This window comes from Scleropages formosus, chromosome 3 (assembly GCF_900964775.1).
Source record: "Scleropages formosus chromosome 3, fSclFor1.1, whole genome shotgun sequence".
NCBI classification, from domain to species: domain Eukaryota; kingdom Metazoa; phylum Chordata; class Actinopteri; order Osteoglossiformes; family Osteoglossidae; genus Scleropages; species Scleropages formosus.
Window position 1 is genome coordinate 4355115 of NC_041808.1, and position 143380 is coordinate 4498494.

Here is a 143380-nt window from a genome sequence, read left to right on the forward strand (position 1 = left end):
AAACACTGATTTGAACACTGGGAGATGATCAGACCATAGTGACCAGCTGCTGCTCTTGTTTTTAGAAAGGAGTGTCTGATGAGGCAGTCGGTAATGCAGTGCTTAGAGCTGCTTCATATAAACCCAAAGGTCACAGGTTTAAACTCCACCTCTGGCTATAGTACCCGTGAGCAAGGTACTTACCCTGAAATTGCTCCAGTAAAATTACCCTGCTGTATAAATGGGTAAATAAGTAGTTTAACATTGTAAGTTGCTTTGGAAAAAAGCATCAGATTAATGTAAATGCTGCTTTTTTGCCATTTACCCCATTTCGTGATGACCACTTACCAATTTTAAGTGTCCATCTCAAAGTACGGCAATCACACCAGTATTGGAGGGTTAAAAACACAGACACACACACCTCCCTCAACATGTATGCTGTGAGCTACCCATTATGCTAACTATATGAAGGTTAATACAGGTTCATCAATTTGTGTGTGTGTGTGTGTGTGTGTGTGTGTGTGTGTGTGTGTGTGTGTGTGTGTGTGTGTGCGTGCATCCTAGCAGAGGGAGCGGCTGAGCAGATTGGAGCAAGCGGGATCCTATGCACGTTAGCGCACGCACTGCGAAGGAAGAGTCCGCTGCGGATACAAGTGGCCCTGCTTGTGAGCGAGCTGGCCAGAGAGGGTAAGGGTCCCACACCAGCACTGGGGACCATAAGGATGTCAGTTCAAGTTCCAGGAAAAGTTCTACTGTGATTCTGAGCTGCTGGTGTAAAATTGTTCAGTTGTATAAGTGATTAAAATGTGAAATCAGACTACATAGTCTGAATTATTTCAGAATGTGTAGCTGTACAAATCTGAAGCAATATTTATATTTTCAGAACAATATTTATATTTTAAATGTTTAGCCAAGTGATGCTGACCTTCCATCGGGGGCACGGTGTTCAAAGCTGCCGTGTGTGTTCCTCCGCAGCCTCGCTAAGGGAGCACTTCATCACGGCTGGACTCGCTTCTGCCCTGCTGGGGGTGCTGAGCAGCAGTGACCAGGACCTGCTTCTGCTCGCCACACGGGCCCTGAGCAGCATCTGCACGGACAACAGTGAGTCAGTCCATCAGGAAAGTGCCCAGCACCGAGGAGGGGCTCGATGAACCACTGACATTGGGGGTTCCAGCCAATTATTGGGTGTCCGCTTATTAACATTTAGATTTAGTCGCTTACTTGACACTCGACTCTAAAGTGACTCACTGCACTCGATATATGTATATGTTGTCCTCTCTGTACATACTGTTCTCGACACTCACACCGCGGTCCAGGAGAAATGCTGTTTCACTCCTATGTATGTTCTAGACATATTGTGGGAATGACAATAAAGTTGACTTTGACTTACAGTGCTAAGCTACTTACTCTGATTTACCCATTTATACAGCAGCCAGTTTTTACTGTATTCGCAGCGGATACAAGTGTCCCCCTTGATCGAGGGTTCAACAGCAGCAGTTGGGATTCAAATCCGAGACCTCTGAGTCCAAAGCCAGCAGCTCTAACCACTACACCACCTACTACCCCAGCAGCTGCCCCCATCAGTTGAATACACACTGATCTGCGTGTCACGTTCATTGATAATTGTCTCTGTTGCTCTCAGAGCTCCGGCAGGACCAGCTGGTCCGCAGCGGCGCCGTCCCCCTCCTGGCGGCCGTCCTGCAGAAGTACCCGGAAAACGAGCCCCTGGTTGATGCCTGCCTGCTGGCGCTCTGCAGCCTGGTTGACATGGGTGAGGAGGACAGCTCAGCGCTTGTCTGGGACAGGGTTGGCACCTCCTACGAGAGTGAGCGAGTGTACCGGGGTATGCTGAGAAGCCCCTTCGGGCTCCACTCTACGGTTGTGATTGTGCGGCTAAGCCAGCGGTCGCATGAGCAACACTTAGTGACCGTGGAGGTGATGCAGAGGTATGCTGCGGCGCTCTGGACTGCACATGCCAGCCGACGTGGCTCTCGCCGCTTCCCCTTCATGCCCTTGGGCGTGTGTCCCAGGATCTACAGGGTCATAAAGTACGGGGTGCGGAACATCCCTCGATCAACCAGTCTCAAATCAATGGTTTTCCACACATTCTTGTGACCAGAGCGGTTCAAAGACCGAAAGCAACAGGAAGACTGCAGTAGGAAGTGAAGAGGTTGGCTGCACAGTTCCCTCAAAGGCCCCTGACAGCTGGACGGGTTTTGCACAACATCTTTACAGATGAAGACATGATCTGGAACGATTGTAGATCAGTGCCGATTACAGAGTCAGTTCACATTTCCAGTCAATCTGTTGTCATATAATGCATCTGGGAAGCTACTGAGAAAATACTGAAATCTCATGTCCCACAGATGCTATGGTATTCATCGAAACTGGACTGGTCGAGTTACATCAAAATCACACCTTCAGAACTCCTGTTCTACCACAGACATCAGTTTCTCTTCAGCTGTGGAATCTGGACCAATACTGGACCAGGGCTAGTGACTCCACTGACGCTAAGTCAGACTTTCATGTCTCGCTCCAAATGGCACCATTTGAACGTAGCTGGGATGACCTAGGATGATTGGAATGACTAGCTTGCTGCCGTTTCTCTTTGTCGGAGAACTGAACAGGAACCCAGAAATCAGCCTCAGAAGTGGAGGGAACCAGCTGATGCTCTAAAGTACAACAGATACACTCCAAGGGTGTAAAACAGGGTTTACTTCACACACTTGAATATTTTACCACATCTGAAAGCAAATCAGAGTAAAACTGCATATTATAAATGTCTTGTGAGAAATGGAGCCATAAAGATTGGAAGATAGTGGAGTGAGACGTAGCCGATGGACAAACCACGGTGTGGACATCTTTTCGCGTTAATTTTATCCTTTTAAAAAATGTTTTGTACATTATCATTTAGGGGGGTGCGGTGGCGCAGCAGGTTTAACCGGGTCCTGCTCTTCAGTGGGTCTGGGGTTCGAGCCCTGCTTGGGATACCTTGCGACGGACTGGCGTCCCGTCCTAGGTGTGTCCCCCTCCAGCCTTACGCCCTGTGTTGCCGGGTTAGGCTCCGGTTCGCCGCAACCCCGCTTGGGACAAGCGGTTTCAGACAATGTGTGTGTGACATTATCATTTTTGAAATTCCCTTTCTGTACGAATAATGTGAACATTTTTGGAAAATATACTGATACTTCTATGGCAAAACACACATTATTGAAATAAACGATTAAGGTGTGTATTTGCTATTGAAGTTGTTCTGTCATGAGACATTAGGTCTCCAAACTGCCTTGCTGTCTGTGACTAGCTCTGCACTGAGCTTGCAGATGGGTGGGGGGGACAAGAGCAAGGGCATGTCACTGCTTCACCAGCTCTTGTGATTTCTTGACCATGTCATTCCAGTGCTCCATTTCCTGACCACAAATGTATACGAAGGGGCCGTTGACCACTTGGCTCAGAGACCCTGAGGGCAGGAAAGGAAACACCAAGAATTTAGCCACACTTATTTAGTGGACTTTATGTGATGTTCAAGGGCGTTTGTGGACTGTTTGTGATGTCCCATGGCATTATGTAGATGACTATGGATGACTTACTGAGTTATGGAGATTACTATAAAATAATACAAGGTATGATGAAGATAACATCCATACAATGTTCCAAATTGTTATGGAGATGACAGCACGACATGGTGAGGGGTGTCAAAGATGACTGCAGTTGATGTTCCAAGCCATGTCATGTTCCAGGTTGTTATGGAGATGAATGCATGAAGTATTTCAGAAGACAACTGTATTTTACATTACAGACTCATGGTTATGACCATGAAGGACATCCTGGTGACTCACGTAGGTCAGCCCTCGTGCCCTCAGCACCACCACTGTAAGGCGCTGTAGAGGAAGGCTCTGGTTCGGGGATGCCTAAAGGTCACCATACTTTGAGCAAGACTGTAAAGATGAAGGCAGCACAGTTTGGCTAGAAACTCAAATCTCTCCTAGCACTACACCGAGAAAATTAATATGCACATTTGACTTATATACAGTAGTTGAGCACCGGCAGGATATGTATATGAACTTATACACAGCTATAATGAAAGACTTTTATACTTATTTATTCTGGTCGCCATCTTCCAGAGCCTATCCTGGAAATGATAGGCAGGAGGCAGGCAACAGCATGGTCAAGATGCCAGTCAGCCACAAGACACTTCTTTTATTACCTTTTATTAACTTTGATTAAGCAGAAAGAACATATGCAACATTCGTCAGCATCTAGCCACTTTCAGTTCATCCATACAATCAATGTCCAAAGTGTGATAATACAGACATCTTAAATTATTCATTGGGTAGGTTCTGTAAAAGTTTTTCACAAATTATCTCTCAAAATTCTTAATGTGAAAGTTAACAACGTGAGGACTCGGTGTACTTTACCTTATTAAAACAGGGTGCACTCAGTGCGATTTGATGCGGTCCCAGTTTGGTCGTCTGGTCCACTAGCTCCCCTGTTTTCACCACAGCTCTACTGCGCACGAGAACTTGGTAGTCTGCTCCTCAGAGGTTTTTCAAACGTTGAAGGTCCACAGTCCTGTCAGCACACACACCATTCACAGTTGCTGGGGCAGATATGAAAAGCACACTTTGCAAACTTTCACTTCTCTATGTTTTACAGGTATCACGGAATTAAGAAAATAAATTATGTCATACAAAAGAACAGTTATGGAGGAATTCAACTGCATTTGTATGGTTTTTTTTTTTTTTGCTCAGACATGCATAGAAGTGCTTTCCAGAGCTGAGTAGTGCTACTTGGCCCATCAGGCCTTCATTCCGAAGAGCTCCTGCCGCAGTCCCCTACGGGCTCTCATGCTAGAAAGGACTTTACCCCTCAAGTATCTTTTGACAAATAAAAGTAAGACTTGTTTGCCACAGATTAACTGACGGATTTTATCCCACTAAAACTTTTATTGAGAGACTAAGCGACACCGTCCACAGGTGCTCACTCTATGAAGGTTCAAGTTTATTGTCATAGATACAAGTACCATGTACATGTATCATGAAAATCTTGCTGAATGCTTCTCCGCAGACTATGGATAAAGACAATAGAAACACTGCACAAACAAAACAATGACAACGACAGTGAGTAGTGCAACAGCAACAGCAATAAATAATGGTAACAGCAGTAACAATACTGCCAGTTGACAGTCAGAGAACTCAGAACGAGAGAATGAGAATGCCTGAAGTGACAGTGTAATTTACCAATGTGCTTGGGAGGAGCAGTCCAACTCTAGTTACTAGAGGTAGCACAATGGTTAGTGTTGTATACTCTTACAGCAGTGGGGTAAAAGCTGTTCCTGTACCTAGCTGTGCGGGTTTGAATAGACGTAAGCCGTTTTGCAGACGGCAGGGAAGAGAAAAGTGCCCGTGCGGGATGACTCTGGTCTCTCATGATGCGCATCGTCTTTCCGAGGCAGCGTGTGGTGTAGGTGTCCTCGACTGCTGGTAGCTGTGTGCCGATGATTTCCTGAGCTGTTTTGACCACCCTCCGTAGGGCTTTCTTGTCCTGTACGGAGCAGCTGCCCCACCGGGATGTGATACACCCCGTGAGGAGGGACTCCACAGCACACCTGTAGAAAGTGGTGAGGACTGTAGTGGACATCCTGGCTTTCTTCAGACGCCTGAGGAAGCGGAGGCGTTGATGGGCCTTTTTGACGGTCGATGCTGTGTGCTCAGTCCACGTGAGTTTGGCAGTGAGGGTGACCCCTAGGAATCTGAAGCTGTTGACCCTCTCTACCATGTCCCCTCCTACGTAGATGGGTGCATGAACCGTATCCTGTTTGCTGAAGTCAATCACCAACTCCTTAGTTTTACTGACATTGAGAGACAGGTTGTTGTCCTGGCACAGCGCTCGGTTTGTCCGTGTTCTGCGGCCCCACGTAAAACTTGTGGTCGGCTCTTCTTAGCTCGTTTATAACCTCCTTTTACTCTTAAACATTCATTACCTGCTTTTAAAGATCATGAGAGGCAGATGGTATGCACTACTTAATCAGCCTTACTTTTATACTACCCGTATTACACTACATACACAAATGTAATTCAGTAACAGGAAACTGCTCCCCTATTTGTGAAAAAAGGAGTGAAGAATACTATCCTACATTCTAACAACCACAAAGGTGCAATAACCATGCTTCTGTTAACTTTTTGTTTATTTGTGAGGAATGCTTGTTTCTTTCTTTTAAGCCCACGGGCACTGTCGCGTTACTACTACGTCTGTGTCAACTATTTTAACGAAGTTTTTTGAGAAAATTTCGGTGTGAATGGAGGAGGGAGGGCTGAGGAGGAGCGGTGCATGCTGGGACAGCAGGCTCTGGGTGGGGCAGCTACAGGTACCGCCCCTTGCCGCTACGAGCTCAAACGCACAGTTCAGCACGCGAGTGGTGCGTCTTCCCGCCCGTTTCGTGGGAGGAGACGGACTCCCAGCCGGGAGGTGGCGGTATGAGCCCGGCGCGCGCGCTGCTCGCCCGCGCCGAAAAGCGAGGAGGAGCGCGGGAATGGCCTCTCGGGGGGATCTTACGGAATTCGAGCGCGGCGTCATCGTGGGCGCGCGCCTCGGAGGCGCCTCGGTCACCCAGGCGGCGGAGATGGCCAACGTGTCGCGCGGCACCGTCTCCAAGGTGATGTCCGCGTGGGAGCGCGAGGGAAAGACCTCCTCGGCCAAAGGCAACTGCGGTCGGAAGCGGCTGCTGTCGGCGCGCGACACGCACGCGCTCGTGCAGCTCGTGCGCAGGAATCGCCGCGCCACGGCCGAGGAGCTGTGGGAGAAGTTCAACGCGGGCCGGGAGCAGCGCGTCTCCCTGAAGACCATCCGGCGGGAGCTGCACCGGGCCGGTTACTACTGGCAGGTTGCGGAGCAGAGAGGTACTATAGAGGCTAGTAGAGAGCAGCGCCGCCGCCGGGGTGTCGTGTGAGGAGACGCGGCTCACAGAGACAACAGCTATTTCAGCAGACGGTTAATTTGATGCTCGGTGAACACTAACTGTATGCTGATGCAAACGAAGGCCATATTTTTTTTTCCTCTCTCTGTTTCCAGTTTAAATAGCCTGAACGCGACCCCGTGAAAAACCGACAACACACGGAAGTAAACAAAGATCGCGCTCGTGATTGGCAGCCACGTGCTGTCGGAGGCCATACCTCTGCCCAATAATGTCGTACTGTAACGTCCAATGAAGTGAACCATAGCGTGTCACTTCCGCATTCAGTGACCAATAGCGTGCGAAAGCCAATGGGCGCGTACCTTCGTTCTTGTCGGTTTCGAGCGGCGTCAGTCCTCTTCGGAATGCGGTCATAAAAGTCCTGAGTTGTGTGTAGTGAGATTTCGCACCATTCCTCAGGAAGACAAGCCTCTGCTTCTTTGAGGGACAAAAGGGGTAGACATTACATCATCCTGGAGGAGGCAGTATTTGCACCATATGCTGTCATTATTTTTGAGACTGTTCCACTTGACACAAAATGATTTAGCAGTTTTTGTGAGTGATGCACTTGCAGTTCACGTGTCCGTTGTTTCGTTGGCCTTGTGTTGCTTTGACAACCTGCATCTCAAGCTGCTAATTGTCAGGCTTTTTTTTTTTTTTTTTTTTTTTTTTTTTTTAAAATTGCTGACATACTGCTAATTGCCAAACGTCCTTGTTATGGGACAGCTGATAAGGTAGCGATTAGAGCTGCTGTCTTTGGGCCGAAAGATCACGGGTTCGAATAATGCCTCTGGCTGTCGTATCCTTGAGCGAAGTACTTAACCTAAATTTCTCCAGTAACATGATCCAGCTGTATAAAAGGGTGAATAATTGTAAGGTAGACGAACGGTGTAAGTCTCTTTGGAGAAAAATGGCTCATTGAGTAAATGTATGACTCACCTTTGCGGCCGAGTTTGTCGCATAAAAAAAGGAGTTTGACGTAACGAAATCATAAATACAGGCACAGCTGCAAAGGTGAGTCACGTTAAGTTGATTTTTGATCAGCTCTGTGATCCGGTCCCAACAAGAAAAATCTGCAATTTATGGCAGGGCTGCCATTCAGAGTCCACTTGTATCCAAGGCCAATGTGCATAGGCTCATAGCCTGATGTAAGGAACACAAATTCTGCCATGCTGTGACGTCTTTCCCTGCCCTGAATTTTCTAAACTTTTCTCCCAATTATCCAGTATCTTAGAATAGCTTACAACAGATCCAGCAAACAAAAATGTTCTGTATCTGTGGATTTCTTGACCATTTCAAAAGCTATAAAATATGCTATATTCTGAGCATTATCCTTAGAGTATGATTTAATTTAATCAATCCTTATGTTAATAATTACTTTTGAGACAGATGGAAAAATGTTCAGGTAAAAGGGTCAAATATAGCGACATGCTTTTAAAAACTTTCTGTTTTGGGAAAAATTTTTCTTACATTTTATTACTGATGTTGGCAGGTATGACTTGGGATCGTTTGGAAGATAAAGATGGCACTGAAACCGGGGTCACGACCCCAGTGCCTGTCCTCGACCAGACATTGACAGAGTCCCAGCTTGATCAGAGCAGTGCCGGAGTGACAGTGGGGCAGCAGGGTGACGTCACAGAACACAAAGATCAAGAGCTGCTTTGCCTGGAACCGGTACCAAACACAGAACAAACGTATGACACCCCCAGGAGGGGGTGCCCGCTGACTTGGCTCCGCCAGGACCCGATACAGGGCCAAACTGAAACCTCGCAAGATGAAGGATGCTCCGTGGACAGAGGGAAGGGACGAAGGACATCAAAGGAAAACCAGAAGAAGGGATCAAGAGCAGAGCTTCAGAAGTGATGTCACCCAGAGGAGGATATGAGAGCTCCATATGTACATTAATTTTACTTGTCTTATGACACTTCTGGAAGGACACATTATTTACTGATTCTTTTAATAATATAAATTATTGTTTGGCTTAGGTTATTTTGGACTTTTTCCCTTGAATTATTTTTGAAATGGTGTGTAGAAAACCTCCATAACCTCAACTTTGACCTTTGCCATCTCCAAAGAAGGGATCTACCATATCTGTAGGTGCCAGGTTCAATAAACTCCTGTCACCTTCCACTATGCTTTGTGTCACTTGCAAGTGTTTCTGTCCCCCTGGACCCTGACTCCCAGTGAAAAAGTTGCAGTGATTCACAGGGCCCCTTGTTATGAGTTTGGACCACAATGTGTCCAATCTGTTGCTGGGCAGTGAACACTCAACTGTGGAATCATGGCCTTGTCCAGTTTGTCTTCATGAACTGATTTATTTTCAGTAATTAAGATTGAATAATTTGTGTATCAGGTTTGCTACTCCAAAAGTTCCTAAACTGTGACCTTCTTATCCTATTCAAATGTGCAGAGAAACAGATGGAGGGGTAACATTAATCACATGCAAGTTGTTTTTGTTTTCAGGGCTTTTCAGGGGAAGAAATTTTATAAAATTATAAATGGGCTTTGCATATATTTATCCTTCATACTCCAGTCCTAATTTGTTATACCAATTTCTTATGGGAAAGAAGTACTAGTTTCTTAAATGCCCAGTCCAAGTTCACCACAAGAATCCCTGCAGTGGTGCCTAATGTGCTGAAGAAAATGCTGTAGGACATTAAAATGGAATGAATAACATATATAAAATAATGATTCATAAAGTAAACTTACTGTGCCAGTGTCTGGGGATTACTGTGAAGAAAATAAAGGATATCTATCATATTTAAATAGAAAACACGAAGATGAGTACGCAAGTAAGACTGCCAGAAAATAACTGACAGCATAGGTACGCCATTCCCACAATGCAGTGCGTCTCAGTCTCACACAGACTCTTGGCATAATTTTCAAATGCAAATGCAGTTTATTGCACCGGACCAGACGTTGTGGGCCCAGACTGGATATCACAGAGCAGATAAACGAAAATTAAAACTTTAATGATAAGTGATAGTTACTTTGAACTGAATAGCGGAGGATGAGTATTTTCAAGGTGACGCTTCTGGCCCCACTTACTGCAACATTTGGTTTGTTGAAGCACTTTGGGATGGCATTTAAAAAGCATGGGGACACTAACAAAAGGGTATTGAAAAGCATGCCAATATGTAATGCTGAGAAAAAGATTTAAAGCGAACTCTAACCTGCCACTTATTGTCACAAGCACTGTACATCGGCACCCATGTTTTTTTTTTCATACTCGATTCCACCAAATGGGACAGTGCTGCCTGACCGCAGGAGACCCCTCCTGGGAGGCCACAATTTTACAACTGTCTTAAACTAAAGAAGACAGTGCAGATTAGGAAGCTTTTAACCCATCTTCAACTGTCAACACTTTGTGTAATCCATTTACGGCCTGGCCAGCCGATTAGGATCAGAGCAATTTAGCCTTTGGGACCGAGTCGGAGAAGTAAAGCGCTTTCCTGGAGTGCAGGTTCTGTCTTCCACGGCAGCTCGAGTTGTGGAGTGAGGATGTAGAGCCCTTTAGTCCCTAGCGGAACTTGGGGAAGAAGTCAGTGGGATCAGGCAATAATAATGCATAATGTGGATCCAACATAAGATGCGAGTCCAGACCAGGGCACTCACACATAGACTCAATCACACACACTCACAGGAACCAAAAACAATCTGGAATCACTAGTTAGCAGCAACTTTGGGCTGCAGGAGGAAATGTAAACCTTCAGTCTCCCACTCCGGCAATTCACACACGGTCACACCCGTTGCTCCCTAGCCTGCATGCAGGAGTCTTGCCCAAAATCCAATGATCTCTTGCATCTGGTGATCAGATGAAGGAGGCAGAGATAATCCCTGAGGCCAGCTCCATCTTGGCGCCAGTGGGAGCCCAAGGAACTGTTGGACACTAAGAAGGGGGTGGAGCATTAAGGAGTGTTTTGTGGATGCTGACATAGTGATTCATGGGGGGGTTGCTCTACCCTATGGATTTGAAAGGGCAGGGAGCCTCTTCCCTCAACTGATGTGGTCTCCTCTTGAGGCCACTGGGTATGAGTGAAGTCCTGCAAGGAGGTGGAGGGAGAGCAAGAGTGGGGGAAAGGAAGAGTAGGAGGAGAAGAGAGAGAACCATAGCCTACAGTCTGCAACTGTTGCTGGCTCATGCTGGAGGTAAGTCAGGTCACCGTGATACCTGGGGGGTTGGAAGATGACAGGCTTCACGGGTTCTAAAACAAGGGTGTCTAGTGTGTGGCAGAAGGGTTAAATACAACCTGCAGTTTCATGTAATGTGACCTGCAAGAAAAAAAATTTAATTATTATAAATAATATAACTATTATAAGTACTATAAATTGTATTGAATCACATGATAATAGTCAAAGATGTACATTTTAGCACACACTGCACCTAGATGTAATAGAATAATAATTTTTCAGTGTAAAAATTTAAGTTACAATGTTTCTATAATTTTTAAACATGTAGCCCTCAAACCTGTTCACCGTAATAATTCTTGTCCTTCGCCAAAAAAGGTTGGACAGCCTTTCTATAAAGTGCAAGTTGCGTGCACTTAGCAGTGCTTGGTTTCATCTGCACTATCTTGCTTGTTTTAAATGTCTCTTTTCATCAATATTTTCTACCTGCAATGATACATATGCATATACAGTATACATGCTGTATTATCTGCTCGTACAGTAATGTCCGTTCAGTCCTCAAAGCCATTTGAAGGCCAAGCTAAAACAGCAATGAAAGTATTTTCTTTTCTTTTAAAAGATACCAATGTAGTGGAGCTCCGGGAAGTGCAATACAATAAACAAATATTTTAGGTTAATGTTGCTTGAACAATAAATAGGAACCTGCTGTAGGTGTTCATCAGGGTACTGTTACTTGTCCCTTTTCCATTTCGTTTCACATCTTTTCATGTTGGTTCATCGTGGTGCCCTGAAAACAAACTATTACTTAAGAATCAAACGCTTATTATTATCTGTTATTGACTGAACTGATGTGAGATGCTGGGGGGTGGAGCCTAACTCATTGAGAGGCCTGAAGGAGTGCACTCGGATGAGCGATCCAGTAATCCGATGGTATTGGTGGACACTGATCCAGCCTTAATCTGATCAGATTACCGTCGGCAGGGTGGGGGACACCTGGGGTTGCAGGTACCTACTGCCATTGTGAGACTTCCTGTTTTGCATGGCGCACCACATGTGCCTACTTAATATTAAGTAATGGCTGAAATGCTAGAAGAAATTTTAGAGATATGTGTACCCAATGTTCCTCGTCTCACACAACATTTGGCCTCTATAGACTAGTTTAGGAACACAAAACAACCCCTTGTTCATCCTAGTTACGCGTGACTAACATGGTACTGACATGTCCTCACGCTTTGTGTTGTGGGAAGGCGATGGAGAAGGAGAGTTGTCTGGACCCCCAGTAAACTTTCACATCTGGGCTCTTTCCAGCAGGCCTATTGGTCCCATGGCAGAGAGCAGGCGACCTGTATCAGAGCACTTGACCCCAGGAAGGCGTCTTGGCTCTGACGACTCAACAGACGAGCTGTGGGCCCCCATCCTGTCCCTCTCTAAGAGCTCCACAGAGGTAGAGGCCAGCCAGCAACGAAGAGTGGAACTAGCCTGGGCCAAGATGGATTTGCCAAAGAGCGCCAGCAGCGCTGTATGGCCCCATAGAGGTACTGTTGTGGAGAGTCACCATATCCAAGGGGCACCAACACAAACTGATGCAGCCCGTGCACCTGAACAGGCAACGCAAGGATGCTCTTTGGAAAGTTCTCAAGGCGGTGAGGGGGGAAATAACCAGGGAGGGCCAGAGATCGACTTGTTGCGCGTTGGGACACAAAATTTCAACTCTCAAGAGCCGTCCCAGACCATCTCTGGCAGCCTGCATCCCAAGCAGTCAGAACTCTGCCTAGCTGCTTGGGGCAAGAGGAACCACAGCAGCCACAGCGGGGAAGAGTGCCGCCCACTGAGTTTCCCACATAAGTGCCAGACAGATGCTGACAGCAAATTCAGAGATTGGAGATCCTCACTGCTGACCTCCCGTCGACTTGTCTCCTCCATGAGTGAGACAACACTGGACACCAAGCAGGGGACAAACTGCTGTCAGCAAGGTTGCCAAGCTCAGAATACCAGCTTCCGTTGCCCACAGCTGGAGCGGACATGCAGGGACGCCAGCACCATGACATCTCGAGTGGAGCTGAGAGACGTGGCAGTGCAAACTGGAGATGCAGAGTCACCGCCGAGTGTCTTCTCCCATGAGCTAAGCCCAGCTGTGGAAGCCAGGGTGAGAACTTCAGGAGCAGGGACCTTGACAAGGGACTTGTCCTGGGACTCTTCGGGTATGGCCTGGGACACATATGGGACTTCTGTGGATCCGGAGGAACTCAGCCTGGCCATTCAAAAGCGCCTGGGGCTGGAGGTCAATGAAACGACTGCCACCCATGACACTGAGCCGAACAAACGGGAGGCTCGAGCTCCAACGCCGCCACGAAACGAGTCGCGCAGGAAGATGGGGTGCCTCAAGAGGTCAGGCTGTTGTGTCCGATCCAGCACAGTGGGGGACTGATGAGCAATCAGTGCGGTCCGTCCATCACCCTACAATCACAATGTGGTTGGTAGGACTCGCCGAGAGAGACGTCGTTCCACTCCCGGCAAGGGAGCCAAAGCATTTTTACTGCAGGTGCCCTGTTTGTGTGTATTCACAGTATTGCAGTGCCGGAAACATCAGGTTTCTAAAGCAAGACCGCAGAGAGGTCTATTAAAAAAATTCAAAATTGAAACTATTAAAAATCTGATAATATGCAAATTATTGCAGATACTTTTTGACTTACCATAGTGTTTCCCCCGTAGTCTGTAGTCAGTGAATGATTCACCTTGAAACGTTCCTTCGTTTTAATTCCTCCTTTCTCATTAGATACACACAGTGTATTTGCCCTACTTACACCACACATAAATTTTAAAATAAATCGCGAACAAACATATGCAGATGAAGCGGACTCAGCACATCATTCTGCTTCTTCTTATTGCTGATGTGAAAACAAATTCTGTGACGTATTTTCACATTTCCTTTGAATCGCAGAACGGGGTCACGTTCCTGTTCATTTAAAGGCGCTAAACACAGAGGCTCCTCCTGTGAAAAACTGCTCTGGACATTTTCCAAGGTCACAGACGTACACTCAGACAACAACATGGCAATGAAAACAGGAATGTTAATATTTTTCTTATAACATTAAAGAAATAGTAACAGCTGATTCATTTTACTTGCATCTAAACCAGTTACACTGCAGCCTCTTGGCTTTACTCATGGGTGCAAGGAGAGGTCGAAATGCCATGTGCTGGGGTCTGTGATCTGGTACATGGCTGTTCCGAAACAGCCCTGTTTACCTCCTGTTTACCTCCTGTTTACCTCTTTAAACCTGCGAATGGGACTTTTTCTAGAATGTTGCTTTGTGTGAACGCTGGAAGTGAGGTCCACGCCCGTTGTGTTGGGTCGCTCGCCCTGCGGTTCAAAAGGCTTGGTGTGGCCGCGCTGGAGATACGTGGCGGAACATGTGATGTTTTACGGACCTGCGAACACAGATACAGAAGTGTAAACATCATTGTTGAAAAATCAGCGCTGGACCAGTTCAGCAGAATACAGCAGAGGCAAAAAAAAAGCCAGCAGCACTTTCGCATGGGATTCACAATAAAGGACTCGGCAGGACAACGCAGACTATTTAGGTCCCTGAGATATTCACAAAATAAGGGTGGTGTCTACGAGGAAGGACACATCGACACATGAGTACAGCAGAATGCCTTGACCCCACGTCTGTTTCATGTCTTCATGAGTATGTATGGTCATTCTTCACACTGAGGGTCATCCTTACACTTGTAATTCTTTATTATAAAGAAATGTAACATAAATCTCTATATCCACCACAACCTGTATTCACTGCGTTTTAGTGTCTGTTCATTCCGACATTCATTTATTACATAAATTTTATTAGTGTTCATTAATTGATCTCTCACTGCTGTTCAAAGCACCTTACAATATTAGGTTTGTACACTAAGCTGCTTAGTTCAGTTTTTCACTCATTCACACAGCTGGGTAATTTTTATTGTATTCATTCAGGGTAAGTACCTTGATCGGGAGTGCCGCAGCAGAAGCAGGGACTCAAACCCGAGGCCTTCGACTACAAGGTGGTTCTCTAATCATCGTAACCTGCTGCACTCACATGCATAACTTAACTTGTCCAAATGGCCGTATACGAACCAGGTCTGATCACTGAAATATCTTTTTACTCCAGCTGTTATAGTTTTGCCCGAATCGCGGAACCAGCTGCCCTCGGACTCTGCTGTTCCCCAAGGCTTTGAAAGGGAAGGTTTTTAATACAGGGCCCACAGCCCAGTTCACAGATGCCATGAGCCGGCACATTCCTTGACACTGACAAGCAAGGGCCGCTCTTTGTCGAGCCCCAGCGGGCACAGCGGACCGGAGAATGACCGATTGTCAGGGGAGGCCGGCAGAACCAAGGATGTGTTTATGGCCCGATGGAGCAGCACTCGCTGACCAGAACAAAGCATCGATGTGTCCTGTACAACAGGGTTTCCCAGCCCTGCAGCCTGGCCTCTGGGTGGTGTTCCAGACGAGCTCCAAATTCAGATCAGCGGATGCATTCAATTACGTTAAATTATTTCTCAGATTGACCCATCTTGATATATAGTCATGCGCCACTTAACGTTTCGCATAACGACTGACCACACATACATTGGTGCTCCCATAATATTATAATGGATCTGAAAAATTCTTATCGACCAGCGACATCGTAGCTGTCATAATGTTGTAGCGGAACGTGTCACTCACGTGTTCGTGATGGTGCTGCTATAAACAAATCTATTGCGCTGCCAGTTGTATAAAAGTATAGCACATACAATTATGTAGAGTACATAATACTTGATAATGATAATAAACACCTATGTTACTGGTTTATGCATTTACTACACTGTAATTTTTCTCGATATTTTACAGTGTACTGTTTCTACTTGGGACAAGCGGTTTCAGCCAGTGTGTGTGTGTGAGTGTGTATGTGTGTGTGTGTTTCTACTTATTAAAAAAAGTTTACTGTAAAACAGTATGCTGTGTTACGCCAGCAGCAGCACCATAAATCTCGTGTTTATCGCGTCTCTTGACTGCATCGAGGCTATACCATCTAGGTTTGTATAAGTACACTCTATGATCAAGGCTATACCATCTAGGTTGACCTTTACATTTATTTATTTAGCAGGCACTTTTCTTCAAAGCAACTTTCAATGAACTCCGTGTAGTATTATCAGCCCACACCTCTTATTCACCAAGGCGACTTACACTGCTAGATACACTACTTACAATGGGTCACTCATCCATACATTAGTGGAACACACACACACTCTCTCTCTCTCTCTCTCTCTCTCTCTCTCTCTCTCTCTCTCTCTCTCTCTGTGACATTCACACACCATGGGGGAACCTGAAGAGCATGTCTTTGGAGTGTGGGAGGAAACCAGAGCACCCAGAGGAAACCCATGCAGACATAGAGAGAACATGCAAACTCCACATAGACTGAGCAGGGATCAAACCCACGTTCTCTCGTACCACCCAGGCGCTACTCGCTGTGCCACCATGCTGCCACTGCAGGTTTGTGTAAGTACACGCTATGATGTTCACACAGTGACAAAACCGTCTTACGACACATTTCTCAGAATGTATCCCTATTGTTAAGTGACACATGTCTATACATTTTTTTTTTTGTGAGAAAGACCTTTGTATTTTACAACTGAACACAGCTGAACATTGATTCACAGGCAAGGGAACTGAAGATTTTTTTATGAATAGTTTTTTTCATATCGTGAGTAATCTTATAAGAATTAAGTACGTATTAGCAGTTTTTAAAGGGGTTATTCAGTGAGTTGCTCCTAACTTCATTCACTTTTTTTTGCAAATGTTCCTAAAGTGCTGATTTTCAGTTGGAGGACTGAAAAAAACCCGAACAAATTGAAGACAGGTTAAAACAAGATGGGGTGGTCATAATAAAAGAAACACCTAATAATAAAGTAATATCGAGGACCTAATAAAGAGTAGGGGCTCCCTTTGCTTTGATAACCTCTTCAGCCCTTCTTGGAATGGTGTCCTTGGCTGTGTGTAATGGGTTATTGCACCATTCTTCAAGAAGAAAAGCCTCCAGTTCTCTGAGGGATGAAGGACATGGAAATTTACTTTCACACTCTGCACTCTACCACTTCCCTTAAAGGTTCAGTGGTGTTAAGATCTGGTGAGTCGGGAGGCCATGGACGACATTTGACTTTATCCCGGTGTTGGTGAAACCATTCAAATGTGTTTTACTGTTTTTGCGAGCTTTATCATCCTGAAACGTGGGAACATGGTTTGCAACGTAGGGTGCACATAGTCTTGAAGAATGGCCTCACACTCCTTGGTCATCATATGACAAATCAGAGCAAACGTTGGACCTAATGACTCCCATTGGCTGGCTGTCCACACAATTATGGGTCCCCTGCCAAGTTTAAGAGTTGGCGATAGACCAACTGTGGGTTGAAGGCATCCTTTGGCTTTCTCCAAATGTAAACACGTCGAGATATTGGAAACTGGATGTGAGATGACTCATCAGACTATATCATTTTTTTTCCATTTTTCAGGAGTCCAAGCCTTGTGCTCCTGACACCAGGTTCTGCCTCTTTTTGCGTTGCCCTTGGATACAAGTGGATCCCGACTGGCAGCTCTGCCAGAAGTTCCAGCTTAGTGAAACTCATAAAGTGCCACATATGACTCATATTTGCCATTAGAATAATGGAAAACCCACGTGAAAAAGTGGTTTTAACTAAATCACAATTACAAATGCAGCTGCAAAGGTGAGTCATATTAGGCGGATTGCCAGCCAGCACTATGCGTCAGCGATAAAACCTTCGTGGGAAGTGCTGGGGTGTGAAGTACATTTCCATGTCCTTCATCCCTCAAAGAACTGGAGACTTTTCTTCTTAAAAAAAGGTGTAATATCCCAGGACTTGTAGGACAGCATTCCAAGAAGGGCTGAAACTGTTCTGAAAGCAAAGGGTACCCTTATCCATATTAGATCCCTGATATCAATGTATTATTAGGTGTTTCTGTTATTTTGTCCACCCAATACTGAACTCATTTTTTAAAATACACTCAAAATGTTATTCATTTTATTATTTTAGTTTGGGTGGTGTGGTGACGCGGTGGGTTTGACCGGGTCCTGCTCTCCGGTGGGTCTGGAGTTCTAGTCCCACTTGGGGTGCCTTGCGATGAACTGGCATCCCATCTTGGGTGTGTCCCCTCCCCCTCCAGCCTCACACCCTGTGTTGCCAGGTTAGGCGCTGGCTTCCCATGACCCCGCATGGGACAAGCGGTTTCAGAAGATGTGTGTATGTATTTTAGATTGCTGCTGCTCTATATATATATGATTTCATATTATACTGTACTTACTGTATACTATATAGTTACCATACTAGTATACTAGAATAATATATACTACTAGGGGGCATGACGGCGCAGTGGGTTTGACCAGGTCCTGCTCTCCGGTGGGTCTGGGGTTTGAGTCCCGCTTTGGGTGCCTTGCGACGGACTGGCATCCCGTCCTGGGTGTGTCCCCTCCCCCTCCGGCCTTACGCCGTGTTGCCGGGTTCGGCTCCCTGCGACCCCGTATGGGACAAGCGGTTCAGACAGTGTGTGTGTGTGTATGTATACTACTATTATCATAATATACTATAATGGACACTGTACTATTACTATACTAAATATATACTATAATATAACTCTATATTTACTGATATATATATATATAACTTCATATTTTAAGTTGATGGTAACGGAACAATAAATTGTAGAACTTGAAGGTTTGGAAGTGTATATTAATTAAAGTTATATGTTGATTAATATGCCAGTTTTATGTGCCTCCTAATGGGAGAGTGAGATGGTCAGTAGTGGCAGCACACAGATATTGTATTTTTTGGTGGTCAACGGTCATTTCATTTCGCGGAAATGTATCTATTTGCATTTGCTAAAAAGGCTGCGCTAGGGTCACGTTACAACAGAACTTTGAGCGATATATAGTCGCGGCTCATTATAATCTGTTGAATTTAACATTTAACGTTTTCCTAATTTTATTGTAAAGTTTGCTGATTTTTTTCCATATGAACTTAAGATATTTCATATAATTTGCTTTAATACACAGGTGTGTTTAGCTGCCTATTAATATTACACAGCTCATGTTGATCATTTTTTCACACTATTAACATCAGCGCACCTCACGGCCCATTTGATGCACGTTTTATGAAGTGGGGGGAGGGGCGTTGGACACTGCATCTGGAATGAACTGGACCCCCCGCGAAGGGTCAGGGCAGCGCTATTGAGCCCCCGGAGTGAGAGCGGCGGTGTGAAAGTGCTGATTGTGATGCCAGGCTGGTCTCCCTGCGCCGAACGGACAGAACAATCCAGCGCCTCCGGAGCCTTTGTGAGGCTCTTTTGCTGCGTGTGTACGGAAGTGCGCGCGCGCGCGCGCGGGGGGTCGGGATGCATAAAAAGGGCCACCTGTGCGGCCGTGCTCTGCGACGCTGCTGTGCAACATGAGTGTTTGGAGTCTGTTGAGCCTCGTGCTGCTGCTGGCCGTGGCGCAGGCCTTCGCACCCGGGCGCCACCAGCAGCACAAGGTACTCCACCTGGGTGAGTGTGCGTGACGCTCCACGCCTCCCTCCGTCCCTCCATCCCGCCATCCCTCCCGTCTCCCTTCCTCACACCCTCAGCCCCTCGCTCTTCCTCTGCCCCCGTCCTCCTCCTGGGTCGCAGCAGCGGCGCCTTCACCTCATAGCGTCACTCCAGTGCGACGCCCGGCTTTCTTCTAGAGAAGGTTGTGGCTCCGAGGTCTTCTCGAAGATGCTTCGCCTTACTCCTGTCAAGCTAAATACTTTACCTGAGCTATTAGCACAATTTCCAACTCAAATTTGTTGCGTTTCGCAGATTATCCAGCATGATTTACCCTGTTTCTTGTTTAGAGCGGGGTATTGGTTGGAGCGGCCCTGGAGGGGTACCAGGGTACAGCAGCACGTCCTCTTCTCGCTTCCTTTGTACCTGACGGATTTACTCTATCCCTGTGCCCCCCACTCCAGACTGGCCCGAGGACTGCGGCCTGGCGCACTTCACCCCCAACGTCGCAGAGCGCATCGTTTCCGGCACGGAGGCCCGGCCCCACTCCTGGCCCTGGCAGGTGTCACTGCAGGTACGACACGTGGTGCGGTGAGTGTATGGAGCAAACGGGAGGTCGCAAGAGAAGCGGCTCTCAAAGAGATGCGCTTTCTGACACTTTTGGAGTGGAAGGGATTCAGCAGCTCTGAGGGACGGAGGGTTCCGCGAGGGCTCGTTCCGGTGACACATATATGGGGGAAACGGCTTGAAAAATGGTCACAGGTGGTGCAGGACAAGTTCACGAAGGGCTGAAATTTGACATAAAGGGGCCCCTGATGCGAACGTGTTAAAAACTAAATTATCTATAATATTGTCTCATAATTAACATGTAATAATACAATGTGATCTATACCTATAACACACATATCCATAACAAAATTGGGGTAGCTGGCAGTGTGGTGAGAGATACTGCCTTTGGACTCAAAGGTCCCAGGTTTCACTCTCACCTCCAGCTGTAGTACCCTTGAGCAAGGTAATTACCCTAAACTGCCCCTGTAAAATTACCCAGCTGCATAAATGGGTAAATCAGTGTAAGTTGCTTCGGAGGAAAGTATCAGGTAAATAACCGTAAGGATATTTTTGCTGTGTCTGGTGGGCAACCCCCACCCCCACCTTCTCGCAGGTCCGTCCCAGGGGAAGCAAGCACTACGTCCACGTCTGCGGGGGGACGCTCATCCACAAGCACTGGGTCCTGACGGCGGCGCACTGCTTCCAGAAGTGAGCACCTAGAGCGTTAACCGCGTTTCCGACTCCGTGCACGTGGTCTTGAAATAACGGCGCCTCTGTACGTCCCCCGCCTCCAGGGGCAAGGCCGAGGACGCCGGCAGCTGGCGCATCGTCCTGGGAAAGCACCAGCTGAAGCGCAACGAGGCGACCGAGCGCATAATCCCAGTGCGGCGGATCTACCGGCACGAGCGCTTCCGCTACCCGGCGCTCAGCGAGCTCGACTTCGACATCGCGCTCGTCAAGGCCACCGCCGACATCCAGCCCAGCCACTACGTGCGCTATGCGTGCCTGCCGCGCAAGGCGCCGGTGCTCAAACCCGGCCACTACTGCTGGGTCACGGGCTGGGGAGACACCCGGGGTGAGGTCACTCGTACCGGTACTTTACACCAGTTAAGGGTAACGCATAGGGTAACACATGTAGAGCATATTTTATTACTGTTTTGTGGTTAAAAAGAGACAAGACTGAGTACATCTGAGCGACAGCAGAAAGGTCAAGACGGTTCCAACAGGGTTGTTACACATCCCAGAATTCCTTTCTGCGGTCATGCAGATGAAATGTTAATTCTTGTCAAGGAACAGAAGTTGGGCGCTTTGGTTAAGCACAAACAGTCACGGTGCGGTCGACACACTTTAATGACAGTTCTGTTTTCTGGACCACGTTGACTAACGTTCATTTTAACAACCATGCCTTTTATTTTTTTTGGGATCAAGTTCCCGTTAATGACCATACAGCTTTTTTGGACCACTTTCAGTACCATGTTCCTGACTACATATTGATGCACGCGCACGCACACACACAGTCTGAACCGCTTGTCCCATACGGGGTCGCGGGGAGCCAGAGCCTAACCCGGCAACACAGGGTATGAGGTTAGAAGGGGAGGGGACACACCCAGGACAGGCCACCAGTCCATTGCAAGGCACCCCAAGCGGGACTCGAACCCCAGACCCACCGGAGAGGAGGACCCAGTCCAACCCACTGCACCACCACGCCCCCCCATACTAATACATCATATATAATTTATTTATAATGTGTGTGTGTATATTTCATTTTGCAAAACCAGTGCTCATTGTTGATGTTATTTCAATTATCGACTTTTGAAAATAACTATTTATTGACATTTCCCAACTATTTGACTGATAGAATACCAGCCATAGGAGCTCACTGGTGTGCCCCCCAATGGTCGAGCGGTCGGCAGAAGTGCTCAGGTCGCCGACCATGATGTTAACCAAGCGACGACCATATTAATAGAGCGATGTCGGGCTGTAGACGGGCCACGTGGGGTGGGTTTCAACAGGAAGTCGCGGTCTTTCCGACTCCAGCTGCAGTGACCTGCGCCCTCGGGCCGCTCTTGGGTGCTGACAGGTGTCGGTGAACGGCGTCTCTCTGGCCGCGCAGGTGGGAAGGAGAACATGTCCCTGGCCGAGGCTCTCAACCAGGCTCGTCTGCCCATCATCGACCACAAGACGTGTCGGCAGAAGAAGTTCTGGGGCGATCGCGTGCGCGACTCCATGATCTGCGCGGGATTTCGTGATACGGAGGGGCCCCCTGCCGCTTGCCAGGTGAGCAACCTCAAGCCTCGGACTCTGACCACAGCGTGGGAGTTTGGCAAAAAAACTGAACAATTCGTAAGTTGTACCTTTTGCCTTTAAGACGTTGAGGTAAACCATGGTGAAACGCCTTCAAAAGATGGGTCCCTCCTGGTGCCTCATCAGGTCACTAAGAGCAACAGGAAATGACACACAGAAAGAAGTAGGGTGTACAATGGTACATACATGCATGGTTAGTTACTGCCTTTAGACCCAAAGGCTGCAGGTTCGAATCCTCTCTCCAGCTGTAGTAGTACCCTTGAGCAAGGTACTTACCCTGAATTGCTCCAGTAAAGGTACCCAGCTGTATAAATGGGTAAATAATAGTACGTTGCTTTGGAGAAAAGCCTCAGCTGAATGACCAGATGCGAAGTTTTTGGTTTTTATGGCGCTCAGCAGTCTGCTGCTTTCTGCAGTTGTGACCAGCAAGTGGCACAGCGGTTAAGGAACTGCAACTTGTGACCTTAAGAGTTCAACTAAAACCCGGCACACGTATGGAAATTAGATAAATAATTTGACAATAACCGACGCCCCTGAACCCCCCCCCCGCGCAGGGAGACTCCGGAGGCCCCCTGCTGTGCAAGCAGAGCCGCGACCGCTGGGAGGTCCACGGTGTGGTGAGCTTCGGCCCTATCGGCTGCACGGTGGAGAACAAGCCCAGCGTCTTCACCCGCACTGCTGCCTACATCCCCTGGATCGAGGCCACGCGGATCAGGGACTTCTTCCTGCACTGACACCCCACCTCCCCCACAGGGCTACGGTGCTGATTCCAAACGCTCCCAGTCCACCACTGCGCCCCCTGCTGTCAAGTACTTCACACAGCAGCTCCTCGCAAGACACCCCTGCGGAAGGGAAAAGACGGCAGACGTAGCGCACAGGCTGTCATGTCAGCACCTTCCATACCGTAGTAAAGTTCCACCATCCAGCTCACGGGGTGCGGAATCCAGGCCTGTTTTGTGCTGTACATCACGTGGGCCATCACCCTCGCTGTTCATATCCAGAAAACTTACAAGAAACCAGTGAGCAGCAAGAACTAGATTTTAAGAAATATCTCCATTCATGCAGTAAAAAAAAAAAAAAAAAAAAAAAAAAAGAAAAAAAGGAAATATTTTTTCCAAAATAATTTTGTGTCAATTCCAATTTAAGGCCATCTCACTCTTTCCACAAAAATAGATTTTTTTCCTAAATACTTAAAATTAACATTTCTGTACAGATCCATTTCAAAACTCATGACACATTTTAACAAGTCCAAAGACAAACTTGCAGCCATGATTGCTTTGCATTTTGAAATAAAATTTATGCTAGATGTGTTTTGTGCGACCAGACTAACAGAACCGGCTGTAGCGGGGATTCTCAGCAAACGCAAATTACACGATCACGCGTGTCTCTTAACACGGACTTGTGGTCCATCGTGTCTTTCTTTGCCGTCTGTCAACAAAACAGATTTTACAGTACATTTTTAACAGCAGAAATAATTACACATAAAAGCATTTTATAAGTGAATGTCTCTGGTGCTTGATGAATTTTATTCTTTGGTGCTTTTAAGGACCCCTCCACAAATAACCCAGAGTATGCATAGTGGGAGGAGCTTCAGGTAGCCATGAAACCAACCAATCAGAACGCAGGCTAACCTGACACCAACCAATCAGGACTCGGGCAGCCTGGGGCTCAACCAATCAGTATACAGGCTGACTTTATGCCAACCAATCAACACACCAGGGAGCTGAACAAGTCACATGATACATAAGGGTCAAACGGGCAGTTTTTCCAACAATAAAAACACTGAAATCCTGCACTGCGGATGTCTGAGCTGATAACTTTTAGACTGCAGCACCGTGCGATAGAAAATCCACAAACTGCTGTTAATTAATAATAATTATACATTCATAATATAAAAAGTTACAGAAAATCTGGATAACATCAAATCCAAACTAACAAGTTCCCAAAACATACAGAAAGCACAGCGGAGATGGAAAAGGGAAGGTTTGAAGTAAAAATACAGCGAAACGTGACGCAAGGTCCTTCACCTTAAAGCGCGCGCGTACACACACACACACACACACACACACACACACACACACACACACACACACACACACTGTCCAGATGAATGGAATGACTGAACCAAATCACACATTTCAGAATCAACTCGTCTGCACACTGGAAGGTATGTGTCAGGGGTTGAGTCCTTGGTTCTGTGGCTTCCAGCTGTTCTCCCTCCACATTTGGGATCAGTAGTGGTGTGGCGACTGGCCCTTCAGGTGCTCCCAGTTACTGTAGAGGGAGCAGATACCCGACAGCGCCAAGCCAAAGAGGCCCCCCCGACCGCGGACCGAATGCCACCTGTCTCCACACAAAGGACGGGGGAAAGGGTTACACCACTTTAATTCAACACAGGTCAAAGTCCTCAGTTCCCCTTATTAGTCTTGGTCCAGTCCTCGGTCCCATCCAAATCCTGGATCCGTTCCACAGTCCATCCCCAGGTCCATCCCAAGCTGAGCCCTTCAGCCCCACCCTCCTAAGCCCACCTCTGGACTTGAACAGCGCCCCCGCCAGGGTTCCGGCCGCCACCGTGTTGATGTCATCCTCGGCTCCCCCGGCCTTCTCCACGGCCACGCCACACACACTGCACAGGAGCGCTGAAAACGATACACGGGGCCAAGCAAGGTGAGCGACACTCTCGGGTTATGGGGGGAGCTGAGGTTCGAGAGCGCCAGGGCCCTACTCACCCACGCAGCCCAGCGTATTTGCCCATGATCCACCTTGCTTCATTACCATGTTTAGGATCCTGGAAGCCAAAGAGCACAAAAAGCAGAATTCACAGTCAACACACACTCCTACACGCACCTCACCTTTTTTGTCTGAGGGCTCTCCCAACTCAAACCCACACTTTAGTAAAATAAAGAGCGAACAGCACGTTAAATTTTGTTCCAGATGTGGAGCATTGCTGCAGTATTTGTCAAATTAGCCTCTCAAACTGAGACGCTCGCGTCCCAGAGGTTTTTATTGCAGGCGCCACTCGGTTTTATTAATTACTAATTTAATTCATTACACTTGTGTTTTTCGGCAGGTAAATTAATTAGTCAGCTCAGTTGGTGTTTTGCACGGATGCGATGAACGGACCCACAGGACTTGTCCGCCAGCGCAGCGGTTAAGGAGTGGGAAATACAGCAAGTATGACAGCGCCACCTACTGGAGACAATGAGAACAACCCTATACTCTGCTTCAGCTGAACCGAACCATCTACAATGACATTTATTCATTTATCTCACACTTTTGTCCAAAGGGAATTACATTGTTAAGGTATTTCAAATTATTTACCCATTTATACAGCTGGGTAATTTTACTAGAGCAATTTAGAGTAAATACCTTGCTCAGGGCTACTAAAGCTAGAGATGGGAATCGAACCTGCGACCTTTAGGTCCAAAGGCAGCAGTTCTAACCAGTGCACGACCAGCTATCCCAGCTGTTTCAATCTGGGAATATTTCTCCATCACTCTGAGTGGAGGAGCGGAGGGACGGTCCAGGGGCTTTGACCCCACCCCGCATGTCGAGCGGTACTCACTGCACATTCCGCGGTCTGGACCAGGGGAGGTCCCTGGTTGCCCGGAGACCTGTTCGAAGGCCGCCGAGCGTTCCGAACGCAGCGCCTGGGAACAGAGACGGTTCAAGGGTCAGAGGAGCGGTCCAGGGGGAGGGGGCATCCTGAGCCACCTGTGAGACAGAAGCCCCCGATGGTGAAGAAGGCCAATTCGAACCGGCCCCCTGGACTTCGCCGCACCCTCGGGCAGCACCCACTCGCTGTCCTGGACAAACAAACAAACAAACAGGTGTCATCACGAGCTCTCAGGCTGAAACACAACAGCCCTTCTTTCTCAACTCATGTCACACAATAATTGGATTACAAGAGAGGTTCGCAGCACAGTTCTGAATGAGCGTTTTGTCGCCACACACACACACAGTGAGTGACCTGTCCGCAGTCCCCTTCACACCCGTGGCGCGCGCTCGCTCACCTGCTGCTCCACGTGCCGCGGGTCCACGTTCAGGTAGGGCGAGAGCGCGCTCATCCGCGACACTGCGGGGGGGAGTTACGGCTCGGCTCAAGTGGACATTATTGGAATTAATTCTTATAAACACATAGAAACAATAATAATATATATAATAATTATAATAATGATGAAATCTCACGCCGGGGCAGCTCCGCGTCCAGGACCGGCGACGGCGTCACGCCTCCGAGTCCGTTTCCCTCCATGGTATCGCAAGTCCAATATACGGTCGAAAAGCTAAAAGATTCCTCAATAACACTACTTTACTACACTGTTACCACTGCGCCGCGCTTCGGCGTCATTCAGAGCCGGTTTTACAGCGGTCTTTACGACCTGCTTTACGGCAAATTTTACGACATGCTTTACGGTAGTCAGCGGGCGGGAGAGCAGGCGTTCGGAAGTGGTAGAGATTCGTCTCTATGAGCGCAAAAAACGTGTGAAAACAGAAGTGTGAATTGGATGTCTAGCGCATGTTCTACCCGAAAAGAGTCCACTTGTGTATTTTAGAGTGTTACACCGTGATAGAAAATGAGAAAGCAAACACACTCGCAGCGCTTGGTCCGTTTTACGTCTTTTTATTGTTCAGGGAGGTTAATGAATTCGGGTGGCGATTCCGGACACGGCCAGCAGGTGGCAGCAGAAGAGCGATTATGACGTCAGGACGTCCGCTCTACACTATAATATTCCCTTATTTCATTAGAGCATTTCTGCTGCACTTTTATTTCAAGTCTGGGTTATTGCACAAATTTCATGGTGTGTTTTTTCAGTCTCAGAAGAGGCTTGTTAAAGTTCCCAGTTTTTTGGAGATTTTTACACACTTGGCTCATTTACACGCTTTAATTGACGCAATTAGAAAACGTAGTTTTATTTCCGAAGCTCTTTGGTCACCTTTCTCCAGGGGACCTCGAGACAGCGCGTCGCGTAGAAGGATGAGCTGAGCCGAGGAATGCAAATGAATCCGCTGCCTCGGTGCGTACGGTTCCCTCGAAGGGCTCTGACCTTTCTCACCTTTCGGCCCGAAGTCGGCCTCCTGGATCACCGCGCCACCTGCTGCCCCAGCTGCCTCGCGTGTGTTTGGGGCTGGATGGGGGGGTGAAGGAATGCGCCCCGAATGAGCGGGCCCTCATTGAAATTCCGCCGGAGTCGCTCCTCGTGCGGGAGGGGGTGCGAACCGGGGCCTTGAAGTGGAGCGATAAAAGTTCAGACTTCCTGGCACGAACGCCAAATTAGCCAGACTTTCTGTGGGAGCAGAAACAGCCCACTGTTCCTGCACAAAGAAGGGGGCCTTCATTCGCTCGGGGGGGGGGAGGAGCTGGGGGGGGGTTGAGATGGGCCACTGTCCGCCAGCGAGCACATCTTGCGGGGGGGGGGGGGGATGATGGTGATGTCATTCATCAGCACTTTTCTCATTTCATCAAGTCCGTCATTATTAAAGATTTTTGACCATCCGAAACGCTGCTGCAAATAATAATGATAATAATTATTATTATTATTATAAAAATAATAATCAGGGGAGAAAAACACATGGCTCATAGTTCACCGAGGGAACGTTTCCTTGGAGACGGGAAGCACAGTGATGGAAGGCCTCTGTTCTCTTTTAAGCAGCGAGAATGTGTGTGTGTGTGTGTGTGTGTGTGTGTGTGTGTGTGAGGGAGAGAGGGAGGGAGAGACTATGTCTTTATGTGTGCTGGGAGCAGAGTGAGGCCGTGCTGCTCTGGGACTGTGGAATTTTGGACAGCTTATAAAACAAACGTGTAATTCTTCACAGGCGACTTTTTCTCTTGCGAAAGGTCTGCGGGTCACAAGGAGAGGGCTGCGGGTCGCGATCTGACCTCAGCGTCGACGCCGCTGCTCCGTGCTTCTCTGCACCACCAGGACTTCATCGGCCTTCCCCTCCGACGCTTCGCCACTGATAAATACAGCAGAAAAAGTTGGGCCGCAGCTATACTCCGCTTTATCGCTTCCTTTTGGACTTTATTTCATACAGGCACACTCTGCAGGAAGAGCATTAGAATAATAATAATAATAATAATAATAATAATAGTGCATTTATTTTGCTTGGATTCTGACACTTTCTGCAGTTTCTACGCTGTCATGAGCTGCATTTAACTATATTTAACTGGGTGCTATTTGATCCGGACAAAGACAGACATATATACCTACAGTATATATATACACACATTGCTGCTTGGAAGTATGTGAATCCTGTAAGGATTGTCATTTTTTTTGTATAAAATATTAAACTAATGAGATTGAAATGTTAAATCTTTAAGTAATCTTATGAGAAGAATAAATTACTATGATTTACACAGCTGACGGGGTGTGGTGGCGCAGCCGTCTGGTGGGTCTGGGGTACGAGTCCTGCTTGGGGTGCCTTACAGTGAACTGGCATCCCGTCCTGGGTGTGTCCCCTCCCCTCCAGCCTTGCGTCCTGTGTTGCCAGGTTAGGCTCTGGCTCGCCGCGACCCCGCTTGGGACAAGCAGCTGTGGACATTGTGTTGCCACAGCGGTTACGGTTGGCGTCTCAGCAGCCGGACAGCGCGGTTGGACATGTTTTGATCACCAGTCAGTCCATGGGCAGTTTGTGTGAGTTTCCTCCAGCTGTTCTGGTTTCCTCCCACAGCGTTTCAGGACCAGTTGCTGACTCTAAACTGCGTGTAAGAGTGTCTGTCGACTGTCGGGTTGCTTTCTGCCGAGTATCTGACACTGTAAGTCACCGGATAAAGGTGTCGGCTCGACGCTACATAATAATCGTTGCGTGTTAAACGTCAATTTGCATCCCAGCGGGGAATCCCACTCCACTTTATACAGGGAATTCTCTTTAGATGACACCACAAGCTTGGGGGTGGGGCTTGGACGTCTTCCTAGAAATTCTACAACCGTGTCCGGAAGCCTTTTTTTTGCTGGGTCTCAGGAGGATGCATCACAGGACGTTTAACATGTCGCAAATGTCACTTTTTTCCCTTCCGTGCGCTTGAGACGAGTCCTTCTCCAGTCCTTTGGAGCCAGTTTGGACACTGGGCGTCTTTGTCCCCGAGCGCCGTCCCCCTCGCGGGGGGAAGCAGAAATCCAGGTCCAACAGGCCAACAGGAAGGAATCCCGTCCCTCCGAAAGCTTCTTACCTCCTTTATAAACGGATGTTTCCATTCTTCAGTTTTCTGGCTCATCTGTTCCTGGCGTATGTGTGTGGGCGTGTCTGAGAGGCCGTAGCTCCTCCAAGCACCCGCTGTGGAAACGTTGCGCCTGACAGTCTCCGCCCGGGTTCAGGCGCCTCTCCCTCGAGGGCCCACTCCTCTCGTCGCCACGAGCGCAGCACCCGTGGGTTCGAGGAGCGTGTCGGTGAGGTGGCCCGACTACGGCGACCTCCGTGGTTTATGGCGCCTGCTTGATCACAGCCGTGACGAGTCAGATCGGCGAACGCGGTGTTTGCGGGGGTCCGCACGCGGTGTGTGGTAGACGCCCAGAGTGTATATGCGCGTGTGTGAGCAACAAGCACCCTGCTGATTGGCAGATCACCTGTCAGTCCGCCACCCACCCATCCATCAGCCTAAGTAGTGGCACCCTGCCAACTGGCGGATCACCACGGCGACTTCCCGCTTGTTAGAGAGCGATGAGTTACCTGCCTTCACTGCGGTAACTTAGATGCAGGTTGAGCTACAAAGTGACCCAGTTTACTGCATGTCAGTGGAGAGAAGGGGGTAAAGTTTGAGCTTTAACCGTCAAAGTGAGATTTGCCAAATATAGACGTGGTCCTCGACTTATGACATCCCCCGTTTATTTTATTTTTGCATCCCGACGAACCGCGTTTCCAACTGTTTGGGTGCCCACCAACGGCTCCGCTTCCCTGGCGCTTTTGCTCGAGATTCCCACTCGTGACTTATTTGAAAAGTTTTCGCTAGAAGCGGAAAAAAAAAGTTTTTTGGAGGTGCTGGGGGGAGAAAGGCAGAAGAGAAAACCGAAAATAAGTTCTAAAAAGTGGAAAAAGTGAAAATAACTGCAACACGAAAATGTACAGCACACTATTATAATTATTATTCTATATTAGTACTTTTATATGAACAAAGTATGAAATGAGTGAAGAAGAAAACAAAGCACCATTACACAATGTAGCATTCATGCTATGTTAATTGTTTGTACGTCTGTATGGGTCGTATAAGGGGATTTTCGTCTTACGACGGAGGGGTCGTTGAAACGGAATCCGGTCGCATTTACATTTATTCATTTAGCAGACGCTTTTGTCCAAAGCGACGTACATCTCAGCAAAAGTACAATTTATGCATTACATCGAGAGAAGGAGACATAGCTGCAGACATGAAAGTCTCAAGCAAACCTTGTTTGTTCCCTACCACTTGCCCCACTGAGGTTCATCGTTCAAGTCGCAAGCCAAAGACCAGCTGCGCATAAAAACTGAGGTGTGTCGGGACAGTAGTTTACACTCGGAAGGACTGGAGTTGGTTTCCTCAGATAATTCTTGGAAAACACCGGAAGGGCCGGACGATATGCGCTCCAGCGAGTCGGAGGAAGTCGCAAAATCCTGTGCGGAGGGGTCCCGCCCCCGCCCTGCTTGCGGTTCGTGTGCCGCAGCAAGCTGCTTACCGGGCCACAAGCTCATTAGCCCGGGCTCTGCGCAATGACAGCGTGAGCACTGAGGGAGTGCCAGGATGTAGCCCTGGGCCCTCTGAGTGCCCCCCTCCCAACCTCCCCACCACTGCCACCCACATGCAAATGAGAGAGGAGAAAAGATGATGAATATTTCATGTTGATTGATTCCCGCTCTGGGGAGAAATCAGCTTCCTAATGTGTCCGTCGCCCTGAGGAACAGAGCAGCGATGAGGAGAGGGCGGCCAGTCAGTAGTCCTTGGAGGGACGATGACGATGATGATGAGGGCAGATGCCTGGCGCAGTGGGACATGCCTGACAGCAGCGCGCGGCTCGCCGCATGGTGCTCGGGTCGCTTCCTGCTCCAGGCTTCTCACAGCTCTCGGCCCCCGAGACTTGGATCGCGACCTTGACACAACTTGGCCTGTCGCGGCACCGATCTCAAGGTGGAGCATAGCATGCTGGGAGTAACACGGGGTGCGGATAAAGAGACAATTTCGTAGACACACGCGTGCTTGTGTTGGGGATCTGTAATCATTTATTCCACTTTTGCTCGTTTATGCGAGACAGAATGAAGACCAATTCCCACGACACTGCAGCGATATCATCTCGTCCCCTTCGGCCTCTAGCTGCAAGCACCGTCTGACTGGATCCCATCGACTGGGTTTTACGTGACCGAGGCGTCACATGTGTTTGAACCTGCGGATGGACCGCGTAACGCAGTCGTATCGTCATCACTGCACAGGATGCGCTAAATGTGTTTATGCAAAAATTTAAAAGAAAAAACCGCTCTCCATTTACAGTATCTGTGCCGAGTTTACGATGTCTGTGTCTGTGTGTGTGTGTGTGTGTGTGTTTGTGTGTGGGGAGTGTGTCAAATGTTCTCTGCTCGAGTTCTGGCTCCACACCCGTGTGGAATTTCACCGCGTTCCAGTTTTCATTGCGACGTGTTTTATTACTGAAGGATAGCAGTTAAACATTTATCCGTGATTAGTATGCATGACTTTAGCTCGGAGGCACATTAAATAGCCACAGAGAAAGAGCACCAAAAGTTAGTTTTATTTATTCTTTCACTAGGATATCAATATTCCGCTATTGCTTTCCAGTACAAAGGGTTATGATTTTGTTCAGCATTCTAAAAAGTTAAGCTTCTCACTCTTTTTTTAATTACACACAATTCATGTTTTAAAACAACCAAAGCAGACATTTGAAACTGACATTCGAGTGGTTAATGAATCAGACCTTTGTCCACTGTTAGTACATTTGCATTGGAACATTTATTAAAATAATACTACAGGTTAATTGTGAAACCCTACAGCGAAAGTGGCTGCAACACAGCAAGCAACACAGAATCTACGCTGAAATAAAGACCTTTCAGAAGGTACTTAACGCACTCATCCAGTCATTAAGGGACTTTTGATCCAGGGTGCAAATACCACTGGTTCTCTAAACAGCATCCCGAAAAAAAACAAACAAAAAAAAAAAAAAAATATAGTGAACACACACACTCTGCGATGGCACTGTAAATACGTGTTATCTCGTGCAGCTGTTTCCGTAACGCGGTGCTACGGCCAACACTGCTGACGCACAGGGGAGGCCGAGAGCTCACAGGTAACGTGTTCCACCTGGAACCCGGGGCCAGGCTGCTCTCGCGGCTGCTTCCGACTCGGAAGAGCGGTCCGAATCCCCTGGAGCGAATCATTAGTCACAATAAGGCAAACAGGTCCTGATTACGGAAGGAAAACAGGCACCACCGGGGTAGAACCTGTACATTTCAGCTGCAGTGGCTTCTCACCGTTCCATGGTCATAACGGTATTGATTTAGCAATAAAGTCATTGGGTGTCATTTATTACACACGTATAAAACAGGATAGAAAAATACAAGACTTTCAGCCACAGCTGTGAATATGTCCACGTATTTTTCCATTCTCAGAGGCAATAAGTTGGATACTTTACAAAGCTTGGAGCAGAGGGGGGGAAAGAAAAATAAAAGTACATTCTGTCAACAGCTTAAAAAAAGTACTTAAGACACAGACACACACACACACACACACACACACACACACACAACACGACACACATAAAAAAAACACACCTGTCAAACAGGCATCCATCAAACCGAGAGAAATATAATACTGGAAATCCAATTCATGGTGAGACTTAAAAAGTCAAGCGTATTGGATATGACAGTGTTACCCGCTAATGAATGTGTTCAACGTGAGAACGACAGGTAACTCAGCCTCTGTCATCTCTCAGGATTTCAAACTTAAAAAACAGAGTAGCAGTAGTGTTATATGGCACTGCATAATTGTAACCAAAAATATGAAAACAAAAATAAATACAAAACAGGAAGACATATGGCAAGAAGTGGGTGTAACAGTGGAGGCCAATCTGTTGCATAGTAAGTAAAGGGGTGGGGGGAGGGGGTGGGGCTCTGCCCGCGTTGCTGCCTCGACACCTCTGCATTGGCCTAGGGTTCGACAGCAAGGGGCTTCTTTGGAGCCATCCTGTGAAAATTCCTGCGTTGCAGCAGGACTTGAAACTCGTTGCTCATACAAAATTCCATTTGCAGGAGACAAGGAAGCCGCTCCTCCTTTATGTTAAACAGAAACCCTAAAAATTAAAGGCGCAATCTTGTGCAAATACCGGACTGTTCATGAATTCATTAACACTGAATAATATGATCGCCACATATGGGGGGGGGGTCAAGGACAACTGTGGCGAACTTCAACACCCATCAGTTCATCTGTGTTATTTTGAAACTTTGCCAGCTGAGCACAACACAAGTTTCCTTGATGTCAGAATACACCCAGTGTGAATACTAGTGTCACGCTACAAACACATTTCTGTTGGCTCCTCCTGTTACGAACAACTTTTGTTTACTTGCATTTTTTCTACTCATCTTATGTAAAAACTGTCTGTTGTGGAGAAAATTCAACCTGTTTACCCTCTACACCGAGTGATGGCAGTAGACTGTCAACTTGATTCCACAGTGTTTACAGAGATCAATAAAAAGGCAAGGAATGCTACACAGAGGATGACAACAATCAGCACTGAATAAGGGTATGTGAAGTGGACATTTTACATTAGTTTTAATTTCAATATAGCATCAAGCTAAAATGCTGTCTTGCAATTTTTTTTTTATTATAGCTGTATTCAAGATTTTTAGAATACAACCTGTAAATATATCAAAGATATTCTATTCACTTTGCACAAAATTTGGAGTCGAGAACAGGCTTCCAGTCCCTTCTTTGTCCGTAAACTGAAGAGCCAGTGGATTATTTTCACATGCCAACGTAAGACGTCATTCAAACAACTGGGGGAGAAGATTAGCAACAGAAAAGGCAACACAGAGCAGAATGTTTTTCCTCAGTGTGGGCAAGGCAGAGAGAAAGTGGTGTGTACTGTGAGCCACAGGCTCGCTTCTCTGACTCACAGCCACAAACACAGCAGGCCAAAGAGTTCCACCTTTAACACCAGTACTCAATCTGGAGCTGAGGTCACCACACTGCAAAACCATCGGTAAAGTAAGGCACTTTCTTTTTTCTCAATACTGTAAATGCTTAATGAAAAAACAAACAAAAGGCTGGTTTGGTCTTCAAAACATCTCCATTCACAGAAAGAATTTTTGTAATGAAATAAAGGGCTTCTATGTTCCTTATTTAACTTTACATTTCTTCAAAATACAAAAGACTGCATTTCTGAAAAATATACTTTTACACTTCTGCAGCACCCCTGTATAATAAAAGTACATATTTTTCTTAACGTGTGTGTTTTTCTTTGTCGTACACTCAGTAACAGTTTTAACACATGTTGAGCAGGTAGGCAAGCATGGCTTTAACACCCTTAAAAACAAGGATGCCTTCGTTTAAAAATAATGCTGCTGAGTAATGGGAAGAGAGATGCTTGTACCTTTCATCTTGTGCCTTTCCGCTGACTGTCAGTCGTTTGCTCTCCCTCACCCGTTCCTCAGGTTTGGACCCACCTATTTTCTGCCCTCTGAACACTCATGATTGCCTGGTTTTCGCTTGGTTTCCATGGATATGGGGGCTCCCTAGTGTCCGTTTGAGCCAGTAACGTGTTTTTACTGACACGAGCGAGCTACAGAAAGGTAAAAGCATGACAGCCCCAATCACTCGGCACACTCGACACCCTAGCTAGTCACGAAGGGTCATGGCCAGTCTCCTGGAGGGTAGCACGGGGGGTAGAGAGTGACCGCAGAATTGAATTGTTCCTCGGGCATCTTCCCACATTCCGTCATTCTGCTTCTCCTCTGGGGGTTGGAGAACAGTGGGCATGGTTGGCGGTGACATTTGACTTGGCATGCCATGGCAGGAGCAATTGGACCTTATTATTGCTTTACAGTTCAGTGCAGGTTTCAAGGCCCAGATCACCTGACCAGAAAGGGCCACAATGGAGGTGAAGGGGGTGGAGGTTTGGCGGTGTTGAGTTGCTGCGTCGTACGGTTAGGGTGAAAAGCTGCACCTTCAACTGGCCTCGCAACCGCAAAGCGGCAGAAAAGATGTTTGCCAGAGAGCTGGTCAGCGGCAGGCAATGGTCAGGTCGTCATTGGGTGAAGAGTTCAGAGGTCAGAAGGTCATAGGTTAGTTGCCAGTGGCAGCTGGGTGGTTAGAAAACAAACAAACAAAAGAGAGAGAAAAGGAAACAAAAGGAAAAAGATAGAGGAGATTAGTCTCAGCTAGTGATGACTGGATGACAATATGACAAAACTAATCACAGATAAGAACATCAGCAGTTTGACATCATCTACATGACCCTCTAAAATCACAGCAGACAAGCCCACTCTCGTGTGTCAAAAAGGTGGGAAATAAAATCAATTATGAAATTAAACTACTTAACATGAGGCAATGGTTAGTTGCGGTCAATAAACAACATCTAGACAGAAGGGGATTCGTAAGTAATCTTGTTGACGGTGTCTGACCGCTCTGCGGTGCGTCGAAACTGCAGCCCATGATGGATGCCAACACTCACAAGTGTCATTAAAACACGAATTTACAGAAAAAATTTGAGACGATAAATTACAACCATAAAAATTTAAGTGAAAAAACAAGTGTTTATTTTTTTTTTTTTTACTCAATAAAACTTTATTGCCTTTCACGTATTTGTGGTCTATTTACAACAACGTCAAAAAAATATAGGTCTTATGGGACAAGTCAACCGTAAATACTAACTAGAGATGTAGCTTTTACTTTCTGAGGGAAAAAAAGAAAAAAATTTCATCTACAGTTTACAAAACATGGTATAGTAGATAGAACTGCATATGAACACTGAAGGCTCAAGTAATCTGTATGAACATCTACAAAAAATATTAATACTGCAATTTGAATGTCTTACACAAAACAGATATGGAATCTTTCCTGCTTTGCGTAAATAAAATCTGACATTTTACATACAATCCTGTCCCCTAATCTGTATAATTCTTTTAAAAAACATACACACACAAAATACACATATATACGTATACTTAAACCACTGAAAAAAAACTATTTCCTTTGTTTAAAATAAAAAAAATTCTGAACAGTAAGGACAGCTGAAGACAGAAGCCCACAGTGGAAGATGTCAAGTACAACAGGACACACACACACACACACACACACACACACACTTTCTCTCTGTTCAAGGACACATGCTGTTTCTCCCACAATGTGTGTTTTCTGACCCTGCTCTGATTCTGCCCATGCCACGCCTAGGGATTTGAGGTACCTCACCATGTCTTCTACCTGTCAGACAAAGGCTGAGGAGATAGTCATAAAGAGGGTACGTGTGCCATTTACCATGGCGTCCAGTAGATGTACGTACATGTAAATGACTCCATCTCGGTTTGCTCTAAATTAGATGCCTGCTCCACCCGGCTACTTTACCTCTAAACACGTTTTCATGTTTCCAGGCAGACGCCAGCCATCTGTTTGTTAACCTTTCACTTTAATGTTACTGAGATTAGATTCAGTGTGTCATGTTACTGGAATGAAATGTTTAAATTTTAATCCATGTTAACTGTTCTACAATCAGAGATTATGGCATCATCTGCATCAGGTTCCAGACACCTGCAGATCAACTCCAGGTCTTGCCAGCACAGGCATGTATATGTGCTAGTCTTGTTTTTTTTAAAATAAATAAAATAATTAAAAATTCCTGGTGTCATTTTCTTATTTTTGTTCATTACATTCTGTTAAGGTAAAAACACTGTCCATGTTGTACATTTTTTCAACACTAATTATGCTCCGAAGTGTCATAACTTAAAAACATGCACATAAAACTTTGTGTTAGAGAACAGAGATGCTACAAGAGCCATCTGATGCAGCCCATTAGTCAACATGAAATCCATGTTCACTATTTCTTGCAGCCCCACTCTGTACACATTATCACTATAGTCAATTAAATACATATTTAGGCAGAGCCAGAAACAGAGTACAGGAGGCCATTAACAACATGGCTGCAAAACTGGCCATTAACTGCCACATAAATTAGTCTCCTTCTGACATGTTTCTAAAATACTTCCTCCATAACACACACTGACTGGGGACAGAACACACAAACACATATCTACATACAAAGTGTAACACAGAGAAATGACAATATTACAGTCATAAAAAGCAGTAATTAAACTGTGCAGTGGCTTCATGAAGAGGCATGTGTGAAGTGACACTGCACCGCAGAGGTGGTGCCAAAACACACCGCTGGGCAAAAAAAAACCCAAACATCTCACACCTCCTTGTGAAGTAAGGCTGTGAAACTCTGGGGATGTTTAGTGTGTTACTTGTTTTAGCCCTAGTGAGCTTTGCACTGGCTTAGTCACAATTACCAAATGATCAGCACACTACCTTTCCGAATCCGCCACCGTAACACATCATGAGCATTTAAACGTCTCTTGGTCTCTGCTATATGCAGGACCAGGGCTTACAAATGGTTTGACTGTTTGTTTCTTCCATGTTACTCAAGTAATTTGTGTGTAATTGCTCAGTGTGATGGTCCTTGCTTAATATGGTAAAGTCATACTCAAGCCTATCTGTTCCCCTTGGTGCAAAAAAAGATACCCTACACATGCCTTAAGTGTCTGGTTAAGCTTATAGCCCAGTGAGCCTTTGTAAAAATAATTGCTTAAATAGTCAATACAACTAATGCAATCTTTGTTTTGAGGCACCAACTGCATTCTGTTCAAGGTTATTTTTTGTGTGTGCGTGTGTGTATGTGTATGTGTGTGTGAGAGAGACATCAGTCCTCTTCTCCTATATCTATCTCACAGGAACTTAAAGTTTCTCAGGAATTAAAAAAAGACACATGCAATGAAAACTACACCCCAGGGGAAAGCATTTGTTTGGATCAGGAACAAAGTCTCATTGACAAATGATGAGAAAATACTTCCCACATGTGTATTATTGCATGTGTCGGAGCCCAATGAGAGAGAATTTGTTCAGTTAAATCATGGTGTTGAGGACCATGCACACCATCAGAGCAGAGCCAGTGTGTGTGTGTGTGTGTGTGTGTGAGATCTTCCACTCAGGAACACTGGGCAGCGGTACAAATGAACACGAACACTGGAGCTAAACTAACCTCTGTCAGCGGTCACGACCCTTTGGTAAGGGTGGACTCGTACGTCATGCCTTCGGACCTTAGCGGCCACAGCACCTGCTATAACAGCAACATCACACCAAAACACAGTTATATCATTCATCCTAAACACACACCATAATCCATTAATGCCATTTTTTTCGAATGGACAAAATCAAGAAAATAAAAACAGAAATAGATGTTAAGGCACAACAGTGGCTTTCTTCAAACAGAGGAGCGCACAAAAGACATCAGTGTGACCTAAGACACTGGAAATCCCGCCCTGAAGCTGCGCGTGACAGCAGTCTGTGTTCACTGGGGTCCTTGTTCCACAAGGGATGACATCAGCAGCAATTGCAGGCCACGCTAGTCACATAAATCAGGTGCAGGAGGAGGCCACGCCCCTACACCTCTTATATGATCAACAATAAGCTGATAAGAGTGACAACACACTGAAGCCAGTCAGCAGGAAAACAGCTGCACCAAGTTAAGCAATTAGTAAAGCAAAAGATTATTTCCTTACTTATTAACAAATCATAGTAGTCAGCAAAGACTTTCAGTCAGTGTAAACAGCAGTGCAGAGCCAAGCGCCTGACTGCATTGCTTGGCCAACACCCTTTTCCAGCTGTGAAACAAAGCAGGTGTTAACACTGGGGTGGGAAATGGCTGGGGTAAGACCCTTCTTGGATGTGTTTAACCTTTCGTGGGGAAAGCCACACCTAGAGAATAGAGGAAGTGAATTAGCACTCACACCGTCCATCCTGGGGGAAGCATCACATACTGTCCTTGCCTGACTTGCAATCTGCATTACTACTGCCAAGCCCCATTGCTAACCATGGTCCACAAAGTCAATATGTTAGGTAAATGTGACGCTTGACAACAGTGCTAGCTATCCATCTGAAACATTCACATCTCCCAGTCAAAGGGTCTCCAGCAGGGCCGCGGCTTACCTAGTACACCACTCGAATCAATGGGGTACTCCAGTATGGAAGCAGTGGGTGCCAGTGCGTAAGGGTATTCATAGGGTGTGTAGATGAGGCCAGACTCAGGCCCCTGGGGGACCAGGGCAGCCGCTGGGTGCGGTGTGGCCCCTGGAACCAGGGCCGTAGTCTGGATCTGCCGGATCAGGGGCATCAAGGTGGGTGCAGCGGGTGCGGGGGCTCGCAGGGCGGCCGGCGGCATCGCCGGGGCAGGGGCCGTAATGATGCGTGGAGCCTGGGCGGTTGCGGCCAGGGAGAAGGCAAGCGAGGCTGCAGGTTGAACGGGTGGGATGGGGGATCATTGTCATAATGTAGCAATTTTAGCAGTTGTAAAGAATACCCTGCTTACATGAGATTTCTCTCATCTATCACAGATATTGAGTTTTCGGTGTATTTTTAGATTTCACATTTCAATACAATACTCCACGTACTGCAAGCGCTGATAGAGTAACACGTAATAACCCCAATGCTGAGGGTGACACCCTGTGTGTCATCTACAAACTATTAGCAAGGAAAGAAAAACGGGCTAAATCAGGAAATGCAGCACTGTGCCAGCGCCAGCACTTTATCGGCGCTCTCAATCTAAGGCAGGGGCCTTGAACTGAACTTCAAGAGGGCCATGTGAGCGGTCATCTGCTCTGACCTCTGCTCCTGGTTACACAATCAGAGCAGTCATTTGACAACTTTTTACCCCATCTGTTCAATCTGTTGCAGAAATACTTAAGTGTAAAAAGTTTAAGGAACTTCCAAGAGAAATGGCTCCAATTAAAGCAGAAAAGTTTGAGACCCCTGATCCGTGGCAGGGTTTTCGTTAGCCCCACCTCTCCCTACCAGAGAGACCATCCTTACGTGACTTGATGTTGGCATCCCGGTAGGTTCCGTTGAGGATGGCCAGTTCCATCAGCTGCATCTTCTTCAGACTGTCCTCCCCCTCGGCCTGCCGAACAAAGACACAGGGGGCTCATCACTGGAAATGACTGTACACTGGGGAATGCTCTGGGTGTGATGCTGCTGCTTCCTGCAGGCTACGTGGGGGAGGGGGGGATTGTGCAGCGGCATGGCACTCTTTGAATAGATAAACCAGACTCTTCCACTAGTCTACCCACAGTCCATTTCCAAAGCGCACGGCGCCATCAGCTACAGCTCCTGCGGTAGGAATGCACAACTACCATGAGGCATTTTGAGTTTTTAAACACACAAGTGCTACTCACACACTCTCACCCACATTCCTCAGTCCTTTCCCACATTACAAATCAGACTGCAATGTTCAAGAGATTTTCAGCCCACGAGAAGGTACATCTCTGCCAGTTTGCAACTGGCATCTCCCGGGTACAACTGAGAGACAAAGCAGTGTGAAGTGCTGTACAAGATGTAGCTGACAGTCACACTCCATAGTCACGGACAGGGTTTTTCTTTATGCTTTAAGGATTTCAATACAAGTCATATTAAAATTCACCAAACAGCTCCTTTAGAGACACCATGAAGGAACTGAGAGAGAGGGTGGTGGCTGGTACTGCACTGGTTAGAGGTTGCAGGTTCAAATCCTACCTCCAGTAGTAGTACCCTTGAGCAAGGTACTTACCCCAAATTGCTCCATTAAAATTACTCAGCTGTATAAAAGGATAAATCAGTGTAAGTAGCTTAACTTTGTAAGTCGCTTTGGAGAATTAGCTAAATGAATAAATGTAAGCTGACCAGCAGAAGCTTCTGGCTCCAGATTTTGGTGGTTTTGCCTACAAAGTGAGGGAATGCGGAGATGAGCTTTGTCCATACTCTCCCGGCCATTTCATAGGTGAGGGTCTAGATGGTTGACTTAAATTATAGACTGAGATAAACAAAGTTATATGGGCCTCCCAAACCACATTTCTGTGGCTCCAAGGTAGCAAATGCAAGGACAGAACAGAAAAATTGTTTGCAGGGAATTATCTATGATGGATCCCTGATTAATGTCTAACCTGAGACAGAGGAGCTGCTACAGCAGACTTGGCTTATATTTGCTGGTAGAGTGTAGAGTGTGGGTGTTGCAGTGTTAGTGCTGCATACAGAAACGAAAGCTTGCTGAGTGACTTGTTAAAGTTCCGGCTTGAGGCTCATGTGGATTGAATTTCTGTCCATGAGCGTGGTCGGTTGCTACAGCACAAGGATGAATGGATCAAATCCCTCTGTGATGGTCTCCCAACATGAAGCGAAACAAACTACCCCCCTACTTCCTTTGCCCTTCAGTCTGTTGGTCTCTCCCCAGTGTCCTGCTTACATCCATCTTCCTTCCACCACTTGTGGTCAATCCATCATCCCATACACTGGTATGATAAAAAAGAACCCATAAATATAAAAAATTGAAATGTAAAAGGATATCTAATATTTCTGCTAAACAAGCCCCACAAGCCAAGGCCTGTGTGGTCAAGGATGATGGAGATGCAGGGGATCTATTGGGAGAAAATGTATGCAGAGGATGAACCGATGCCTCTAATCTAGAAGTGCACTATTTATGTATTTCTGCCCACTGCCTACTTCTGTTAATTGCCACGATGTGATTGCAGAGTTGATATTATCAGTTAGGTGTTTCCTACATCGGTGGGGGGGGGGGTCTTTGTTTCAGCTGAAGGGGTCGACAGACACGGGGAAGCCTTTTACATTTGCCTGCTCTATCCAAACGCAACAAAGAAAACGATACAACCTTAGGAAGCGCTCCCCCAGAAAAAGACACACACCACACTCGCAACCAAATCCTCATCGTTCCCACGATAGACAGTGAGCTTCGGCAGCAAAGACAAAACTAATGACTGGTGACCGGATGGTTATAGCTTCCACTGGAATAATTGTGTAATTTGTTTAAATTTGCAATAAAAGCTCCTGTTTCAATGAGCGGGGGCCCCACATTACAGAAGGAGCTTTGAAAGGCTTCCCTTGGGAGAAATCAGAAGAAATAGCCGTTCTGCACGCCTGTGTGTGAAAATGACTTTGAGCACAACTACACTCGGCAGACTCCATACAAGTTACAATGCAATGAACATGCAACACATTCATGCCATAGCCTGTAGGAAACTCTTCTAACCTGTTTTTGGAGAGAAGTAGTTGAAGCCATCCTGTAGGTGTTGTACTAAAGCAGAAATGAACATTGACATATTCGTCATCCTATGCAGACCTAAGCAATCCCATCAGCCTATGTGCCATGTAAAGTTTAACTGAAGACATGTCCGTCCCTTTCTCAACATTAGACCTTATGTAGGTGATTTAGCAGTAGACATGTAGTATCTCAGAGCTGTAGCTTGAAGGACTTTAAGTACTTTTTCAGGAATTAAAGATGCCCCTCAGTTTATTGGGATGATGAGTAAACAAGCACAGCAAAACACAAAACACTTCTATCACAGTTTATATAATGTACATTTCAGATCATTCATTCAAACTTGCTGAACGTACATTCATCAAAAGTTCTAGATCTTGCAGTGCAAACTATTCTTTCGAACATCTTGTGCATTAAAAAGACCCATGTCCTTGAGTGTGGGCTGAAGCTGTCTGGTGCCATAAAGGGGTCCACTGCTCAGGGCGCCACTGAAACTCTGTAAAAACACACTAATGACAGTGTGTGTTTCTAGAGAAATTGTGTTCGTCCTCCAGCAATTCATACCTCCTTCCGCCTGGGCTATAGATGTTATCACACCAAGTGTGTGACAACATTTCATGGGTGTTCCCAAAACACCTCAAGCAATCCTGAGGCAGGAGTGGCAGCAAAGCTCTCTCTGGGGAACGGGCATTTTATTATTAAATTTGTGGTTTGGCAGAGGCTCACATCCAAAGTAGCCTAACTTGAGGCTACACCAGCAGGCCCCCTTTGGAGAGTTTCAGTGAACATGGTACATCCTTTGCTCACTAAACATCGTTCAAGTCTCCTGGAGATTCTCTTTGATGCTTCTCATTTTCAGCATCAGATGATGTAAACTGGACACCTTACAAATTAATCAAGCAGACTCTCTAAATTATATCAATATGGTTTGAAATGAGTGTGTGAAACAAAAAGTCTACCATTCTGTTGACCAGGAAGACTTGAAAATGAAGGTAAAAATGTGAGGACGAAAGGAGAGAACAAGAGAATGAAGATGAATGGTCTCTTATGGATGGTCTCTTTGTCCCTCAGAACCTGATCTGACTCAGGATTTAAATCTCTCTTTTTCCCATGTTGTCACAGGGATGCATCTATTGCACCCTATTCACAGTGAGCCCTCTGGGAAGCATTGTCTCATAGAACACCACCATGTCACACACATACACACACCCCCACCAAAAGAAAACAGGAAATCTTTACACTTATTCATTTAGCTGATGCTTTTCTCCAAAGTAACTTACAATGTTAAGCTACTTAATTATTTACCCTTTTATAGAGGTGGATAATTTTACTGGAGCAATTTTGGTAAGTACCTTGCTCACAGGTACAACAGCCAGATACAGGATTCAAACCTGCAACCTTTGGAGCCAAAGGCAGCAGCGCTAACCACTACACTACCCACTGTCCCTATTTTCTCTCTCAGTCTCTTTGTCCACATCTAACAAACCACTAAAATCCACAGGGAAGGAGGGAGAACAATATCCATCTATCGCCTCTGACTTTCCCTGGTTTTAAAAGAATAACTGAACCACTTATTCACTCAGCAAACACAGATGCTACACGCAGACAAAATTACACCTATAATGTTTAATTACACAGCACACAATCAGTTCAACATTGTGGTTAAGATTTCCATACTTTGGGAATAAAAAAGCTCCTCAAAAGCTTCTGCCATCAATTCAAGAGAACTTTGTCACATGGGTCTTTCAACATCCCACCGATTGCGCGCGCGCACACACACACACACACACACACACACACACACACACACACACACACACACACACACACACACACACACACACACACACACACACAGAGTCTACAGCTTTCTTTTGCAAGGACACCTGCAGTGTGTGTTCCCCTGTTCCATGCAGCCAAGGCAGTTATTCAAGAACTCCCACAGTTCATTATTTCACTGGAAAGGCTTCAGCACTGTCCCCAAGCTCGGGCCTTTCCCGTGTGCTGCCTGAGTCTAGCCTCAGCTGGGCCCAACACCACATGACATGAATGGTAATGACCATCATGGTTATTGGCTGACATCTGCTGAGCTGTTTTCAATAAGAACTTGAGATAATAATAAGCACTTAAAACACCTCCAGTTTCCAAAAAAATTAAAAGTAGAATTCTTTATTACATAATTTGTGATTACTAGACAGTTTGTCTCAACTATGAATATAGGATCAGTGGCATCTCCCTGAGCAAGAAAAAACAAACAAAAAGCAAAATAAGGGATGAAGAAGCTTGCCCATAACTCACTCTTTCAAATACCTTCTGTGTTTTCAGGTCAGTTTTCAGTGACATTCAGCAGGCAACGGGATGAGCTTTTTATTAAAAAAAAAAAACAGGCAAGTCACCAAGCCAATTCCACCGAATGAAGACCACCTGGGGTTAAAGGGGATGCGAACGGGAGTTTTCCCCCTATCATCTGAAACAAAGACATTCCCTAGCCCTGGAAAAGGGTCAGAGCCAATCCGAGGATCATACAGGGCTCTACTCAAAACATACCTTCAGCCCCTAGCAATGAGTGAGTCAGTGGGGCTATGGCTCAGAGAAACTCTACATGAGTTCTGGTCTTTGCAAACCCCTTTGTACATTGTTTTGTTATGATTAAGATGTTGATTGTGTAGTTCACACATTAAACAAAAGACTATAGAAGATGACTCCTACTTCACTGATGTATTTAAAAGCAATGTGGTGTTGGTATAACTAATCTATGGCCAATACATTACATTTATTCATTTAGCTGACACTTTTCTCCAAAGTGAAATACAATGTTAAATTACATAGTTTTTTTCCTATTTATGCAGTTGGGTAATTTTACTGGAGCAACTTAAGGGTAAGTATCTTGCTCAAAGGTACTACAGCCAGTGGTGAGATTTGAACTTGCAAACTTTGGGGCCAAAGGCAGCAGCTCTAACCACTATGCTACCAGCATGTCCCATTAAGCTTAAGAGAGAGAGAAATATATTTTTTAAAACTTTTCAAATGGAAGTCCGGGGGGGACAAATTCAGTTTAACCGAAAGAAATAAAAGTGATTTGTTTGTGTTAACATTATTTAAATGATGCAAGATACGCAATCAACATCTCAGTAAAGTGTAAACAACTGGATCAAATCATTTGCAGGGTGCTACTAGGACCAGATTGAAAACCAATGGCCAACTTGCACTACCAGCAACATAAAAGAGGAAATCCAGATGTGCTGGTATCCATAGACCATTGTACTGAAGCTGCATTGATCACTGAAGGCCACCTGTATGTTATTTCTGTGACAGTTAAGATGTAATAAAATATGTGATGGAAAGAAATTTACTTACACACCTATATTCAACTTTCAAAGCACCCATTTCATTTTTAGGACTTCTTTGGGTCTTTCCAGAACAAAAATAAAGCTGATCAGATGATCAGAATCCAGACTGATCAGGATGAAACATTAGTCATGGCCAGAACATCAGGCTTTCCCATGTAGCCACCCTGTGTGCTTAAGCCTGGCTCATGTTCATTGAAGCTTCTCACTTTGAGAACAAGACCCTCTGCCAATAAAAGTCAGGTTCAACTGAGGGGCTGTGGTGGGGCTCAGGAAAGACTAATGTGTGACTGGTGCATCTCAAGTCACAAGCTCAGCATGTCCAAGAAACTGCATGCACTTTTGCTCACCCCTGCTCTCATAGTATGACTAAAACTGATGACATCATAGGTTCCACAAAAAAAACTTCCCGTGTCCAAGTGAGACACAGTACTTTTCACCTTAGTAGAAGAGACATCCGACATTCCACACTGAAGCACAGCATTCCCACACATTGGCCAGATATGATAAATGGTTTTAAGTGACTTGATTTTTCTAACAGATTTCATTTTGTTGCTAAAACCAGGAATGGAAGAGTTAGGTCATCTTGCCTATTTAAGCAGAAGCTAGGCTGTGTTTTTAAAAGCAGAGTTTCCTGAATTCCACACATAATCATTGACAGCTTTGTAACCTTAGGTGGTCAGATACAACTTGATTTGACTGTGTAAACTCAAGATATCTAGAAACATGAACAATCAAGTAGTGATGGGAGGATGCTGTAAACAATAACACAGCATTGTTCATACACATTAAAGCATTACCTATTTGTACATCTTGACATGTACTGCAATGGTAAAAGTAACTAGTTCAAAGCCCAGTTCCTTAACAACAAGATAAAAAAAAAAGTTGCCCTGTTTGTTGTTATAGGAAAACAATGAGAACAATCCAGACAGATCCAAGACAACTGGGATAATAGCTACTGAGTTTTATATACACAGAGTGACTTCCTGTTGTTTCCACAGTCCCTCCATCAAAGTACAAATGTACAGAATGGTACGAAGCCCCCCTCTGCCATCAGGGATTGTATGATTTTTTTTTTTTTTTTTTTATTAATTAAAGAGACTACTACTCACTGCTGGTATTAGGAGTTTCTTCACCTCCTCCACTGCCCTCTTCAGTTTGATTTCTGCCCTGTTCTGAGAGTCCTCCACAGTGATGAGCACGTGTAGGTCCTCGTTGAGGTGCTCCCAGTTCGGCTTTCCCCGGTTTTGTTCTTCCTAGGTAATAAAAAAAAAAAATTCAGGACCCCGTTTTAAAACAGAAGATTTGAGTTTTGCTCACCTACAGAAGTTTATGAACCCTTTGCACTGAGCATCCTTCTAAAGAAGACTATGCTTGCAAGTAGTTCTTTTACCACTAGGGCTCCCTGTAGACCTGTAAAGAGACATATCACCTGTAACCTTGATAGCAATGTTTGAATGAATCATTTTTGAAGGACTTTCCATATTCACTACCACCAACTTTTCAGCTGCAATGCAGAATCAAAATATGCACAAACGCCCCCTCCAATTAGCCTTAAAACAAAACAATGAAAACAAGGAAAAAGGCAGAGAGGCCTTTGATGTGCTTCTGGCTTGCCCTTGTGCCGCTCTTCACATCAAATACTGCTTGTGTGAAACTGTGCTCCCGGCCTCAAGGAATTCACCACACAGCAACAGAATGAAAAAAACGATTCACATAACAAAATAATGTACACACTGACCTAATTGAGACCAACATTCATGCTGAACATATGAATCAATAATGACATAAACAATTGTGTACTTCAACAAAAGAAATGAACAAGACCACCAAGGAGCTTTTCAATATTTGCCATCTCCTGTAGTTTTGCTTCACATGGATGACAACCTTAAATTCACCCCACACCTGGGAACAGACAAGTAGCTACTATACAGAGATTTGTACCGTTACCAAAAATCCCAGTGCAAGATGAGAGCGCAAAAACATGAGTGACCAGAAAAAGTATCAAAACATGTGATTCAGAATCAAGCTCTGTTCTGTTTTTAATTTGTACTGACATTTCTTCATGATCCTTGCAAAATACTGTATGAGTATGTAGTTAAGCGATTGAGACAATCCAGTTAGTAGTTACATTTTAGTTAAATAAGCTTGCTATTTAGTATTTTAGCTTATTGCTATTAAGAGATCAAAAGCTTGCTAAATTAATAATTCAAAACCTATTTGCTGGTTATTTGAGCAATTTAATTATTTGGCTAAAAATCAGTCCTGTAACTCCTGCAACAAAGTGATTCCCTTCATGCTCAGTACTTTAATTGCCACTTATGTAAACCGTATCTCTGCAATCTTTCCAAACATTACACTATACCTGTGAATATGGAGTTTGATCCTAGAGTGATGTAAATCATACTGCGCTGAATGTGATACTGGGACACACTGTTTCTGATAGACTGGCTTAAACTGGAAGTGTGTGATTAAAGGTAACACACGGGAATATTTTATAAATCTTGCAATTGTTTTTCCTCCATTTTAATTAGATTATCTCTAAGAGTAACACTGAACTTTTGAATAAAGTCTTGAAACATCATGAATAGATTAGTGTAATCATTTTTAATAGACTGGAAACAGCTTTGCATCCCCTTCCCTCCTAAAACTCATACACACAAACTGTTCTGCTGTAATGGAGCTCAATTAAATTTGAGGACCTTTAATTTTCCATTGTAACTGACCAGACATGGAGGCCATCAAAACACTGCAAGCTGGCATTAAAACCACCACCAACTGGACGACTGTCACATTGTCAGGATTCACACCATTAGGCTTCCTGAGTGCTGTTCATTTAAACAATATATATTTTTAAATTAACTAAATTACCAACACTCAAGATATCAACACTCCTACAATTCAAGTATCATAGGAAATCTCATCCAGTTGTGTGTGCAAACTCATGTCATGTTCAAGAGACACCCAGGAACCCCACCCCCTTTTCACACCTTACCTTCTTTTTGTCTCGCATGGAGCCTTTCCCTCGCACCATGATTTTGCAGCCAGTCTCCGCCTCTAGCTGCTTTGCTGTCAGCCCCCGCGGACCCAGGATCCTCCCCACAAAGTTAAACTGTGCAAAGAAAAGGAGTTGAAACATCATCTGAAAAGCACAGTAAGACATGTGTAAATGTATTCATCCGACTCATACTCCACATGATCTAGAAATCAAATTTCTTTGTCTTGTATGTTGCTCTACATTTGTTGTTATGTCCAATTTGGACAGAGGGCACATATTTTTTTCAAAGAAACTTTTTTTGTAGTACATGAGCATATGACATGCATAGAAAGCATTAAAGTATGTGAATGCACTGCGCCTCTGCATGAAAATCTTGCACATACAGTAGCTGCAAAAACATGCTCCACCTAACAGTGTAAAAGAGCAGAACATAAACTAATCCATTTTGCCCCGAACATGGAACAACAACCATTGAATAATATGTAATATTAACATCAGAACGCAGTAGCAACCTTAAATGTTTCCGGCACTTTTCACTCTGAAAGTTATACAACTGGGAGCTTAATGCAAACTGGCATTAATGCTTTTCATACATACACCCAGGAATGATTTGAAGGACACTTCAGTCCACTTTGAGGAAAACGGAACACCCAGGGTCCCATCTCTTTTTTGTCCAACAAAACAAACGCCACTGCAATCGCAATGCTACAGCCAACCTCATACTCCCACTTCTACACTCTACTAAAAGGTTTAAATTATGAAAGTTGAGCCTCTTCAGCCAAGTGGTTGTCCTTATTGATACCCCATAATGCATCACTGTACTGATCACAAAGTGCCTTCACCCATTAAATGCAAGTGCGGCCCGCCACTGACATGCATGGCTTTACTGCTCCAGCCAAATGTGCTAAGTTACTGCATTTAAACACTTTCCATAACAGCAAGTGCCCAAGGCAGGTGCTCTATGAAAAAGACCAGATAATGACAAGTACTGACATGCGTAGCTTAACGACAGGGATATGTTCTGAGAAATGCATCTTTAGGTGATTTTGTCGTTGTGCAAACATCATAGAGTGTACTTATACAAACCTACATGGTATAGCCTCGATGCAGTCAAGAGACATGGTGAACACGAGATTTATGATGCTGCTGCCAGAGTAACACAGCATACTGTTTTACAGTTAACTTTTTTAATAAGCAGAAAGAGTACACTTTAAAATAACAAAAAGTACAGTATAGTAAATAAACATCCATGTTACTGCTTTATGTAACATTAGCAAGTACTATGTACTGTACATAACTGTATGTGCTATACTTTAATATGACTGGCAGCACAGTAGGTTTGTTTACACCAGCACCACCACAAACACGTGAGTCGCTAGTCGATAAGAATTTCAGCTCCATTATAATGTTATGGGACCACCATCATATATGTGGTCAGTCATTAAGCGGCACATGATTACACCAAATGGACATTAAGCAAGAAACAAATGTCAAGTGTCAATTGAGTGTCACCTGCTGATCCACAGGAACAGCTGCAGGTACGACTAACAGACATACAAATCTGACAATATTAGGAACCACTCGTCCCCATATCACCCTCACCATTCAGCAGTGCCTGAGCAGCTCACTTGTAATTGCCCGGCATATCAGCTTTCCAGTAAAATAATAGGCAATACATCCCCCTTCAGCAATACAATAACCTCCTGGCAAAATTACTTTGGTCAAGCCATATATAGCCAACCTGCAAAAATATAATAAGCTGAAATATTTCAATAAGCCGGCTACATATGGCCGTAAACAACAAGCAATAACTGTCCGAAAACTTAATAAACAACCCCCTGCTGCTGGCCACAAATATAATACCCAAGAAGAAAGGTGATGATCGCACAAGTAACAGAAAAGCAAGAATGTATCTATAGCTGCCATCCTGTAAACATGTGTCTACATCTGTTTGTATGTTCATCTTGTTTCTTGTGCTTACAGCACACACAACATTAACTGAAACATCTCATCTTAACAAACCTTCATACCTAGGTTCAAGCTCAAATATGGTGCTGTAAATTACACAAACGACACATTTGTTTCAGCCCAAAAGATGACTTCATGTTTAGAATTTGGGAAAAGAAACATCACATACATATGCAGTGAAATTAGAATGGGAAGCAGTATTATGTTGGTTTTGTCAATTTTGCCTCCCCAATGCACCCTTTTAGACACAAAGTAGTACCACATCTCACACACCTCACATACCAACATCTCTCTCAGTACCCGGGAGGTATTGGGACAGCCAAACAGATCAGTGCTAATAGGAGTCATTAAATCACCACATGTATCAACTAGGGAAGTGAATTTAAAACCACTTGAACATTTGCTACATTTGGTTTCTATTATTCATTGTGTGTCCCAGGTTCAGGGCAGGAGGGAAGGGCTGCACAGTGTTTTTCTGCCATTCCTGCAACACTAACATCATAATGTAGATCACATCTTTTCATTTTGCAATGCTGTCTCCCTGCAGGGCAGTGGAGGGGAGGGGAGGGGAGGGGAGGGCTGGGTTGGCTGAGCATTCTGAAGGCGGGGGTCGATGTAGCCTCGCTTCTTGGCCACACAGCACACCACTTACAGCTTTATGACCACTTAATATGGGGGATTCTGCTTGCTTAAATAAAAAATGGCCCATTAAAGCACTGCACCAATACTACACCAATATAAGCCAGCATTATTCACAGGTAATGCAATTTATTCAAAAAAAAAAACAAAACAAAAAAAACATTACTTTGTGTTTGTGGCAGAACACAAGAATGTTAGAGTGTATATGTGTGTGTATACACAAAAGAAAGTACTTCTTGTGGTTGAGCGTACAGACACCTGTGCCGAAGTAAGGAAAACTGTTATGATATTCCCTGCAGACAATGTTCCTTCAACATTCTTGTGATACACATGGCTACAAGCTCCGGTCATCTGGGTCCATGTCACCAGCCTGCCTCCCTGAAAACACCACACTATGTTTGCTGAGGCGATGTGCTCCACATCTATTTCAAATTAATCAGGACCTCACAACTTTACAATCAGTGTTGCACTTTTCAGCCAGGCATAAACAAAAAGGGAAAATGCCATGTCCCAAATATACGCACTTGGATGAAAAGAGAGGAACAATTTGTCGCTTTATAAAGTGGTACACCACTTTAAAAAGGACTGTGCAACATGGCTGGTGAGTGGTGGTGGTTGACCCTTGTCAAAAGAGTCACGCATCATAGACAGCCCTGGGTGTACCCAGAAAGTCAGGAAATGAGGCTGCCGACTTGCTCTTAGAGACCTGGTCAGCTGTGCTGAGCTGACCTCCACACCTGGCCTTGTGGAAACGAAGCATATAGTCATCTTCCAGGACATACACAAATGACTGTATTCTCTGAGATCTGGGAAGAAAGGCAGTATGGCTTTACATCTATTCAGGAGGCCCATATCCCATCCCAAACTGACGTGAAGGGCTATGGGTGCATTTAGTTGTCTTCACCAAATCACCCAAACTACAGCTCACCCTACAAATCACATGGCACCACACTGCACAAAGACATTGAAGGATGAATCTCTCATCAGCGACCTGACTGGAGACCATTCCAGCTCTATCCCATACCACAGGACAATGCCGAGCACCCTCTAGCAGTTTGAACCCATGGTTCAGACACCCAGGAGAGCCCCACAACTCAGGCCACAGTGGGGAGTCCTGTTTTCAGCTTTGCACAACCCTGATTCCCCTCAGACTGACCTTATCTGTCAGGGTGCGGAGTGACAGGACTGGCAGCTGGTGTTTGCTTAGGGTCACAATGCATTTTCTTCCTTTTAAAGCCCCTGGCACGTCCATCCAGCGGCAAACAGGTGCCAGGGCTGTCGCATAGACCACAAGCTGTATATTTAGCGCTGATCTAATATATTCCAATCTCCTCTGCATGCGTGTGTGTGTGTGTGTGTGTGTGTGGTCTTTGTGTCTGTCAGTACAGATCTGCACCATGTACTGCTATGATTTGGAGAAATTTTTCAAGAAATGGTTTCCACAAAGTTAGCATGCAATGAATAAAGGACGCTTGAGATGTAAACAAAAAACAAGTTGCCTTAAACTAGTTAGCTTCAAGAAGTTAGAAATGTTCACGTATTTCAGTTTTGTTTGAAAAAATTGTTTACTTCGGGATTGTGGAAGGCATTCTGAAGTTTCTGCACTGACAGGAAAACATGCCTTTAACTGTTTATACATGATTTTGCTTCATATTAATTTTTGCATGGACCCAATATCTCTGGCAGCGCTTTTGCAGGGGGGATGGTGCTCAGATGTATTGGCCAGCCTTTGCTGGGCTGTGTCATACAGACCCCTCAGGCGTTTGCAGGTGGTCACCTGGAAACGGCAAAAAAAAAAAAAAAAAAAAGCCTCTGCTCCAGTCGGATCTCGGAACAGAGTTGTGTGTAAATCATGGGATCACAGGTATAAAAATTTAATTAAAAAAGTAATACGTAAAAAGACTGAACTCATTGGCTATGCCATTTTTAGATAAAATTTTAGTTGTGTCGATCTCACAGTGGTGGGTCTCAGCTGCAGTTTTGAAGGTCGTTTCTCTGGCAAAGTCCTCACACACGCATGCACACGCACTCATACAAAGCTAAATTAATCACAGACTGCTGCCTCTTCAGCTCTGACTTCAACCTCCATCCCATCACCTAATACGGTACCACACTGGGTTTTGTCACAAATTTGTTCTCTTGTGAATTAGCTAACAAGGATAGCTTATCATAGCAGCGCTATTTAATCAAAGAAATGACAGTCCCCAAAGACCAGTGATCTCGCCACAAAAAAATACAAAAGCATTATATAAATGAGCTAACAGACTAATTAGAGAATTATGTAACGAGACTCAAGGACAGCGATCATTTCCTGGACGAAAGCAATGACAAAGTAAGCCACCAAAATCCCTTGACTGACTTATCAGCAAAGGTGGAAATGAGAGCGAGAAACTAGTGTTGACCACAACGTTGATGAACCAAACCTGTAACCATAAGGTTGCAGGATCACAACAAGAGGACCTGCTGTTGTACTTTGGAAAGTTACTTTCTTTGAGCCACTTAAAAATTTCCTGCATTAGTGTAATAATGTAATGACATATCTGGACAGAGAGGCACAACAAGCTTTCTCACCAGTTCTGAGGAAATATTACAGTATCTGGGAAATTTTAAGCAAAACTAGACCAATTGACCTCCACAGTACTACAGATTTTTCTACACTCGATCCTCCCACCGTCACATCCAACCCGCATGAAGGAAGGAGCGAAGGCCAAGGTAGCAAATGTCCTAAAAGGAGTCCCACGTCATGAGGTTGTGATGAACTGCTTTTGGGAGTAGCTTCCTCCCTCTCCAAACATGTGACCCAGAAAAGGACACTGGCAGAAAAACAAAGCCCTCTGAGAGCAGGCTCAGGGGCAGAACACCACAATGGTCTTGTTTTAAATTTTTTGTTTCAGTTTTCCTTCCCTCCCTTGGGTAGAAATAGTGGCTTGTTTCAGATTCACTGTGGAGGCAAAGATTCTATTTACACTGTCAATCCCCTTGCACACATGCATAAACCAGAGAATAGGGTGAACAGTGTGGGGTGGCTGCCACCATGGAGCATTGCCCTCTCTCCATGCCCTCGTTGTCTTTGGCACGCTGGATTATGAGTAGGCTATGGGAAGCAGCTCAGTTTTCACGAAGTACAAATGACAAATTTAGCGTGGAGCTTCTTGCACCTTGCCCACACCCATTCTGTAACCCCCAGCATACACCACAACCCCCAACCACCAAATACTAACTGTTAAACCATGTATCCCCAGATTTATGAGTGGCACAGCGAGTAGTGCTGCTGTCTCACAGTGCCTGGGTGGTGCGAGAGGACATGGGTTCAATCCCCACTCAGTCTGGGTGGAGTCTGCATGTTCTCCCCGTGTCTGCATGGGTTTCCTCCGGGTGCTCTGGTTTCCTCACACAGTCCAAAGACATGCTGTTCAGGTTCACGCATAGTGTGTGAGTGACAGAGAGAGTGTGTGTATTCCACTGATGTATGGATGAGTGACCTATTGTAAGTAGTGTATCTAGGAGTGTAAGTCACTGCAGTGAATAAGGTGTGTGGGGTGATAACACTACATAGAGTTCATTGGAAGTCACTTTGGAGAAAAGAGTCTGCTAAATAAATGTAATTTATACAGTAGCTCCCAGACTTATGAACTTAAGACAGAGACTGTTTGTTATTCAAAAGGTTTTGAAATCAAATGTGACATGGAGCAAGCCAGGGGCTCGTCATCATTTCCACATGAAGCTACTTGTGTAATGTGTGCTGGCATAAACTGTGCTAGGACAAATGCATGTCTATCTGCATCTCTTCATCTTTTATCAAGTGTACTTTTTTGCTTTGAAGAAAAAGCATCTGCTAAACAAATGCAATGAAAATCTCAGCAACTCAAGACAGCTCTACAGGTTGGGAGGCAACAGCAGAACTGAGCAGTACTGTGTATTGTCTTTCTTCCATTCCATGACTGGACAGATAACACCCTCCCGGTGAGCCAAGATACCTCAAGCACACGCCTATGTGTTCTAAGTCCCCAGGCAGGAATATTTATGAAATACTGTTTCAAATCCAGGGGAGGCCTGCTCTCTTGCAGGTCTGAGGTTCGAGTCCTGCTTGGGGTGCCCTGTGACAACAGACTGACATCCCGTCCTGGCTGTTTCCCCTCCCCCTCCAGCCTTGCGCCCTGTGTTGCCAGGTTAGGCTCTGGTTTGCCGCAACCCTGCTTGGGACAAGCAGTTAGAGACTGTGTGTGTGTGTTTCTAATCCCTTTCTCATCTTTGGTCTAAAGTAACTTACTTTTTTCCCTCCAAACAAACCTTTTGTTTTCCAAAACCCAGTACTTACATCTGGATATTCTTTTACTGGCACATAAAGTTTCTCTTGCAGCTGTACTATGGGTCCCACAGCATCGGGCAGCTCTGAAGTCCTCCTTTCAGTGCTGCTGTTCAGCGTGTCATTGTACATGTCCTTCCGTACCCTGCCGATCTCTGAAACAAAAAAAATACATTGTTATGGAGTAAAGTATAAACAGAGCTAACAAAAAAAGAGCATTATTTGCATATCCCCTGCATAGTTGACTGTATCTTTTCTTTTCAGCTTATATTAGAATTTACCTCATTTTTTCACACATGCTCTCACCCGTTCACTCCTTTAAACCAATATCTACAATTTTCGATGAATGACTTTACATCTGACTTTACTTCAAAAGAGTCAAAAAGCCTGCCTAATATTTAAAAAGTATTTATTACTGGCTCTTGCCTCTGCCATTTTTAGCCGTTGGTGGAAAAGCTAGAGAATCACGACACATTGGGGATCACAGCGTGAGATCTGAAGGCATGCTATCAGACCTGCTGTTCCACAAGCTACTGTAAGAAACTCAGCCAAAATAACAGGGCTAAGGAGGCTAGTAGTTAAGTGCACTGCTGCGGTGCCCTTCAGCAAGGATTTTTATCCTTAATATCCACCCAAGTAAAAGGGAAAACATGAAGCTTGCATAACATCTTGAATCTGCAGCAGGGATACTTGCAGGACATAAAATGCTCACGTCTTGGTGTTGAAGTCTGGGTGCAGTGGGTCAGTCTGGGGACATCTCCTGTCATACCATCCAAATGATGTGGCACACTGGCTGTACCATACACGGGGTATTGTCAAGGAATCCCTCACCTCCCTCTCAAACACACGGGTGTCAATGAAATTCTGCTCCCAGCATAAAGCACTTGTGGTGTATGTTAGTCAGGTGGTGAGTGCAGTGAAACCCCAGGATGAAGACGTGTGCCAAACCCTGCTTTGTGTCACTGTACTCAGTACTGTTTCTTGATGTCCAAGTCCTCTTTCCCATAACTGCACTAAACTTAAATGTGGGATGACGATAGGAAAACTCTACAAAATATCACCTGGACACTCAAGACTACATGCAGGTCCCCCCAGAGGGCGAGTCAACGCTTCTGCAATTGCTGGAGCAAAAGTGTTCTCACTACTCTACCACTAAGGCTTTTGTCTGCAGGTGTAAAAGGAGCCAGAGAAGATGAAAGTCCTCTGCTATTAGTGTGCTTGTACCACTTGCATTTACTACTCACTGCACGCTACATTTACATTACATTTATTCCTTTAGCAGATGCTTTTCTCCAAAGTGACATCTCAGAGAAAAATATGAATGCATTACATCAACAGAAAGAGACGCGAATGCAGACATGCAATTCTAAAGTACAGTTACATTACATCTGTCACATTCCACCATATGAACCAACAAGTACCATTCACAGGAAATATGTCCCCACTGCAGAACAAGTGAACAATATGGCACTCACATTTCCGGTGTTTTACAGTGGCAATATACTGCTGACAGAGATATTGATAACATCCACAACACAAGACTGCTAACATGTAAAGACAGCAGTAATGATCATAAAAATAATATTCACCATATGTTCCAGCATTCATCAACTGCTGCAAAAGTAAGGCACAGGTCATGAATAAAGACTTCCAAACATACAGACTGACAGCTGAAACATCAGATCACAAAGCATGCAGAAATTATCCAAAAACATGAGCTAAAAGTAGCAGCAGTGCTATGCACTAAGAGCCACACTTTCTCTGCTGTGGCTGCACTGGCTTCACCGAGCCACCAGAAGAATACCAAATAACCAACACTTTCCATGACACTGGCCAAAGACTGCAGGCTCCAGATCTCTCTGCAATGCTTCCCTGACTTTAAACTGTCAGACATTACAAACATACTTGACCAACATCACTTCACTTGCAACCATCTGTAAGGAAGAAAGAAACATCAAACATTAAACCTAAAAAATCGTTACAGAAGACGAAAAATGGTCACAAACCAAAATGAGGCTATTACGCCCTCAGAGAATAGCGAAGGGAAAGAAACAACAATTTAACGGTTGGCAGAACAGTCTATTTAAAAACATTAGAGAGCAATAAAAAACACGCTACTCTCAACAGCTCCAACAACCCCCCACCACCACCGCCTCTCTCTAACGCCCAAATATACAGTGCAATATAATTCTGTCGTTAAGGCCCGCAAATAATCCCTTAATATAATAAAGTTCATGACTGATCTCATCGCCTCCTGGGTCGAGAGGGGGTGGTCTCTCTACTGAGGAGAGACATCAGTATTAAGGTTATAAATTCGGATGGGCAGTATGATCAACATACAATCCCTTTCATTTGCTGAATCCCAAGACATTTAAAAAAAAAAAAAAAAAAAAAAAAAAAAAAAGGCAATTTAGGACTCTATACTAACCAAACCAGATAAAGTTTTGGCAACTGAAGAAATGACACAATATTATTACGCTATAGAATACACAGAAGACACAGAATATTATACTAATAAACTAATAATTATACTAAAATACAAATCAAGCAATATTTTACAAACAATATTAACAATACATACTTAAAAAAGACAGGAGATGTATTTACAAAGACACTCACACTGGACATACGACCTACCAGACAACCTCTTTAGACATAGCTACAGATTATTATCCAAGCATCTGCAACACGAAAACCACACAGTTCCAACTGTGCTAATTTGGAGGGAGTATAAAGGGAAGGAATACAAAATACTTTTGGCTTCCAAGGAGACATTCCCAAAATTCTCTGGGGTTCGCCTAGAAAAATACCCAGCTGCCATCTCTGTCATGGAGGGAAACGATGTACGAGGAAAGCCCGTCTCCCACCTCCCTACGTGTTCCTAATTACTGAAGCCTACAGTATACTTCCGGAAAACGGAACATGCAGAGAGAAACATTTTAATTATTACCATTTCCATTTTAGGTACTATGATAATTTAAAATTATCAACAGACTTTCATTACCATTTAATTGATTCCTTTAAACACAACTATAATTGTTGAGTCTATAAAACAATTCAGAGCTCAATTAGTAATGTTATATTACACTTACATTAATATTTTGATTGCTATGTCTTCTATGCAGAACCATTAATTACCACACGTATTTTGCTATTATGTTGAGTCTTTCATACTTTTTAAAATTTTCTGTTTGCATGTCTCATGCATGCGCATGTACGTAAACGCGATTTGGAAAAGCCACACACCTTGTTGATGCCAAGGAAGCAACCTTTGGACATGAATTTGAATGAGCAAGGAAGAAAGGGGGTAGAAATGTGGTGCCAGAGTTCAACCAACAGGAGGAAGGCCAGACCTCAAAGGAAGGCACCATCTGGACCACTCTTCCTTTTTATTTTCACCACAATCATCTCTGCAGTCCCATTCATCTGCTCTGCTTCATGTGAAGCAACATGCCAAACTGAAGCGAAACTGTATCCTCAACATCCGCCGTGCATGCCTGAACAATTGAATGGAACAGGCTTGGTGCTAACTCAGCTCCAGCTCTCCAGCCTGATGGCAGCGTTTGGCGATGCGTAGTCAGCGATGTGCAGTCACTGATGCACAGTTAGCGATACACAGCGTCCTTGGGGAGCTCAGCTGCTCTACGTGTAAATGTGCGTCCCACTGAACAGCCAGCCATGCCAGCGGTCCTCCTGAGACAAAGAAAAGCTCCCTGACCTGGGCTCTTTGCGGATGCTGCCGTCGAGCTCCAGTTTGCTCTCTGAGGGGGTCAGCACAAGCTTGCCCTCCGTTGCATTCACGCTTGAATAATTCATCAGCACACATGGCTAGGACATATTTCGATTCTGAATGATTGGCGGGTTTGGTGGTGCTTTGCATATCGATGGTGATTAATATCACAGCAAAACAAGTAATGATCCCGCTGACAATGAATATTCATAAGCCCGTCTTTGGAAATCCCAAGATTCAATAGAACAAAAAAAAAACAAGTTTAAAAAGTTTGAAGGAAATGCTAAAATAATAATCACAGCATGGCAGTATGAAAAAAAATTAAATAATTACACAAATACATACCATTAGACATTAACTGTTTGCCTATGCAGGTAGATACAGGTAAGTCTGCTGACAGGCACAATCTGGCTGTAAAGATTGTTAGGAATCTCTGCAAAAAGGAGTCAAGTTGACCCAGGCTGCAATCTGCGCAACGTGCACCCCTGTGGGGATGGATAAAGACAAAGCCCCACCTTCTGTCTGTGCTCAGCCAATGGTATACATCAGACACCAGATCCAAAGGGCTATCTGTACACTTTGTAAGTGAAATAAACAAGTGTTATCTCCAAAGAGGCATGCATTAACCTCTTTACCCAGAGAAACAGGCAAAAAACACTTGTGTATTTGTGTCCAGCTATTAATGTGCTGATGTGTGTCTTTGAACTCGTGGTGGTTGTCATTATGAGTTTGTATAAATATCTGTGTGTAAGCGCATGATTCTCCATCTGTACATGTGCATCAAGTCATCTTGCCATGTGCAAACCAGCCTGGACCCGCACGACTGTGTGTTTTGGCACATGCTGCATCCCTTTAGTCTTTGGATGTGAGGTCACTTCCTTTCCCTAAAGACGACTCTGCGTATGTTAGCTCAGCTGTCTTTCTTTTGTTTCTTTTAAAAAGTTGCTGCTTTCTGGCTTCACCAAACTCTTTCCCAGTTCCTGTGAGCTCTGAATCTCACAAAACCTTCAAGGAGGAGACAAGTGCACCACCAGAAAAAGTCAATCTGCCCAAGACAGCTGCGTCTAGAACGCGACAATTTTACAGCGTTAAGCTCGGAGCACTCGCATTAACACAGCTGAATAGCTGAGCCTCGCTCTGTCGGATCTTTCAGAGCGCCTTTCAGACCCATACAGCTGCAGAAATACTAGAACACTTAGATCAAACTATCTGGGAGAGTGATGCTGCAGGGCACAAACCACCACAGCAGGAAAATGCTGCACTGGCAGTCAGGCACGCAGGACTCTTGTGGTGTTTTCCGAGAGATTTTTCCATCGAACCAAAGTCAACACACAACGCTTTCATTGGGGTGACTATGGAGGACCCTGATCTCTGGCAGGGCTGCTGTAAACCACTTCGCCAAAGGATCTGCAGAGGCAGACACTGGACCTCATTGTCCTTCTCACAGATAACATGCTGAGTGGGTTGCTGGGCTGAGCACCCCCGCAGATGTGCGGAGGCCATTGGAACGCCGTGGGCTGAATCCAGGGCAATTTGCTCTACTGAACTTCACCACCCAGGGCAAGTCACTTCAGTCCAGACTTGCTGTAACCACAAGGTTCCTTTCTAGGCTCTTTTAAGACTACAAAATGTGTAAGTTAAAGGACAGAAATAAGTGATATACCTGGTGCATATGGAGTGTGCAGAGAATTTAAACTGGCTTTGAAAGACCTGTTTTAATATTCAGCTGTTCAAAGGGCTTAACTGTAAAAGCCAAACACGTCACTCAGCATAACATTTCAAACCCTAATTTTTTCAGATTAAGTGCACAGAAGAATAGAACTGGGTACTCAGGAACAGATTTTCACAATTGTGGGCTGACTTGTGGACCCCATATGGTTTACTAGACCCCCGTGAGCTTCTCTTATGAAGCCAGGGGAGCATCTGCAGGGTTTCCCTCTAAAACAGTAAATCAACACCTTCCTCTCCACCAGCTTCAGGGTATGATCAATACATGGAAGGATGGCTGCAAGTCCAAACATATGGCACAGGGGAACTGACGTGGAATGTCAAGGTCTGCTGCATATTTGTACATTTCTTGTAGAAAATACAACCCTGCTGTGAGATAAATCCAGCATAAGACCACCGAAAGGGCAAAGTCAGTGTGACTGCAGTGAGAAAATACAACTCTGCTTTGACCTCACAGATGAAATGGGACCATGCTTTAACCAGACCATCCATACTGCCAAGTTGAAGCAGGAAGAGAATTTCCTGTGCCATTAATAGCAGAATATGACTAAGATTTAAAACTGATCATATCCAATATTGCCATCTCTCGGTGTAGAACCAGTCACTGTACAGATAAGTAGCCCACTGAAAAACCGCAGCATAAAATATGACCTGACAGATGCACTGTGACCCTACAATAACAGCGCTAGACTGCAGTACCGGTGTTGCGTGAATCCATCTCAGACAAGCAAACAGCTGTCAGGGAAGATCTGCTCTTTCCTCACCATCTCAGATGACCACACTAATGCCTTAGAGCTGTGAAGTTGATCTAGGAAACACAAAGCAGGGCATGGGGCAGAGGGTGAGGAAGACTTGGTTTCTCTGTTCAAATCCCTCCTTTACAAAGTACCATCCTTACTGAAATCTCAAAGCTTTCTTACACCCTCCTTGCTTCTTTACTGGGTGTCTTTATGGACTGCTGTCTTTCCATCACACTCAGGTGCAATAGTGAACAAAGTGTGAATTCCACCCAGATACCCTCTGTGCTTGTTGCCTTTTGGAGATCAGGTTCTGAGTGGGGTGTCACCAAGATGGACCAATTTTAGAAAGCGAAACCACCAAACACCACTTCACTTCCTCGTGTGTGGAGCACCACGTCCAGCAATATGCCCACACTGTCAAAAGCTGCAAACATACAAACAGAGGAAATGGGAAGTGAGCATGACTGCTTTGAAAACCCCATTCTAACACAATATAAATACTGCTGTAAACACTTACGTATATAATTTCAAACAAACAATCAAAATGTCACCTCAGACTGACTCTCACTTGAAGTGTGACTTCCTGTTCCTATTCAAGATGAGCCAATTGTGTGAGCAAACTGTAGTTCCCATGAAAATTAGGTTAAGTCATGAACTAAACCCAAATGGCTTCACTAATTACACGGCTCTGTAAGTGGGTGCAGTGTAAGATGGTGAGCTGCCTTGATTATTAATCATGGTGTAGTGGGCGGAGCAGCCGCCGGAGCAAGTGATGCCGAATCAGCAGAGTGCTGGCTCATGCTGGGTTGTGGGACACTTATTAGGACTGCAGAGACTCCCAGTCCAAATCTGCCCAGCACCAACCAAGAAAATGAATTCATGGGGCTTCCCTTCTTTCACAGGTCCACCCCCACTGGTGAAAGAGACCAGAGGAAAAGGAATTGAAAGCATCCCCTTTTTGCAGCTATTTTTCATGACTGACTACTTAAGCACTTAGCTACCACTACATGCCAGTAAATACCATGAGATCATCTTTTTAAAATGCAGAAATCAATTTCCTTCTTTATCAAGTGTGATTTTAATTTAAAAACTCGCTAACGGCAGATATTGTCCTATGCCAAGTAACTGATTAACTAATTACAATATTTTCAGCTTTGTGTTTGTTACTGTATGTTTGTCACTGAAAATATGACTGTGAATGCATGCATGTAATTTTGTGTGTGTTAAACAGGAAGGACCTCTAAGGACCTCAGACAAGCCAGGTTTCTTACTGTGCTACCATGTGTCCAAACCAATCAGATGACTGAACCCTGTGTCTCCACACAGTTACATGCGAAGACACACGTGTTCAGCCAGTCACATAGATTGGCCCCTTGTACACAGTCAATCAGCAGGCTTGGTTTCATCTGCTTTATTCATCCATTGTCATACTGTTCAGTCCCACCTAGACCAGCAGATGGTTTCTGGACCTGATGGTTGGTAGATTGAATCCCAGAGTGTACTGCTGTGCTAATGGTGGGAAAGGTGTTAAATGAGTTACAGCTACCAGACAATCTGGTCAACCTGGGTGTCCTTGGTGCTGACCCCTTGCTGAAGTACAGCACCAGTTTACAATACAGTGGTGGGAGGCCCCCTGTCTACCAACATAGAGGGAGATTGGAGATCAAGCCACACCCCATCATCAGAAGCTTCTCTCTGGGGTGAAAAACCAACCACAAGCTGATATAAACAGTGTTTACACCCAACCAAACCAGGAGCAAATCATCAGCCCTTTCTTACTTAACAACAATACATCAGATGACAATGTGCTCCAATGGCTAATTTGCTTTGAAACCATTCCTTCTAAAGTGTCCTTGGTATGTCATTCAATTCTCATAACTGGATTTAAATAATCTAGGATGGTCAGCAATTTGTCTGTTTTAAAATGTACATTTCCAGTCATTTGGTTTCCGGACAAAATATGTCCATGTTTTTCTCCAAAGCGACTTACCGGTACATTAAATTACCCAAAGGTCGCAGGTTCAATCCCCCCCCCCCCTGGCTGTAATACCCCTGAACAAGGTACTTACCCTAAAATTACTCCAGTGAAGTTACCCAGCTGTATAAATGAGTATATATTGTAAGTAGACTAACAATTGTAAGCTTTGAAGACACACGTTAGCTAATGAATAAATGTAAATTATTTTTGCAATCTTTGGGTCCAAAGGCAGCAGCTCTAACCACTATGCTATCAGCTGCCCCTTCTGTTAGAACAAAAAAATAAATTTCAAATACACACACAGAGCTGTCAACCATAAATCTGTATAGGTAATACAGCATGCAAAACAATGGAACCATATTACGGTTAACCTATATGAATCGCAACAAAGGCAAAAATGCTAATTATCATCAAACTGTCTGTGTCATTAGACAGACATCGCTGACAGGTCCTGTTATTTTTAAATTCTGGTTATCTCAGAGAGAGTGCAATGTTAACACAATGATAGGGAGGTAAAAATAACCCCACAGGAATTTACTTCACAGCTGGGTTGTTGTCCAGTGCAGGGTGTTATTCTGATGTTATTCTGGTGAATCTTCCTGCTTAACCTGTCACTCATCATATTCACACCCAAGACAAATATATGGTTACTCATCTTGGAGGTAAAGGGCTATCAGAACTGGATGTTTAAATCTAACTCATGATGTTAAATGAAACAGAACATTAACTCTGCTGTCTTGACATATAATGCAAGTTCAAGATATGAGCATTCCCCCCCCACTCCTAAAAACAGTCCCTCCAAATTAACAAAAGAATAATTGCAGCCTGGATAATGGAAGACAATGCATCCTGTTTTTCAGAAGATTTATTAAAATGGGGGGGGGGAATCCCTAAAGGCACAGCCATTTTCAGATGAGTCCTTAGAGATCCCCTGGTGAGGGATCTGGAGCCGTTCAACTGAGGGCCACATTTTCTGCTGCCTGAAGACACCAAATCCTAACAGATCGCCTTCTACCCAACCAAGTAAAACTGAGAACGCCCTAGGAGTCATTATGACAGTAAGTTTCCTAGTTTTGTTTCCAAGACTCCGTCCCTTCCAATGCTGCAGATGAAGTGATGTCAGTTTGGCTGATGACTTGATACTGGGCTTCATCATATCGCAAACTGTGAAGTTTGTATTAAACAAATACTCCTGTTTCCTTGCAAGGTGTAAAATGTCTGCTTAATGAAAAGGTCTGTTTCAGGGTTAAGTAAACTTTTATATCACCCAAATTTACCACATTCACAGCCCATACAAGTTAAGGAAAGGTGCTGAGATTCTGTAAGGTTTTTAAAACACTGCCAAAAATGAACACTTGTTAAGAATATCCATAATCATAAATTATTATTCAGTTTCACTTTGTAAAAACTCAGTGAAATAGTCTATTTGTAAAAAGCCACAAAGTACAATTACCTGTTGAATGTCACGTTTAAAAAAACCGATTGGTCTTGCCTACTTAAATATGTTTCAAGCACTTTTCATGAGGCTTTTCGTGTTTCTATGGACCACATATATTCTGTAGGTTCAGAGAAAGGGACATTTCCACAGAAAGACAATTAAAATCACACACACAATAATCCCAAAGCTCCAATTTAGCAATGACGATACACACCCCAAAGAAAGCAGAGGAAAAAGCTGCTTTTAATCATGTGCATCCCATGTGATTTCTTAACATTTTACGGATATTCTGATGACCTGTGAGCAATGTTGACCACAAGTAATGGTCATTTTTGTGACCGTTTTGGGATAACCGATCTCTCTGCAGATCATTTTTGCCAGTAATGTCGGTGATCACTTCCATGATCGTTCTGACCACTAAAGCTAATCGTTTTAAAAAACACTGATCGCTTGTGGCCAGTTTCGAAGATCACTGGTGATCATGGCCATTCTGATGTCCACTTCCCACCCCATAAATTATCTCCACGTCCCTCACACTCTGTGTGTGTGTGTGTGTTTATGTTTATACCTTCGTCCAACAGTCTCTCCAGATGGTTGAAGATGCCGCAGAAGTTGGGCAGGCTGCTCATCAGCTTCTTGTCGTTCATCAGCTGCATCAGATAGTCGGGGCTCGGTCTCGGCTTCTCCCTCGCCTCCATTTCCCCCACCATATTTATCACACACTCAGCTCACTCAATATAATAATAATAGTAACAAAAATAATAATTGTAAAGCAACTAGCGAGAACGAACGTCAAAGTCAAAGATCACGGTAAGTAAAAGCGTCAATGATCTGTCCGGTTTTTCGGACTTCCCCCGGTCCGCGACGCGTTTCTCTATTCCTTTTTCTTCCTCGATTTCGGTCACTTAATCCAGAAAGGGAAAGAAATATGTATTTAGATTATTTAAAAAAAAAAAAAAAAAAACGAGCAGGGAACTGTTGTTTCGTAACGGGTGCCTGTCGAATTCCACAAGTTACTTAAAAAGAGCAATAAACTCCTTCACGCCGCTCCGTTTATGCCGTCTTCTTTTTCGAAAATAAATCCTTTCGCTGTCGAGGAGCCGTAAACCCGAAGAAAAGTGTCCGTTCGCCTCAGTTTCCTCCACTTTTTCGCACTTTTCCAGACTTTTCTCTCGCTTCTCCGTCAGCGAACGTCGCTCACAGACGAACCTCGCACCCCGTCTCGCGCCTCACTCCTCACTAACGGCCAGTCCGGCTCTCCGGCCCGGGCTCGAGGGGCGGGTCACGTGACCGCGAGTCGCGCATGTGGGGAGGGGTGGTGGTGGCGGCGGGCGTGCGCGAGCCGCTCTGTACCCCGCGTGCGCGCGCGTTTCCGCGAGCGGCCGGATCGCGCTCACGGAGCGCTGACCTACATGGCGGGATGTGCGACCCGTCTCACACCGCCGAGGTGGAGCATTTACTGCAGTTTAAACACACTTTCCCCTTTAGATCACCGTTCTCTTTGCTTTTCATCTGTTTTGCCGTCGGTTAAGCAGACAGCAGGACCACAGAGTGGCCTGGGGGGGAGGAGTGTATTGGTGTATGGTGTATGGTGTGTGATAGTCTGTTGGGTGTGTTGAAGTATAATGATGTCTGCATTGAGTGTGTGCGATGATCTTTTGGGGTGTGTTGGAGTACAGTGGTGTCTGGTGGGTGTGCATCGAGTGTGTGTGATGGTGTGTGCTGGAGTATAATGGTGCGTGTGACGGTCTGTTGGGGTGCGTTGGAGTATAATGGTGACTGGTGGGTGTGCATCGAGTCTGTGACGGTGTGTTGCGTGTACCGAGTGTGCGCGTGATGGTCTGGAGTGTTTTGGAGAATGTCGGCATCTGGTGAGTGTGTGTGACGATCTATTGATAAGCTGGAGTGTGGCGGTGTGTTGGAGTATGCTGGTATGCGTTGAATGCATTGGCGTGTGTGTGAGATGTTCCCTTGGTGGTGTGTTCGGATATGTTGCGGCCCGTCGAGCGTATCGTGTGCGATGTTCAGAAAGAACTTGAGGACGGATTCAGCAAATGAGTTACCGCCGTATTGTTGTTATTACCATGTTTACCACGTTCCCCCACAGTGAGGACTCTGTAGTCAGTCATCTTTATGCTTTTAACGCTTGTTTATCTTTGTTTCGGTGCACGGAGTGTAGAAACGAAATGGTATCGGACGAGGGAGTAACAGTCGTGTATTTCTCTGTGGATGACAGCGAGAACAAGTTTTGAGGCGGAGGACGTCGTGTTTGCGTGTTGCCGGGGTGCGTCTCCGGCAGCGTGTCCCGGGGTGTGATGTCAGCCGCAGCGGGAGGGAGCCGAGCCACAGGGCCGCGCTGAGATCACCCACCCGGCTCCAGCCCGCGTTCCTCCCATGGTGACCCCACGGGCCTTTCCATTCTCACTCACTCACACACACACACACAAAGCGATAAATGAGTGAACAGGGAGAGAGGGAGCTTTCATTCTTGCGCTCGCCGTCTTCCAAAAATCCATTCTTCTCCCCCTCCCCCCACCCGACTCCCCGTTCACCCTCGTTCCACTGAACCCAAAATAAAAGCAGCCTATAAACTGATGCAACTGGATCTTTAGTGGAGAGGCGTGCAGAGTGTGTGTGTGTGTGTGTGTGTGTGTGTGTGTGTGTGTGTGTGTGTGTGCGCGCGCGCGCGCGCGAGAGAGTGTTGAAAGCTGGGGATTGAGAGTGTTAGAAGCCAGTTGGACCCTCACCACGGCAACGGACTCGAAGCAGACGGGTTCAGCCCAGCGTTGTTGGCAAACAAGCACTGCGCTGTGGGCCGGCCGATAAGACGGTTAAGGCACCGGGAGCGGATTTGGCACTTTGCTGTCAAACAGGCGGCGACTGGCCCCTCCTCACGATGGGACCTGCTGTTGTACCCCTCAGCAGGGGTCATCCTTGCTGTACTACAATAACAGCTATATTAATGGTAAAAAAGAAAAACAGTCAAATGAGTGTACTGTGCATCACTCTTTATATACTTAATAAATAAAATAAAATAAGTCAGTCTCTCCTTCCCGAGGTCCACAGAAGCACCACGTCGCTCGGGTGCTCGGTACGGCCAGTCGGTTGGGTGCCGGTTTGCCGGCCCGCAGAGATGAAAGCGTGCCTCTCGCTTGCTCCGCCATCAGGGGACTGGAATGCGGACTATTTAACACGGCGGTGAGACAATCCCAGCCCCCCACCCCCACCCCGTGGATCTGCTAAATAAATAGAGAAGTAATTAACAGAGCTCTGAGACGAGGCTGCATTTCATTAGAGCTCCCGCAAACGAGGCCGCGAGCGGGTCGGCCGGGGACGAGAGCGGGAGACGCCCGAGAGGGGGGACGCTCGTCTCCCAGGAATAATGCTCGTCTGTCCCCTGGTCCTCGGCAAGCTGCGTGTGGACATATTTCACGTCCGGCGTGGGGGGTTGGGGGCCACTGGGGGAGTTAAACACAAAACCACTGCGTCGCTTTGAGGGAGAGAGAGACGAGTAGAGCTGGGCGTAATAAAGCAAAAGTCCCCTGAACAAGGATCCGTCCTTAGGTTTGAACCAACAACCTACAGGTTGCAGAGCCATGTCTGCAAAGTGTGTGTGTGTCCTTGTGTCAATGAATATATACTTTATGTCAGGGGTTCCTATCCATGTCTATGGGTTTGTAAGAGTGTGTGGAAGTGTGCGGTTGGTTAAGACTGAGGAGAGCGTGATTGGATGATGATGATGAGCCATAACAATGATCAAGTCAGTCATTTACAGCAGTGGACATGAGGTCAAAGGTCAGCTACAGTGTAAGCTGCAGCCCTGCTGTTTCATCACACCTCTCCGCGGAGCGGGCCGCTTAGTTCCTCTGGGCTCGGCTACTCTGGCCTTTCACCCCGTGCCGGGGCCCCAGGGGTCTCCACTTGCATAATGAGATTTGTGATACTTCGGGGAACACTGGAGCCCTTGTGCCTCCTAGTCGTGGCGAGTCGAGGGCCGCGCCGCAGATTAAGCCGGCGAGTCACATGCCCGTCTCCGCGGCCTCCTTTCATCTGTTCCGGTTCCTCGGCGGCAGCGGGGATCCGAGGGCCCCAGGTTTGAATAAGAGCTCGTGTTAATTTTGGCTCCAGGGCCCTCGGCGGCTGCGTTTCAGTGCTTTCGCACCAGTAGCGTTGCGATCGTGCTTTTCCCACAATGCAGTGCGCCGCCGTTCACGGTACAAAATGAACCGTGGGAGTTTTGAAGGAGACGCCAAGCTCTTGTTTTGGCAGTAAACTTGGTAAAGTGAGCAGGAAATGCAGTAAAAAGTAAGCGAGAGGGCCGCTCGTACCTGATGAACCGAGGATCCATAATTCGAGTCATACAAACCGAAGGTGGCAGGATCTCACACACACGAACACGCTTAACTTCAGACTGACTATAACTGCAGTAAAAACGAGAAGCGCATTTCTCAATGTTCCTTCCGTTCAGATCTTGCTGTCGTCTTGCCTTTTGTGTTCTTTTTCTTCCAAATTAGGAAGTTCAGAGCAGCAGAGTTCACTGGATGCAAGTTAGAACCAATGAAATTTTCAAGTTTCACGAGGCATGTAAAAAAAAAAAAAAAAAAAAAAACATTTTTACAAATCGCTTGTCCAGCACAGGGTCATGGTGATCTTGTGACTGTTACAATAATAATAAGAATAGTAATAATAATAATGATGATAATAATAAAAAGGAAGCGAATAGCACTGCTGTCTCACAGCACCTGGGTAGTGCAAGAGGACATGGGTTCGATCCCTACTCAACCTGTGTGGAGTCTACATGTTCTCCCTGTGTCTGTGTGGGTTTTCTCTGGGTGCTCTGGTTTCCTCCCACAGTCCAAAGACATGCTGTTCAGGTTCACCCATAGTGTGTGAGTGACAGAAAGAGTGTGTGTGTTCCACTGATGTATAGATAAGTGACCCAGTGTAAGTAACGTATCTAGCAGTGTAAGTCACCGCGGTGAATAAGGTGTGGGGGCTGGTAACACTACATAGAGTTCATTGGAAGTTGCTTTGGAGAAAAGTGTCTCATAAATAAATAAATGTTATAATAAATTACACTTCTTACCTGTCCACTGTTAAGTGCATAACATGGAAAGAGATGCTGAACAGTTCAAGACAGTAGAAGGCTGCATGGCCAAGCAAACACGTAACATCCATGCAAGTGTGCGTGACTCTAGTGAGTATAAGGAACGTCAACCTTACGGTTCTGGTTGATGTTCCAGGTACCAGGGTTGCATTGCTAGGAGAAAGTGTAGCATAGGGGTTAGACATGCTGCCTTTGGACCCAAAGGTCACATCTCTTGTCTACCTATAGTACCTTAAAGTTACCCAGCTGTATAAACAGTTTTAGATCAATGAATGTTTCCTTGATGCATCCAGCTACATTTACATATTTAGGAAACCCTTTTCTCCAAAGCGACTTCCAGTAAACTCTATGTAGCGTTATGAGCCCACACACCTATTCACTGCGGTGACTTACACTGCTAGACACACACACACACACACACACACACACACACACACACACACACACACACACATATATTTTCAGAACCGCTTGTCCCTTACAGGGTCACGGGGAACCGGAGCCTACCCGGTAACACAGGGCGTAAGGCCGGAGAGGGAGGGGACACACTCAGGACGGGACGCCAGTCCGCCACAAGGCACCCCAAGCAGGACGTGAACCCCAGACCCACCGGAGAGCAGGACTGCAGTCCAACCCACTGCGCCACCGCACCCCCACTGCTAGACACACTACTTACAATTACTCACTCATCCATACATCAGTGGAACACACACACTCTCTCTCTCTGTCACTCACACACTATTGGAAGCCTTAGTCTTTAGAGTGTGGGAGGAAACCAGAGCACCCAGAGGAAACTCACACAGACACGGGTAGAACATGTAAACTCCACACAGACTGAGTGGGGATCGAACCCATGTCCTCTCGCACTTCCTAGGCGCTGTGAGACAGCAGCTACACCACAGACTGTTAAACCATAAATTACCACCAAAAGAGTTTGCGTATATGATTGGTCTCCCGGAATAAAAACGATAGAAATACAAGAACAAATCAGCGTTATAAGTTATTTTCCCTTCAATAGTGACGGTGCTGCTTGGGCTCTGAGTCTGTTCCCTATTCAACCGTATAATACGCTGAATTTCCTCTAACGTTCCGATGCTCAAATCGAGTGAAAATGAGGTATTTATTCAATCCCTGTACCTTATGCATCCGCCGTTCCTGTTTGTTCGGGTAGCGAGTGTTTCCTGCTAACCGGCGGCGCAGCGCTCGCTCGCCGAAGGAACGTGGGCGTGGAGACAGATGGCGGAACGAGAGTCGGAATGTAATAGGTGAGGCTGAGACATGGAATCAAAGGCCTTTGTAGATACCACCCCCAGCCCCAGGATATCCCACCTGCGGTGCGGAGGGCAGCATGTCAAATATGTGCATATGTGCTTGCGTGTGTTCGGGAGCTGGAATGTGGACATTTCTGGATGTTTCGGGTGTGATGAGTGTGTGAGCTCTTGAATCCGTGCCTCCGTGCAACAGTGTGAAGTGTGTGAAGAGTCCCAGGCTCGCCGAGGGGTCTCAGAGATGGACTCTCCCCGGACCCTTTACGTCCTCTCATGAAGGCCCTCCTGCCGCTCGAACCCTTGCGCTCTGCCTGAAACGGACCAGAAGACCTGTACTCATCATTCGTGGAAAAATTATGAAAGACAGACCATCACCTCACACCTCTTAACCAGCTTTATTCTGGATCCTTTTTGCAAAATCTATTCCTCTAACAATCACAGCTTTTCATTTATCTGATACTTTTCTTCAAAGCAGCTTCTAATTTTTATTCACCTATTTGTACAGCTGGGTAATTTAGGGTAAGTACTTTGCTCAAGGGAATACCATAGCTGGGATTTGAACCTCTGACCTCTGGGTCTAAAGGAAACACTTCCGACCACGATGCCATCACCTGCTGAATATATGGTCTGTGGACCTCATTTACCTGAAATGATAACATTTGTGTGTGTGTGTGTGTGTGTGTGTGTGTGTGTGTGTATGTGTGCCCCTAAATCTGGTCTTTGATGCTCTTTACCGTTTATTATAGCCTCACCAATTCATCTCCTAGGACCAGATCCCACTGGTCACGCCGCATGTGTACGAAATGTGAGTAAAACACATTCAGTCTGACGAAACTCCCCATCATTAACTTCATGTGCCGAGATGCTCCGGGGGGAGGATGCTGTGAAACCTTATGACAATCTGCTCCAATAAATCGTCTTTACGACAGATAAAAAGTTCTAAATGGGTCGTATTTTACCGGAACGCAACCTGAGGGCTAAACAGATCCTTAAGTGTTACGCCACCTGCTGGCCATGATCGCTGCAGGCAGGGTGTTCCACAGAGGTGCTGGAACGTGCAGCAGAAGCACGATGGAGCCTGTTGACCAACCACCATCTCGTCTGGTGGGTATCCACGACCGGTCGGTGTTGGCGTTTTCGATATTTACTCGCCCAATCAGCCCCCATCATGGACGATGATGAAATATTATACTGAGTCACACACATTTTAATGAGATCATGTTGCCGAAGCAGCTCAGCTTCAGCACTGGGATTGTACCCTCAAATCGAGCTTCTGAGGACCGCTTCCAAGTGGAGCTGGTGCTCAAGACCAGTTCTGGAATTGCACCGATGAGACGAATTATGGGTAGGGAGCGAGTGGCCTTTGCGAGGCCGCATCTGTTCGGCCGGCACAAGGCTGCCGTTCACGTCTCGTCGCCCCCGTCGTGCTCTTGCGCAACAATGAGCTCATCACACGAGCGAAGGGGGTGACGCTCGGGGGAGCGATGTCGCCGCGTTCCTCCGCCAGACAACGGCCCTCGGTCACATGACCTCAGCGGCTCACGCTCGCCGCCCGTGAACTTATAATGGCCACCAGTGTTCCTCCAGCTCCTCATCTTTTCCTTGCCCCCCCCAACCCCCTTTCCTCGGTGTGCTTCTGAGTCCCGTGGTCCTCGGTGCCGGCTGTACGGCGTTTTTTCACATCTCACTCAACAGAAGCGACGAGCGCCGATCTGCAAGCGCCCGCGAACACGTGGACACGGCTGTTTAAGATTCCGCCGCGTGACATCACCGCCGTGGAGACGAATATCTGTAACCTTTCCAGAATGAGCTCCTCATATTTCCTCAGAGGCCTGGCTTTCTGCCTCCCCACGACCACCCGTGCGCCCGCCGCTCTCACCTGTCGCCCATCGCCTGTTGCGCCTCCCCCTCGCCCATCGCCTGGCATCCCACCCGTTGTCTGTCAACCGCAGCGCTGACAGGTGGGACCCGCGTTGGTGCGACGGCACCGCGCCAGCTCGACGTGGACCCCATATGTCTCCCCCGGCAAACCAGTGGAAAAATGCGCCGCTCTCCATGATGTGTTTTCCATCTCTTGAGAAACGGGGGGATTGGGGGGGTGGGGCATTGGGGCTCTCATCGCTGCGGCTCTGCAGTTTTTCCTCATACAGGCCCAGTCGGAACAATAAAGGGAAAAATACAACAGAAGTAGATTTTGGAGAAAAACTTCACGAGCAAAATTATCTAGATTTGAGACAACGCTGCGGTAAAAAAGAGGTGTTCAAGGGTCTCCCTCTGATGTTTTGTGCTTTTGTCATTGAGGAGTGTTAGAAAAATTGTTATTCATTAAAACTTATTTACACCAATCAGCCAGAACATTGAAACCACCTGCCTAATATTGTGTAGGTCCCCCTCGTGCCGCCCAAACAGCTCTGACCCATCGAGGCACGGACTCCCCAAGACCTCTGAAGGTGTCCTGTGGTATCTGGCACCAAGACGTTAGCAGCAGATCCTTTAAGACCTGTAAGTTGCGAGGTGGGGCCTCCATGGATCGGACTTGTTTTTCCAGCACATCCCGCAGATGCTCCTTCGGATTGAGATCTGGGGAATTTGGAGGCCAAGTCAACACCTTGAACTTTTTGTCATGTTCCTCAACCCATTCTTGAACAATTTTTGTAGTGTTGCAGGGCTCAGTATCCTGCTGAAAGACTTCACTGCCGTTAGGGAATACTGTTGCCATCAAGGGGTGTGCGTGGTCTGCAACAACCTTTAGGTAGGTGGTACGTGTCAAAGTAACATCCACATGAATGCCAGACCCAAGGTCTCCCAGCAGAACATCGGCCAGAGCATCAAACTGCCTCCACCGGCTTGCCTTCTTCCCATAGTGCATCCTTCTGCCATCTCTTCCCCAGGTAAATGATGCTCATGCACCTGGCCACCCACATGATCTAAAAGAAAATGTGATTCATCAGACCAGGCCACCTTCTTCCATTGCTCCATGGTCCAGTTCTATTGTAGGGGTTTTTGGCGATGGACAGGGTCAGCATGGGCACTCTGACTGGTGTGCGGCTACGCAGCCTCATATGCGGGAAGCTGTGACGCACTGTGTGTTTTGATGCCTTTCTGTCATGGCAGCATTAAGGTTCTCAGCACTGTGTGCTACAGTAGCTCTTCTGTGGGATCGGAGCAGACGATTTAGCCTTCACTACCCACACGCGTCAATGAGCTTTGGGAACCCATGATCTTGGCGCTGGTTCACCAGTTGTCCTTCCTTGGACAACTTTTGGTAGGTAGTAACCACTGCATACCAGGAACAGCTCACAAGAGCTGCCGTTTTGGAGATGCTCTGATCCGGTCGTCTAGCCATCATAATTTGGCCCTAATAGAAGTCGCTCAGATCCTTACGCTTGCCCATTTTTTCTGCTTCCAACAATCAAATTCAAGAACTGACTGTTCACTTGCTGCCTAACATATCCCACCCCTTGACAGGTACCACTGTAATGAGATAATCAATGTTCACTTTACCTGTCAATGGTTTTAATGTTTTGGCTGATTGATGATGTATATATGGCTAATGCATGCAGGAAAGACCGTTATAATATTGTGGTTATGGTTCAGGGCTGTGGTCCTGATGGTCCCAGGTTCAAATCCCACTCCTGCTTCATCATGATACACAGGGTTAGAATTAGAGTTATTGTTAGGGTTAGGGTTAGGTGTGGTTAGGCTAACCCCATCCCTAACCCTGACCTGCTCCAGTAAACCTCTATAAATGGTACAAAGTAATTGTAAAGTCTAAAACGCTGAAAGCCCCACTGGGGAAATGTGTTGGCTCATTAACGTCCTAATCATAAAAACAACATGTCGAAGTCTCTGATACATTTGATTATTGATACATTGATACATTTGATTTTTAAAAAGGATCTACATATGTAAATCTGAATCTTCTACATATGTTTCCAAATAACCTAAGATTTGATGAAAAATAATATATTGGGAAAAAAACCAGCGGACTTGCTTCAAATCAACGGTTTAAAATAAATAAAAAAAACTGATTTAAATCAAGCTTGCTGATTTTCCCCCCCAATGTTTTTATTTTAAAAAAATCGCTGATTTAAATCATGATTTCAGCTGATGATTTGAATCGGCCAACCCTGATTCGAACACAGCACCAGTCTGTGGTAAAATGACGGTCTTGTCCTCACGTGCCGCCTTGAAAGCACTCGTGAGCGGCGCCGTGACATGTTGATGACAGACGCATATAATACGAGCGCGGTAAACCTGAAGAGCGAGCGACCTGCTCTCATCCTCCTCCAGAGCGGAGACTGTAACCACGGCGAACAGTGTGTTGACTTGTGTGTGCGCGTGCGAGTGTGTGTGTGTGATTTCTTTTTTGTTTGTTTTTGTCCTTGTTTCACAGCCCAGGAAAACCCCCGCAGGGCCTGTCGCCTCGTATCGCACCGCGCTTTGTGCGAACGGAGATGGATGGAGATGCGAACGGACAGACCTGGGCGCCAGCCTCGGGGGCCGCAAACACTCGCCGCTATCCGATACTCCGGCCTAAAAATAGACAGAAAGGGCCTCGCACATTTGTCTCTTGGACTCTCGCACAAGTGTGGGCAGAAAATCTGACACTGGTTTTGTTCCTATCTGGTGCGTAATCTAAAGTGCTCAAAATAAAGGTGGTGGTGGTGGTGGTGGTGGTGGTGGGGGGGGGGTCACCTTTCCCAGCGCCAATCAAAATGTGACAACCCCCTCCCGCGCCGGGAACGCGGACACAACAACGCTCCTCGCCCCAGAACGTAATCGCGGGTCATACGTGTCCGTGATCGATGCTCCATCACATCCGCGCCTTTAAGATCCAGTGCTTATAAAACACACGATATTCCCTAGATCTGATACATCTGGTATCGGAAAGATGGACTTTTGTCTTTGCGTTGGAAATGTGGAGAAGGATGAAGACGGTGAGACAGGTGATGGTGCGTGGAAAACACCGTAAGACCGACACACACCAGGAAGGTGTGCCAAGATTAGCCTTTTTTATCATAGAGCGTGGAGTCAGACAATGACAGGTGTGTGTGTGTGTGTGTGTGTGAGGCCCGACGGCGACATCATCCCCGAGAGAGCCCCGAGTGTATCTTTGTGCATTCTTGTTCCTCGGTCTGCAGACCCCAACCCCCTATCAGCGTGTTAAATATAGTAAAACATGTCCCAGACACCATGTGTATTACATCACCGTGGGATGCGATTGCGCAAGAAATTACCATTTGAGAAGATAAAACTGTCACGATGTGACAACCTCCCCTCCCAAAAACATGCGAACAGGGTACAGTAGGTGCTGTAACGATGTTTCTTCTCATGTTTTCCGTTCTGAACAAATTTTACACATGGCAATCTCTCCTGTGTGTGTGTGTGCGTGCGTGTGTGTGCGTGTGTGTGTGTGTGTGTGTGGTGTTCGCTTTGCACAAGTCTCAGTTAATGGGTGCGTGCGCACGTTACTGAAACTGGGTCAGCGCCTCCCAGGTTCTTCGGTGCCCCGTCATACATGATTGTCGCTTTAAAAGAGAACAGACACCAGTAGGGTGTAGGTTCGCCGCATGACTGCGTGATCTACATAGACGACTCGGTGGGTCTGGTTAAAGTGGCGGGGCTGCAACCGGAAGGCGCCGAGTTGGGATTTCATGGGAAAGGGGGTGTAGATCCTTAACGGCTGCGGAGAGGTCACCTGACGCACTGCGGGGACCCCAGTGTTGAGGAACACGGTGTTTCTCCAGCTGTTCCCACTACCCCCTCCAGGATGAGACCTCAACCCCCTGTTGGGAAGTACATTTGTTCTCGATGTTGAGGTTTGCACTCAGGTGGCGGGGGTAGATTTGCCCTTTGATTTACTGCCTCCGGTGTCCTGCTGGACGAGTCCCAGCAGAGCTGGTCTGTCACGGAGGCAGGTGTGTTGTGCTGTGGGGGTTGGGGTTGCGGGTCTATGATTACGGGGCTAAAAACACCTCCCTGAGCCCCTCGAACCCCCCGGCACGGGTGGTATTCGGCCCTCAAGGTCTCTCCGCCCTTGTCACAGACCCAAGCGGAGAACAGGTGGCCGTTGTCCTGGAGAGCCAAAGGGAGAAGGGGACTGGGCAGCGGCTGGAGGACCTTTCAACGCCTTCGTGGTCCGTGATGGACTCCAGGCCGGCAGCCACGGGCGTCGACCCAGGAAGCAGAAGGTGCGAGAAACAGCCTTGCCTTGCACAGGAACGCCGGCCCGTCCCGCACCGAGGACATTCGGACTTCTTTCACGCTCCTCCAACCCTCCGTGCAGCTCGCCAAGAAGGCCCGCCGCAGCCCGCCGGATCACCTCCCATCCCCAGCGCAACACGCACACGGGGCCTCCGTGACTTCCTCTCAAATTGACACGCTTAGGTTTACACCTCATGGGAGCCCATTTTTACGGGTCCTTCGAAGTCGGCGTGCGTGCGGTTTCCGCGTTCTCTCCGTTTGCTCCCAAGGTCCAGAGACGTGTGTTTCAGGTGGACGGGTTACTCTGTACGGCCCGTCGTGTGTGAAGGCGCCTGTGTGTATGTGTGTGTGTTATGCTGTTGACGCAGCACACGAAGGCAAGAAAACCTTGTCTAACTCATGAGCACACACGCCTTAAAGGAAACTGTAGCATGCCGAGACCACCCGGGGAGGGGGCGGCGACGGGGGCAAAGCAGCCACAGCTGGGGCTGATTACACTCCGTATTTCTTCCCCGGTGCCGAGCGGCAGAGAGAAGAGACCGAGGAGGAGAACGAGACGAACCCGAGCTCGAACCGATCCCAGAGACGACGCCCGCGTCCCGACCGACCCGACTCTCCCAGCCCCGCCGACGAAACCTCATCCTACCTGTTCCCTAGTCCCCCTTTTCCACCACCTTCCTTCTCCCCGGTGTGAGGGCAAGTAAAAGCCTTCACCAACGGGCAACTGCCTCCTCTCTTACAGAAAAACGTATTAATCTACCTGATGCTTTTCTCCAAAGTGACTTATGATGTTAATCTACTGACAATTATTTATACAGCAGGGTAAGTTTACCGGAGTAATTCAAGGTAAGTACTTTGCTCAAGGGTACTGCAGCTGGAGGTGGGATTCAATCCCGCAACGTTCTGGTCCAAATAAATCTGTTCTAACCACTCTTCTGCTATATATATATGCTGCTATAAGCTTGTGCCTACACAAAAAATTAATAAAACATGTTATATTAAGCATGTTTATGAAATATACTGTCATTATAAATCTAAAAGATACACGCATGTATGTATGTGATGTACATGTATGTGCTTCATATGGACCGGTAACTCTAAGTCATCCTTAGTGGGTGTGAGTGAGTGTATGTGTGTGTGTTACGATGCTCTGCTCTGCGTTTGAACGGCTGTAGGGAGTCTAGCGCAGTGTATCTAACGCGGTAAGTTACCTCGGTTGAAGGCGTCACCTAAATACCGGTTAATAGCCATAACATGGTACTTCGCAGAAAAAATCTGCCAAATTAATTCAATGTAAATGTGATGTAAATGCTCTCCCTCAGCTCAACTCCGGGGGTTCTGCAGCTGGATCACCCATTATACACACATGAGGTCAACACAGAGGCCTCCCACACACTCGCACGCGCGCACACACTTTTGCCCGATACGTACAAACACCCACTCGCAGACATCTGCACGGCGCAGGTTCGGGTCCAGCCCGGCACAATGCCGCTCTCTACTGCGGCACAATGGGCCGAATGTCCCGCGAAGAGGAGGAGAGAGGAAGCCTGTGTGTATCGGTGCGTACGTGTGTGTGCGTTCGGAGAACCGCGGGCGGGGGGGATGCACAGACGTCTTCGCCACGCTGCCTCCTCCGAATTTTTCACATAGCTTCCGAGACAAAGAGTGGCTTCTCTTTGCCTCGCCCCCCTCTCTTTGTTCGGTGCCCCGCTAACATTTGCGCAGCGTGCTTTCTGTCCGCCGGGGGGGGGGGACTCTGCCGTCCCGATCCGCGCGGCCGCCCGTGGACGCTATGGCACCGCTCTGCGGTCGGACGAATGGCGTCACCGTCAACATGCACCGGGGGGCGTCGTGGTTATTCACCCGTCCCTGAAATATTGCTTTCATGGGGCGTGTGCGCGTTCCTCTAACATTCATACTATTTCCATTCGAGGCCGCGTCCGCCGCAGCGCCCCACCTTTATGGGTCACATCCCTTTGTTCCGAGTAAATGTCACCACGGCAACGGCGGTGATGTCAGCGTGGCCAGTGGCATGGTTTCGCCGCTGCTTAATGCCACAGCCCTGACCGGCGGCCCGGCGCCGAGCGCTCGCGCGGGACTCGTCGTCCGTCGCGGGAGTTCAATTTCAACGAAAGGCTCTTCGCGCAGCAGGCGGAGCCACAACAACATCCACGTGCAGATTACGCGTAAATGTGCCGGAATGTTCCGAGCGGAGCTTCATAGGAACGTGCATTTCGGTTGTTTATTTGTTCAACTCCACACCTCCTTAATTCTCTCCCCTCACTTCCCCCACCCCTGCTGCACTTTAGCCAGAGATACTTGTTCACTGGGTGACCGAGGTGTGTGAGTGTTCTTAATTTCTTATTTTTTACTGGAGCACATGAGGCTAAGTACCCTACTCAAGGGTACTACAGCAGGGGGTGGTCTCGGGTGCACGTGGTTGATTGAAAGGGCCATGGGAGTAGTCGTAGGGCCGGAAGGCGGAGGCGACGTTAGGGATGAGAAATAACAAGCTTCTCCGCAGCTCATTTGAGAACCCGCTTGGCGGTCGAACCCCGAGCGGATCAGGACCGCGCCGCATCGCTCCGCAGAGTGGGGCTCCTCGCTGGAGCAGCCATCCGCCAAGGGCTTGAACCTGAGCATGAAGACATCCTGTGAACATAAAAGGTGTCTGACGGAAACACCCAGGTCGATTACCGAATGACATCCAAGTCCAAGTACAAAAGTGGTAAAAAAAAAATTCTCCAGAGGTTCCGGTAGGAAGGAAGAAAGCAATTTTTTCAGGACTTTGCTGGCGCCCCAGAGGTCTGCTGCAGCCTGGAGAAATAACACAGGTCTTTTCAGAGTGGGATGTCTTTGGTAAGGGTACTGATCTGTCATCGCAGAGACCCCCCCGAGTCGTGCTGGCTGGGCTTCAACAGCTCCCCCTGGTGGGGGAGAAGCAGGAAGTGTGCTGCCCTTGGATGGGAACTAGCGAGGAGCTGCTCAAAATGAGGCGTTGCAACAGCACTTAACACTTTCCAGGATGGGATTCGACTGTTAGGACCGCTCACCTAATGGCGGGACAGGCAATGAGACTTGGGGATTCTGTGTTGGGGAGCACCCTATGGAGGCAGCTGACCATTAAGGTGCAAATCCCGTCCAGGTGGACATGCCTGTTGGTGGGGTCTGACCGGTGAGATGGGCGGTGTGTTCAGGTGGCTAAAGTGACCAGCTATGCCCTAAACAGTGAGCTGAAAATAAAGTGGGATAGCGTGTCCAACTTGTGTCCAACATGTGCTCAACTGGTGTCCAACTAGTGTCCAACTGTAGGCAGCTCTGGTCGTCATTGGTGAGCTCTCCCAAGGCCATATCCAATCAGCATAAAGTATCAGAAAAAGGCACTAACCTTATTGGTCAACTCCTGTAATATACAGACAGTGCAACCAATCAGAATCGCCAGCTGTAAAAGTCATGTGCCATACCGGTCAGCTCGCTTTTCAATGTCTAGCTATCAGATACAGTGAGCCGAACAAGCTATTAATCTCATTGGTCAACACTCCTTAAGGAATAGCCAATCCATGCACCTTTCTCAGAAAGCATTCACCTCATTGGTCAAATCTGTGTACATGGTTCAGCCAATTGGTAAAGGCAGCTGAAGGAGCGAAGCACCTTATTGGTCATCCCCCTGAAGGGCTGTAGCCAATCAGCTGATGGAGTTTAATGAGCGTGAATTTTTCTGTTTTGGAGCTTTTGACATTAAACTTAATTACGGCATTTTGTCAGTTCTCAAGAGTTTAATTTCTGTCAGTGAAATTATTGTAAAAATTAATGTCAAAAAAGTGAAAAAGGAAAAAAAAAAACAGCATGTGGGTAAATACTTTTTTTTTATGTCAATAAGGAGGACAAGAATAAGGACCAACTGGCAGGATAGTAACTCGGTTAATCATTACGGAAACTGAGAGCAGCCACATACTGTATGGGTCAAAAAACAACCCGACATCAGACTGCTTTTATTTAGCTGCTTGGGAAATTTTCTGTGCACATCATCTTAACAAGCTTAAAAATTTCCGTCATCTAGTGACACAGTGTTTTTATTATGACATTTATACCAAGGACCTCACGAAATGACGCTCTTCCTCCTGGGGCTTTGGCCTCTCCCTAAAAGTGCAAGAGTTCAGAACCCTATGGTTGTACGTCCAGCTTCGTAGCCCCTACATATATTACCTGGAAGGAGAAGACAGATAGTGGCAGCGGTTAATGGAGGGCACACAGGCTTTTGTGTCCCCCGTTCCTGCTGCCAGGTTGTCTTAATGGATGAGTTTGGCTGGCAACCGGCCGATCCGCGTCGGGAAGCCAAGGGACACACCCGGGAAAGAATGGTTTTCTCATCTTTTCTTGGTCTCTTTGGAGGCCTGCGGATTCCGCTCTGGCCTCACCCTTTCAGCTGTCGGGGTGAATTATCCAAGAGCTTCATCACAGAATTCCAACCAGCCTCCTTTGATTCCCGGTGAGAGCTGCTCCAGCAAACTATATTGGTTCTGCGCGAGCGTATCTCAGAAAGGTAAACACAATTACGCTTCCTATTCAATTGCTGCTGCTGTTCAATGACAGTGATCCATCTGCATCGCCATTCTGACAAGCACATAAATATGTTTTTTACTCGGCTCCGCCGAGACATGCGACATAGGACTTCGCATGGTGACATATAACAGCAGACCCTCAAATACGGAAAAAAACCAAACATTTACAGCGAGGAAAAAGGGCAAAATCGTGGCCGGTCTGACCCCGCCCTCGTTCGGGTTCTGCCAATGAGCTGCTGCTTTGTTGGAAAACTAATTGCTGATTGGATGATCCGGAAAGAGTCTTAATGCAAGAAAGCTGTAGATGTCTCGCAGACTTCCACTTGAAGCCATGTGAACTAAATCCCAGGCAGTTCCCGCCACTTCAGGAGACCCGAGTTGGTTCCACCGCGAGTGAATTAAATAGGTCGGACTCCAATCGTGACCTTAATCCATCCAGTCTCTCAGCAGTTCCGCTGCAGATCATTCCATATATTTGTTTTCATTTGTCTCGTAGAGAGTTAACATTTCTACACCTTTCACACATCCAGCCCTTCTCCCGGCTCCGGGGTGCGGCCCGTGGCCATCCTGGAGGGCGGCGGATCCGCAGCAGCGAGGGGTGGGGCGTTCTCGTGGGCGGGCGAGCGGGCGAGCGAGAAGCGGGTCGCTCCCTCTGCTCCAACAAGTAAATTGCTATTGATTTTTTTCTTGTTGGTACATTTCATTTAAGTGTCTTTCCCCTCTGCAGCGGCTGTGTGGGAAGGCCCACAGCGACTTTTCTGCTCCTTCCTGGCCCGCGAGCAAGCAATAGTTTGTATTTTTCTTCGCACCTTGGCATCCAGAGGTCGCCTCAAGGTCTGAGCGATGGCCGACTCTATACCTCTGCGTTTTCGTATGTAAGCGAGAGAGTTTGCGTGCGTGTTTGCGAGTGGCACCGGGGGGTGGGGGTGGGGGGAGCATCTTTTGGCTCGGAGACCTCAAAGCAGGGATGGTTTTTCATCCCTCAGATGACATAAATCCATCAATCACTTCCAGTCCAGGTGAGTCAGCAAAGTCAGTTTTATTTATTACTCTGAACAGGCCTCGGTGTCGTGGGGTGGATCGTGACCCCCAAACCGCTCAGAGGAACTCCGGGAGGGACCGCGGACGTTCGCGTCATGTGGTCCTCGCACAGAAACACCGGGGGAGATGATTGACCACATGATGTCATTCTCTCACTGGAGGCCCGTTGACTGGGGCCGTGGTGGAAAGTCCAACCAGAACCCCGAAAATCCCACACAGTCCCACCCTAAACCCCCTGGTGATCTGCTCTGCCGTGCAACGAGATGATGGTGTCCCCTCTCTGGTCCGTCCGACCGGAACCGACCGTGTGCAACAGTAAGATTACAATACGCTTGGTTCTTTAATACTTTAATTCATAAACTGAGCTTCAAGACACAACGAAACCCTCTAAATCCGCCGGTCCTCCAGCGGCACGGCTGATTTCCCCCGATATACACAGTGTAATTTGTTTTTCTATTATTTATAATCTCTCAGGTGTTAGAAACGCGCACTCTCTTGTGTGCGAAATTGGGGTTTAGCTTTATAATAACAAATGTTCAAGGCCTATGTTTAGTTTTCTGTCGAACATCTCCATATGGTAACGTTTTTTTTTTTTTTTCGGGTGATGTGTTCAGCATGGGAATAGCAGTGTGTGTGTGTGTGTGTGTGTGGAAGAGAGAATGAGGTGGGCGGACTGCGGGAGAAACGCTCAGAAGCTACATTCGAGCACCGCCGATGGACGCTTGGGCTCACGGCTTCTGCGAACCGGTCTGCGTTACATCCCCTCCGCAGGGAGACAGCAGGTGGCGCAGCGGTTAAGGAACCACACAGCTGATCCAGAGTGTGTCGGTTTACATCCCAAGAGGAGGAAAGTTGGGCACCATACTTTACACTAAAATATCCATGTGCATATATTGTAACATGTGATATTATACTTCATCCAAATTTCTTGGGGGAAAAAGGCAGGTAATTAAATGATGTGATGTACTAATGGATATTCGCACCTGGAATCCTCTCAGCTGCTCTGGAGAGAGATTTCCTCCCCGTGATTTTTAGTGTAAAACAGAGTAAACAACGCTTTTGCCGCGTGCGTGTGCGTGCGTGCGCTCGCGCGTGTGTCAGAGAAAACAATGCGACAACAGGGCTTTGTAACGCTTGAGTCATTTCATTTGAATAAAAATAATGAGCAGAAACTGCATCAGGAGGAAGGAGAAAAAAAAACAAAACACTTCTTCAGACTATTGAATTTAATTAACAGTTATGGGGATTTAGTTTGAGGCCCTTTGCTGGATGTGTCTTAAAGTTTTCCTTCTCTCTCTCAGCGCCCGTGGCCATCTCTCCTGCCCCCCCATCTCTCTCTCCCTCGCTCGCCCGCTCGCTCACAGTCCCTCCCTTATTCCCCATTCTCTCTCATCTCTCGCTGGCGCTCTGTAATCTGTCACAGGCGCTCCTCTTCACTCGCACTCCTTTCGGCCGCCGCCGCTCCAAGGTAATCGGTCCCGGCGACGACGGCAACGGCAATAATGTCGCGGCGCAAGGTCAAAAGTCCCTCCAATATTGCGCGGTCACTGCGCGGTCCCTTTTACACCCCATCCGCAGGTGATGTCACACATCAAGAAGATGGTACAGATATTACACTTTATTCAAGCATTAAACATGTATTTCATATAAAGATGCTGCAGGAAAAATGGTTAAGGTCCACCAACACTACACTCCTTCGTTCAGCTGACATGTTTCTCCGAAGCAGCTTACAATGTTAAGTTACTTAGTTATTTACCCCTACAGGTGGGTAATTTTACTGGAGTGATTTAGGGTAAGTACCTTGCTCAAGGGTACTACAGTCAGAGGTGGGGACTGAACCCATGACCTTTGGACCCAAAACAGCACCTTTAACCACTACACTACTAGCTGTCCCACGTACAGGAAGTATATATCAGGTATTTATTAACTATAGGGTATACATTAAAATAATATAACATAATAGTCACGCTAAGTAACATAATCAAATGGTACTTTGGGTCCAAAGGCAGCAGCTCTAACCACTGCTCTCCCAGCTGCCTCCATTAATACCACAGAAAAATGTTTTAATGTTTTTTAAGACTAAGTGAGTCATGTTCATGTGAAAATTTCATGGTAAAGCTCTAGAAATTGGTGTCAGAGCATCATAAAGTAACTATTACAACTTAATCCTCTTCATCACTGGTGTTGGTGCCTTTGGCTTTGTTCAGACATAGTACACACACACACACACACACACACACACACACACACACACACACACATTTTCAGAACCGCTTGTCCCATACAGGGTTGCGGGGAACCGGAGCCTACCCGGTAACACAGGGAGTAAGGGAAGGGGACACACCCAGGACGGGACGCCAGTCCGCCCCAAGGCACCCCAAGCGGGACTCGAACCCCAGACCCACCGGAAAGCAGGACCGTGATCCAACCCACTGCGCCACCACACCCCCTCCTCAGGCATAGTAGTCAATCAAAATAGTCCACCCTTCATAGAATTTTACATTTACTTCTTTAGGAGTTGCTTTCCTCCAAAGCAACATCCAATGAACTCTATGTAGTGTTATCAGCCCACACACCTTATTCACCGTGGTGACTTACCCTGCTAGATACACTACTTACACTGGGTCACTCATCCATAAACCAGTGGAACACACTCTCGCTGTCACTCATTCACACACTATGCGTGAACCTGAACAGCATGTCTTTGGACTGTGGGAGGAAACCAGAGCACCCGGAGGAAACCCATGCAGACACAGGGAGAACATGCAGACTCCACACAGACTGAGCAGAGATTGAACCCATGTCCTCTCGCACCACCCAGGCACCGTGAGACAACAGCGCTACTTGCTGTGCCTCCCCAATACTCAGCTTTAAACATTTTCTCAGATGAAATTGATCGACTGATCGCGATGACCCTTCACTCACGACCATGCGCCACATCGGAAGCACAAATAAACTGATCGCTACCTTTTTACCCCATGGACCCCGATCATTCTTTTCTGTTGGACGATATTTACACTGCCCGCTAAACACACGGACTTTGATCGCTTTTCCAGTGTACTCTAGTGTTAATATGTGATTCATTCTCATTAACTGGGTGGTAGAAGCTTCTAAATTTCTTCAAAAAGTGATCATTGATCGTTCCTATTTCTGAGTCTTCATATACTCAACAGAATTAGTCTTAAGAAATAAACTGACCAAGCTCCTAGGAGCACGGGAGCACGGGACCAGCCCGTCGAGAACCCGTTTTACACTTATTCCACCTCCCCCAGGCCTCTGAAGACCATCTGTTCAATGGAATCGAGAAGATGCCAAAGGAAACAACAACAACCATATCAGGGAGGTGGTTAAAGAACAGCGGTGGTTCCCTGGACATCGTGATTGAGGCCACGTGTCAAGAAGACTGTTTACCTCAGTAGCCAAGTGGACTTGACTAAGAATCATTTTTGTGCTGCTTACACTGCATTTTGAAACCTGCACATTTGGAAAGAAAACACAGTTGAGCCACAAGTCAAAAAATTGATCCATTCAAGGTGTTGAGGGCAAAAGATCCGGATGGATGTTTGACAGGGAATGAAGCTAATAATGAACTGCATTGAGGTGAAACAGGACTGTGGCTGTTGTTTTTATTCATTGATTTATCTGACACCTTCCTTCAAAGAGACTTTCAATGAACCCTAAGCTACTTACACTGATTTACTCATTTATCCAGCTGGGTAGTTTTTACTTTGTTGATTCAAGGTAAGTACCAGGAGTAAGGATTTGAACCCAGGTCCTTTTTTTTTACGGTGATGGACAGATGCCAGAGCGTTGAACCTGGTCGATGGTCCACAGTGCCAGGCCACACCTACACCAGCCACCGTCCACTTCTCTGCATCCCCCAGGTGCTCAGGTACCCTTGACCCATCACCGCACTCTTCCTGATCCCTGAAACCAGAGTGCTAGCGGGGCGGCAGGTCTGTTCAACAGAGACAATGCCTTAACCGCTTCTTGGAGCTGCGAATTGCACTTTGCTGGAGTCGTGTCAGAGGATCCAGTTTTCTCCCTGGGCGCCCAGCTCCAAAGCCGTCGGCCTCCACCCCCTTATTCTCCTTTTTTCACTGCTCTGAACTCTGTGTGTGTGTGTGAGAGTGAGAGAGAGATCTAAAGGCTTTAATGCATTAATGAAAAATTTACAGAGCACTTGTCATTTCATGTGTTAATAACCAAGAAGAAAAGGGCTGCTGTCGTGTTGGACCCTTGTTGGCGATTGAGGGCTGGACCTGTGGGTGAAACTGACCCTCACTGTGGAAATTTGGGGTATATGTCCATATCCATCGGGGACACAGAAGCTGGTGTCCCCACCGGTCCAACCCCACAGAGTCCCCACGCAGGTCGGATCCAGTCTGTGGTTCCCTCGGCTTCTCTTTTCCTGGTCGACTTGCGGGAAACGTTCCCAGAAATCCTGAAAGGACGGAGGGGACCGGGGGAGCCGACGGGAAGGGGGAGAGGCCCTGGCGATCCTCTGAAGATCAGCCGCTGCTGTGTCGGCGATTCTGAAACGCTTATCTGATCAAGGGAGTCGCAGATCAAGACATCTCTGTCATAGAGGAGAAACGGCGGGAAAAGAGGGGGTTGGCGCGCAACAGAGCTCGTTTAGCGATAGCAGGGCATGAATTATTCATCGCCAAGGCTAATTAGCCACTTCCACCCTCCAGGAACGGCGTTTTCATGTCCAATCGCCTCGGCGAGACGCCCAGCCGTGTAAACGGATAGCGTGTAAAGCTGCACACCGCGTACGACACCCCAGATAAAGAGGCCCAATAAGCGAGCGGACGATGCGATAAAATAGCGCATCGGAGCCTGGGTGGGAGTGTCACGCAAGGCCGGCTGCTTGCTGCAAGGCGGTGCCATCGCGTCCAGGGAGCGATGTCCTTGGCCGGACGCCCGGATCTTCCACAGGCCTCTCCAGGTGCGTCCGAAACAAGGTCCAGATTTAGTGGAGATGGAGGCGAGGCAGGTGGATGAGTAGGCCGGACCCAACGGAACCCGGTGGAGGAGCGAGAGGAGATCAAGACTGTCTAAACAGTGTGTGTGTGTGTGTGTGTGTGTGTGTGTGTGTGTGTGTGTGTGTGTGTGTGTGTGTGTGTCCACTGAGATAACCATGACAACATTCCTTTTATTCCTTTTTTTTAACCTCTTTGTCTAAAAAGACTTCATGTGAAGCTTGTGCACCAAACTACTCACAATGATGTACCCATTTACACAGCTGGGTAATTTTTACTGTATCATTTCAGGGTAAGTAACTTGATCAAGCGTATGACAGCAGGAAATCGAACCCAGGACCATCAGTTCGCATGGCATGGGGCTTTAACAATTACACCATCTGCTGCTTTGCACATCTACCCAAAAATATGGAAAAAAAAAAAGTTTTTTGCTATAGTCGTTCATGAATTAACGTTCAAAATTACTTACATAAGCGCAAAAGCATATTTCTAAGGGGGGGGGGGGCGTCTCTGTCTCCAAGGGCCAGCGGGAAGCATCGTGATTAGAGCTCCTGCTGCCTATGGAACTTATGAATGTGGTCTCGAGCCCTACCTACTGCTGTAGAGCTCTCAAGATAGGTACATATCCTGAAATTGCTCCAATGAAAAGTACATGTCTGTAGTATAATAATAATAATAATAATAATAATAATAATAATAATAATAATAATGGGTGGCATGGTGGGACAGCGAGTAGCGCTGCTGTCTCACAGCGCCTGGGTGGTGTGAGCAGACATGGGTTCAATCCCCCTCAGTCTGTGTGGAGTTTGCATGTTCTCCCATGTCTGCTCTGGTTTCCTCCCACAGTCCAAAGACATGCTGCTCAGGTTCACCCATAGTGTGTTCCACTGGTTTTTGGATGAGTGACCAGTGTAAGTAATGTATCTAGCAGTGTAAGTCACCTCGGTGAATAAGGTGTGTGGGCTGATAACACTACATAGAGTTCATCGGAAGTCACTTTGGAGAAAAGCGTCTGCTAAATAAATAAATGTAGATGTAAGAATAATGTGTCATTCATTGTAAGCTGCTTTGGAGAAACATGAGCGAAGTGAATAAATATAAAGTGGTAATATAGTTGGAGAGATTTAACAGCAATCCTAGCCTAATACAGAGTGAATAATGATACAGTAATCTGTGTATGATGATATAGGAACGTAACCCTAATACAGAGTGTATAATGACAGTGGTGTCCAGCTCCTTCATCCCTTCAGCAGGGATACTGTGCACTCGCTCCAAGCTGAGATGGAGATGAATATTAGACGTGTCTTCATCTGCCCAGAAGCCCCCCCCTCCGCCCCCGCGTCGTGTGAATCCGCAGATCTGTGAATAAGAACGTCTCCGTCTGCCACTTATTCCCAGGTACTTATTGCACTGGAAATGTGATGCTGATGGATTCACCTGAAGGCAGGTTTTTTTTTTTCATCAAGGCTTGACCTGCTTTCTGTCTCATCCCTCGCGACTTCGTGACGCGGCTTTCTTCAGATTGAGCTGGAATTTCGGAAGACTTTAAACGCGGATTGTTTTTTGGTGGAAACTTTTAGCCGGCGGGGTGTTCGTGGAAGATGTCAGTTTGTGATGCCGGGGATCAAACCGGAAGGGTTGGGTGTCGCACAGTGTACGGTGCAGTTTTACACTCTATCCACTTGTGCAGGTCTTGAAGGAAGGTCATTTATAAGGAGAAGGAGACCTGGCTCTGTGCGGTCACACGGGACTGGATTGGTTCCTGGACCAAGCAGAAGAGGCTCGCATGGGGAGGTGTCCCTCACGGGAGCACTGCTCTCCCCTGATCCGCTTCCGCCTTGTGGCCCCAAATGCATCATACGTTCAGCCCATAACCTGTCTGCTTCGGGTACAACAGCAATGCAATCTGACACTTCTCTCCAAACCAACTTACAATTACACAGCTGGGTAATTTCACTGGAATCGTTTAAGGTAAGTACCTTGCTCAACATTATTAGCGCTGGGATTCAAACCTGCAGCCTTTGGTGTCCAAAGGCAAGAGCTCTAGCCATTACACCACCAGCTGCCCTTTTTAAAACGCGCCGATAAAAGCTGAATGGGCCAATAAATCTCAACATTATAAATGAAAACAAGAACATCCGGAACATTCGGGATATTCAACAGATGATCGGACTGTAAGAGGGAAATGCATTCTGGGAGAATTTGGTGCAAAAGAGCGCTCCGCAGAATCTCTAAAGCAGGATTCCTTTTGAAACGGAACGCGCTAATCGGAATTTATTCCGCAGCTGCGTTTCCCAAAGAGCCGTCCCCTCTATTTATTTCCGACGCTCATCACGAGGGAGAGACGGGGGCTCCTTCACGCCGTTTTCGGCGCCGTTGCGGCTGAACATAAGAGCTCCTCTTCTCCGAGGGGCGGCGCAGAGGGGCCAGAGGCCCCACATCCTCTCCTGCAAGATTTTAATTTCGCTCCTGTGACAGACCGAGGCAGCGGCGGACGAGGACACCGCTTTGACAAATGAGTCCCATCATCAGCTTTCACCTTCCCGTTTAAACCCAAAGTTAGCCGGGCCGCCGAGCGCCGGCGAGAGGGCTCACTCGAGCACTTACACGCGGCGGGCCTGACAAATGATGCAGCGCTCACGGTGACAGGCGACAGATCTCCCCGGAATAAGAGCGTGGGACAAATCGTCGAGAAGACCTTGTTGTACCTGCGAATTCGGGATTCGCAGTCGAGGTGCATTCTGTTTGACCCGTCCACTGACGCTGACACGGGACATTAGCTGGAGATCACATGTTCTTCGCCTGCAGTCTTCCCTCCTCCTCCTCTGTTCCGTGTGAGAGCCCCTTCATTGTCTGTCCCAGCAGGGGTGTCCTGTCCACCCCCACCCATCCCTCCCCGCTTTTGTCCATTTTATGGCCCTCATCCTCTCAGGAAAGCCCAGGAGGAAGAGCCTGTATTCGCAAAAGAATGGATCAGCCGGACGTATTTATTTACTCAGTTCGCATAAATAAGCTGGACTGATCTAGAAGTTGCTCCTCTGGAATCCGTCACCATTTGGCTTAAAGAGGGAAAAAAATACAATGAAAATTCAATCTATGAAAGTACTCTTACAGTTATATTCTTAGAACTAAAATTATATACAGCAGATAACGTATAATGTGGGGGTGCGGTGGCGCAGTGGGTTGGACGGGGTCCTGCTCTCTGGTGGGTCTGGGGTTCAAGTCCCGCTTGGGGTGCCTTGCGATGGACTGGCATTCCGTCCTGGATGTGTCCCTTACGCCCTCTGTTGCCGGGTTAGGCTTCGGCTCCCCGCGACCCCCTATGGGACAAGCAGTTCAGATGATGTGTGTATATGTGATGTATAATTATGTGTATATATATACAACACTGTTGTAATTTTACTCTTAGAATTATATAATGTACTGTATGTTGCGCCACAATTGGGGAGTTTCAGAGATTGAATTTCATTATATTTGTATAATGACAATAAAGACAAATTGAATTGAATTTAACTGAAAGGATCTGGACTGATTTGAAATGAAATTAACTGAATTGTATCGAATCAAATATAACTGAACTGAACTGAACTGAACTGAACTGAAGGATTTGGGCTGAATTAAACTGAACCGAACTGAATCAAATCAAATTGAATCGAATTGCATTGAATTGAATTGAATTGAACTGAATTTTATAAAAAGTGGATCTGAGGGGTCACAGTGGTGTAGCTGGTTTGGTGAGGGCCTGCGCTGGGGGGGGTCTGGGGTTCGAGTCCTCCTTGGGGTGCCCTGCGGTGGACCCGTGTGTCCCCTCACCCTCCAATCTTGCACCCTGTGTGGTTGGGTTAGGCTCCGGTTCACCTCAGGACAAGATGTTGTGTGTCTGTGTGAGAAAATGTATTCTTTCTGCGTAAACTGATCCCCAAAGGGACATTAAATCGCAGCAAACAGAAGCGCGTCAAGCACAGATGAAGAGCTTTATACACAGACACTGGATTATGAAAACATGGCTTGTTTGTCGAATACCACCATTTTACCCGTAGAAAATCCATTCGGTGCTGTGGGAAAGTATTCGCTCCCTTTCCAATTTGATCCGTTTTGCAGTTTTTTACATTACATTTCATCAGATCCTTTGCCAGTACTAGTGGTATTTCTAGTGGTAAAACTGACACCACAATATTTATATCTCATGAACCGATGAAGAACCCGATCAAATACTTTTTTTTATAGCACTGTAGGCAATAATGGACAGATAATCATAGCCGGTGGTGCTGGACTCATGTTCCCGGAGCTGTCAGGAGATCAGGAGAGAAGCGACTCTGAAGGAGATGGGTTTGAGACCCTTTGTGAATTCTGGCAGGGATTCGGGAGCTCTTTTCCGTTCGCTGAAAATTACTCACATTTTCGTTCAAGATGAGCAAGCGAAGGTAAGAAAAGTGGAGAAGAAGCCCGGCTCGCCCTTTGTTGTTCTGTTTTGACTTCCCACCTTTTGCCTGATGTGTGAGGTTTATTCGGCATTTCTCGAGGAGCAGAGGAAGCGGGATCTGCACAAAGAGAGCCACACGCTTCCAGAGTCACACCTGAGGAGGCGGGAGGGATGAGAGATCCCTGTTTGTCCTCCTATATTACCTCAGCCGGGTCCTCGCAGTTGGGTTCCAGGGGTTGCCATGGCGATCTGAGAAGTGAAAATCAATTGCTTCTCTTCAAAAAGACTCTGGGACTTAAAAGTGGTATAGCGGAGTCCACCTTATTACCACTCCAGACGGCAAAGTCCTTTAGACAGCACTTCGTCCAAAGCTGTTTCATTCCCACAAAAGAGTTATATTTTTCTCAGGAAAAAAAAAAGCATGTAGGCATCAGGACCAGTAGCCAATAAATCGGATTACTTTTCTGGCAAGACTTTTATCTTTGCGAGACATTCACATACATAATCCCATATATTTATGTATAAGCAATTAAAGCTGAGATGCAGCTGGGGACGTCTGGGCTCTGTTTTGATTGTAAGGCCTCTCTGGGCACTTTGACACATTTATTACTGGCATACAAGCTGACTGCCCTAATGAAAACATCTGAAACAAACAGTAAATAGAGTCTTCCCCGCCTTACGAAGGTCATTTGATCCTGAAAAAACCCTAATAATGTGAATTCCTGGACACTGAAGGTGTAATGAACTCCGGAGCAGCCGGTAATATAGTTAGAAATGGTAAGGAAGATCGATGGTGTCCGTGGCTCGGGTTGTTCATTCGGATGTTCAGGTGTTTGCCGAGCTTGCCATTCAGACTGCTGAATCAGTGACGTCATCACTCTGATGATGTCACCTCGACTGGTGATGAAATGCTTCCAGTCTGAATGAGTGACATCATCAGTCTGATGATGTCACCTCGATTGGTGAGGAAACGTTTGCAGTCTGAATGCCAAGTTCGGCGAACACCCGAACATCTGAAGATGGTAATATAGTGATTAGAGCTGCTACCTTAGGATCTGAAGGTTGCTGGTTTGAATCTCACCTACTGCTGTAATACCCTTGAGCAAGGTATTTACCCTAAATTACTCCAGTAAAATTACCCAGCTTTATAAATGGGTAGATAACTTTGGAGAAAAGCATCAGCTGAAGAAATGTAATTATCATTAGTTTCAATGGAAAAACTTTCATGTGTTTCTGAGCCTCAGTTTTCACACTATTTCTTGAAAACATATCACCAAATCCCTTTAAAATGGACAGTTACTTCATTAGTTATGATGAAATAAAAAATTTTCCATTTATTAATTACTCAGTAAAGTATAACTTTCCACCTGCTCTCGTTCACTTTTTGTGGCTATTACCTACTGTACAATTAACAAACACGAACATACGGTGTTTATACATTAATTCAACCTTTAATGGAAAAAAAAAACAGAGCAGTAAAGACTAAAGAAACCAATGAAAAGAATGAAAGGAAATGAACTGACACTCAGTGGACAAGCGGACGGGGTTTGGAGAGTCCAAACTGGGGTCGTGATTATTGCAGTTATAACAGATGTACCTGGCAAACCAGGACTAATAGAGGTTGAGACCTTGATGCGGTTCGAGTCAAACCATGACCGAGAAGAGGACCGCATAGCGCTCTGGTCTTGCACCCCTCAGCTGTCGATAGGTGTGTGAAATCCAGATTCGGTCCCCGTAAACGTACAGAAACGCGTCATAAGCTGAAGCTGGGCTATGAAATGAAACTTCTCGTAAAGTCGAATCGCTGTAGCCCGAACGGGCGCATCTCGGGGACGACCGCACCTCTCGAACCGCAACCCATACTCCGTTCTAATGAAGATTCGGAATATATCTTGGTCAGTCTTACAGCTTGGCAAAGAAATGTGTTTTATTTGCACAGATCGCTCCGGGTGCTCCTTGTGGTCGACTCAAGCATCTAACGTTCTAGAAACTTTCAAGAACTGACCAGAAAAATAAAGAGAGCATGTGATAATTCTGAAAAATTGTGGGAAGACCTGCCAACCTTTTTTGGAACTTCTTTGACAACCCTACAGGACCATCGCTGCGTTGCGTAACTGCGTGTATTTGCACTTTCTCGGTGCACTGCCTCCGACTTTTGACCTTGCTTTAGAGTGGTTAGGGAGTAACTGGTGTTCCAAGAAAAAAACCAGTGTACTGCCTCCAGCCAGGGATTTAAACCCACAGCCTACTGGTCCCACTCTGCACAGTTGGCCACAGTCTCTGCAACTTACAAAATCTCACTGACGCTCAACCATGTGCCGCCAAACTGGTTTCTTTGATCCTAGAGCAAGGTGAAAGGTCACCGGGCAATCGTGCCAACTGCGCCATTCCATTTTTTTCGAGCTCGGCTCAGGCGCGAAGATTCTCGAAGAGGCGGGGAATGTTTCGCCCAGCTGGCGAGAAGACGCGGGGAAAGGCGATGACGGCCCACACGGAGCACCGAGCGCTTGTCACACTCTCGCTTTCATTCCGGCAAGCGCAACGCAGGAGTCCGGAAAAGCGACGGCGAGGCGGCAGCTGATGTCCTCGGTGAAATAAACCAAACAAAACAAGCTCCTCAAATGGGAGGCTTCAATGACAGGAAATTTCATCGAGGCGCTTCAAAGATGCAGCCGAACCGAAAATAACCGTCCGTCGCCGCTCTTCACAGATGCAAACTCGAGTGGGAAGAGCTTGTGCTCCTTTGAAGAAAAGCAGTGAAGGGCCTGGCAGAAGAAGATAGCGGGAGGGCGCCTCCTATGGGCCAGTCGTGGTACTGCATGTATGGGAAGAAAAACAGTGTTTTCTACTGACACTCCTGCCCCCTAGCGTGGGCACAGTGACAGTGCGACTGAAATGAAATGATTTTTTTAAATATAAATATATATGAAGAAAACTTTATACCCTTGAATGTCAGAGAAAAAGTAACGGAAAGAAAACATGATCGTGATTCATGATAAATGGCAGGTGGCCGAGTTAAAAGCGTCGCCATGGAAACGCCGCGGTTGTCCACATGTAAAGTGCTGCTAGGAGGAGTGTGTTCATGTGTGTTTCGTGTGCATTGGTATTCGGTGTTTGGAAGTGGATCGTTCCCAGGGCAGCGAGAACCTTGTATTGGTCTGGACATAGGCTTATATATATATATATATATATATATGTGTGTGTGAGTGTGTGTATAGATTTGGACAGTATCAGTGAAGGCCTGAAAGCAATCTGTGAAAGAATTTTCCAGCTTGACCCAGGTCCCTGATGGGTGCAGGGTGGGACTTAAAGGGAAGATACCAGTGGGGTTGGAGTCTCCGTGGGATCACTGCCCCCAACACCCCCACAATGGAAGGAAAGTGATGCAGGGGTGTCTTCAATAGATGGCGGATTTGACTGTGATTTGACTGCAAGGATTGGACTCTAGTGAGGGTTAGTAGGGGCTTTTGGGGGCTTAAGGGGTGGGCTTTGGAGGGAAACTTTCCGCCACGTTCATGACTATGGATGGCACGTGGACAAGGCCGCATTTCCAGCGAAGTAAAACCCAGCGGGGTGTGGTAGACATGACCGTGTCCTACACCCAAGATCTGCGTCCCCTTTTCGTGAACCTTCCTGATTTTTCTTCCTTCCCAGTTTTGGGGACGTGCGTAAGTGTGTGCAGTACGCTGCGTGAAGCAATGTTTTCGTCACTCCCCCGCAGGCCCCGCCCACCCCACACCTGGCTCCACCCCTTTGCTCCAGCTGGCTTCTAGTGGCCCCGTTCCAGGAATCTGCTCGACAGGAGGCTAATCTGTTCATCGCCAAAGCAGCTTATGGCTCTTATCGTACTGCTCTTTGATGCAGATTATGTGTCCTGGGCTGAGGGACACACCTCAGCGGTGCTGTCCTCCTCAGTTATCCCTCCTCCTCCCAGGCCCCGGCTCGGGGTGCGCTTACCTACTTTACACTGCCTGCCCCTGTTTACCGTGGCTCTTACTCCTTGTCTTATGCTCCTGATGTGCCCAAGTACTGTCTCACTATGTCTCGTTGTCTCACTTTGTCTCATTGTGTCCCTGTCTCATAGTCTGTCACGGTGTTTGAATGTTTCTCACAATTTCTCACTGTCTCAGTGTCTCAACAAATGTTTCACTGTCTCATCGTCTCACAGTGTCATTGTGTCTCGCAGTCTGTCTCACAATTCCCATTATGTTTCAGTGTCTCACCTCAATGGCTGTGTCTTACGGTGTGTCTCACAGCCCCAGTGTCTCACACTATTTCACTGTGCCTCACTGCATCTTACCACATTTCACTGCATCTCACTCTCTAAACGTTCTTATGAACTGTTGAAAACACAACACTTACTGCCGGTTCCCTCTGTCCCCACACACTGGAGGGAACGGCTGACACCAGGTATGTCCACAGAGTAATTGCACTAAATTGCACTAAAATGTAATTTATTATTTCATTGTGCACCCAGTCTGAGGTCAGTACTAAGTCTCCTGGTGTTTACAGTCATAATCCTCACAACTACAGTAAACACATTTTTCACCATTATGACCTGTCACATATTGTCTTCACTATTAATAAGGTTATTAAAATATATATACGGTATATATTTATTTTTTTATTTAGACGGATGTATTTAGTAGCTTTATACCTACATTGTTCAACATGGGACAGCAGGCACCATAGTTCTTGCCACCTTCAGATCGGGAGGTTGCAGTTTCTAATCTCACTTCCCTCTGTTGTACCCTTGAGCAAGACACTTACCCTGAATTACTCCAGCAAAACTTACTTAGCTGTATATACTGTGTATTATGTGAATAACTGAAACAGCGAAACACTGTAGGTGACTTCAGAGATATGTGAATAGATGTAAGAGACCATGAAGAAAGAAAGGACTGCAGACCTGGCAAAAAGGGTATGCGGTAAGTCTGTATTTGGGGTAAATGCAATGCGTATCTTACCTTCCTCCTAACTCAGCATCCTTTCTGATTCATCGCCCTGCTCCTTTTACACCCCCACCCCCCATCAAAACACTAGTAATGTCTTTATTGGCAGGACATCAACAGGGACACTTTGAGGACAATTGAAGGCAAAAAGTCCCCAAATAATGTCCTCTGTGTCGTCCTTCTATTGGATCGGGGTTCGAGTTGTCCATCAGCGCTGAATCTGACTAAGATTCCAGAAGAACATCAGACGAGATCAGACCTTTATTCAAATGGACATGGGGTTACAACACCTATGGCAGACACAAAGGAGAGACTTGCTTGCAAGAATATAAGCACTCTTTACATTTTCAGACATTTGTGAAAAGGTTTGCACGTGAATACTAATTGTCAGATTTACAGTGATTTAACATGTTTATCAGAGTGTGCATGTTCAGGTTTTCATGGGCTCTGCTCCAGAAACTTGGAGGCGTTCATCTAAGACTGTGCAGGTAATGCTGTACAGGTGTGTACAGCAGTGCAAAGGTGCGCTCAATGACCCTCCAGCCCTGAACTCTCCTATAGAGAGGCATCAGTCAGCCCCGGGTACAAGCGGTACAACGGAAGAGGGTGAAGAAATGGGCAGGGAGTGTAGCTGCCAATCTCAGTGTCTCCCCTGAGCCCCAAGTCGCCATCCTCACCGCCGATGCCTCTCCACAGCCCAATAGTCTGGGAGCCTCCAGCCACCGGGGGCACTCCTTAAAATCATGCGGAGAGTCCCGTCTGAGCTATAGTTCTTTGTAACCCCCAATTTTGTACACCTGGCACCTTGAGGATCCTGTCCCAGCATGCGCTCAGGTAGTTTGCGACATGTAGCGCGGCTGACACATCTACCGATGTGAGAGCCGGTGACTCAATATCACAGAGCAAAATCATTCATTCACTCACAATTTTTCATGTTTTTTCAAAATTTTTTCTGTATTTTTTTTTGTTTTACCTAAAAAAAATTATCCAGAATGACTCGTTCTGTCATGTCAGTGACCATTACCACTAGGGCAGCATTTCCTTTTGCCCGTAACAGGAAAAACATCCATTGGTCTGATCAAGATTGACATCCTTCTTACATTCCTTAAATAGAACAAAGAGATATTAAACCAAATAGTTTCCTTTGCTATATGTTTGTGTTTGCTATATGTTTCGCATCTCATTATGAGCTGCATTGTTCCCAGGTAAACTGTGTGTTCCATTACCGTTAAGCACCGGTATTCTGTGTTTGTGCTGGTGTTTCACTTTGGTGCCCACTAGAGGGCTGGAGGAGAACTGCAGGACAGCACTGGACCAATCAAAGAGCAGTCAGAACAGATTATTATCATAATGGCTCTTATTTTACTTATCCAAACATAATGACCACTGGGTTAAATATCCGCTCAAAAAAAAACTATTATTGAAAAATAAAAATAAATGTTTGCAAAAGATACAATGTAATTGAGTTTTAAAGAAAACAAAGATTAAAAATTTTAATCAAAAATAGTTGACACTACATTAAACTCCTCATCCTCTTATTTTTATGGCTCTATATCACAAAGCAAAACAGGAGGCAGGACAGGATTGTGTGTGTATGTGAGTGCATGTGTCAGCTCAAGAACCTTCTTACTCAGACAGATTTTGTTCATTGTAGGGATGGATGGATGGATGGATGTAATTTATCACTTGAGACTTTTATGTACGTAATTTGTCATTTGATTTTTTGAAAACGATTGATAATCAAGATATTATAGATACATTTATGTACAAATAGTTTTTTTGCTTGCATGTGTGTTCCTTGTTTTTGTTCAAGTTTGGCGGACTCTGTACGTGTCTGAGTGTGCGCAATGGAGTGGATTCCTTTCTCTTTCTCCACCATGAGAGGGAAGGATGGCAGTTCCTGTGGGCATGGACCACTCAGCTCACCGTGGTGACAACCTGCTCCTCCCCACCCCCCTCCACCTGATTGCCTTTTCCAAGGGACTTCATTTTCTCCATGAGGTCGGTGAAGGTCTCTTTTACGGTCTTCTCCAGCAACCAGCCTTCACTCTCGCTCTCGGGGTCCTCGGGATTCACCAGAGTTGACAAGGCCGTGTTCACATACTGCAGGCCCACCATCACTGCCACCTACAGGCCGGAGGAATGAACCGCACTACTGGTTAACACCGTGAGGGAACTACAAAGTTCAGAATATCCATTACCTTCAACATCCAAAATACCCATCCCTCCGTTTTTACCTTGCTCTCCAGAGCCATAGTGAAAACCCTGTGGTAACATCACTGAAAGAAGTAGAAGAGTCTAGAACAATCTATCTGGATTCTGATCAGTTTTCAATATCAGTCAAAACAACAAGAAAAGCCCTGCCAGGGAAGGACCCATGATCAGTGGTGGAAACGTGTTACTTTTTCAGGACTGTTTGCAGGTTTCACTCTTGGTCTGTGCTGGTTTCTGGAGCAGCATGTCTTCGTGACTGAGGTATCAGAACATCCCTGATCCATTTATCGCAGTCACATCAGCATTGCGCAATCACTGCTATTTTAGGTCCTGGTGTTTCCTCTGTTGTTTTGGCCTGTGCTAATCCTTTTGGATTTAGTTCAGGTTGTCATGCAGAACCCAGAGTGACCTGCACTGCTGCCCTCTTGAAGTAAAAATTCAAGGAAGGCTCAAATCAAGGAAAGGCTGCTACATAACAGAGCAACTGATCCCCTCTGTGTCATATGTGACATTAGGGAGATAGTTCAATCATAAGAAATATTAACAGGTGTCAGTAAAGCAAAATGTAGAACCAGGAAAATAACCTTTATTTTGACTCCTTTTGAACACCTTGCTGAGATATGCTTGGCACACGCAATGCTGTATCATCTGTTTGCCCATCTCTCCACGCTAACATGTGACGGACCCAAAGAACAGGAAGCGGTGAGGAAATGAGACCTAGGAGGCTAGAGATTTTCAGGAGGTCTCTCCAAAAGAACAACCACTGGAGATGCCAGCTACCTCAGGGCTTGGACCGCAGAGCTGCAGATGGACAGGGACACATGTTGCGTGACAGCAGCTGGCTAGGTGAGAGACCTAACCTTTACCTCCCCTGGCAGATCTCCGATGGAGGAGATCAGCCTCTAACAAGCAGATTCAGCTGCGTGTTCTCTGTGAAACCTTCCTCTTTGCTTCTCTCCAAACCTGGGTGTGTTCATGTCAATGAGTGACCAAGTGCCATGGGAATGAAACCACACAGGGATCCATTAGACTTATGTGCTTTATGAAATTTGAAAAATATGCATATGCCAAGGGGAATGATACACCGATGACAGCAGAAATAAGAAAATGCATTTGGACCAAGATAGGAGACATTTTTAGGAACTGAGAACCCAAGAAGAAGGTTAAACATTTGTAACTGTAGATGTTTGTAATTCTTCTCACTGGTGCGAGTTGTTTGCACCCACTCATCTGCTAGTGCAGCTAATGCTCTTAATGGCTTAATTGAGTCAATTACCAGCTTCTTTCATTTTACTGTTGAATCAAACTGATCCGCAGCAACAGGTATTTAGTTCTGGCAGATTATTAGTTGTTTGGCTACTTTGGATGAGGGACAAAATCTTCATTTCCTGTTTTTCCAAATCACGCTGCTTCCTGTTTGCGCCTCACCTCCAGGACGTTGACCAGCAGCACCAACATGCCGATGGTGTTCATCATGCCACCATAGTAGGAGAGCAGGGCCTCTTTGCAGCCACGCTTCCAGATGTTGAGTTCCTCGGTATGGTGGTCGTAGCTGTAATGGGCCGAGTTGTTGGTCACCTGGTACTGGATGCAGGGTCGCGGGGAGCTGGGGTTGCAGCAGCTGAACGGGACTCCATCCATCAGGTACTGCCCATCCACGTTGCTGCTGATGCGGCTGGAGGGTCAAATCAATCGAGTCAGAATCCTAGCAAGAGCCGCTGGTACAGCAGACCACTAATATGTGATGGATTGTTCTGGCACATCAAAAAGATGAGACCGAAATGCAGAAAATGATTCGGCACAAGTAGTCCAAAGATCAAAGGACAGTGGTACTTTGACACCAGTAATATGGTGATCCCAGAACGCAACAGCAGAAAGACCTTCGGAGCACTTGAGGCAAAGCACTCCTGACACTGACCTGAAGAAACGAAGACTGAAATAGTACATATTAGAAGCGTATTGTTTGTTCTGACTGCCTAACTACTGTCAGATACCGTATTAGAGGCCTTGGACTCAACTGAGGGTACGACAGCAGAGCCCCCCCAGGACACGGACTGCAAAGATTTGGATTTATGATTTTAAATGCTATTTTTTTGCTTTTTCAGAGTGAGGCTTAGATAAAACTGGCTTGCAAGTGGTGTTGGTCCTTCTGGGCGGGCTTCTCCAAGGCCTCCCAGCAGGAGGTTCTTGGTAGGAGGATTGGTTCTGGGACCTTGATGAGAGACCGGCTGAACCACAGATGAGCAACTATGACAGGGTCACTAATCCATGACATGATCAACAAACACGCACACACACACCCACCCACAATCAGCCCTGCTCCATGCTGTTGTCTCCTGCTTAATTATATGTTCATATATATGTTCTCACAATGAAAGAGAACACATATGTCATATATTTATATTTCTGTATATATCCAAATATATTTGTATTGTACATATGAATACTGTATATATGGAAATATGCAGATATGTCTAAATGTGTGTATACAGTATAGTATGTATATATGTATGTATGTACTATATACACAATTATATACAGGTGCACGCACAAAAGGGGTGAGAGTGAACCACTGAAAGAGGATTGCAGCACTGACAGTTTTTCTCACCCAGGGGAGATGCCGGGATTCAGTCATAAAAGTCCTGCTGACCCCCTGCTGAGCCGAAGCCCCACCTCATTTCTGCAGTTGTACTTTCTGTCTGACTGCACCGCAGGCAACACACAAACCAAGTGATTAAAACCTGTTTCAGTCAGAATTCAGACTAAAACAGCTCTCCTTACCATTAGCTCACCCACTAACGTGTCCTTACCCACTTCGCAGCCGTAACAAATGACCAAATGAGTAATCTTATTATAAGGACAGCGACAATTAAAAATGTCAAGCTTGGTAAGTGTTTACATTCACTTGCAAGGCAGAAGTATAAAAGGTGTGTGTTTGGTGGGGCGTTTTTGCTCCGAGCACTTATGAATATGAGGAACCTTTGACTTTGATTGGTGTTAAGCCAGCGGTACTAATGCATAATGAAGACCATCATTTTGAGGTGTGAACCGTAATCGCCAAGGCCCTGGAACCCATGTCTATTCCCAGCGGCTCACTCAGCCTTGTAGTCATTGGAGAAGACAGTAAGCTGAGTGGGACTGGAAATGTGATCCAAAAGGATTAGTGGCCCAACACAGAGATCAGGAGCCCGAAAACCACTTGCACTGACATGCTGAGACCCCAGGGATACATAAACACTATGAGAACCCAGTTCTACACTGTCCTCCCGAGACCTCAGGGGTATATAAACATGCCGAGACCTTCACTGACAAGCGGGGACCCAACTGCGCTGGATTTAGCTGATATAAAAGAAGCTAACCCTTTCGCCATAACCTTTAGGCACTGTGAACCTTGGCCGGACTGGCAACGACTGTTATCTGAACATACTCATGTTTCTGTTGTACAGCTACTAAGTGACAACACACACGCAATTACGGTCCTTCCCTTATATTCTGAATGGTCCTAGTGGTCTTTAAGAAGCATTAAACACTGAATGCTTCATCACGGTTAGTCTTTCACTTAGCAGAACATTATCAACATTTTGAAAACATAGACTTAATTACTGCTTAAATATTCCAAGACAATATTCAGCGTAGCTTCCTTTAGTTCTGTAATTGGACGCTCTAATCTGGAATCTCAGATCTACAGCTAACTGTGGGATTAAAGCCAAAAGCGTTGGCTTAAAAACGCAGCAAAGACATTCACTGTTGAGCACGGAGGAAAGAACAGGTTATCCATCCAGTAAAGGAGAGAGGAAAAGCAGAACTCACTCTTTGACCTCCTTGGAGCTAAAGTCCAGGTAGCGGTTGCTGATCCACTGAATTTCAAACCAGTCTTTGTAGTTGTTATTTCCACAGCAGCGGAACTCAATCTGCGTCAAGTCTAGTGTCCTCTTCATGAAGCAGCGGCCTGGCGTGTCCGTGTCCTTGTAGTACTTCATGCTGTTCTTGAGGCCCTCGGCCAGCGTGAACTGCAGGGCAAGACGCATGGTGAAGCACAGGAAGGCTGTGAAAAAGAGGAGAACGTTGAACAGCAAGCAGCCAACCAGGAAGGGCTTCAGCAGGGGCTTCCACTTGGCAAACTTGGTGGCGTCCAATGAGTCGTAGCAGATCTTCCCGCCGAAGGTATTGATTCCGCACGCCACCAGCCCCGCCAGTATGAGCAGGTTTGGGACGAAGTGGCTCTCCTTGTTGTCCATCATCTCACTCCGCTTGCGTAGCTCGATCTTGAAGAAGAGCCCCATACTGAAAACGAGGACGCCCGCCATGACAGCCAGCCAGTACATCAACCACAGTCCCTGGGCGAGTTTCACTCGCTTCTTCATGTCAAACTTCACTTTCATCAGTGCCATCCTGTCCCGTTGCTTCTTTGACCCAAGTCAAAAAGTCGAATTGTTCCCTTATAGCTTCTTTATTTGTCTTTGATCAACTTTAGAAGTTTCTAATCAAAGAGGTTTGAATCCTTCAGTAGAGTTGCTTCTCTGGAGCAATAGTGACAGTTCACTAAACCTTGAACTCCAGCGAAACGTCGGGTTGGAAAGTGTAAGCCATTCCAGACGAGAAGTCGCACTATTTCTCAAAGATCCACTTCAGATCCATCATAACCTGCCAACCAGCTCTCAAGGCGAACGCACGTAAGCTCCAGTTCAGTCACCGTAAGTCTAACTTTTTCTTGTAAATCGACAGGATGGTAGTGCTCGGCAGCTAATTCCAACAGTCTCTTCCTAGCGAAAGGAAGAGGATTGCAGAGGACCCAGACGATTACACTCAAAAGTTGCAGTACGTCATCGTAAACCTGCTAATCGGCCTGATCCCATTTAGTGAAATCCTTGACAGCAGATGAGCTCCAGTTCTAATCTTCAGCCTTATGGTATAATTGGTTTGTACCTTCACGTGGTTAGCTGTGTTGGACAGGCCATGCTAAGGGGACTTTGGTTAGACCGAAGACCACCATCTCTGCTGCAGTACAATGAAGTCAAGAGTGATTAAGTCATGACGACTAGTGGGAAAGGAAGGCATTTACGCTTCACTACGACAAGAAACCCATGGATCGCAGAACTGTTCCTTCAAATAGGGCAACCATGATCCCCACTGGTTACGCAGCATAGCCCATGAAGGTGATACGGTGACTCCTCAGATGCAACTTGTGACAGAGTCCAGTACATATGAGGGAGCTGTGATGTACGAGATGAAGGAGTACCCACTAACCTCAAAGATAGTCCTGTGCAGTGGGAGGACAAGAGCAAACATGGGAGGATCTGGCTAACATCTCCAGAGGTGTTCAGATATTGGAATTACTGCTCAACCAAACATGTTTTGGTCATACAACTTATTTTTCTGTTTGATTTATATTTCTTGTTTTCACAGATGCAACAAAGAACTACAAGGTACAATCTTGCACATGGAGAGAGTCCTGACAAACTGAACCTTAGTCCTAGAAGATCACGATCTGGTCAAAACTGGTACACATTAATATACATAAATAGGGGTGCACATTGGCCTATTGATGGACATGTGTTTATGACCAAAATTTACTAACCATAAGTCCAAAAACAAGGCCTGCTATTTTATAATTGGAGTGAGGCACTTGATGTCTAGTTGTTCAAATTGCAAAGTGAAGAACTCTGATTTCACTTTTGTTGTATAAAACACACTGCTAAACAAAATACATCAGTGTCACTGACATCACTCTGCTGATCTAGTCCACCATGCAGGTGGTGATAAGATGCACAGCCAGGGACGGACTGGGAGTAAAAAACGGCCCTGGATTTTCCCCCCAAATAGGCCCCACCACAACTACAGATAGCCGCTACTATCTCATAATATTACAGCAGTCGGTGTATCGCATTTATGGCAAATAACATCACAAAACCCATGGTGATTGAAATAAATTTATTATTATATGAACTAAAATACTTGAAATCTACATAAAAAGAGCAGAACGCAAAAATGTATAATATGGCATATAATGATAAACATAAACCTAGAATCTAGAAACCTGAAACAACAGAACTATTCTACAATTTGAGTAGTCATATGTGTGTGTGTGTCACTGACACTATGCTTATCGCTCCTGCAACTACCTTCACCCTGAATAAGCAAATGAATACAGATAAGTTGATTTCAGATAAGTCTCAGTATAACATCCGTCACTTAATATTAAACCAATCCTAAATTACTTTTAGATTACTTATATATTCTTATAACACTTTGAATGTTATGGAAAGCAAACACATTGTTTTAGGTTTATTTTCAAACAAAATGGTTGTCTGCGTGATGTTATCTCAATCTTGGGGAGAATTATAGCCTATGTTTTGCTATAATTTCAGCTGTAGATAACGTGAGAACACCTGATTGTGCAAAAACTGACACGTAGCACCATTAGAACTGTTCATTTCTGTTTGTTTTGAGTGAGTTCGTGGGCAATTTAAAACGGGATGAATGGGTGTGCACTTGGATATTGGCTGGGTTAGCCTACATGCCACGATCAAAATAATATCGTTTTGGCGTCTACTGTTGCCACGCAACGACAAATGTCATGATATGTGCACAAATTATTTGCAAACTCGCTCATTCTCATGTTACATGTTAATCGGAGCAATCACCTTAGTCTACTTCATTTACTCTATTTTCTAACTCGGTAGCAATGTTGTAACCCGTTGTAGAATCGCTGCTGTCTCGTTATGAATGAATGGAATATTCACGTCAGACAACGCGGAGTGATAAATAGCAGTGAACGTTCGGACCTGGGATTTTACTATAGTGCTGTTCATAGGCTACATGCTCTATACATAGTGAGAGAGGCGGGCAAAGGTTAGTGAAAAGTGCACAGACCCAAACCCTAAACTACTAAAATCTGTGAATAAATACTTATACAAGTAAAAACCACAAAAACAAATATAAAAATTAACATACAAAGGGGTCAGATACAAGAAAGTACAATATGTTTTAAAAGAATGCAGTTCCATAAAGCAGACGTCCGACCTCAGAGCTTCAACCATTTATCCACGAGGTCTTTCCATCTGTCTTTTGTCTCGTGGTAGCCCCAGGCAATCAGATCCCGCTTTATCCTAAACTTCAGTTCAGCTGGAATCTTCAGAAAGGCACCATAAGCTCCCATTTTCAACCCCTTTCGGACAAGGTTAATGCGTGCATTCCACAATTCTTTCTTTGTCAAACTCACAATCAACCAAATCCTACCAGAGGTTGCTTTACTTACCCTGGGGGACAGTCCCTTCATGATATTATCAAAAGTCAATGCCATCTCGCTTTCTAACTCTCTGCACAAGGGCTCAACCAATGACCAGACTGTCCCGGCATAACCGCAATCCCAATAAACGTGCGGGCAAAGGTAACCTCATGTAACTGCCCTGACAGGCGACTCACCAGAACCATTGGCTCAGGAGCAACTGCTGCTGTCTCTCTCTCATCAGGCTCAAGATTAGGGCTACTGCTGCCTGCAGTTGCACTGCTGCTGGCAACACTATTGCCAAACATCTCTGTTATTTTTTTGCATTTTGTAGCGTCGGTCTCTAAGGACTTCGCTTTTTTTTTCTTTTAGCTTCTCCCAACCGCCTCTATCTTTAAGTTTTTTGCTTGCCATCATGAGCCCACTCTCCATTGCGTCGGTTTTGCTTTATTATAAGCAAAAAAAAATAGCATTAGCGCCCCCTTTTGTTGGCTCTCAACGTCACTTAATCTGACACTTTTTCTTTGATGATGAACCGGACAGGCGGCCGTTCTGGACTTCTCCAGAAAGTCCAGATGGCCAGTCCGCCCCTGACCACAGTGCATGTGTTCATGTTCGCAGGTCCATGGTGAGCCCCTTGTGCAGTCTACCCAACATCCAGGAGGAAGAGTCACACTTCTTCTGGGACCACTGTCAGACAAAGCAACGAGGTATCCTGCTTCCCCAAGCCAGATGCCTTCAACCCGTGCGAGGACATCATGAGCTCCACCTATCTGCACGTGTTCATCTGGCTCATCAGCATGTTGGCGATCGCTGGCAACCTGCTGGTGCTAGCCGCGCTGCTGAGCAGCCCCAACAAGCTGACCGTGCCACGCTTCCTCAGGTGTAACCTGGCCTTCGCTGACCTCTGCATTGGTGTCTACCTGCTGATCATCGCCGCCATGGACACCCACACTCGCTCGCAATACTACAACTACGGGATCGATTGGCAGGCAGGGCCCGGATGCACCGTTGCCGGCTTCATCAGCGTCTTTGCCAGGGAGCTGTCGGTCTACACGTTCACAGTGGTCGCTCTTCAGAGGTGGTACACCATGTCTGCGCTCCAAGCGGCCCAACGCGTCCGGCTGTGGCACGCTTGTGCCGTCATGACCGTCGGCTGGGTCTTCGCCTTGCTGGCCGCCGTGCTCCCTGTGGTCGGGGTTAGCAGCTACTCCAAAGTGAGCATCTGCCTGCCGATGGACGTGGAGACGACAGGAGCTCAGGTGTACGTGGTGGGGCTGCTGCTACTGAACGTCCTGGGCATCCTGGTAGTGTGCATCTGCCACCTACGCATCTACCTGGCTCTGCGCAATCTCAGCTTTATTCCAGCCGGTGCCGACATCGACGTGGCGAAGCGGATGTCTGTGCTCATCTTCACCAACTTCCTCTGCATGGCTCCCATCCCCTTCTTCGCAATCTGTGACGCGCTCAAGCTACCCCTCATCACCATGTCCCACGCCAAGGTGCTGCTGGTGTTCGTCTACCACATCAACTCGTGCGCCAACCCCTTCCTCTACGTCTTCTGTACCAAGAGCTTCAAGAGGGACGTCTTCATCCTGGCCAGCCGCTTTGGATGCTTCAAAGCCAGAGCGCAGATGTACCGCGCCGAGATGTCTTCACCCTAGAACAGAGTCTTGGTGCCCACCTCCAATGATACCATCTTCTCTCTGGAGCCAATTAACCATATCCACTGAGCTTATTCATTGAATTTAGTTTTTTCAGTATTCAGTAGTTTTACATTTATTCATTTAGCTGGTGCTTTTCACCAAAGCAACTTAGAATGTTAAGGTTACAACTACAAGCTCATGATTATTTAACCATTTATACAGCTGCATAATTTTACTAAAGCAATTTTTTACAGTAAGTACCTTGCTCAAGGGTACTACAACCAGAGGTGGGGATCACAGCTGCAACCTTTAGGGCCAAAAGCAGTAGCTCTAACCACTATGCTACCAGCTGTCCCTGGTTGTTTTGTTTGCAAATGTTGAGCAGTCTTTCTATTTTTAATTGCAGTTAATAAAGGCAAAAAAAAAAAGAAACATTTGGGTTTGTTTTGATGGTCAAGTACACTCACGCTGTCTGAAACTGCTTGTCCTGAACTGGGTTGTGGCAAACCGGAGCCTAACTCAGCAACACCGGGCGCATGGCTGGAGAGGGAAGGGACACCCTCAGGATGGGATGCCAGTCCATCACAATGCACCCCAAGTAAGAGTCGAACCCCAGACCCACCAGAGAGCAGGGCCCGGTCCAACCCACTGCGCCACCGCGCCCCCCTCCATCCAAACATTTGATCATAAAAAAATTTCTCAACAGAAACATGACAGAGCTTATTCACTTCTCCAAACATCTTATTTTACTAATACAAAGAGTAATAAACAACAGAGTTTAACAAAAAAATAAAGATATCCACTATGACAAAAAGAACCTGGGACTTTAAAACCCTTGACCATTGTTGTGTTTACTCAATAAACACACTGAGAATGATATTGTTAACTGGCACGTAGCCTCGTTTAATGTTCACGCTGAGTTTTCACAACCATGTGCTTTTTTTCGTATTCCTGCTAAATCCGCTTCCCTGCTGCCTAGGTATCCTTCCTGTACCTACCGAACACATCTGCCCTCTATAGGTAATAACAGAAACAACAACTGATCACCACAACCATTAAAAGTGGTTTAAATACAAGGTTTAAGACACGTATGTTACACCCACAAGAAAAGTATCCAAGCAGCCATGTCAAACTTTTACACTCTGATTTTGCTCTGTCATTAAAAACAATAAACATTAAACATTCATACAACACACACACACACACACACACTGTCTGAACTGCTTGTCCCATACAGGGTCACAGGGAGCCAGGGCCCAGCCTGGCAGCGCAGGGTGGGGGGCTGGAGGGGGAGGGGACACACCCAGGACGGGACACCAGTCCTCCACAGGGCACCCCAAGTGGGAGTTGAACCCCAGACCCACTGGAGGGTGGGAGCTGGTTGAAGCCACTGCGCCACTGCACCCCCCCCCTCCCCCCCACATCACACATCTAAAAAATAAAACATTATTAAATCTCAAATCTAAAATGGTACAAAATTCTCCAAATTAAATCAATCATTCAAACAGTTTTTCCAAAGAAAAATCTCCATCCTCCATCTGTCAGGTGGGACTCTTCCCCTGGCCCTGACAAACTGAACGTAGGGGGAGACCCCACCTGAGACAAATCAATAACTAACAAATCTGAATGACTGGGTATCACTATGGAGGAGGGAGGATCTCCTCGGTGCACCCACTGCTGATCCTAGCCACTCTGCAGCACTGCCAGCTGAAGGCTGGGCTTCCACACCATCCCCCATTGGGGCCACCTCCGCCCGGGATGCCAGTCCATCGCAAGGCACCCCAAGCAGGACTCGAACCCCAGACCCACCAGGGAGTAGGACCCAGTCCAAAGCAGTTCAAGCCACTGCACCGCCGCACCCCCTGTTGGTACAAAACAGTTCGAAACAAAATCTCTGCGTCACCCTGCGGGGATGGCGGACAAGCCACCCGAAGCCCTGCACCTTAGGCTTAGCAGGTTACCCAAAAATAAAACAAACTTCTATGAGAGAGCAGAGCTTCGCCCCAGGAAAGCTGTGGACATGCCACACGCAGTCCTGCATTAGGCTCCACTCTGCCCCCCTGCTCAAATCTCCGGTACTGCACTTTGATCTTAGCCGAAAGGCCGAGAAGCGATAGCAGTAGTCTCTCTGTTAGCAGTCTAAATGTGTCTTGTAACAAACATCATAGTCATGTAGATGCTTGGAAGCTGAGGTTGTGCTGTTTGCCTCGCGTTCCACGATAACGGTTCCCATAAAAATCCAACAGGAACGTCCAGCAGACAGAGGTCTATCAGAGTCTGAAGTTGATTATTACAGCTACATTTATTCAGCAGATGCTCTTCTCCGAAGTGACTTCCGATGAACTCTATGTAGTGTTATCAGCCCACACACCTTATTCACCGTGGTGACTTACACTGCTAGATACACTACTTACACTGGGTCACTCATCCATACATCAGTGGAACACACACACACTCTCTCTGTCTCTCACACACTATGGGTAAAGCTGTACAGTGTTTCTTTGGACTGTGGGAGGAAACCAGAGGACCCAGAGGAAACCCACACAGACACAGGGAGAACATGCAAACTCCACACAGACCAAGCAGGGATCAAACCCACACCCTCTCACACCACCCAGGCCCAGAGTAACAAAGAGACATTACACACAGTAATGATTTTCACTTTGGAGTATATCAAAGCGTAGGGGATGCGGTGGCGCAGTGGGTTGGACTGCAGTTCTGCTTTCCGGTGGGTCTGGGGTTTGAGTCCCACTTGGGGTGCCTTGCGACGGACTGGCGTCCCGTCCTGGGTGTGTTCCCTCCCCTTCTGGCCTTACGCCCTGTGTTACCGGGTAGGCTCCGGGTCCCCGCAACCCTGTCTGGGACAAGTGGTTTTGAAAATGTGTGTGTATGTGAGTATATCAAAGTACATTTATGGAACCGTGAGATGAAATAAGTTCAGATGGAATCGTCCAAAGCACACAAAAGTCAGTTTAGCCTGACGGCCATTCATCAAGTCACTGCCAGGAAGTCAATGTGCCACCAGACTGTCGAACTAACCTTCTATTGCCATCTACAGACCACTCCCCTAAAACCGAAATACACCCACCCAGTCTGGAAACTCCTCCCTCTGTTTTTAGACCACACCCCCAGAGAAGAAACCCCACCCCCTTTTTGCAAATCACACCCCTTTTCCCAAATTCACACCCACCCAGTCTGGAAACTCCTCCTTCTGCTTACACACTATACCCCATTCCCAAATACACATTTACATTTACATTTATTCGTTTAGCAGACGCTTTTGTCCAAAGCAACGTACATCTCAGCAAAAGTGCAATTTATGCATTACATTGAGAGAAGGAGACATAGCTACCGACATGAAAGTCTCAAGCAAACCTAGTTCGTTACCTAGCACTTGCTGCACTGAGGTTCACCAACCCATTTTGGAAACTTTTCCATTTATAGAGCACATCCCTAGAGAGTAAACTCCTCCCTCTTTTTGCAGACTACATCCTAATTCTCAGATACACACCCCCTGCCCCAAAACTACTGCTTCAAATTAGAAGCCACACCCAATTCCAAGATTCAACAACCAATTCACCACGCCCCTCACTCCAAAACCCTGGTTAATAAATTCTCCCCCTTGACTCAGTGGTCACTCCCCTTTGCCCCACCTTCCAAGGTTTCCATATCTTGAAGCCCTGTACTGAGAAACAAAGAGCCCCTCGGGCTCCCTGGGAGCCACTGTGTTGTTTGTGGCAGAATAGGATTATGGGACCTTCAGCTGACAGCTAATTGTTCTCATGCCAGGTTGAGCAGCACTAAAGCACATCAGTCCCACGATGACCGACCAGGAGGGACGGTCCAAGCAGCAAGAAAGAAAAAACCAGAAGACCAAATCGCACATGTTAACAAGTCTGTGAGTATTCAACCGCATCCAGACGACAGTTGGAAAGTGTGGAGTCCAGAGCAGGCCTGTGGACAGTATTGACAATGGTGGTTGGTGCCACTAAGCCGATGTCATCGGGACAACCTCATGGTGGACATGGAGATTTCATAAAGCTGTTTCATTACATCTTCTCAATGGGCTTGTATAGTCCCTGGCTTTCCTGCACTTTGTTTCTTCCTCCTTTTCAGCATCTTCACCCTGTTGCATTTACAGCTCATCTACCACACGCCTCAATAACTGAACCCTGTAACCCAAAGCACAGCAGGATAGCAAACACCCTTCCGATGTGCAGCGGACAAAAAAATCAAATATCTCAATGTTTTACACCACATTTTACAACACGCTGAACACTGATTCTGCCAGCACAAGTACAACCAGTGTGTTTACCACATGGGAGAAAACCACTTTTCTCCTTGATAAATACATTTTTACCCAGAATCCTTTGCCGTGGCCGTGTTGTTGAGGCCTGTCCTTATTTCACACATTTACATTCACGGTGGCCTTGAAACATAAACGTCCATGCGGAGGCACATCAGGCCAGATGGAAACGCTCCCTGCACTGCGGCTCTCGGGGTTTAAAATGCACATTAAATGCTGTAGAGAAACGGAGGGATGGGGCGGCAGCGCGGAAATCACAGAAACCACATTTCACTGCACTTTTACCCCTGTAGCGAAACATTACTGTGGGAAATGGGTACAAGATTAGCTTGCCGAAAGGAAAGAGGACCACTGTTAGAAGTGTCTCCCTCCAATTGAAGGGCCTAGGTTTAAATACCAACTTTTGCCATTATATCCTTGATTGAGGTACGTACCCTGGACTGATGCTGTACAAATTTCCCAGCTGTGTATATGGGTAAATCGGTGCAGTGTAACGGTGTTACTGACACTAGAAGTCACTTCTTGGCCTTTTGGCTAAGATCGTATTGTACTTTCTGGCCACTAGGTCCTGTCGCAGAGCTTAGAAGGGATAGAGGTGATCCTAAGGTGTGACCTATAGGTGGCTTGCCTGCTGTTGGCACGGGGTGATCTTCTATTTCCTATTCCCTGGAAGAATTTTATTTTCTTTCGATAGCCCAAGGATCCTAATGCGTGTCTAGTAGGTGGAATCATGCTGTCACGGGGTAATCCGGAGATTTTATTTTTTATAAGGCTTTATTAGTTTTAGATTGGTACATCCATGAAGATTTCGCCAACGAGAACTCCATTTGCAGGGAAGGAGGCTTCAATGGACACTACACCAAAGAACGCAGATGGACTGGCAAAAACGATAGACACTGGCAGCACTTTTGTGCCAAATAGAATGTGGACAGTGGACGGAGGACCGCTGAAAAACACAGCCCGCTTTTATTTGAGACCTCAGGAGGAAGACAAAGTCTTCCATGACCGACTTATATTCATGAAAAAGATAATTTTGAGTCTCCTTGGTCTTACTGTGGAGGATGTCATTTGTAACCAATGGAACAATCCGCAGAGGTTTTTTGATGTCACTGTAGCCACAGAATTGTGCTTTAAAACGATGATTGAGAACTATAGATCTATAGAACTATAGATTAGTTGATCATCCTGATTTGAAACTATGATGTCAAGAACTGTTGGGTTAATACACACACACACACACACATTTTCAGAACCGCTTGTCCCATACGGGGTCGCGGGGAACCGGAGCCAACCCGGTAACACAGGGCGTAAGGCCGGAGGGGGAAGGGGACACACCCAGGACGGGACGCCAGTCCGCCGCAAGGCACCCCAAGCGGGACTCGAACCCCAGACCCACTGGAGAGCAGGACTGTGGTCCATGTTGGGTTAATAATCAGTGCATAGCGACTGTGCATGTTTTTAACCCTTTCATTGTGGCTGAGTCGGTGTGAAATTTTTTAGAAAGATAGATTGAAGTTTTGCCTGGTCACGAGGACATGAGGGACGAACTTGGGTTCTGGAATGGGGAAAAGACAGTTCTGGATCCATTTGCGCCTGTCACGTTCTCCGCATCTGGCACATCCGCAACACCTGCCGTTCCCTGATGGGAACGACTATAAAGAGGGACGCCGAGAAAGTCCAGATGCGGAACCTTGCTTTGCCTCCTTGTTTCCCTGCGAACCGTATTACTGAGAGACCCATTACGACTTCGACCCTTTGCCTGTTTCTTCCTGACCACGTTCTTTGCCTAGCCCTTTCTACGACGTTTGCTGATCGCCTGACCCTCGCCTGCCCCTCGACTACGATTATGGATTCTGATTCGGCTTCCGTGCACGTCGATCCGAACACTCTGCACTTGAGTCCGTCTGCGCTACGCGCAACCGTGACAGCGCCCTGATTCACAGGGATTTGATGGGTTTTTGCCACCCTCTCCCACACACACACGCACGCACGCACATACATTACATTTACATTTATTCGTTTACCAGATGCTTTTGTCCAAAGCAATATACATCTCAGCAAATGTACAATTTATGTATTACATTGAGAGAAGGAGACATAGCTGTAGACATGAAAGTCTCAAGCAAACCTAGTTTGTTCCCTACCACTTGCTGCACCGAGGTTCATCGTTCAAGTAGGTGCATAAGACACAGGATAGACAAATCCCGATACCCACACCAATTTTTTTTTTTAATTAAATAATATAAGATACGCAAATGAGCAGTACAATAGCAGAATAATGGCTGAATAAAGGTTGTATCTGGAGATGCTTCTGGAGTTACAATGCGTGAACAGTTACACCATAGATGAGCTGGAGAGATTTTGGGCGAAGTGGATCTGGAAAAGATGAGTTTTCAGACCCTTCTTGAAAACAGACAGAGTTTCCGCAGTTCTGAGTGACAGAGAAAGGTCATTCCACCACAACGGACCCAGAACCGAGAACCTCCGAGCTTTGCCTTTCATGCACAGGACTACCAAGCGAGCAGAAGTAGATGAGCAAAGGGGCCTAGCTGGGGTGTACTGGTTGATCAAATCCTGTAAATAGCTGGGAGCAGTTCTACTGATGCATCTGTATACAGTAACCAGGGTTTTGAATTTGATTCGGGCAGCTATAGGAAGCCAGTGCAGAGAGATGAGTAGAGGAGATACTTGGGAGTGCTTTGGCAAATCAAACACAACTCATGCAGCAGCATTCTATAGAAGCTGCAGAGGTTTGATGGCATTAGCAGGAAGGCCACTCAGAAGAGAGTTGCAGTAGTCCAGACGGGAAGTCACCATGGCCTGGACAAGTAGTTGGGCGGAGTCAGTAGTGAGGTAGGGACGAGATCCTACGAATATTATGCAGGATGTATCTGCAGGACCGGGTTGTGGCCTCAATATGTTGAGAGAATGACAGACTCGCATCAATCGTTACTCCCAGACTCTTAGCAAAGGAGCCAGGCAAAATGAGTGAGTTGTCCAGTTTGATCGAGAGGTCGTGACAGGAGGACAGGCCAGCTGGGAGGTAAAGAATCTCTGTTTTGGAGAGGTTGAGTTGGAGGTGGTGATCATACATACATGAAGAGATGTCCGACAGGCAGGCAGCAATGCATGCGGAGATGTCTGATGCACCAGGTGGAAAGGAGAGGAAGAGCTGGGTATCATCAGCATAGCAGTGGTATTTGAATCCATGGGAGGCTATGACCGGACCGAGGGAGGAGGTGTAGATGGAGAAAAGAAGAGAACCCAATACCGAGCCCTGTGGAACACCGGTTGAGAGAAGCAGAGGAGAAGAACGAGAGCTCTGCCAGACCACTTGATAGGATCTGTCAGAGAGGTATGGCTCAAACCATCTTAGTGCTACACCTTTGATCCCAAGCTGGTTAAGAGAGGAGAGTAGAATCCGGTGATTTACAGTGTCAAATGCTGCAGACAGATCAAGGAGGATGAGGACCGAGGAAAGGGATGCAGCTCTAGCAGCTTGGAGAGCGTCAGATACCCGCCAGAAGGGCGGTCTCAGTGGGGTGACCAACTTTGAAATCAGACTGATAACCATCAAGTAGATGGTTCTGGGTGAGGAAATCGGACAGTTGATCACAGACTGCCCGCTCAAGGGTTTTGGACAGGAAGGAGAGGAGAGAGACCGGTCTGTAATTTTCAACCAGATTGGGGTCCGGGGAGGATTTTTTTAACAGAGGTGAAATTAGAGCAGTTTTGAAGGCAGCTGGGAAACAGCCAGAGGAGAGTGAGGAGTTTATAATAGAAGAGATGAAGGAGGAGAGTTGCGGGGAAATGTTCTGAAGGAGTGATGATGGGATCGGAAAAAGCGAGCAGATGGTGGCGCTGCGCAATATCAGGAGATCAGCGACTTCAGATTCAGAGAGCGGCTTGAAGTTGGAGAGAATAGCTTTGCAGGGAGGTCCAGCGCGAACCAGGCAGGTTGATGGAGAGAATTTATCAGTGATCGCTTTGACTTTGTCTCTGAAAAACAAAGCAAAGTCTTCAGCAATGAGAGAAGAGGGAAGAGGAGGTGGTGGGGGACACAGAAGGGATGAGAAGGTGGCAAAGAGTCTGTGTGGTTTTTTGGATGCAGACTGTATTTTGTTGTGGAAGAAGGAGATTTTAGCTGAAGAGACAGCAGACTGAAAAGCAGCTAAGAGTGACTGGTAAGCATCCAGGTCTGATGGAGTTTTGGATTTATGCCATCTTCACTCTGCAGCCCGCAATTTGGTCCTGTTAGAACGTAATGTATCAGACAGCCATGGGGTAGCAATGGGGCGTGCTGGTCTAGAAGACAGAGGACAGAGAGAGTCAAAGGAGGAAGATAAGGCAGAGAGGAAAGTGTTAGTGTTAGGGAGGGTTGAAAGGAAATGAAGAAGTGGTCAGAGATATGCAGCAGCGTGACAGAGAGAATGGGACAGCCACAGTTGCGGGAAAATACAAGGTCAAGACAGTTGCTCGCTTTGTGAGTAGCTGGGGATTGGGACAGGGAGAGATCAAAGGACTGTTGGAGCAATAGAAGGCCTCTTGCATGAATGTCATCAACATGCAGGTTGAAGTTACCCAGGAGAATCATCTGAAACCGCTCGTCCCATATGGGGTCGTGGGGAGCCAGAGCCAAACCCTGCAACACAGGGCGCAAGACCAGAGCGGGAGGAGACACACCCAGGACGGGACACCAATCTGTTGCAAGACACCCCACTGGAGAGCAGGGCCCGGTCAAACTCACTGCATCACCGCACCCCCCATTGTCTCCTTCCCGCTACTTTTAATTTGGGGTCAAGCAAGGGCTATCTTCCGTATTCTAACCAACCACCTTTCTGTGGAGTGTGTCAGGGGTTTGGGCATACGGGGGCTGAGTGTACCAACATGCAGTGCAACAACTGTTTGGAGAGAGGACACACGGCCAAGAGTGTAAAGGTCCTCAAAGGTGTAACATCTGTGGGGCAGAAGACTATCTCGCCCGCACCTGCTTTCAGAGGAAACCCTTCTATGCTGACACGGTGTCAGGGAGCCGGGTGTCTGGCGGTAAGAAGGAGGGGGTGTTTTTTCAACCCAATGTCGTCAAGGAGCAGGTGCATCCTGCATGCAAAGCCAAGAGTGAAGGAACACCGGAAATTGTTTGCTACACCAGTGACCTTGCTCACCAAAGCCCAGGGTACCCCAAAGGACACAAAGAGGAAGAGGAGGAAAGGCATCACTCCAAAAGGTTACAAGAAGAGCAGAAGAGAGGAGGGGATGAGTATGAAAGAAGAACAACTGGCAGCAAAGGATTGGGTGCATGTGGGATTTTATTGACAGATTTTTAGTAGCCTTTGTTTTACCTTGTTACGTTCCACACCTGTAACTGGTTTTTCATATTGATGATTATTATTTATTATATATGTATGTGTTTTTTGTGTTGAGATTATTAGTTTTATCTTATGTTTTAGAGCGTTTGGTACTATTTTACATTGGCTTTTAGAAGTATTTTATATGTTTTGGAGATGCTTGTATGTGTCACGCCCTCCGCCTCGATAACACGCAACATCGGCAACTGATCAGGGTCCGGGCACATAAAAGGGCAGCCCGGACAATAGGAAAATGCGGAACCTTGCTTCACCCTCATTACTCACTTGCGCTCCTAGCATTCGCTCCTCGTCCTGCTCCTCGTCCTGCTCCTCGTACTGCTCCTCCTGGTTTGTCACGACTCCTCGTATGTCTTCTGGATTAAGGTTCTCGGATTCTCCCTTCGGACTATCTTTGCACATCGGTTAACCTTGCCTATCTCCTCGACCATGTCTTCTGGATTGCCCCTTGAAAAAGTTTCCTGTGCTCCGCACTTGGTTCCGACACACCCGCTCTGGGGAAGCATCGTGACAGAAGGTTCTGCCCGTACCTCGGTCCCAGCGGAGCTGAACCATGTATTGACGGTGTTAGACGCTCACCTGGCGGGGATGGAACAGATGCTTTCCAGCCTCATCACCTACAATGTAGTGGTAAGCACACTGAAGACACCGGTTAAATCCATGTCCCCCACCTCGACGCGCGCAACCACTCCTGCAGTGCCTAGCTCGCCAAACACAACGTCACCTATACCGCACAATGTTCACTTGTCCCCCCCGAACTGTTTTGACAGTACGCTTGCTTTCTGTGCTGGCTTTGTGTTACATTGCGAGCTCATCTTTTCTAGTATTCCCCATGTTTACCACTCCGATTTAAGACGCATAATTTACATAATTTCCCTCCTGACTGGCCAAGCACTGGACTGGGCCACCACCGCATGGGGCACTGCTCCCAACTCTCATATGAGGAATTCAAAGACCATTTTCAGGCTGTGTTTGGGCTCCCCTACATGGACCTGATGGCCAGGGAACGCCTCTTGGAGCTAATCCAAGGTGATCACCCTGCATCTGATTATGTGGTGGCATTCAGGATCCTTGCTGAGAAGGGTGGCTGGGATCAGAACTCCTGGCTCACTCGTTTTAGGGCTCAGGCTGAACCCCAGGCTGCGCAAAGAACTGGTGTTCCGAGGGGAGACTTGGACCCTTGATCAGTACATTGCGGCTGCTGTAGCGCTGGATAACCCTACCAGGGAAAGGGAGTCTCGCACTCCACCTGTACCAGGAAAACAACTCTCCCCTTCCAAGGGGATCCACCCTCTTCACCTCAACCAGGGTTGTCTCACCACCAGTGAACGACAGCGCCGCTTACAACAGCGACTTTGCCTCTATTGTGGAGAACCAGGGCATCTTCTGGCCTGATACCCTATTCGCCCTGACCCCCAGGTGAGTGGAATACTTGGCTGCAATCGCCTCACCGTACCTGCAGTCGTCCCCTGGGGACCATACTCAGTTCAGACCCCAGCTATAGTGGACTCCGGGGCAGCCGGCTGTTTTATGGATATTGGTTTTGCAAGGACTCATCGCTTTCCTTATCTCCCGTGTAGATATCGGGTGAAGGTGATCGCATTGGATGAACAGCCTTTGGGGAGGGTTATGTAGACACCCATACAGAGCCCCTCCATTTGAGAGTAGGGGCCACTCATAACGAGCAGCTGCGTTTCTACTTGATTTCTGCTCCTGAGACCCCAGCGATTCTAGGTTTCCCTTGGCTCGCCCTGCATAACCCTGTTTTCAAGTGGAGCATGAGGGATTTGGTGTCCTGGGGATCGCAATGTGGGAAAAACTGTTTATGTGTCCCTTGCAGAGCTATTTCAGTTGAATGCGCAGATGCCCCCCAACAGGTGCTCGTTCTTCAGTATCAAGACCTGGCGGAAGTGTTCAGCAAAGAACAAGCTGCAATACTCCCTCCACATCGGCCCTGGGACTGTGCTATAGACCTTCTTCCGGGAACAACACCACCCTAGGGCCAAATCTACCTGCTCTCCATCCCAGAACAACAGACCATGCAAAAATACATCACGGAGGCCCTCGCAGTGGGGATCATCTATCCATCCATCTCCCCCACTGCGGCTGGGTTTTTCTTCGTTGATAAGACGGAGGACGGGGGCCTCCTCCCGTGTATTGACTACCGTATCCCCTGCCACTGATTACATCGGCCCTGGAGCAGGTCCACCGTGCCCAGTGGTTCACCAAGTCGGACTTGTGCAGTGCCTACAACTTGGTAAGGATACGGGAGGAGGATGAATGGAAAACTGCTTTTAGCACCACCCTCAGACACTATGAATATTTGGTCATGCCCTTCGGTCTAGCTAATGCCCCCAGTGTCTTCCAGGCTTTTGTGAATCACGTTCTCGGAGATCTAATTAACCAAGGAATCCTGGTATATCTTGATGATATTCTGATCCATTCTCCTTCCATGAAAGAACATGGGGCCCTGGTCTGGCAGGTCCTCCAGCAACTGCTACAGAACCAGCTGTACATCAAGGGTGAGAAGTGCTGTTTTCACCAGACACAAATCTCCTTTCTAGAGTTCATTCTGAGTAGAGAGGGGATGGCCCTGGACCCTGACAAGGTAAAGGCGGTACTCCAGTGGCCGAGGCCCACCACCGTAAAGGCTTTACAGCGGCTCCTGGGCTTTGCCAATTTCTATCACAGCTTCATTTGGGGCTTTAGTACCCTGGCCGCACCTCTGAAAGCCCTAACTTTCTCCAAAAAGGCCCGACTTATCTGGACTGATGACGCACAACGCGCCTTCGACACCCTGAAGAACAGGTTCACGACAGCTCCCATCCTCCGCCATCCAGATCCGGATGCTCCGTTTGTGGTGGAGGTGGATGCCTCCGGAACTGGGGTGGGAGAAGTGCTCTCCCAACGCCAGGGAGAACCCCTAAACTTTACCCATGCACTTTCTTCTCTAGGAAAATGTCCCCGGCCGAGAGGAATTATGACATTGGAAACTGAGAGTTCCTAGCAGTGAAAATAGCCCTCAAAGAGTGGGGGCACTGGCTGGAAGGGGCTCATCATCCATTCGTGGTTCTCACTGATCACAAAAACCTTGAGTATCTGCAGAAGGCAAAGCGCCTCAATCCCCGACAAGCCAGGTGGGCTCTGTTTTTATCCATTTCAACTTTACTGCTTCCTATTGGCCCGGCAGCAAGAACACCAAAGCGGATGCCCTCTCACGTATGCATGACCGGGAACCCAAGGAGCAAAGTTCCGAATACATCCTGCCTGGTCCTGTTTTTTGGCTCCAATACAATGGGGTTTCAGCCAAGATCTCTCCAAAGCCCAGGCTGCAGAACCTGAACCTCCGGGCAAACCTGCCGGGAAACAGTATGTATCCCCTGGGATGAGGGCCATAATCCTACAATGGGCACGTGACCATCCTGCCGCCGGCCACCCTGGATACGGTAAGACTATAGCCCTCCTCTAGAAGCACTTCTGGTGGCCCTCACTGCTTGAAGACGCCCAAGACTACATTCAGGTGTGTAAGGTCTGTGCTCAGGCCAAGTCCTCTAATCAGATACCTGCGGGGCTCCTGGAGCCCCTTCCAGTTCCAAACCGCTCCTGGTCCCACATAGCGCTGGATTTCATAGTGGATCTCCCTGCCTCGGAAGGTAAGACCACCATTATGACAATTGTTGACTGTTTCTCAAAGGCTTGTCGTTTGATACCTCTCCCCAAGCTCCCGACGTCCATGGTGACCGCAGAACTGCTCTTCCTCCACATGTTTCATCTCTTTGGGTTGCCAGAAGACATTGTGTCAGACAGGGGTCCCCAGTTCACCTCTCAACTATGGAAGGCCTTCTGACAGAAGTTGGGAGTGTCTGTAAGTCTGACATCTGGGTACCACCCACAGGCGAATGGGCAAGTAGAATGACTCCAACAAGATATATGTCAGTTTTAACGGAGTTACTGTATGGAGAATCCACAGCAGTGGGTGCAGTACCTACCTTGGGCAGAATACGCACACGACTCCCTTCCTTACAGTTCCACTGGTTGCTCGCCCTTTCAGTGCGTATTGGGTTACCAGCCCCCATTATTCCCATGGCAGACTGCAGCCAGTGACGTGCCGTCGGTGGACAAATGGTACAAGGCCAGTGCGGAGGTGTGGCAGGATGTTCAGTGACACCTTCTCAACAACCAGAATCAGGTGAAATGCCAGGCAGACTGCTGGAGGCACCCGCTTTCCTTCCTGCCTGGTCAAAGGGTCTGGTTGTCCACCAGGGGTCTCCAGGGGCCTTATCATTCCTAGAAGCTCAGTCCACAATACATCGGGCCATTCAAGATCCCCCGCTGTGTCACCCCAGTATCCTACAGGCTCCAGCTACCGGCCCACCTGAGGGCCCTCCCGATTTTCCACGCCTCGTTCCTCAAACCCTGTGCTGTGTCCATCCATCAACCTCAGTTGGATTCACTTCCTCCAATTCCCCTCCAGGACAGCAGCACTCCTGCTTACACCGTGTGGGCCCTCTTGGATTCCAGCTGACGAAGGGGCATACTGCAATACCTTGTCGGCTGGGAAGGCTATGGGCCAGAGGAGCGCTGCTGGCTGGCTGCTCAAGATATCCTGGACCCGGACCTGCTTGCAGCTTTCCATAGAGATCATCCTGATCGTCCCGCGCCCAGACCCAGGGGCCGTCCCCCAGGCCGTCGCTCAGTTGATCTCTGGATAGCCAAACCCGAGTTAGAGCCAAGTCCCATCTTGCACACACACCTCAGGCCAGCGCACAGAACACTCCTGGAACACACTCTAGAAAAGTGTGGGAAAGCATCAAAACCGTGACGCTGGTGTTCTGCTGCCACGGTCACATTGTGGTCAGAGAATGGCTTCAAGTATGAGTGACCTCTGTGCTTCCTCACCAAAGGAATTAATGTGTGTATTCCTTCACATAACACAAACACCCTCCCAGATCGAATGTGTTAGAAATAATAATAATAATATAATTTCCATTGATTGAGCTCTTCCGCTGAGGTTTTCTCAAACCAGAGCCGAGGCGCAATGAGCCTGACCTGGTCTACTCTGGTCTGGTAGGACTTGGGTGTTGGACCATAATTGGTTGTGTCCATATTTCATGAAAGCTCTCTCAGAAGTAAAGCTTGGATTGCTCTGATTTTGCGCTTTCGATTATTGAACCATGTGATAGGATTGGTCTGTCGGTGTGTGTCACTTGCCGCTGTGTGTGTGTGGAGAGGTAAGTGTTCCATTACACATGGAGCCCTTTCAGTGGCTTACTCCTGCCACCTGGTGGCGTGTTTCACCCACATAACACAGGGCACGGTTTCGACAGCACGCACCTTTCTGTGACATGTACCTCTACATAAACGCTCAATATTTGAGCGCCACCAGGTGGCATAACAGTTAGAGCCGTCACCTTGCAGTCAAAGGCCACGGGTTTGAATACCACTTGTGCTGTAGTACCTTTGAGCAAGGTACTTACCCTGAATAGATGGAGTAAGAATTACCCTGCTCACACACACTAACTGAAACCACTTATCCCATGCAGGGTTGCGATGAGCCAGAGCCTGGCCCAGCAACACAGGGCACAAGGCTGGATGGGGAGGGGACACACCCAGCACGGGACACCAGTCTGTCACAGGGCACCCCAAGCAGGACTTGAACCAAAGACCCACCACAGAGGAGGGAAAGGCCAAACCTGCTGTGCCATCGCTGCGTAAGTGAAAGACATTGTGAGTCAGTTTGGAGAAACACGTGCAAAATTAATAATAATAATGTCGGAAAAGCATTTATTCAATGATGCGGACGAATCAGTGCAGCTGCCACTGGAGGGGTACCTATTGAACTCATTGTCCAGTCCCACCTGGATACCTTCACACGTGAGATCAGATCACAACAGGTGACTGGCCAGAGGAGTCCAGCTCCTCCCAGAAGTGACCAAATCAGGCCGTATATCTGTGCCCAACTCATTTCACCCACAGTTTATTCATTTATCTGATGCTTTTCTCCAAAGTGACATACAATTATTTACTCATTTATATAGCTGGGTAATTTTAGTGGAGCAATTTGTGGTAAGTACCTTGCTCAAAAGTACTACAGTTGGAGGTGGGATTCAAACCTGCACCCTTTGGGCCCACTGCCAGCAGCTCTCACCAATACACTACCAACTGTTTTGTTTTTTTCATGGATCAGAATGGATTACCAGCCCATCGAAGGTGTCCGGTTCCACACACTGTCCAACTTGACAGGTAAAAATTTCACCATTCATCACTTCCGACAATTAAAAATCTTTATTCAAAAAATAAATTCTAGAAACTGGCATGCCAACTGTCGTGCTCCTGGCAATGAGCCAGGCGGCCGCATCTGCGTCCACTCAAGGATACTGGGCATAAAAGGACTCCGCGTGATTTTTGCAGTTGCCTTGGGCTTTGCAGCCTTTCCTGTTCCTGACCCTTGCCTGTTCTCCTTGACCACAACTCAGATTACCCAGTTGATGACGTTCGCGCCTCTCAGATCTTCGCCTGTCCCCAGCCTTGATTTCGCCTTGTCCGTGGAACCTGGTTGCTTGAATAAAGCTCACCCGCACTTGGGTCCGCCACTTAACTGTCTCCAGTGTTCGTCCCTGGCACCAATAATAAAACCTAAAATAAAACAAGAAAATCAATAAGACCAGCTAATACAAAGACTGCATGACAGAACCTTTAAAAAACTAAAAGACATACCCCAAATCTTAAAACCATAAATTAAAAGGAACTTACCGGGTAACTCCACCGTTCAAGAGGGGGGTCCCCTGGCCTGTTCCCATGGTGCTACCATACACCTTACCTACCGATCTTGGGTGTTTTCCTTCTCACAGCGTCTCCCCTTCTGACATGATTTTAGTAAAAGAGGTGAATGGTACAAATACATGTACATTTGACCAGATATACAAACACAATTAAAAAAATTAAAGAACACCCACACACAGTAAACTAATCCACACTGCACTAAATCATAAAAGAAATAAATAAATAAATTCATTAATTAATACATTTACATTTATTCATTTAACAGATGCTTTTTCCAAAGCGACGTACATCTCATAAGAAATACAGTTTGTACATTACATTAAGAGAAAGAGACATGGCTGCAGACATGTGACTCTTAAGTAAACCTAGTTTGTTACCTTCCACTTGATGCACCGATATTCATCACTCAAGTAAAACGCAGAATAGATGAATCCTGATAACCTTCCACCAATTTTTTTTTTTTATAACAATCACATACAATGCCGGAGCAGCGACTGTGTAAAGGCTAATCTCGGGATGCTCATGAAGTTATGGTGCATGAACATTTACACCGTACATGAGCCGGAGAGATCTTGGGCGAAATGGGTCCGGAAAAGGTGAATTTTCAGACCCTACTTGAATGTAGACAGCTTCCACAGCTCTGAGTGAGAGGGGAAGGCCGTTCCACCACAGCAGAGCCAGGAACGAGAACCTCCGAGCTTTACCTTTTGTGCGCGGGACCACCAAGCGAGCAGAAGTAGATGAGCGGAGGGGTCTAGCTGGGGTGTAGCAGTTGATCAAGACCTGTAAATAGCTGGGAGCAGTTCTATTGATGCATTTGTAGACAGTAACCAGGGTCTTGAATTTGATCCAGGCAGCTATAGGAAGCCATTGCAGAGAAACAAGTAGAGGAGATACATGGGAACGCTTCAGCAAATCAAACACAGCTTGTGCAGCAGCATTCTGTAGAAGCTGCAGAGGTTTGATGGCATTAGCAGGAAGGCCACACAGGAGAAAGTTGCAGTGGTCTAAGTGGGAAGTCACCATGGCCTGGACAAGTAGGTGCGCAGAGTCTGTTGTGAGGTAAGGATGGATCCTGTGAATATCATGCAGGATGTATCTGCAGGACCGGGTTGTGGCTTCGATGTGCTGAGAGAAAGACAGACTTGTGTCAATCGTTACTCCCAGACTCTTAGCCAAGGAGGTGGGCGAAATGAGTGATGTTGCTGCCATCTTCTTCCTCGCTCAGTCGTCATCTTCATTGGAGCTGCCACCGCCACTGTGGTTGATACCCCTGCCGACGTCTGAGATACCTTTGTCCCCCGGTGCAACCCTTGGCACCCTCACTGCCAAACTCACGTGGACTGAGCACACAGCATCGACCGTCAAAAAGGCCCATCAATGCCTCCACTTCCTCAGGCGTCTGAAGAAAGCCAGGATGTCCACTACAGTCCTCACCACTTTCTACAGGTGTGCTGTGGAGTCCGTCCTCACGGGGTGTATCACATCCCGGTGGGGCAGCTGCTCCGTACAGGACAAGAAAGCCCTACAGAGGGTGGTCAAAACAGCTCAGGAAATCATCGGCACACAGCTACCAGCAGTCCAGGACACCTACACCACACGCTGCCTCGGAACGACGATGCGCATCATGAAAGATCACAGTCACCCCGCACGGGCACTTTTCTCTTCCCTGCCGTCTGCAAAACGGCTTACGTCTATTCAAACCCGCACAGCTAGGTACAGGAACAGCTTTTACCCCACTGCTGTAAGAATATACAACACTAACCATTGTGCTACCTCTAGTAACTAGAGTTGGACTGCTCCACCGAAGCACATTGGTAAATTATACTGTCACTTTAAGCATTTTCATTCTCTCGTTCTGAGTTCTCTGACTGTTATCATTATTGTTACTACTGTTACCATTATTTATTATTACTGCTGTCATTGCTGCTATTGTTATTTATTGTCATTGACACTGTTTTGTTTGTGCAGTATTTCTATTGTCCTTGCCCATAGTCTGTGGAGAAGCATTCATGAAGATTTTCATGATACATGTACATGGGACTTGTATCTATAACAATAAATTTGAAACTTGAGCTTGAAACTTGTAAGTGCTGTAAAAAGCCCTTCAATGGCCTGTGGAAGTGCTCTTTTGTGCCCTCTAGTGGCAGGCAGCAGTGCGACACTTTGATTTTAGCCGAAAGGCCGAGAAGCGATCCCAAGCCGTCCCAACTGAGCTCAGCTGTCCCAACTGTACAGTGTGATGTTAAACCGAATCAGTTCAGCCTGAGTGTCTGTGTGTGTGTGTGTGATATGCCAATGCTTACCACTAGGTGCAGCTGGGTGATGGAATCTGGGGTCAAATCTTGGTTTTTTTCAGCTTTTTGGAAGTCCTGTAGGTGAAGAGGAGAGAATCTGGATTTCTTGGTGACATGAAGCCCATCCAGAGAAGCACCCGACCTGGGAGTGTGGCCTGGTACCCTCTGACAGCGTAACCCACCTACGAGTTGCACTTACATATAAGTCAAGAGGACCCTGGGAACACCTGCAAAGTCCACCAGAAAGAACAGAGAGTGTGGGTTCGAACCTGTGGCAGTAGTGATGTGAAATGACAGTGATTCGCACTTTAGAAAATGGGTGGAGCTCAACTTGTGCCATCATGCAGTTTGGTCCTAAACCCCAGAGTATAATTTGGAGAGGAGGGGGCTGGTGCCAAATGGCCAGCCCTGTCTATCTCACCATGAGTCATCCACCTGCACCAGGTGTGCCAACAAGACACATCCTGGGGGGGTGAGCAGTCGTGGGTTCAGGGTGGGGGTCTTCAACAGCCACCCATTCAGCTGGGGGAGAGTGAAGGGAGGTGCCCAGTTTTTGCCGAGTCAGTCAGCCTGTTATTGTTCACTTACCCAATTACCCTAGGGTGCAGCTACACTTAGCCTGATGGGGCTCAAACCCAGCACCTTCTCCACAGTCATGTGACTGCGTCTAGCTGCTGGTGCTGGAACATGGATCTGGAGATGTGTGACCACAAATCACATTTCTGGTAGGATGTTGAATTACTCCCCCTTATTTCCCTGCTGACTGGCGTGCATGTGCAGGGGGTGTCAACCTCATCCCAGTGTCCCCCTGGTGCCCCAACCTTAGATGGTGGTGGGCTGACAGCAATGGAATCTGCCTGCTATGTTTCGAGCCTCAGCTTCGGAGTTTCCTGAGTGTGATAGCAGGGCTGCTGACCTACAGCCAGTTGTGGTGCGCACACAGACATACACAGGCAGATCACAGTCACAATCACTCACACCCAAATAATGAAAAACAACACAAAAAGTATCCAGATATTAATACGTAAAAATGCTAAAAAACTGAGTGTGCTTCACAGGGTCCATTTCCAGCCATGGGGAGTGTACCGCGGGAGCCTCCGAGAAATACGACCAGCTGGTGTGTGTTGTCCTCCCTCAATGTTTATCTCTCTTTCGCGCCTCATCCCTCCCGGCTGCTCGCACACAGGTCCACAGACGGAGCCACCGGGCCACCAGGTGGAGTAGTGGTCAAAAACCTCTGCCTTGCAGTCAAAGGTCCCGGGTTTGATACGGTAAAAATGACCCCGTTGTATAGATGGGTAAATTGTTGTACGCAGTCTAGTGAACAAATCTCAAGCTGTCAGTCCCACTGGAGAAAAGTATCAGATAATAACAATAACAATATTATTATTATAGTAACATAAACATAATAATAAAAAAGATTATCACTGATGATAGACACGGGGTGGATCTCTTATCAACATTGAACAGTTATACCTGAAATTACACATCGTTTTCTCCAAAGTGACTTACAGTGTTCAGTTATCCTGTTTTCCCAACTGTTTAATTTAACCCTAACCCATCTCATTTTTACTGTATGGGCTCAGGATAAGTACCGTGATCAAGGGTACTACAGCAGGAGGTGGGATTCCAACCTGCAACCTCTGGGTTACAGGACTGGGAACTTGTCGCCGGTGTCACACGGCGCTCCTCGTCTTCCAGGGAACGTCTGCGAAAAGTTCCTTCCTGTTGCCGGTTCCGTCTCTGACTGCGGTCCCGAGCGGGGTCACGATGAGCCGGAGCCTAACCCGGCAACACAGGGCTTAAGGCCGGAGGGGGAGGGGACACACCCAGAACGGGACGCCAGTCCATCACAAGGTACCCCAAGCAGGACTCAAACCCTAGACCCGCCAGGGAGCGCGACCTGACCAAACCCGCTGTGCGATTGCTCCCCCCATCTGGCTGCAGTTAGGAAGACGTATTTATTGCTTACTTTTAGTTAGTTTTACCCATCACCCGGGTGGGAAGAGGTCAGCAGCAATGCTCCCCAAACACTTGTACCCTCTCCTCAGTATCAATGTACTTGATGCCTTCAACGCATTCATTTCCCGCACTGTAAATAGCTGCCCTTTGGTGGACTGGCTGCTGGCATGGGCTCCGCACCACAGCGACCCTGCGCTAGACATGCCGTCATCCGTAGCGCATGACGGGAAACCAGCATGTCGGGTCTCAGGCGATCAGTCGTGTCCCTGGTGGTTTCGTTCAGCAACAGGAGTATAACGTTGTCATTGTGTTTGGGGTGAAAAATGGAGACGGGCTCCAGATCAGCAACCCCGGGTTTGAGAGCGAGCAGCCGAAGAGAGAGAAGGAAAACACACCTCGCTGATTGCGCACAGCCCACATACCACAAGGATGAAAATAATGAGGAATAATGAATGTTTTCTTTTATATTCTTCCAAAAACATGCATATGTCCCTTTGGCATTTATTAAAACTTTTATCACTGACACATGTCCTTGACCTTGTGTGTGGTTATATATGTGGTCCTTGCTGTTCTCCCAGCTGCTCCATCTGGCTGCACAGCTGACAGACGGCTGATGGGAGAAACACGGAACGCACTTGAACTTTAACCCCTTGGCGGAAAAAGCAGGTCCTTTGCCGGATGGTCCAGGGGGTGTCGAGGGGGGGGGAGTCTGCACGGTTACAAAATGTTCAACATGGGATGGGAATGAGGGGCCTGAGGAGGACGGGGGGGTGAGAGAGACCAGGAACAACACAAAATAACATTTATTCCTTATCACAAAAGCTCTGTCCCAAGGTCCCGCTGGGGCCCCTCCTCACTTTTAGGCGGAGCGCCATGCGTCTCAACTCCAGCGACCCTTAGAAAAGTGGCTCAGACCGCAGCGTGACGCTCGCGCTCCTTTGAACCGAGAGTTCCGTGTGGGCGCTGGAGCTGTTGGCAAGTGAAGCAAATCCGCGTGCACGAGAGAGGAGCGTTACTCTGGTTTAACACACCCAACGCCCAACCCCCGTGATGCTCTGGCTGTACGTGTCGCTCCTGGGGCTCTTCCCACTGCTCTTGGACCCGAGGCCGGTGGGGGCCGATGATGGCTGCTTCAGCGAAAAGAACTCCTTCATCTGCCTGGGGGACGAAGTGCGTCAGATGCCCGCCGTCATCCCCAGCGACACCACCAGCGTGTGAGTAGGACGTAGCAGCAATACCGCAGTAATACCATAGTGACAGAAGGTGGGAGAGAGAACCACCTGTCTCGTGTCTTCTTTCAGCGGTCACTTCACCCGCAGTGTCCGACACGTGTTTCCATCCCTGCCGACCGTCACAGCATTACTCGCACACACCTGCCTTCCACTGAACGGGTGCAGTTTAGGTTCCAAACACCTGACGCACAACAGTAGCATTATAGGACTTGAACCAGGAGGCCAGCTTTTGAGCCACCTTCTGAAAATAAAAGCCAAAGAGGTGACTGACGACCATCCCGGATGCTGATTCTCAGTTATCCGCCGTGCCCATTTACAGATTTATTCACTGTTTCATTTGTGTGTTTACCCTCTTTGCACAGCAAAGCTCGAACGTGCAACCTTCCGGTACCGTTCCAGCACATTAACCACAACGCCACCTGGTGGCCAGACCATGCCACCCCCACCAACACATCAGGCTTCCACCTGCTCCCCTCTTGTGTGGATGAAAGCACACATATACGCACGCACTTTTACATTTATTCATTTGTATTAGCAGGGGGCATGGTGGTGCAGTGGGTTGGACCGGGTCCTGCTCTCCGGTAGGTCTGGGGTTCGAGTCCCGCTTGGAGTGCCTTGCGACGGACTGGCGTCCCTTCCTGGGTGCGTCCCGTCCTGAGTGCGTCCTGTCCTGGGTGCGTCCCGTCCTGAGTGCGTCCCGTCCTGGTGCGTCCTGTCCTGGTGCGTCCCGTCCTGAGTGCGTCCCGTCCTGGGTGCGTCCTGTCCTGGGTGCGTCCCCTCCCCCTCCAGCCCTTCGCCCTGTGTTGCCGAGTTAGGCCCCCGCTCCCCGCGACCCCGTATGTGACGAACGCTTCAGACAGTGTGTCTATCTTAGCTGACATTTGTCTCAAAAGCGACATGCGTCTCATAGAAAATCCAATGTGTTCATTACATTAGGAGAAAGAGAGACATAGTTACAGATGTTGTGATTCCTAAGTACAGTTAGTTTTTCCACCAAAAATGCACCAGTGTTCATCACACACATACACACACACACCAGTCTGCCTTGTTACAGTGCCCCCCCGTTTCAGACAGTTTTCATTCATTATTGAAACACATTCGCACCTCCTGCCTCCTCACGTTCCCCAACAGCTGTTTTTGTTTGTTTGTTTTTGTTTTGTTTTAGTTTTCTGCTCCACAGTCATTTTGCCCGTTTTCCTCGTTCCCTCGCGACTCTTCGCGACACGTGACACCGACACCCACCTTGTGCGAAATCCTTTATTGAAAGACATGCACTTGTTTCCCTTTGTTTTCCAACTGAACCGTGTGTGGGTCATGTACCTGTCAATACCTGGGTGACATCATCGCCGCCGATCAGGTCGCACGGGGTCGCGGAGGGAGTGGGGAGACAGGTGGACCTGAGGGACTGTCCACTCCACTCCACTCCACTCCACTCCTTCACTGTGTTCCTCAGTTTCAATGTACATATATGACCTTCAATGAGTTTCACTTAAATGTGATTATTGATTTAATAAACAGATGATTGATTGTGACTGAATTACAGTAAGTCTGGTGGGCGTGTCTACGAGAGAAGCCCACGGAGAGAGGGGAATCGGAGCGGGTGATGAGATGGTGCTCGTGTGTAGGGAGGGTGTGAAAACACTCAGTAGGATGACAGGAAAAACGAAAAAATGAGCACTTGTGTCGGGACTACGTTGTCTTTGTCTCAGTGCGTCTGTGGTAGAGCCATGGATAGCATCCTTATTTACCATCTCTGATCAGACCCATTGCTCTCTCTTTCCCTGCCTTTTTACTCTTTCTTTTCTCTCTCTCTCTCTCTCTCTCTCTTTTTTCTCTTGCTCTCCTCTCTCTCTTTTCCTCTTTCTCTGTCATTCTCTCTGTCCCTTTTTTCGTTTTTCATTTTCTTTCTCACACTTTTTCTTTCTCTCTCACTCCCTTCCTCGCTCTCTCTCTTTCTCTCTCGGCAGGGTGTTCAGGATGACGAAGCTCAGGATCATACCGCCGCAAGCCTTCTGCGGACTGAGCGAAGTGTCCGAAATGTACGCAGCCGCCCAGCACCCCACCATCCACACCCACCATCCACCTCCACCTCAGTGAAGCTCCGCCCCCTGCTGTGCACTACCCCTGGGGAACATCGAGGCTTTTCTGAGTTATGATCGCAGCGATAGGCATACTTTTGCAGTTTATTAACGTATCCCATCATGCCGAGGGTCAGCGACTCTCACAGGCCTGACTGCAACGTATTGCGTGTCGCCTACCTGGTTGTGCTCCCCTCCCCCCTGGGGTGAACGAACAAAGAGTCAATAAGTCCTATTTAGTCTTGATGTGCCGTGTTTAGTCTTGGAACCAGAACATGGTGTGTTGGGATGGTACGACAGCGGTACAAACACGGGAGATGGAGCTCATGGACAGGAGCACTTGAGGTTTTACTCGCAGGAGGTTTTACTCGCAGGAAGCAGCGCTCTCTCCAACGCAGCCATTCCATGGTGGGGGACGGGGGAGTCACTGGAGGTTCAGAGACATGGCTCTGAGCCTGTTCTCTGGGGGTCTGTTATCAGCCCACACACCTTATTCACTGCAGTGACTAACACTGCTAGATACACTACTTACAATTGGTCACTCATCCATACAGTGGAACACACTCCCTCCATCACTCGCACACTATGGGTGAACCTGAACAGCATGTCTTTGGACTGTGGGAGGGAACCAGAGCACCCAGAAACTGTTTCACTCCCCTGTGCAGCTGGGATCTCACCTACCACACTGTGGCAACAGTGTAATTCCATTATTAACTTCCACATTTATATAGTTATATAAGTTGAGTAACGTGGGTATGATATTTAGTGTTTTTTCTTCAAGCCACACATCTGCCGCCCTTTAGTGCTACAGCAAGGATGATTTATTGAAAAGGGCAATGTAACACATGAAAAAAAATTATGCAACAAGTCTTTTATTTTTTTTTCAAATAATAAATCTTATTTATTATATTCCCTGTTGTCCTGTTCCAGCACGGTGATAGAGAACGGGTTCCTGAAAGAGATCGGAGCATTCGCCTTCGCCAACCTGTCTAAAGTGGTTGAAATGTATGTTTTCCTCCCTCATGTCCAACTCCATGTGAACGATGTGGAAAACTGTTACATCCCAGAATACTCTTCAGCTCTGCTTTCCCATTACAGAACAATCACTGCAGCCAAACATCTGGCTGTGATCCATAAGGATGCCTTCTGGAATCTACCGAAGCTGAGATACCTGTAGGTCTGGTTTTATTATTTTTAATTTTGCTTTTTTAAAGCTCGGTCAGTGGGACGCTTCAAAATGGCATGTTCTTGGCTGTGTGCTCCAACTTCCTTTAAAAAAAAAATTCTAGGAAGGTTATCAGGATTTGTCTATCCTGAGCTTCATGCATCTACTCGTGCAATGAACATTGGTGCATAAAGTGGAAAGAAATAAACTTAAGAATCACGTCTGCAACTATATCTCTCTTTTTCCTAATGTTATGCACAAATTGTGTATTCTCTTAGATGTACGTCTCTTTGGAGACAACTGTCTGATAAATGAATAAATGTAAATGTAACTGGGATTCATACAAGGTGAGGACTGAAGTTGCAGCCAACTCTGTTGAAGGTCTCAATGGATACTTCCAGACTCAGATTGAACCTAAAGCATCAACAGCACCTTCTGTCCATTGCAGGAAATAATGCAGCAATTGCACTAGAAAGCCACACTTAGCACAGAGCACTGATGGTGTGTGTTTGTGTGTGTGTGTGTGTGTGTGTGTGTGTGTGTGTGTGTGTGTGTGTGTGTGTGTGTGTTTCCAGGTCCATCACGAACACCGGCCTCAAACAGCTGCCTGATTTCACCAAGATCAACTCAGCAGGATATGACTTCGTGCTGTATGTATATATGTGGCTCAGTTTTTTGGGTCTGAATGAACTTTATAACCACCTGGATGTGGAAATATGATATAAATGACCCCTGAGGATGCAGGTGATTGATCATTAAAAAGAAATGTCACATTTTTCAAGCTAGTTGTGACCCTTGTGTTCCAGTGACTTCCAGGACAACCTGTACGTAGACGTGATTCCACCCAACGCCTTTCTGGGAATGTACACTGACATTGTGGACCACCTGTAAGTTGAACGTCAAAAAGCATACAGTTGAGTTGTAACTGTTTTGGTGTGCAGTCAGTGCCAGATCTTTGACTGATACCCATTTTTAGGTGTCCAATTAGAGCAAGACAGTTGAATTTTGCTTGGATTGGGTGTCCAATCAGAAGCCAGATGGTTGAATTACACTTTGTTTAGGCTTCTGTTCAGTCAGCTTCTTGAGCCTCTCAAAGGAAAGTGTATTTAATCGCCCATCCCTCTTCCTACAGGAGACTGTCCAAGAACGGGATCACTGAGGTGCAGAGCCATGCCTTTAACGGCACGAAAATGACGAGGCTGTGAGAATTCCTTTCATTCCTTTTCAAGCTTTCGCACCCTTACCGTGAAGATGCAAAAGCAGGTGAAGCAGGTGTGGCTGGACAGGGAACTCATCTTCCTCTTTCCATCCTCAAGGTTTCTCACGGGAAACCAGCAGTTAAGGCACATCCACAGCCAGGCCTTCACGGGAGCAGAAGGCCCTGGTCTATTGTAAGTACAGTCATGTTATTTACCCACCTGGCTGTTTGCCAGCCCTGTGCTGGTCACATCCCTCAAGTACAGGTGGAGACCCTCTGGATCAGTTAATGCTGAAACCCTTGTTCATAGCTGAGTTTCGAAATTAGCAGAGTTGGTCCAAAAGCTTCAAACCAGCTGCCCAAATTGAATGTGTGGCTCCCCATCTCACATGGGTGAAGTGCGGTGCTTTGCAAGCCTCAGACAATAACCCAAAAGCTGCGTGAATGTTGCATGAGTGTCTGTTGCGCATATTTGGCGGCACAGAGACATCTCGCGAACGGCTGTCAGCACCCTGCCGGAGAACATGCTTCACGGCCTCAAGGTGTTGAAGGCCGTGGCAGTGCAGAACCTGAAGAAGCTGCCCAGCCCGAAGCTCTTCACTCAACTCATCGAGGCCAACCTGACTTACCCGAGCCACTGCTGCGCCTTTGCCAACTTCAGGAGGAACATGTAGGTGTTGCACCACGGTTCACCAAGCCGGCGTGTATGTGACTTCCTGTCCTCGTGGGGACATTGCTGCTAACCACAGTGCATGTGTCCATGTTCGCAGGTCCACGCAGAGCCCATACTGCAGTCTACCCGGCATCGAGAAGGGAGAGCCAGGCTTCTTCAGGGAGTACTGTCAGACAAACAACGAGGTATCCTGCTTCCCCAAGCCAGATGCCTTCAACCCGTGCGAGGACATCATGGGCTTCACCTACCTGCGCGTGCTCATCTGGCTCATCAGCGTGTTGGCGATTGCCGGCAACTTGCTGGTGTTAACCGTGCTGCTGAGCAGCCACTACAAGCTCACCGTGCCACGCTTCCTCATGTGTCACCTGGCCTTCGCTGACCTCTGTATGGGTGTCTACCTGCTGCTCATCGCCACCATGGACACCCACACTCGCTCGCAGTACTACAACTACGGAATTGACTGGCAAACAGGACCCGGATGCACTACTGCCGGTTTCATCACTGTCTTCGCTAGCGAGTTGTCCATCTACACACTCACGGCGGTCACTGTCGAGCGCTGGCATTCCATCACGTTTGCGCTCCAAGTAGAACGACACCTGCGGCTGTGGCACGCTCGCGCCATCATGGCCGTCGGCTGGCTCTTTGCCTTGCTGGCCGCCATGCTCCCTGTGGTCGGGGTTAGCAGCTACTCCAAAGTGAGCATCTGCCTGCCGATGGATGTGGAGACGACAGTAGCCCAGGTGTACGTGGTGGGGCTGCTGCTGCTGAACGCCCTGGCCTTCCTGGTAATGTGCATCTGCTACGTGCACATCTACATGACTGTGCGCAATCCCAGCTTTGTTCGAGCCAGTGCCGACATGCGCATGGCGCAGCGGATGGCCGTGCTTATCTTCACCAACTTCCTCTGCATGGCTCCCATCTCCTTCTTCGCAATCTTGGCCGCGTTCAAGCTACCCCTCATCACCTTATCCCACGCCAAGGTGCTGCTGGTGTTCTTCTACCCCATCAACTCGTGTGCCAACCCCTTCCTCTACGCCTTCTTTACCACGACCTTCAAGAGGGACTTCTTCATCCTGGCTAGCCGCTTTGGGTGCTTCAAAGCCAGAGCGCAGATGTGCCGCACTGAGATGTCCTCACCCCAGATCAGAGTCTTGTACACCACCCACAAAACCACCGATGCCACCCGCAACCCTCAACCCTCTGGTGCCACTTAACCATAACCACTGACTTCTGACCCCAGTTACCTTAACCTTTGACACCTGCATCTGTCAAACTCCTTCACTCCTCATCCACCACGGATGGGACTGCAATCAGTTTACAGGCGACTGTTAGGTTTGTTGCAATCTTCAACTGCCAAGTAAACAAACACAAAGTTAGTTGTCCCCGCAGGGAATCTGTAGATGTGTTTTTCGGATGCCGTTGCAGCTGTTCGGTAGTCATGGACCGCCGACCTTTGTAAAGCACAGAACTGACTGGACTGCATAGAGCAAAGGTCCCACAATTCTGTGCATTAATTATGAATGCAAAGCCTACTTTTTAGTCATTATTTTTTCGATGGTCAGTAGTCTCTCTGTTAGCAATCTAAATGTATCTTTGTAACAAACACAATAAAGTTATATAAATGCTTGGAAGCTGAGGTTGTGCTGTTTGCCTGTTTGTCCCGTATTCCATGATAACAGTTGCCATAAAATTCAACAGGAACGTCCAGCAGATGGAGGTCTATCGGAGTCGGAAGGTGAAGTTGAAAAACAGCGCTATCGGATTTTTTTTTCCTTTTTTTCTCGGATCAGAATGGATCACCAGCCTACACGAAGTTGTCTGGCTCCGCACACTGTCTAACTCGACAAGAATAAATTTCTCCAGTCATCATTTCCGGTAATTAAAATCTTTATTCAATAAATAAATTAACCCTAAAACTGCCATGCCAATAAAAAAATATTAAATAAAACAATAAAAACCAATAAGACCAGCTAATACAAAGACCGCATGGCAGAACCTTTAAAACACTAAAAACATACCCTGGGGCTTAAAACCAAAATAATAAATAATTAAAAGGAAACTTACCCAGTAAAATTCACTGCTAAAGAGTGGCGGTCCCCTGGCCTGTTTCCAGGGTGTTACCATACACCTTACCTACCATTTTTGGATGTTTCCCTTTTCACAACACGTGGGATAGGTGAATGATAAAATACATATACAGAATTCGAACACGCACCCACACAACAAAACTAATCTACACTACACTAAACTAAATGTAATAAATGAATGAATTAACAAGTAAATGATTAATACAAACACACCACACGCTTAGTCATTTATAAGGGACGACTTAAAAGTGCAATAAGTGTTATAAATTTTTAAAATAGTGCAACTTAAATAAGGGGGGGCGCGGTGGCGCAGTGGGTTGGACCGTAGTCCTGCTCTCCGGTGGGTCTGCGGTTTGAGTCCCGCTTGGGGTGCCTTGCGGCAGACTGGCGTCCCGTCCTGGGTGTGTCCCCTCCCCCTCCAGCCTTACGCCCTGAGTTGCCGGGTTAGGCTCCGGTTCCCCGTGACCCTGTATGGGACAAGCGGTTCTGAAAATGTGTGTGTGTGTGTGTGTGTGTGTGTGTGTGTGTGTGTGTGTGTGTGTGTGTGTGCAACTTAAATAAAATGTGCCATAAAAGATTAGAAACCCTACGCCTAACATAGAACACAAAACAAAACACTTACATTCACCAAAAACGGGGGTTACGGTGTTCTGTAAGTGCGAAGGGATGTGTGTTACTTACCTCAGGATGGAAGACCTGCAACAAACCTGTGGGGTCACAGCCAAAAGAGGCCCTTCCACCTCTCTTTGGCTTCTGAGTAATCCCATTGAGTGACATCTTTCTCCATCCTAAATGTGAGGTTGGCCCGGATTTTATGATACACACCCTGGACACCCAGGTCTACCCCTGTCTGGACCAGCTGGGTTCTTGCGTTCCAAAGCATTTGCTTGGCCACGCTGATCATCAGCCACATCCAGGCAGCTGCTGCCTTCTCAGTGCCAGGGTTCCATCCCCTCAAAACTTTGTCGTACGGCAAAACCATCTGCGGATCAATCTTCCTGCACAGGAGAGTCACCAAACGCCAGACCTCCTGCACCTACCCACAGTCATAAAAAACATGTGCGAGAGTTTCACTCTCGCCATACCGGAGTCACGGGCAGAGTGGGTGGCTGGTCAATTTGTGCCTGTACAGGACTCCTTTGACCAGCAACTTACCGTGTAAACAACGCCAGTTCAAGTCTTGCAGATGGTGGTCAAGCCCCTCTGGCTGAATCCCGGCCCAAGTGCCCTCCTCAAGCCCCAAAAGAACTTGAGTTCCTCTCCTCTCGACCAAGGCCTTATACAAGGCCCTGTGCTTAAAGACGGTCTCCGCCTCAACCTCGGTCGCTGTGGTCTTACTCCACTTTACAGTGTAGCTATAATGAGTGGGCCCTGTCTTGGCATTTGACCCGGTGTTGGACCAGGACTTCACCAACTGGCGCATCGAAAGGGCCAACCACGCACAAAGTACTGGTGGGGATGCTCAATCAGAGCTGCCAGTTGGTTACATAACTGGGAGAGAAAGAGACAATCCAATTTAAGAGGAATGTCAGGCACATCTTTCCCTCCGCCTTTGGAAGGGGCATGACCTCCCTCCTCACGTACTCATACCTGCCCCCCCCAGACGAGATCGAAAACGCCCTTCATGAAGCCTTTCCGCACTGTGCGGGGCAAGGGGTACACTTGCACAAGCTAAAGCAACGTGGGGAGGATGTCCACCTTCAGCGCCAATGTTTTTCCTATTAAGGAGAGGGACCTTGTCCTCCACAAACCCATTTTCCGTCTGGCTTTGGTCAAACGTTCTTCCCAATTAGCCCTGGCGGCACCTTCCGTAAGAAAGTTGACCCCCAACACCTTGAGAGGACCCTCGCATCGGGAAAAACCACTGATGCAGTTTTCTCTATTTTTCCAGCTGCTGAAGAACTTGACAAGAGACTTGCCAAGGTTCAAGGTTGAGCCTGAGGGACGCCCGAACACCTGAACTAGGCCAAGCGCCCGACTGAGCAACCGGTCCAAGCACAGGAACAACGTAGTGTCGTCCGCGTACTGGGCCAGCTTCACCACCTTGCCACCACCCCCTGGCAGGAGCAGACCATCAATCCCCAGGTGGGCGAGGATGGCGACCGCCAGGGGCTTGATGTAAAGAACATAAAGGAGTGGGGAGAGATGGCCGCAAACAACACCCACCCGTGAATGCAAGTCTTTGGTTAGATTCTGTAATGTGTTTCATGATGGTGGAGGATTCAAACTGCAATTTTAGAGGATCATTAACCTGGCTTCCCAGCTGCTATTGCACCCTGGGAGCTTAGCCATGTGATTTTGTGGGCTCTTCAACCTTTCCTTTTGTGAATAAATTTTCTTGACCGCCTTCCCACAGGTGGGCCGTATTCATCGGTATATCCATGTATGGCCAGTTCAGTGAGCATTACCGCGTTCACTTCATCACAGTACAAAAATGGTCTCTTCCTCCTCGTTTAATTGCTGGAGTCCTCATCCCAATGCTGCTCTCCTGAAAGAGAAGCTCCCACGGGTGAGCAAGTAAAAGCTTCATCAGAGGGGAGCGATGCCATTTCTCATCAGATTTTATCTGCTCTCAGACAGGCCTTCTTGGTAACGCGGCATATGAGTGGAGACACGTGCTATTTAGGGAGAAAGACAGAAAACACAACTAGACGACCTCCCACCACAGCAGCTCAACATAGCCAGAATATTGCGGAAAGCAGAGATCATATCAGGACAAGAGAATATCTTGCACGGAGTGTACCGCACATATGGGAATTGCAGCCACACGTCTGTGAGCTGCGCTACTTCCGGTGTCTACAACTAAGTAAATGGTGCACAAAGTGGCTCCTTTGGTGAGGTGGACGGTGCAGAAGGGGTGCTGCGTCTGTGCGGTTTTAAAGTGTCGAGCGCGGGATGGGAACGGGGGGGTTCGTGAGAGAGGGACCAGGAACAACACGAAACAACATTTGCTCCTGTGGTGTGAAAAATTGTTTCTTTGAGTGTCATGTGCATATATGTCCAACACTGTAAAAAAGGATTTGAGGTTTTAGTTGCCTCAGCTCATTTTCCTAAGTCAGTTCAATTAAAAAGTTGGGTGTGCAGGTGGTCTCCGATTTACGATGGTTTGACTTGCGATTTTTCCCACTTTACGATGGTGAGCTCGCAATACATGTTCAGTAGAAACCGTACTTCGAATTTTTAATTTTTCCCGGGCAAGCGATACATGGAGCGATACTCGGAGCGATACTCTGATCTCCCATTCTGTCACACAGAGTTGTGCATTGGGTCTATTAAATGCATTTTCGACTTACGATATTTGACTTATGACGGGTTTTGGGGAACGTAACCCTGTACTTGAAATATCACGTTTAACCGTGCCCAACTAATGAGTTAAATCGGAGTTGTTCAGGCAACATAGATTTCTTGACTCAACTACTGAATGTGTGGCCCCTGCAAAAACACAGACATCCCCACAGAGCCAACAAGCCCCGTCCAACCTTGTACGGCACCGTGCACGAGAAGTAACTCCCTTTTTTAAATCAGCAGTTCCCAAGGTCAGAAGAAGCTTTTGGCCTGCATGTATTTACCAAAATGGGTATTAAATTAAATGTTCAACAGATAATAAATGTTGCACAGGGCTGTCAAAGCGAGCCCTGCAGCTGCAGTTTGTAATCATGCTTCAAACGCCAAAGATTGTTAATAGGCAATTTTAAAACTTGTATGATTTTTAGTTACTGGACTTCATTATGTCAGCATTATTTCTTTGCAAGTAAAAATATCTAGAAATTAGTAAAAATATTTAAAAAAAAAGGGGGGTGCGGTGGCGCAGTGGGTTGGACCACAGTTCTCTTCTCCGGTGGGTCTGGGGTTCGAGTCCCACTTGGGGTGCCTTGCGACGGACTGGCGTCCCGTCCTGGGTGTGTCCCCTTCCCCCTCCGGCCTTACGCCCTGTGTTGCCGGGTAGGCTCCGGTTCCCCGTGACCCCGTATGGGATGAGTGGTTCTGAAAATGTGTGTGTGTGTGTATTTAAAAAAACTATCAATAAATCAGTAGAAAAACTGCTGGCTAGCCCAGGATCGCAGAGGCTGGGAGAGATTCATTGTCTTATGCTCCACCTGGAGCGAAAAGTATTAATCTAATCTAATGTACAAACCCCATATCCAGAAAAGTTTGGACACTTGCAACAAAAACTAAAAACTGTAATTTGTTCAATCACTTGAACTTTTATTTAACTGATAAAAGCACTGAGAAAACATTTTTGGTATTTTCACTCCCAAAGCTAATTGTATTTTGTAAATATAAAAAAAAACAGAATGTGACGCCTGCAGCACGCAAAAAAAAGTTGGGACAGAGGCAAAACAAGATTGAAAATGTTACAAGTAACACTGTTCTGGAAGGTCCCACAATGAGCAGTTTGACGAATAACAGGCGATGTTATCGAGACTGAGCATAAAAGGAACATCCACCAAGGCTTAGTCTTTACAAGCAAAGATGGGTCGTGGTTTGCCGCTTCGTGCTCATCTTTGTGAGAATATTGTCAGTCAGTTACTTGACGGTGTTTCTCAGCGCAAGATTGCAAAGAATTTAGGTCTTGCAGTATCTACAGTTCATAATGTCGTGAAAAGATACAGGGAGTCAGGGAAAATCTTTGTGCGTAAACGCTCCGGGCGGAAGCCGCTGCTGAATGCCCGTGACCTTCGAGTACTCAGGTGCTATTGTTTGAAAAACCATCATGCTACCGTGATGGACATAGCCACATGGGCTCGGAAGTACTTCGAAAAATCATTGTCACTCGCCACAGTCCGCCGCTACATCAAGAAATGCAACTTGAAATTGTGTTATGCAAAGGGGAAGCCATTTAAAGTATGTTCGATTCTATTCTATTCTATTCTATTCTATTAATTTTGTAATTAATTTTTTATTCTATTTATTAATTTTGCGCAGAAACGCTGCTGAGCTCTCCGGACCCGAAGTCATCTGTCTGAGATGGACCGAAAGACAGTGGAAACGTGTTCTGTGGGCAGATGAGTC

The 143380-nt window shown here is 46.9% G+C and overlaps 7 protein-coding genes and 1 pseudogene across 8 annotated transcripts; 5 read left to right on the forward strand and 3 right to left on the reverse strand.

The window, feature by feature from the left end:
• The first annotated feature begins 896 nt into the window (after positions 1-896).
• On the forward strand, positions 897-2839 carry LOC108934872 (uncharacterized). Its single transcript, XM_018753041.2, has 2 exons — positions 897-1080; positions 1622-2839. The coding sequence occupies exons 1-2, from the start codon at positions 897-899 to the stop codon at positions 2092-2094; spliced, it is 657 nt and encodes a 218-aa protein (XP_018608557.2). The 3' UTR covers positions 2095-2839.
• A 2985-nt stretch (positions 2840-5824) lies between these two features.
• LOC108934881 (uncharacterized) lies at positions 5825-9102 on the forward strand. The gene is made up of 2 exons (XM_018753051.2): positions 5825-6872; positions 8418-9102. The coding sequence occupies exons 1-2, from the start codon at positions 6272-6274 to the stop codon at positions 8786-8788; spliced, it is 972 nt and encodes a 323-aa protein (XP_018608567.2). The 5' UTR covers positions 5825-6271; the 3' UTR covers positions 8789-9102.
• Positions 9103-19528: 10426 nt separating this feature from the next.
• Positions 19529-23191, forward strand: LOC108934871 (elastase-1). Its single transcript, XM_029250117.1, has 6 exons — positions 19529-19625; positions 20069-20178; positions 20767-20861; positions 20948-21228; positions 22267-22430; positions 23012-23191. The coding sequence occupies exons 1-6, from the start codon at positions 19529-19531 to the stop codon at positions 23189-23191; spliced, it is 927 nt and encodes a 308-aa protein (XP_029105950.1).
• Positions 23192-23608: 417 nt separating this feature from the next.
• On the reverse strand, positions 23609-26834 carry LOC108934876 (mitochondrial import inner membrane translocase subunit Tim23-like; annotated as a pseudogene).
• Positions 26835-34782: 7948 nt separating this feature from the next.
• LOC108934889 (protein quaking-like) lies at positions 34783-66835 on the reverse strand. 2 transcript variants are annotated; one of them, XM_018753077.2, is made up of 8 exons: positions 66156-66835; positions 55986-56128; positions 49058-49174; positions 47175-47318; positions 40501-40588; positions 39622-39921; positions 38675-38752; positions 34783-35723 (listed from the first exon to the last, which is right to left on the reverse strand). In XM_018753077.2, the coding sequence occupies exons 1-8, from the start codon at positions 66295-66297 to the stop codon at positions 35707-35709; spliced, it is 1029 nt and encodes a 342-aa protein (XP_018608593.1). In that variant the 5' UTR covers positions 66298-66835; the 3' UTR covers positions 34783-35706. The 2 variants fall into 2 exon arrangements, 1 of the variants encoding a protein (XP_018608593.1); XR_001966172.2 differs by lacking the exon at positions 34783-35723 and adding an exon at positions 39195-39390 and having other exon boundaries at positions 38698-38752.
• Positions 66836-100049: 33214 nt separating this feature from the next.
• On the reverse strand, positions 100050-104737 carry prph2a (peripherin 2a (retinal degeneration, slow)). Its single transcript, XM_018753056.2, has 3 exons — positions 104157-104737; positions 101775-102021; positions 100050-100259 (listed from the first exon to the last, which is right to left on the reverse strand). The coding sequence occupies exons 1-3, from the start codon at positions 104735-104737 to the stop codon at positions 100050-100052; spliced, it is 1038 nt and encodes a 345-aa protein (XP_018608572.2).
• A 3532-nt stretch (positions 104738-108269) lies between these two features.
• On the forward strand, positions 108270-109420 carry LOC108934880 (follicle-stimulating hormone receptor-like). Its single transcript, XM_018753050.2, has one exon. The coding sequence runs from the start codon at positions 108333-108335 to the stop codon at positions 109236-109238; it is 906 nt and encodes a 301-aa protein (XP_018608566.2). The 5' UTR covers positions 108270-108332; the 3' UTR covers positions 109239-109420.
• A 21361-nt stretch (positions 109421-130781) lies between these two features.
• Positions 130782-137911, forward strand: LOC108930866 (lutropin-choriogonadotropic hormone receptor-like). Its single transcript, XM_029250016.1, has 10 exons — positions 130782-131148; positions 133134-133205; positions 134175-134249; positions 134343-134417; positions 134985-135059; positions 135216-135296; positions 135542-135610; positions 135726-135800; positions 136092-136277; positions 136378-137911. Exons 1-10 carry the CDS (start codon positions 130985-130987, stop codon positions 137492-137494), a joined length of 1989 nt encoding a protein of 662 aa, XP_029105849.1. The 5' UTR covers positions 130782-130984; the 3' UTR covers positions 137495-137911.
• The last annotated feature ends 5469 nt before the right edge of the window (positions 137912-143380 follow it).

What these genes read in the sequence shown, in the direction of transcription:
- LOC108934872 (XM_018753041.2), top strand. Translation starts at nt 897, where the DNA reads ATGCTGACCTTCCATCGGGGGCACGGTGTTCAAAGCTGCCGTGTGTGT. An exon ending in CAGCATCTGCACGGACAACA is followed by an intron (nt 1,081 to 1,621) that starts GTGAGTCAGTCC and finishes TGTTGCTCTCAG; the next exon opens with AGCTCCGGCAGGACCAGCTG.
- LOC108934881 (XM_018753051.2), top strand. Translation starts at nt 6,272, where the DNA reads ATGGAGGAGGGAGGGCTGAGGAGGAGCGGTGCATGCTGGGACAGCAGG. An exon ending in GCAGGTTGCGGAGCAGAGAG is followed by an intron (nt 6,873 to 8,417) that starts GTACTATAGAGG and finishes TGATGTTGGCAG; the next exon opens with GTATGACTTGGGATCGTTTG.
- LOC108934871 (XM_029250117.1), top strand. Translation starts at nt 19,529, where the DNA reads ATGAGTGTTTGGAGTCTGTTGAGCCTCGTGCTGCTGCTGGCCGTGGCG. An exon ending in GCACAAGGTACTCCACCTGG is followed by an intron (nt 19,626 to 20,068) that starts GTGAGTGTGCGT and finishes CCCCCACTCCAG; the next exon opens with ACTGGCCCGAGGACTGCGGC. An exon ending in GGGCTGGGGAGACACCCGGG is followed by an intron (nt 21,229 to 22,266) that starts GTGAGGTCACTC and finishes CTGGCCGCGCAG; the next exon opens with GTGGGAAGGAGAACATGTCC.
- LOC108934889 (XM_018753077.2), bottom strand. Translation starts at nt 66,297, where the DNA reads ATGGTGGGGGAAATGGAGGCGAGGGAGAAGCCGAGACCGAGCCCCGAC. An exon ending in AGAAACTCCTAATACCAGCA is followed by an intron (nt 40,589 to 47,174) that starts GTGAGTAGTAGT and finishes TTTGTTCGGCAG; the next exon opens with GCCGAGGGGGAGGACAGTCT. An exon ending in TGATTCGAGTGGTGTACTAG is followed by an intron (nt 38,753 to 39,621) that starts GTAAGCCGCGGC and finishes TTGCTGTTATAG; the next exon opens with CAGGTGCTGTGGCCGCTAAG.
- prph2a (XM_018753056.2), bottom strand. Translation starts at nt 104,737, where the DNA reads ATGGCACTGATGAAAGTGAAGTTTGACATGAAGAAGCGAGTGAAACTC. An exon ending in AGCTCCAAGGAGGTCAAAGA is followed by an intron (nt 102,022 to 104,156) that starts GTGAGTTCTGCT and finishes TTGACCCTCCAG; the next exon opens with CCGCATCAGCAGCAACGTGG. An exon ending in TGCTGGTCAACGTCCTGGAG is followed by an intron (nt 100,260 to 101,774) that starts GTGAGGCGCAAA and finishes TCCGGCCTGTAG; the next exon opens with GTGGCAGTGATGGTGGGCCT.
- LOC108934880 (XM_018753050.2), top strand. Translation starts at nt 108,333, where the DNA reads ATGAGCTCCACCTATCTGCACGTGTTCATCTGGCTCATCAGCATGTTG.
- LOC108930866 (XM_029250016.1), top strand. Translation starts at nt 130,985, where the DNA reads ATGCTCTGGCTGTACGTGTCGCTCCTGGGGCTCTTCCCACTGCTCTTG. An exon ending in CTGAGCGAAGTGTCCGAAAT is followed by an intron (nt 133,206 to 134,174) that starts GTACGCAGCCGC and finishes GTCCTGTTCCAG; the next exon opens with CACGGTGATAGAGAACGGGT. An exon ending in GCCAACTTCAGGAGGAACAT is followed by an intron (nt 136,278 to 136,377) that starts GTAGGTGTTGCA and finishes CCATGTTCGCAG; the next exon opens with GTCCACGCAGAGCCCATACT.